Below are 144,179 nucleotides of genomic sequence, written 5' to 3'. Positions count from 1 at the left end.
CATTGTGGAACTGTTATAATCGGTGTCAGGGAGAGAATCTGGGATCTTGAAATGGAGACGGGGACATGTTCAGATGCGAATGGTGCAACTGCCTGTTTTTCAGGTCAGAGAAATGAGATGGGATTGCTCACTGCAGGTGGGGATATGTTCATTCCCGCTTTGGAAGACTGTGTGTTAATGGGCGAGGGAGAGGAGCTGGGTTTGTTCAATTGTACGAAGTGATTTGTTCATTCTGAGAGGCGGAACTGCCTGTCTTCTGTTTCAGAAAGAGGAGCTGCGACTGGTCACTGTAGATAGAGATTTTCATTCCCGCCTTGTGGAACTGAATGTTATCAAGGAAAGAGAGAGGAGCTGGGATTACTCAGAGAAAACTGCGGAATTGTTCATTCCCGCATTGTTGAACTGCCTGCTGTCCAGGCCAGTGAGAGGAGCAGGGAATTTTAAATGGGGATAGTATCTTTGCATTCCACTTTGTAGAATGGCCTGTTTTCTGGTGACAGAGAGGAGGTGTGATTGTTGAATTGATATGAGGGATTTGTTCATTTCTGCATTATTCAACTGCATGTTATCTGGGCAAGAGCGAGGAGCTGGGCTTGTTCAATGGAGATTGGGGGTTTGTTCATTCCCAGATTGTGGAACAGTCTGTTATCCAGGCCTGAGAGAGGACTGTGACTGTGAAATGCAGATGGGGTCACGATTTATCCTGCATTGCAGAACTGCCTATTATCTAGGTCAGAGAGAGTAGCTGAGATTGTTAAATGGAGATGAGGGATTTGCTCATTGCCACATTGTTTAATTTTCTGGTAGTTGGGTCAGAGAGAGCAGCTGGTATTGTCCAATAAGGACGGGGATTTACCCATTCCAGCATTGTGGAACTGGCCGTTATCAGGGTCAGAAAGATGTGACTGGATTGTTACTGGGAGATGGGTGATTTGTTCTTTTCCGCATTCTGTAACAGCCTGTTAATGCTGTTACGACCAGGTAGGAGTAATGCACTGTTAATTCAGTCCCACAGGTCAGAGACACTTGACTGGCAAGGGGCAACATTGTGTCTGGACATATGGTCAAATAAAGTTTTCCAGCGACCCAAGACTAGCCAAATTAAACGCTCTATTTTCCCCGAGAGCAAAGCATACCAAACCAGGTCCCTTTAAACAGCAACAACATTACCTATTTATTGGAAAATAAATAATAGGTCTTAACTACTAACGAGATAAATCTATACATGGAAAACCCTTATCCCCTAACCTCATGCACGAACACACACATACATTCAAAAAGAAGCGGTTAACTGGTTTCACAAGGGGGATTTGTGTGATAAATGTTTCTTAGGAATAGAAGAAAGAATGAAACAAAAAATGAGGTTCCCGTTCTGGCAGGATGTTTCTGGTTTGGTAAGATGTCCCAGAGTCAAATAGTCGGATGCCACTCAAAGTCTCTCTCAGGGTTTGATGAACAGTCTGTGATGGGTAGGTGTTCATGGCAATTTCACTGCGGCAAGCGTGACATAGGTCTTTCATCAGGGTGTAACAATAGGTCTGCTTGGGTTTTGAAACAACAGACTAGCAGTTGAAATATTCTTCAGGTTTCAGGATTTTCTGAGAACACAGGAGATAGCAGGAACCTCAGTGGATGCAGAAATTCTTCAGAGCACAGAGGTAACAGCAATCCGCTACCTTTCATTCACAGAATTCCTTTTCATGAGATGCGAGTCTCCTTTACAGAGAGAGCGGAAACACTTTTCTGAGCCTTTTTTCTCTTGTGACAAGCAGATCAAGGAAAAAATGTAACTGTCTTCTCTTTGTCCAATTCATCGGCTTTTAAAGGGTCTAAAATGAACATAAACACCTTCCTGAACTTGACCATATGTCCAGACACAATGTTGCCCCCTGCCAGTCAAGTGTCTCTGAAGAAAGTTCAAACCCCTGAGATTCCTTTGAAACTGTTGCCCTTTCTGCTCTTTTACACGTTTAATTTCCTTTCAAAACACCCATAAAGTTGACCTCTTTGTTTGGAACTTCCTTTCGAAATATTGCAGAAGTGGAAGTTATTTTCGCTGGTGTCTTTCACTGACAAACATACTTCTTTCATTTTGTTTTTGAAGCACATAGAAGTTCAAGATTTTAGTACAAAAAAAACATTTTGTCACACGGCCGTCCTTGGCGAAATGAAATATTATTCTTGAATGCATTTTATTACAATGTATAACGTAAATTGAAAACATTTTACACATTTTTAGCACTCATGCCACGCACTCGCTATGCTGGTAGTTAACAATTTTTTGGAACCATGATTACACATGTGAATTTAAAGTCGTGATAAAACATCTGTGCTAACATTTTCATTGTACCCGAAATATGTACACTTTCCAAGTGATAAGGCTGTAACAATAAACTTCATCTTTTTCTGGCATTTTGGCGTTTCAATTTTGCCACAAAGGTTACTGGTTATAGTCAGTGTCTATCAGCCTTTCTTTGTAGTCGTGGCGGACGCATACTGCAAAATGTTTAAGAGCCATAAATATTCCTAATGTTTCCTTTTCCACAGTGGAACACTTTTATGGTGCCTATTCAGTTTTCTTGAAATGTACCTGACTGTTTTTTCTATGCCCGATTCGTCATCCTGCCACAGGGCTGCACCAACCCCCAGGTCGCTAGCATCAATCACTATACTTAAGGGTTCATCAAAATTTGCAGTAGCCTTCGTTAAGATTGCCTCTATCTTTTCACAAACTGCCTGGCATTCAACTGACCATTCTACCATGGTTTACTTTTTCAGTCGCAAATCGGTTAGTGGAATAGCTACAGCGTTAAGCTTGGGTAGAACATTTTTGTAGAAACCACACATCCCCAAAAGCCTCATGATTTCACGCTTAATTTTAGGGATAGGGAACTCCACTAAGCCTTGTACTTTGGCAGCACTTGTCCTTGCCGCACCGTATGTCCGAGGTAGGTTACTCTGACTTTTCCAAATTCACTTTGCGCCAGATTTACCTTTAGTTCAGCGGCTTTTAATTCTATAAACAGGGTTTCAAGTTTTAAGTGTTCCTTCCAAGGTTTACTGTATATTAGTACAGCATCAAGATACACGACATAATTGGGAAAACTGGCTATAACTTGATCCATTCGTCTCTGAAAAGTTGTTGGCGCATTTTACAGCCCGAATGGCTTCAGCCAGCATTGATAAAGACCATCTGGAGTGACAAAAGCTGATATTTCTTTAGCTTGTGGTCTCAAAGGAACCTGCCAGTATCCCTTTAACTAACCTATCTTTGTACAAAACAAGGCACTGCCCGCTCTGTCAATACAGCGAGAATTGGGCAGGAGTCTGCCTTCGTTACTGCATTGTCTTTTCTGTAATCTATGCAAAGTCCGGTTTCCCCATCATGTTTATGCACGAAGACTATTGGTGAACTTCAGCTGCTTTGACTCGGTTCAATTATTTTTTTCCAGCATGCATTGGATTTCTGTTTCTCCTTGGGACTGTTTGTCTGGACTTTAGCGGTAAGGATGCTGTTATAAAGTAGAAGATTTCCCTATATTCACATCATGTGCTGCTAAGGTTGTACATCCTAGCTTATCCCTACAGAATCATTGAAATAAAAGCAAACTATTGCAGATGCTGGGAAGCTGAAATAAAAACAAGAACTGTTGGAAATACACAGAAAGTCTGGCAGCATCTGTGGAGAGTGAAACAGAGTAAACGTTTCAGGTCACTGACCTTTCATTAGAACTGGCAAATATTAGAAATGCAATAGGTTTTAAGCAAATACAGCGGGGGTGGGTCATCAGATAACAAAAGGTAAGGTGTTGGTTGGACAGAGGGTCACAGAAAATAACAGACCAGAAGGTTATGGAGTAAAGGCAAACGGATGCTGAAAGACAAAGCATTCGTGCAGCGAGGGTGTTAATTGACAGACAAATGAACAGCTCTAACCCAAAGCAAAAACATGAAAGAAACCGTGGGTAAGCACATGGTAAAAATTAATGATGAAACAAACTAAAATAAAATAAACAAATTAAAATAATGAATAAGAAAAAATACAAAAAATAACTAAAATAAAAAGGGGGCCCATTATGCTTTGAAATTATTGAACTCAATGTTCACTCCAGCAGGCTGTCGCGTGCCTAATCAGTAAATGAGGTGCCGTTCCTCGAGCTTACATTGATGTTCACTGGAACACTGCAGCAAACCCAGGACAGATAAGTGGGCATGAAAGCGGGGTTTGGAGGGGGGGGGGGGGTTTGTTGTGGGGGTGTGGGGGGGGGGGCGGCTTGTAATGGCAAGTAACCGGAAGCTTGGGGTCATGCTTTTGGACTGAGCAGATGTGTTCCACAAAGCGGTCACCCAATCTCATTTTGGTCTCACCACTGTAGAGGAGACCACATTGTGAGAAGAGAATACAATATATTAATTGAAAGAAGTACAAGAAAATCGCTGCTTCACCTGAAAGGAGTGTTTGGGGCCTGGGATAGTGAGGAGAGAGGAGGTAAAAGGGCAGGTGCTACTCTTCCTGCGATTGCATGGGACTGTGCCGTGGGAAGGGGACGAGGTGGTGGGAGTAATGAAGGAGTGGACCAGGGTCTCGCAGAGGGAATGATCCCTTAGAAATATTGACAGGGGAGGGGGGATGTTGTGATTGGTCGTGGAATCATGCCATGATGTCGTGGCATGATGGAAATGGTGCAGGGTGACCCTTCATATGTGGAGGCTGGTGGGCTGGTACGTGAGGACAAGGGAAACACTGTCGTGGTTCTGAGAGGGAGAAGAAGGGGTGAGGGTAGAGGTGTGGGAAATGTGCTGGACATGGTTGACGGCCTTGTCAATCAAAGGCAGGGGGAGGCGGGGTGGTGGGGTGGAATCCTCTGCTGAGGAAAAAACAAGGTATATGAGAAGCACGATCGTGGAAGGTTGAATCACCAGAGCTGCTGTTCCAGATCCAGAGAAGCTCGGAAATGGAATTAAATCTTTGCAGGAGGCAGGGTGTATAGACGTGTAGACGATGTGGCTATGGTTCGGTGGGCTTATAATGAATATTAGTAGGCAGTCTATTCCCAGAGATGGAGACAGAGAGGTCGAGGAAGGGAATGGAGGTGTCGTAGATGGATCATGTAAAGGTGAAAGAAGGGCGGAAATTGGAAGCAAAGTTGATGAAGTTTTGCAGTTCGGGGCGGAAGCAGGAAACGGCAACGATACAGTCATCAATTTACCAGAAAAAGAGTTGGCGGAGGAATCCTGATTAGGACTGGAAAAAAGGAATGTTCGACACTCTCCACAAAAAGACAGGCATAACTGGGAGCCATGCGGTTAACCATAGCAACACCTTTTACTTGAAGAAAATGAGAAGAGTTGAAGGAGAAGTTGATCGATGGGAGAACAAGTTCAGCCAAGCGGAGGAGGGTGGTGGCTGATGGAGACTGGTTGGACCACTGTACAAGGAAGAAGCAGAGGGCCCTCAAACCGTCCTGGTGGGGGATGGAGGTGTAGAAAATAATGGACGTCCATAGTGAAGAGCAGGCGGTTTGGGCCAGGAAACTGGAAATTGCCAAACTGATGTAGTGCATCAGAAGGGTCACGGATGCAGGTTGGAATCGACTGGATCTGGGGAGAAAAGATAGAGTCAAGATAGGATGAAATAAGTTCAGTGGGGCAGGAACAGGCTGAAACAATGGCTCTGCTGGGACAGTCCTGTTGTTGGAAATTAGGAAAGAGGTAGAAGAGGGTTGTCCAGGGTTGCAGGACTATGAGGTCAGAAGCTGTAGAGGAAAGGTCTCCTGAGGCTATGAGGCCAGTGACAGTCCTATGGACAGTACTGTGGACAGTAGCTCGATGTTCAGTGGTGGGGTCATGGTCCAGGAGTAAGTGGGAAGAAATACCAGTCTGAAAGTTGGCACTGAGCCTCTGCAAGGAAGAGGTCGGTGCGCCAAACAACAACAGCACCACCCTTGTCTGCAGTTTTGATGACAATGTCGGGGTGAGACGTGAGAGAACGGAGAGCAGCAAGTTCAGAGGAGGACGGGTTAGAGTGAGTGAGGGAGGGAGGGCATCGAGAAATTGAGATGGTCAATGTCTAGCCGATATTATTCAAAAAAAGATCAAGAGCGGGTAAGAGGTCGGAGGGAGGTGTCCAGGAGGAGGGAAAATGCTGGAGGCATGTGAAAGGGTCTGCTGGTCGGTGGTGGGGTGGGGTGGGGGAAGACTCCTGGTCAAGGAAGTGAGCCCAGAGGCGAAGGCGATGGAAGAAGAACTCAAAGACATGTCAAGCGAGAAATTCATTGAGATAGGGGCGTCGGAGGACAGAGCTGAGACCTTTCCGGACTGCAGAAGTTTCAGCGTTACGGAGAGGAAGGTCAGAGGGTACAGTGAATACATGGCAAGGGGTCAGATCAAAAAGGGTGTGGTCAGAGGGGAGTGTAGGGGAAGAAGGATCTGGAGGTGCATTAGTCCCCATCAGCTGTTGGAGCTTCCACCTGAAAGGAAGAAAACAAGTTTTTGTTAATGCGTCGGATACCACGAAGGATGAAATGAAACGGCGGAATAGAACAGCTTTGAGAAAAGGTGAGGTGGTGCTTCAGGAGAGAGAGAGGTCCAGTGTGCACATGTGGCAGCACATAGCACTGCTTGTGGAACTCAGGATGCGGCAAGCACAGCAGTCCGAGGAATGCTGTATTTCTCACAGATGGCTGTACTCTTCGGTGGATTCAAAACATGAAGGATGAAACTTCATTTGGAATACACGTGGAATACTTCTGAACCGGAGACATTCACTGAGGAAGGAGATGTGGTTGTGAAAACGTGTTTTGGTCGAGAACTTATCAAATACCAGGAGTGAAATAGAACACAAGGAAGGTGAACAAGGTAAAAGTGACAAACGGAAATCCACCGGAGAGAAGAGCAGAAGTTCTTCAACGTAGGCATTCCTGGAAAAGAGGTGGCTGTGAATTAAACACTAAAATAAAAGCAAAATACTGCAGTTTCTGAAAATCTAACATAAAAACAACAAGTGCTGGCAATACTCAGCAGGTCTGGCAGCATCTGTGAAGAGAGAAGCAAAGTTAACTTTACAGGTCTGTGACCTTTCATCAGAACTGGCAAAGGTTCGAAAAGAATTAGGTTGCAAGCAAGTGCACGGGATTGCGGTGGGTGGAAGAACAAAGGTGAAGGTGTTCGATAGGACAGAGGGTAGGAGAGATTAAATAACAAAGCAGTCCTGGGACAAAGGCAAGGAGTGTCTTAGTGCTTGTGGTGAAAGACAAAGCATTAGTCCAGAGAGAGTGTTAATAGCAGAATACTGAGCAGTTCTGACTACATGAAAAGCAGGCACATGGTTAAAAAATAAAATGTGAATTATTTTCTAACCTTTGCCATTTCTGATGAAAGGTCACAGACCTGAAATGTTAGCTTTGCTTCGCTCTCCACAGACCTGCTGAGTCTTACAAACAATCTTTGATATTTGCTCTTGTACTCAAAACCCTTTTGTGATGAAGGTCAATGTGCCATTTGCCTAATTAATTGCTTGCTACACCCGCATGCTAGCTTTTACTAACTCCTGAACAACAACACCCAGTTCCCTTTGGACATCAACATTTTCCAACCTCTCACCTTTTAGGAAATACTCTGCCTTTCTGTTTTTTCTATCAAAGAGGACAAATACACGCGCTCATATTATATTAAATTTGTCCAGTTCTTGTCCATTCACTTCGCCTGTCCAAGTTCCTTGAGGTCTCCTTCTATCATCCTCATAACTTACATTTCCAACTAGTTTTGTGTCATCAATTTCTTCGATATTACATTTGGTCACCATATCCGAATTATTTTTTAGAGACGATGAATAGCTGTGGCACCAGAATTGATTCTTGTGATACAGAACTAGTTACAACCTGCCATCCTGGGAATGAACCATTTATTCTTACTCTCCGTTTCTGTCTGTTAACCAATTCTCAGTCCATTGCAGTATATTATCCCAATCCCATATGTTCTAATTTTATTACCTCACCTGCTGTGTGGGACCTTATCAAACAGTTACTGAAAATCCAATATACACCACATCAACTAATTCTCCTTTATCAATCTTACAAGCAACATCCTCGTGAAACTCCAACAGGTATGACAAACATGATTTCCCTTTCATAACCGCATGCTGACTTTTCCCAATCATATCATTATTTTCTTAATATCTAGATATCGCATCCTTTATAATGGTTAGCATCTTTCTATCTAAGAAAGGTGATGGACAAGCAGCAAACAATCCATTTAAGTGGGATGTCTTCTCTTGTTGTACCTTAGTTGATGGCTGTGAAGGCAATTCTTGAGAGGTAGATTATGTGTGGGATGTGGCTGTGCATGTTAACTGTGTCCTTTAATTATGTAAAATCCACATGTTAGTTTATTTCTCAGAGCTGATCGACAGAACTTGGTGATGTGGCTCTCCACGGTATACACGGCCATTGAGTAAGTAAATTCCAACTATTTGTGTGTCTGTTTCAGGGCTGTTCTTCTACACTCATGGATATGGAGTGGCTGCAGGACATTCTGAAGGGGGATGGTTAACAGTCCGAGGTCGTGGTTCGCATTGGTAACAACGACATCGGTCGAAAGAAGGATGAGGTCCTGCAACAAGAATTTGGGGAGCTAGGTAGCAGATTAAAAAGCAGGACCTCAAAGCTTGTAATCTCTGGAATACTCCCCGTGCCGCGTGCTAGTGAGGGTACGAATGGGAGGATAGGGGCATATGAATGCGAGGCTGAAAAGATGGTGCAGGAGAGAGAGTTTTAGATTCCTGGATTACTCGGTCTGTTTCTGCCAAATGTGGGACCTGTGCAGGTTGGATGTGTTGTACCTGAACCAGAATGGAACCAACATTCTTGCTGAGAGATTTGCTCATGCTGTTGGTCCGGGTGTGGGTGGGGGTGGTGAGCGGTTAATCTAATTTGACAGGAGGATGGGATATAGGCTGGAGGTAGAGTAGAGGGTGATGCATAGTCAAATATAGAAGAGAAGCTATGTCAGCCCGGAAGGCAGATCAAATATAGACCTGTTCAGGCAGCAGCGAATAATGCAACGCTGTATTATCTGGTACCTCTCCTGCGGCCAGAGAGGATATGAAAATATGTGTCAGAGTCCCTGTTATCTCATCCCTTGCCTCACATAACAGCCTGGGATAGATCTCATCTGGGTCTAGGACAGTATCCACTTTTAAGCTCGCTAAACCAGCTAATCCCTGCTTCCTTCCAATGCTAATTTATTCGAATATTTTACAATCCCCTTTCCCCACATCGTCCCTCTCCATAGTGAACACAGATGAAAAATAACCATTTAAAACCTCACCTATATCCTCTGTCTCCACACACAGATTGCCAAATTCGTCCCTAATGGGTCCCACTCTTTCCCTGGTAATCCTCTTGCCCTTAATACACTTATAAAACGCCTTAGGATTGTCCTTTATCTTGTTTTCCATTGTTTTGCATGTCCCCTCTTCGCTCTCCTAACAGCTTTTTTTTGTTACCCGTCTGCACATTCTATACTCCTCTAATGCCTCCGCTGTTTTCAGTGCTCCGAATGTGCCATAAGCCTCCTTTATTTCCCAGATCCAATTATCTATCTACCTTGACATCTAGGGGTCCTTGGACTTGTTTGTCCTTCCCTTCGCCTTAACGGGTTCACGTTGGCTTAGATCCCTCACTAATTCCTCTTTGAATGACTCCCACTGGTCTGATGTAAACTTTCCTACAGGTAGTTGCTCCCAGTCCAGTCTGGCCAGATACTGTTTTACCATTTGGAAATCGACCTTCCCCCAATTCAGTCCCTTGATTTCCGGCCCGGCTTTGTCCATTTCCATAAATACCTTAAATCTTACAGAGTTAAGTTCATTATCCCCGAAGTGCCCCCCGACACAACCCCCCCCCAACCCACCCCCACACCCCTCCCACCAACACTACACTTCTACCACTTGCCCGGCTTTATCCCCTAGGATTAGGTCCAGTATTGCCCCTTCCCTTGTAGGACTTTCTACGTACTGGCTGAAAAAATATCTCCTGTAAGCATTTTAAGAATTCTGCCCCCTTTAAACCTTTTTACACGAAGACTATCCCAGTTAATATTAGGTAAGTTGAAATCCCCAACAAATAATACCTGATTATTTTTACACATCTCTGGGATTTGCCTATATATTTGCTCCTCTATCTCTCCCTGACTGTTTGGAGGCCTGTGGTACATTCCCAGCCAAATGATTGCCCCTTTTCGTTTTTAAGTTCTACCCTTTTGGCCTCATTTGAAGAACCTTCCAAGGTCTCATCCCTCCCTACTGCAGTAATTGACTCCTTGATCTACAGTGCAATGCCACAACCTCTTTTGTTTCTTCCCCTGTCATGGCTGAAGATCCTGCACGCTGAAATATTGAGCTGCCGGTACTGCCCCTCCCTCAACTGTGTCGTAAAAGGCTGGAAAATGGGATCACAATGGGTGCTTCATGGCCAGCACAGACACGATGGGCCGAAATTCCTGTTACTGTGCTCTCTAACCCTATAACTCTATGAGTCTATGTGGCTCTCCTCTGTACCTGCTTGTATTCGGTAATTAGTCTCCTAATATTAGAATGCCTCCCTCAGAACAGATCTACTGCACTCTGGGATGTGTCTGTCCTCTTTAACATTTGCAATTCAGTAATGAAATTTCAAATGGTCAAGTGTCTCTTTCATGGCTGTTCTACTATACTAAGAAATGTCGCTCCTCTCTGCAACTGTGATCACTCCATAATTAAATTCCAAAAGTGGGAGTGTCTCTTTCCGGACTGATCGACTGCAATTTTGGATGTGGCTACCCTCTTTAACTCTGTTCATTGGGCAATTAATTAAAAAATATTAGAGGGTTCCCCTCCGTGCTTTTCGACTGCACTGTGGGTGTGGGTGTCCTCTTTGACTGTTATCTGTCAGCAATTAAACTACAAATGTGAGAGTGCCTCTCTCAGAGCTGCTCCACTGCCCTCTGCGATGTGGCTGCCCTCTGCCTGCTTTCGTTCAGTAATTATAGTAAAAATGTTAGAGTGTCCCTCTCTGAACTGATCAACTGCACTCTGGGATGTGGCTGTCTAATTCAACCATGATAATTCATCAAGTAAATTTCAAAGGCTATAGTGCCACTCTCAGATCTATTCCATTGCACTATGTGATGTGGTTATACTCTTCAACTGTGTCCATTTAGTTACTGAATTCCAGCTGTTAGGGTGTCTATTTCAGGGCCTCTCTACTGCACCCTTCATTGTGGCTGTGCTCTACAATTGTGTCTATTCATTAATTACACACCATTAATTGCACACCAAATGTTATGGTGTCTCTCTCAGGACTGATCTATTGCTCTCTGTGATGTGGCTGCCCTCTTTATCTGTGACCATTCATGAACAGAACTCTGCTAAAAATAAAGTGTTATTTTTGTTCTAAAATCGTCGACTTCGGTGTGTTAAAAAAGGAGGAGAAAAACGATTTTCAGTGGACTTACAAATAGCTGCACATTTTGGATGATGGCTTTGTACACAATAATAGGACAGCAAGCAGTTACAAAGAAGTCAACCGGGCCGGGGGGTGTGGGGGGGGGGGGGGGGGGGGGCGGGGCGGGGATTGACCTCCTCAAAAACTCATTTTGAATGACAGTGGAGACACTGTGCCTGGTCACGTGATCGTCTATTGACGGCTTTTTGTTTTCACTTTGGACTTTTATAAACCAGTGAGTTGGACAAAAAGCAGACATTTTGAAACTTCGACCTCACCTGCCTGTAGACTATAGGAAAATACTTATCTAAGAAAATAAACATAGGAGCAGAAATAGCCCATTTTGCCCCGCAAGCTTACCCCACCATTCAATAAGTTCGTGGCTGACCTACCCCAGACCTCAGCTCCTCTTTTGTGCCAGCTCCTCTTCGCCCTCAACTTCCCGATATTTCAATAAATCTATCTACCTCCTCTTTACATATTTTTAATGATCTAGCTTCCACAACAATTCCAGGCGTTCACTACCCTCTGATCGAAGAAATTTCTTCGCATCTCAGTTTTAAATGATTGTCCCCTCATTCTGTAACTATGTCCCCTAGTTTGAGATTCCCCCGCTAGTGGAACCATCTTCTCAACATCTACCCTGTCAAGCCCCCTCAGAATCTAGTACGTTTCAATAAGATCACCCCTCATCCTTCTAAACAGTCATGAATAACGGCCTAACATTTCTGGCCCTTCTTGATAAGTCAACCCCATCATACCAGGAATCAGCCCGAATAACATCCATTATCCACTTGCTTGCTGTCACTCAGCCAATTTTGCATCCATATTGCTACCAACCTTGTTATTCTATGAGATACAGTTTTCTCACAATTCATTTTATGTGGCACTGTATCAAATGCCTTTGGAACGTGCATGTACACCACATCAACATCATTGTCCTCATCAACTCGCTCTGTTCCCTCCGTAAAAACAACTCCAGCAAGTTAGTTAAACATGATTTCCCTTTAAGAAATCCTTGCTGGATTTCCTTAGTTAACTCGCATTTGTCCATGTGACTATTGGTTTTGTTCCAAAATATTTTTCAAGAAGTTTTCCCACCACCAAAGTTAAACTGATATCCTGCTGTTGCTCTACTTATCTTTACACCCTTTTCTGAACAAGCTGCAACATTTACAATTCTTCAATCATCTGGCAGCACCCCAGAGTCTAAGGAAGACTGAAAAATTATGGCAAGTGCCTCTACGATTTCCACGCTCACTTCCCTCAGTATCCTCGGATGCACTTCATCCGGCTTTGGTGCATTAGCCACTTTAAGTACAGACAGCTTATCTAATACTTCCTCTTTATCAATTTTAAACCCCTCTAGTGTCTGACCTGTTTCCTCTTTCAACACTGCCTTGGTTGCATCTTCTTCCTTGGTAAAGACAGATGCAAAGAATTCATTTAATACTTTCGCTGTGCCCTCTGCTTCCATGTATAAATCCCCTTTCTGGTCAGTAAATGGCACCACTCCTCAATTCACCACCCGTTGACTATAGAAAACGTGGACATTTCCTATAATGCGAGCTGTCAGTCTCTTTTCATGCTATCTCTTTGCTTCTCTTCATTACTTTTCGACTTCCCCTGTGGACCTTTTATATTCGGCCTGGTTCTCAATATTGTTTTCTACCTGGCATTTGTCACAAACACCCTTCTCTTCTTTATCTTAATCTCTACCTCTTTTGTCATCCAAGGAGCTCTGGGTTTGTTTGCCCTAATTTTCCCCCTCGAAGGAAGACACCTTGACTGTGTCTGAACTATTTCTTCATCCACGTTAGCACATTGTTGATGCATCGGTTTTCCTGCCAGGTTTGGACTCAGCTTCATTCTTACCCCATTGAAATTGGCCTTCCCCCAATTAGTTATTCTTACCCTGGATTGCTCTTTGTCCTTTTCTATAGTCAGCCTAACCATTATGATACAATGATCACTATCTTCTGAATGCTCTCTGACTGACACTTGATCCGCTTGGTCCACTCATTCCCAAGAACCAGGTCTAGCAGTGATCCTTTCTTGTTGGACTAGCAACATACTGTTGAAGAAAATTTTCATCAACACACACCAGGAACTCTTGCTCCTCATTGCCCTTGACACGACGATTCTCCCAGTCTATGCTGGTTAATTAAAGTCCCCCATTAAAACTACCCTATAATTTTTGCACTTCTCTGTAATTTCCTTGGAGTTTTGTTCCTCCACCTCCTTCCTACTAACTGGTGGCCTGTAGAAGTCACTGAGCAATATAATTGAACCTGTTTTGTGCCAGAGCTCCAGCCAAATTGATTCTGCCCTCGACCCCTCTAGGACATCCTTTTTCTCCAGCACTACAATGCCCACCTTAATCAATACCACTACTCCGGCCTCTTTTATCCCTTTCCTACCTTTACTGAACACCTTGTATCAGGTTATATTTATCACCCTGTCCTGCCCATCATTGAGCCAGGTCTCTGTTACAGCCACAACATCATATTTCCAAAAAGAAATCTGCGCCTGTACCTAACCAGGCTTATTAATTACACTCCGGGGATTCACATACGTGCACATTAAACCTGATTCAGACTTGATTACTGTGTCCCTTACTCTAACCCACCTAATAATGTATTATTCTCTCCTCTCGTGCTATCTATCTCCCCAGTATTCTGTGCTCCTTGGTATTCCTCTCTGATACTTGCTCCTGTTTCCCAATCCCAGTCAAGTTACCAGTTCTCCTTTCCTGAGCTCTCTCTCACGCTCGCATCCCACTGACAATTTAAATTAAACCCTTCCCAACAGCACTAACAAATCTCCCTGCCAGGATAATCGTCCCAGTCCTGCTAAGATGCAACCTTGTGCAGGTACAAGGTACTGGTCCCATCTGCTCCAGGAGCACACCCAATGTCTCAGAAATCTGATGTCCTCCCTTCTATACAAGTTCTCCAGCCACGTGTTGAATCGTTGGATTCTTCAATTATTATGCTTACTTGCACGTGGGACTGGGAGTAATACTGAGATTACTTATTTTGAGGTCCTGCCTGTTCATATCCTTCCTCGCTCCCTAAAAATCTGCTTTCAGGACCTCATCCTCTTTCTTACCACATTTCATTCACATTTTCTTTTATATTCCTGATTCTTTATCGTCTGAGGAATTTTAAATTATACCCGTTCGATATCAGTCTATGCAGTGCTTCTAATACTGATGCCTAGGCTCTATACTCACCCCTCTAGTGTCGGAACAACAAATTAGAGATACAGCACTGAAACAGGCCCTTCGGCCCACCGAGTCTGTGCCGACCATCAACCACCCATTTATTCTAAGCCTACACTAATCCCATATTCCTACCAAACATCCCCATCTGTCCCTATATTTCCCTACCACCTACCTATACTAGTGACAATTTATAATGGCCAATTTACCTACCAACCTGCAAGTCTTTTGGCTTGTGGGTGGAAACCGGAGCACCCGGAGAAAACCCACGCAGACACAGGGAGAACTTGCAAACTCCACACAGGCAGTGCCCAGAATCGAACCCGGGTTCCTGGAGCTGTGAGGCTGCAGTGCTAACCACTGCGCCACTGTGCCGCCCCAAATGTTCACCGCTTCTCTCTGTATTATGTTCCTCAGCCAATATCATCTCCATACCCTCACTGCCCCTTTAATCCACGAAGTTCAGACTTCCCAATGAGTTTATTAAATGTTACTTGATTCCACGGCTTTTCATAGTCCATATAAAAAGCATCAACAGTGCAATCCTCATCAACTCTCTCCAATGCGACAGCAAACGACTACACCGCCATTGACAGACATGATTTACCATGAACATATCTGTGTTGCTTCTCATTTATAATCTCATGCTTTTAGTAAACCGCAATTATCTAGTCCCAGATTATAGACGCGAAGAATTGCCCCAACATTTCACGAGGTTTGCCGAATGGGGCTGTAATTACATGGTGTATCCTATCGCTACTGTTTTGTTAAACAGTGCTTAACATTTGCAACCCCCAGCCCTCCAGCACCACGCCCACTTTATTGTGGTACAGACTGTGCTGTATTGGAAGGAGTTAACTGCACCTGTTTGTTCAGTGACTGTGATTAATGTCAGTCTCCATGGACCCAAATTGTGTAACTGGAAGTTTTACCTCTTCTATTAACAAGGGACACCTTTCAATGTGTTGCGCCATCATGTCAGAGGGAACATCGCCTCTGCACTAATAGCGTTCAGCGGCATCACAGAGAGGGAGGGAATACATTGGAATCTGAGAACAATAGATTTTAATGCTTCAACCATGGGTCAGAATCTGAGAACAATAGATTGGAATATTACAACAATGGGCCATAATCTGAGAACAATAGATCGGAATGCTACAACAATGGATAGGAGTTTCTCCTGGGAGTTTGTCTATCTTTCTGCATATTATGATCAGCTATCTCTGGACTGGCGGATTATGCTCGCACTTGCGATTATTCAATACTTTTATTACCCCATCCTGGCTATTGTTGCTGTCCCTGGTAAGCTTCACTATCCAGCTATTGATTTTATAAACCATGTTTAACTGTATTACTTCTCCTGCCATTTACTCTGCCCTCCTTGTTGTTGTTATTCCTGATAAGTCTCTGCATATGGCTCTTAACTCTAAAAAACATTGCCAACTGTACTTCTAATATACTGTTCTAATATACTCTCATCTTTACTACTGTTGGTGTCTCTGCTAATATTCTATATGCAGCTATTAGCCCTTTAAAACTGATTCATTATCTGTGCAGACCACATTTCATGGAATTACTGTTCTTCTCATCTAAGCTTTGTATTTATTTTGTTTTTTTATTTATTCATCCATGGGATGTGGGCGTCGCTGGCTAGGCCAGCATTTAGTACCCATCCCATATTGCCCTTGCGAAGGTAGTTGTGAGCTATCTTGCTGAATCACAAGTACATCCACAGTGCTGTTAGCAAGGGAGATTCCAGGACTTTGATCTAGCGACAGTGAAGGAATGGCTGCATAGTTCCAAGTCAGGACGGTGTGTGACTTGGAGGGGAAATTTCAGGTGGTGGTGTTTCCATGCAGGTGCTGCCCTTCTCCTTCTAGTTGGTAGAGGTCGTAGTTTTAGAAGGTGCTGTCTTAGAAGTCTTGGTACATTGCTGCAGTGCATCTTGTAGATGGTACACACTGCTGCCACTGAGCGTCGGTGGTGGAGGGAATGAATGGCAGTGGATGGGGTGCCATTCAAGAGGGCTGTTTGTCCGGGATGGTGTCGAGCTTCTTGAGTGTTGTCGGAGCTGCACCCATCCAGTAATCGGAGAGCACGCCATCACAGTCTGACTTGTGCCTTGTCGATGAAGGACAGGTTTTGGGAGTCAGGAGATTGAGTTACTCGGCGCAGGTTCCTAGCCTCCGACCTGTTCCTGTAGCCACGATATTTATATGGCTAATCCGGTTCAGGTTCTGCTCAATGGTAGCCCCTAGGATGTTGATGGTGGGGGATTCATCGATTGTCATGCCATTGAATGTCAGGAAGAAATGGTTAGATTCTCTCTTGTTGGATATGGGCATTGCCTGGCACTTGGATGGCGTGAATGTTACTTGCCACTTATCAGCCCAAGAATCGATATTGTCCGGGTCTTGTTGCATTTCTATATGGACTGTTTCAGTATCTGAAAAGTCGCGAGTGGTGCTGCACATTGTGCAATCATCAACAGACATCCCCACTTCTGACCTTATGATTGAAGGATGGTCATTGATGAAGCAGCTGATGACAGTTTTGCCCAGGACACTATACTGAAGAACTCTTGCAGTGATGTCCTGGAGCTGAGATGATTGACCTCCAACAACCATAACCATCGTCCTTTGTGCTGGGTATGTCTCCAACCAGCGGATATTTTTTTTTCTCTGATTCCCAATGACTTCAGTTTTGCGAGGACACCTTGATGCCATACTCGGACCAATGCTGCCTTGTTGTCAAGAGCAGTCACTCTCACCTCACTTCTTGAGTTCAGCTCTTGTGTCCATGTTTGAACCAAAGCTGCAAAGAGATAAAGAGCTGAGTGGCTCTGGTATAAGCCAAACAGAGCGTCACTGATCAGATTATTGCGAAGCAAGTACTGCTTGATGGCACCTTTGATGACAGCATCTATCACTTTACTGATTGTTGAGAGTAGACTGATGGTGTGGTAATTGACCGGGTGGACTTGTCCTGCTTTTTGCGTAGAGGAAATATTTGAGCAATTTTCCACATTGCCGGGTAGATGCCAATTTTGTAGCTGTACTGGAACAGCTTGGCTAGGGGTGCAGCAAGTTCTGGAGCACAGGTGTTCAGTGCAATTGCCAGAATATTGTCAGGGCCGATAGCCTTTGCAGTATCCAGTCCCTTCAGTTATTTCTTGATATCGTGTGGAGTGAACTGGCTGAATTCTGGCAGTTGTGACGCTGGGGAAACTAGGAGGAGGCCAAGATGGATGATTAACTCGGCATTTCTGGCTAAAGATTGTTGCAAATGCTTCAGCCCTATCTTTCACACTGATGTGCTGGGCTCCCCCATCATTGAGGATCGGGATATTTGTGCAGCCACCTCCTCCAGTTAGTTGTTTAATTGTCCAACACCAGTCACGGCTTAATGTGGCAGGACTATTGAGCTTAGATCTGATCCGCTGGTTATAGGACTACTTATATCTGTCTATCACATGCTGCTTACACAGTTTGGCACGCAAGAAGTCATGTGTTGCAGCTTCACGAGGTTGATACCTCATTTTGAGGTACGCCTCGTGCTGCTCCTGTCATGCTCTCCTGCACTCTTCATTGAACCAGTCTTCTGGCTTGATGGTAATTGCAGACTGGGGGATACGCCGGACCATGAGGTTATAGATTGTGGTTGAGTACAATTCTGCTCCTGTTGCTGGCCCACGGCGCCTCATGTATGCCCACTTTTGCATTTCTCTATCTGTTCTATATCTATCCCATTTAGCACAGTGGCTTTGGTCAACATCACAAATTCCTTTCCCTATCTACTGTCGCCATCCCCCCACTAGACCAATGACTGACGCTGAACCAGACTGTTCACAACCTCGACGATCTCTATGACCCGCAACTGAGTTCTGATCCTATATCCTCTTCAGTACCCATTATATCTACTACCACCTACATAATATCACCCGTTTCCACCTCTGCATAAACCTGTCTGCTGCACAAATCATCATCCAAACATTTGCTTAATACAGATTCCCAATGCTTCCCTGTGCACCCTCCCAGATACTACCTTCATAAATTACAGCCCACCTAACAATGTACTGCCCGTATCCCAGCTCACAACAAATCCCAATCGACAGTCGCTCCTGTGCTGACTGAACTACAATGGTTCCCCATCCAGCAGAACCTCAGTTTTAATACTCTTAGTCTTGTGTTTGAATCCATACATGGCCTCCCCCTCCAATTAATCCCATTCCCCTATCCGCTTCCCATATTCCTACAAGTTGTCCCCCTTTAAGCATTCATCAATTCTCTTTGATTCAATAAGGAGGTAGTCACAGAGCTGTTTCACCTTCTGCAAAACGACCAGGAGATGCGTACCAGGGCAAGGATGGCGCAGCCAGTGGCCTTTACTGTTACAGTTTCATTGAACTTCTCTGCACTCCGAGCTATGCAGGCAGGAGCCGGCAACGGATCCAGTGTTTCACTGTATACTGTTCATCGTTGCGTCCGGGAGATGACAGATGTCATCTAATACTGGGTGAGGCGAATATATTGTTTTCTCCCTCTGCAGGGAGCAGCACGATGTGAGGTCCCAGGGCTTTGCCAGGACAGCGGGATTCCCAATGGTGTACGTGGCTCTGTGGAGCTTCGCATGTCGATGGGGAAAGGTAAAGGATCTGAAAGAACTCTCACTCCATTATTGTACAGCTGCCGTGTGACCATGCACAATATATCATTTCGGTGAATGTCCACTAGTCTGGAAGCAGCCATGATACCTTCATTCGAAGCAGTGGGTATTCCCAACGTCTTCGACCCTCCAAGGAGAACCAAAATGTGGTTTTCCAGAGACAAAGACCACCAACTCGATCCATAGCTAATGAATTCTCCTCGCCCATACACCCACCCTTTTGTCGCCAACCAACCATGCAAAAATAACACATCTTTAACGTTAAAAATGGAGCCAACAGATCCATCGTGGAGCAAACAATCGGCGTGATGAAGCACTGCTTCCAATGCGTGAACCGCCCAGGGCGCGCACTCCAGTACACGCTGGAACAGGTGCACAACTTTGTGGTTTTCTGATGCACCCTTCATATCATTGCCATCATGGCAACACAGAAATCGGAAGCCCACTCATGCAGTGGAGGAGGAGGAGGATATTATCTGGATCCCTTTAACCCAGACAAGTTGTGAGAAAGTTCCTGACAACACTCCAGTACAAATGGGATAACTTTTTTCTTGCACCAATGACTCACCCATTCAGCAAGAGTAAGAGTAAGAGGGGACATCAGATACGCTCCATCACAGGAATAGAATTAACAATAGAAGTAGACCAAGCGGCTCCTCGAGCCTGCTCCACTATTCAATAAGATCAGGGATGATCTGTTTCTGTCTCGAATTCCACAATCTCATCGACCCCGATAACCGTTGATTTCCTCATCTAACAGTAATCTATCCACCTCGCCTTGAATAATATTCAACACCCTGCCTCCACCGCCTGTACAAAGACATTTTCCTTCGTCCTAGAGGTGTCTGGCAAAGAACCATCGAAAAATTACAGCACCGAAGGAGGCAAGTCAGCCCATTGTGTTTGTGCCTGCCCAAAAAAAAACTAGCCGCCCAATCTAATCCCACCTTCCATCACCTGGTCCATAGCCTTGCACGTTCCAGCACTTCAGATGCTTGTCCACGTACTTTTTAAAAGAATTGATGCTTTCTGCCTCCACTACCGTTCCTGGCAGTGAACTCTAGACAACTACCACCCTCTGGGTGAAAATCGTTCCTCATGTCCACACTAATCCTTCTACCAATCAACTTAAATCTGTTCCCCTGGTAATTGACCTCTCCACTAGCGGAACCAGGTCCTTCCTGTCTGCTTTATCTAGGCCCCTCATCATTATGCACACGTCAATTAATTCACCCCACAGCCTTCTCTGTTCTAAAGAAAACAAACCTGGCCTATCTAATCTTTCCTCATAGCTCAAACTTTCAAGATCTGGCAACATTCTTGTAAATCTCCTCTGGACATCTTCCAGAGCAATTATGTCCTTTCTGCCATGTGGTGATCAGAACAGTATGGAGTACTCCAGCTGTGACTTAGCCAGTCTTTTATACTGTGGGAGCATTATATCCCTGTTGTTGTATTCTATACCTGACCAATAAAGGAAATCATTCCATGTGCCTACTTCACCACTCTATCTACCGATCTATCTACACCATCAGCGACCTGCAACGTCTCTCACCTCTTCTAATCCTCTCAATATCCTCACGTTTATTATATATTTTCTTGCTTTATTTGCCCTCCCCAAATGCATTACCTCACACTTATCTGGGTTTAATTCCATATGCCACTTTTCTGCCCACTCAACCAAACCACTGATATCTTTCAGGAGTCTATGACTATCCTCTCCACTATCGACTCCCAATTCTTGTGCCATCGGCAAATTTCCCAATCATTTAATTCCAAATCATTAATATATACCGCAAACAGCAAAGGTCCCAACACTGAGCCCTGTGGAATGCCACTGCAATCAGCTTTCAATTATCAACAACAACCGTCAAAGTCTAGCCTTTGTTTCCTATCTCTGAGCCACTTATGGATCCAAGGTGCGGCATTCTCCTGAATCCCGTAGGCGTTCATTTCACTGATCAGTGTGCCATGTGAGACCTTGTCAAATTTCTTACAAAAATCAATGCGATGCTTGTTGTAGAATATGGAATTTATTTTTGATTTGTTTTGAAATGCTTGTACGTTTTAAACTCTAAGCTTTATTTAATGAAAGAAAAAGAAGGACATCTCTTAATTAATATCAAGGGCTAGCCTTCCCTATCTGTGCTCGCTGACCCTGCTGCAATCATTGGAGATCGGGTGTCCAGCGATGGTTATGGTTCCAGATAAGGTGTAGGACACGCAATGCACCCTGAATGTCAACGGAACACCATCATACTTAAGAGGCATCTGAGTCTCCAGCCATTGACCTGGTACAAGTCCTGGTGTAGTACTGACTGTGGCCCCCCTCCCTCAGTGACTGACCACACTACTTGTCTGGGGATCCAGCGATGGGTCTGGTCCCTGGCTTGGTGTAGTACAAGAAATAGGGCCTGCTTCCTGTCTTTCCCGCCATCCCCGCCACCCTTACCTGGTACTGGGTCTCCAGACAAATGGATGCTCCCAGACCTGGTGTAGTACCGGCAGCGGCCGCCTATCCCAGATTGGCTCTGGTAATCACAATGCAAAGTCATAGTAACTGCGGCTCCAGTGATGGCCTGGTCCCAGGCCTGGTTCAGTAACATCAGTAATGCCGTTCAGTGACTGGCCTCAGCGAACCCGCCATGCTTAGCTGAGGTCCAGGTCTGCAGCAATGTTCCTGCCTCCAGGCCTGGTGTCGAATCAGTAATGGGTCCCACTCCCACACTGATCCAGGTGACACGCCACACCTGCTGTTTGGGACTCCAGTGATAGACCTGGTTCTGAGGGCTGATGTAGCATCGTCAGTGGCTGCTGCTCGGCGGTTGCTTTTTGGCATCCCTACAACATTTATCGGGGATTCATATGCCCAGAAATGGTCTTGGTTCCAGGCCTGCTGCAGTAATGGCAATGGCTCCAACGCCGAACAGGCCCCAGTGACACCACCACACTTATCAATGGTCTGGTTCTGCAGCTATAGTCCTGGTCCCAGGCTTGGTTTAGTGCCTGCAGTGGTCCCAATCCCAATTCTGAAGAAGTGTCCCGAACCTGAAACGTTAACTCTTCTTCTCTCTGCACAGATGCTGCCAGACCAGCATTTCTTGCTTTTATGCCCTAAACCCTGTATAGCCCTGGAGATGCTGCGGTACTCAACCGAAGTCTGTCGCTCCTTTTCTGGATTTTCTCCAAGGGCTGGTCCAATATGGCCAGTGGCCTCCTATTCCTGACTGTCGCTGCTGATCCTGCGTCACTTAACTGAAGTCGAGATTCCAGCTATAGTCCTGGTAACGGGCCTCGTCTGGTGCCAACAGTGGTTACCCTGCATCCTGATGGTTCCCGGCCCCCTTTCTTCACTTACCTGGGTTCCGTGTCTCCAGAAATGCTCTTGGCCTCAATCCTGGTTTAGTGATGGCAGTACCCACCCCCTACTGTTCCCAGAAAATCTGTCTCACTTTTCTACGGTCCATGGCTCCAGCGATGTATCAAATTCCAGGTCTGGTGTCGTCTCGAGCATTCGGCCATTCCCTGTCTGGCTCCGGTGACTTTGCCATATTTACCTGGAGTTCAGGTCACCACGATGGTCCTGTTCTCAAGTTCAGTACCGGTAGTGGTCCTGGCCTCCAGCGACTGTCCTGCTCCTAGGCCTAGTGCTCTAATGGTAGAATTGCCTGTACCCTGACTGACCCTGGTGACCGCATCCCATTATCTGGGGCCTGAACTTCAGCAGTAATCTTTATCCCAGTACCAAAAATGGCCCCAACTCACTCACAGGCCCCAGTGACTCTGCTACTCTCACCTGTTCCCATGTTTGGTGTAGTATAGTTAGTGACGCCGCTACCTGATGGGTCGCAGTGGTGCTGACACATTTATCTGTAGTCTGGTCTCCAGGGATAGTTGTCATCACAGGCCTGCTGTAGTGCCAGCAGCTCCACTGCTTCCAGTGGCATTGCCAATAGTACTGAGCTATTGGTCCTGTGACTGTTTAAGTCGTTTAAGCAGGCGGGATCTCCTTGATTAAATAGATCGGGACCAGGCACCGGGCAGTTAATTGCCCTAGTGCCGTTCAACTGAGTTGTGGGATTGTCCAAAAGACCGCGGTGGGGTTTCGTTCACCTTTTTGTCCTGTCATTTGGACCCTCGTTGGCTCCACTAAATTCAGCGGCTGTCTCTAACAGAAAGCTCTGTCAAAGGTATAGTAATTGAGTGCATCACTGAGTGTGTAACAAATCTACAAATGTCACCCATACTTCTTCAAGCTGCTGCTGTTATTTCCAAACTAGTGTTACGTTTATCTTCTTTGTAGCTAACTTAGTGATAATTAGGATTATTTGTTTCATTGAATTTGCAGTGGACTCATTTCCAATTATTGTTTTGAAATCATTGAATTCAGTGCTGCTTGTCACAGGCAAGGGAATCCCTCAATCAATCCAGCACTGAACGTTCTATACAAGACCAAAGTGCAGAGGCTGCTGGAAAGCTGAAATAAAAACAGTAAGTGCTGGAGATGCTCAGCACGTCCGGTAGCATCTGTGGAGGGAGAAACAGACTTAATCGTTTAGGTCGCTGACCCTTTATCAGGACTGCGAGTTCTTTGAGATGGAACAATTTTCAACCCAAGCAGGGAAAAGGCCAAATGAGCAGGATTATGATTAGCGACGAGTTCAACAATTTCAGCATCATCCTTTTGTCTTTTAATCTCTCCTTCCTTCCAACTTGTCACAGACCTTCTAAGTTTTTCCTTCAATGTCAATCATGTGTAGGATTGCCGGACACAGTAACACATTTGAAAATCTCAGTCAGTCCTCAATCAAGCTGGTAACTTTGCTCCCAGCCTGATAAATAATGTGTCTGTTTATTTCCCTTCCTCAAAGTTAACTTGGTGACGATTGTCATCCTGTCTCGAGGCAAGTGCGGTCTTTCCAAATGTGTCACTCACTATCTGGTGGCCATGGCAGCAGCGGATCTACTGGTCATTATATTCGACCTGATACTGAGGCACATTCCCGTTGTTTACAATGAACAGTTTTATTTCCGGGATTCCATCCACGTTTGCAATATCCATGCCATCCTGCTTTATGCAGCCACAGACTGTTCTGTCTGGTTCACCGTCACTTTCACCTTTGATCGATTTGTGGCCATTTGCTGCCAGAAGTTGAAAATAAAATATTGCACCGGGAAAACGGCAGCTGTGGTTCTGGGAACAGTGACTGTGCTGAGCTGTTTAAAGAACGTTTTCTGGTTTTTTATGTTAACAGGTCAGTATATGATGTACAACCAACCCTGGTTTTGTGATATAACAGATGATGCTCTCTTCTCTCTGGTTTGGGCAGCAATCGAGTTCCTCCATAACATTCTAACCCCGGGGGTCCCATTTGTGGTGATTCTGCTGCTAAATATTCTCACCATCAGACATGTTTTGGTGAGCAGCAGAGGGCGCAGGAGACTCCGGGCTCACAGCAGTGCCGAGAGCCAGAGAGACCCAGAGATGGAGAGCCGACGGAAATCTATCATTTTACTGTTAGTTATCTCAGCCAATTTCATACTTTTATGGGCAATGTTAATGGTGGTTTTGATATGCACCAGAATACATTATATGAACTTTCGTGCTGGGTCTGTGACTCCACTTCCTGGTTCTGTGCGGGAAATGGCCTTCATGCTGCAGCTCCTGAGCTGCTGCACAAACACTGTGATTTATGCCGTGACCCAGACTCAGTTCAGAGAGCAGTTGAAGAAAATGCTGCAATATCCCTTTACACGAATTGCTAAGTTCATTCAATGATAAGAGGGACTGTAATCACTGACCGTTTCTGAGAGATTCTCGTTTTATTTCACTTTTTCAAACAGCCGGGGGTTGGGTCTGTCACTATAATTGCAGAGCGGGTCGGACTTGCCGCAGTGGTGTCACAGCAAGGGCAGGCTCTGTTCACAAGGTGACGGGGTATTTGGGCAGGGCCTGTTTCACAAGTGGAAGGGGTAGTTGGCCGGTGATTGTTGCTCCCGCTAATGGGGTAGTTTGCTCGGGCCCCTTCCACATGCTGACGGGGTAGTTGGTGGATATTGTTTTGCATGCTGACAGGGGCGTGGAGTGGGGCGGTTTGCGATAGGAAAAGAGCGAGTGCAGGACCAGTCATTATTTGGTGACATTGCAGGGAAGGGTTCTCTTTCCCAAGGTGATCGGGTCATGACCGCGGAACATGTTCTCCAAAGTGATGCGGGAATGGGCTCGGGGATGTTCCACATGGTGACGGGGCGTGGGGGTGGGATATGTTCCACTTGGTGATGGGGCTTTGTTGCAGGTTCATTTTCCCCTGTTAACGGGTGAGTGGGGGCGAGTCCTGTTACCTTGGTGACCAGGAGTGGAGCAGGGACTGTTCCCAATGGTGAAGGCAGAAGGGACAGGGTCTGAGGTCCCCAGCACCGCCCACCGTGCTCATGCACTGGAGCAGAGGGACTGCGCGAAGGGATCGCGTCAGGAGCGGCCCCACCTACCAGCTGTCTCCATAGCAACGAGGATAAAAAAACAACTGAAATAGAAAATATAGTGGGAATCTTCAGCTTGAATTCTTCATCATCATCTCGAACACATTAGAACACTTTATAATTCTTTGTAACACTTTGCAATTCTTTGTAACGCATTATGACATGCTCTAATCCATTGTAACATTTTGTCAGCCTTTATAATCTTCTACTATCCTTTAAAATTCTTTTTAATCCTTTATAGCCGTTCAGACACTTCATAACACACTGTAACCCTTTATGGCACTCTATAATCCTTCTTAAATAGTTATAGCACAGTTTAACACTTTATAATGGCTGCAGCCTTTATACAGCATGGTAAAACTTCAGAATCTTTCGAAACTTTTCTAATCTTTCAAATTGTTTATAATCCCTCAGAATCCTTCAAAAATCTTAAGCTTCCTTTATAATCCTTTCTAATACTTTTTAATCCTTTGTAACCCTTAATATCCTTCATAACAATTGATGGTAATTTACTCATCTTTGCAGCCCTTTAGCCTCTATTGAATGTTGCTGGAGGGCGCAAGGTGTAAAGAAGGGAGTTTGGTAAGTGAGTAGATTTTAAGGCTTAAAATCTTTAAAGTCTAGTTTTAATTGTGTTTACATTTGGCAATTAATTGAAATTGCTGTTTAAGTTAAGAGGCAAGTGAGGTTTCTTACAATTTTAACCAGGGATGTGCAAGCTCTCTAAGAGAAGCTGTAGCTAGTTAATTAGGTAGCTAGCTTAAACTGCTTTCTGAGCTCCAGCAAAGCTGACAGACCATTGTTTTCAGAGAGTGTAAATTCACTGGAGTCTCAGAGTTGCGTGTTTGCATTGATTGCTGCTGGAGGGCACAGAGTGTGAAAAAGGCAGTTTGTTAAGTGATGGAGTTCGGTGAGAAGGGAAACTACAAATTAATTAAAAGAAAATAAATGTTATCATATTAACACTAAAGATGGCAAGACAGGTGATATGTCACAGCTGCAGTGTGTGGGAGCTTCTGGGTGCCACGGAAATCCACGGCAACTACATCTGTAGTAAGTGTCTGCTGCGTGAGGTGCTATGCTCATATCCTTCAGCGGGCGGCCGAGCTGCAGAGTCTACGATGCATCAGTGAAGGGAAAAGTTACCTAGACACTTTGTTCCAGAAGGCAGTCCCTATAGATGGGGTCACCTGTTTTGGTCACTGATCAAGGAGAGTGTGACTGCAAGTCAGACAGGGAAGGGGGTCAAGAAGGTAGCAATGCTAGATCCTCGGCCCTTGCAATTGGCAAACAAGTTTGAGGTTCTTGCAGCGAGGGCTGTAGTTTGGATTGGCTGGCTGACCGTGGCACCATGGTACATTAAACCGTTCAAGTGGCGGGAGCAAAATCGAATGCAGTTGTAAAGGGGACAGTATAGTGAGGGGGTGGACATTGTTCTCTGCAGCAAAGAGGGAGAGTTCAGAAAGCTGTGTTGCCTTCTGGTGTCGGGGTTCTGGACTCTTCTCAGGGCTGGAGAGTAACTTACAGTGGGAGGGGGAGGATCCACTGATCGTGGTCCATGTAGGTACTAACAAAATAAGGAGGACAAGGAAAGAGCTTCTGCTTAGTCAGTATGAGGAGCCAAGCAACAAATTATGAAACAGAACCACAAATGTACTAATGTCAGGCTTATTACCTGCGCCATGTGCAAACAAATTTAGGTCAAATGAGATCAGAGAAATGTATGTGTGGCTCAAAGACTGTTGGCGAAGTGGATTCCTATCCATGGACTTTGACACCAGAACGAGGGAAAGAGGGGGCTGTATCGACAGTCTGCGCCTGAACCATGCTGGGCCCATAGCTCTAGCGAATCGCATAACTAGGAAAGTAGAGAAGGTTGCAAACTAAAGAGTTGAGGCAAGGAATGATGTGCTCAATCAAAGAGTAGAGACAAGGCAAGAGAGAAAGGGATGAATATGGAAAAGATAAACAGACTGTGACAGGATTGGACAGTAATGACAAATCTAAGCGTAAATCGGCAGACAAGGCTGGAGTTTACAAAAATAATAACAGGACAAAACTAAAGGTTGCGTATCTGAATGCACGTAGCATTTGAAAACAAAACAGATGAACTGATATCGCAAATAGAATTAACTAAACAATCTGATAACCATGATGGAGACATGGGTGCAGGATGACATAGCCTGGAATCTGAATATTGAAGGGGACATGACATTTAGGAAGAACAGGAAGTTAGGAAAATGTGGAAGGATAGCTCTGTTAATTAATGTTGGTATTAGCACATGTGATATGAATGACCTATGCTCAGGAAACTAGGATGTAGTCGCGGTTTAGGTGGAAATGAGAAACGGTAAAGGCAAAAAGTCACCAGTGGGAGAGTTGAACAGCTCCCCGAACAGTAACTCCAATGTAGGACGGCCTATAAAGAAATAAATATTCGGTGCTTGTCAGAAAGGTATGGCGATATTTAAGGGCAGAAATTAATCTACATATAGATTGGAACAGAAATCAGGTGGGCAAAGGTATCCAAGACGAAAAGTTCATCGAATGTCTTCAGGATAGTTTCTTACAACAGCACGTTCTGGAGCCAACCAGAGAGCAGGCTATACTAGACCTGGTATTGTGCAACAAGATAGGATTAATTAATGAAATCATCGTGGAGTGGCCACGAGGCAGCAGCGAGCATAATATGATTGATTTTTACACTCAGCGTGACGGAGAGAAGAGTGGGTCGAAGACAAGTATTTGAAACTTAAATAAGAACAATTATGAGGGCATGGAAACAGAGCTAGCAAAGGTGAAGTAGCAAAGCAGATTAGGTGCAAGTCAAGGGCGATGCAGTTGCAGAGTTGCAGTTACAGAACTTTAAGGTGGTATTTCAGAATATACAGAATAGATACACTCCAACGAGAAAAAAACAAATTCCAAGGGGAGGACCCACCATCAGTAGTTAACAAAAACCGTTAAAGATAGTATCAAACTGAAAGGAAAAAAAAAACATATAATTGTGCAAAGTTGGGTAACAGGTCAGAAGATTGGACAGAATATAAAAAGCAGCAAAGAACGACTAAAATTAATAAAGAGGGGAAAATAGAGCACAAGAGAAAGCTGACGAGAAATATTAAGACAGATAGAAAACGTTTATGTTTAAAAAAAAAGATTCAACCAAAAGATCATTGGGCTTATGGAAAGTGTTTATAGGGAAACAATAAGGGAAAATAAGGAGATGGCAGATGAATTGAACAGATACTTTGCATTGGTCTTTACAATAAAAGATACAAGCAGCATCCCAGAAATAGCTGTAAATCAGGAAATGGAAAGGAAGGAAGAACGTGAGAAAATTACAATCACCAGGGGAGTGGTGCAGAACAAATTGTTGGAGTTGCGGAATGACAAGTCCTCGGGTCCTGATGGACTTCATCCTCGGGTCTTTAAAAGAAGTGGCTCGTGAGATAATTGATGCGTTGATTTTCATTTCGCCAAATTCCCTACATTCGGGGAAGATTATATTAGACTGTAAAATATCCAATGTAACTCATTTATTCGGAAAAGGAGGGAGACAGAAAACAGGAAACTATAAGTCAATTAGCTTATCATCTGTCATAGGGAAGATGTTATACATTATTCTTAAAGACGTTATCGAGGGCACTAAGAAAAATTCAAGGGAATCAGGCACCGTCAACATAGTTTGCTGAAAAGGGTATCATGTTTAACCAATTTATTGGAGTTCTTTGAAGAAGTAGCACGTGCTGTGGATAAAGATGGACCTGTGGTTGCACCGTACTTAGATTTGCAGAAGGCATATGATAAGGTGGCACATCAAAGGTTTCCGTGGAATTTAAAAATTCATAGAGTAGGGGGTAACATTATGGCATGGATAGAAGATTGGCAAGCTAACAGGAAACAGAGAGTAGCATAAAATTGCCATTTTCTTGTTGGCAAGATGGAACGAATGGCGTGCCAAAGGGATCAGTGCTGGGACATCAACGTTTCACAATTTATATAAATGACTTGGATCAAGGGACCGATGATATGTTTTCTGAATTTACTGGTGGCACAAAGATAGGTAGGAAAATAAGCTGCAAAGAGGACATCAGGAGGCTACAAAGCGACATGGATAGGTTAAACGAGTGGTCAAATATCCAACAAATGGAGTTAACGAGAAAAAATGTGAAATCGTCCATTTAGGCAGATTAAATAAAAAATAATCATTTATCTAAATGGTGAGAAATTGCAAAGTGCTCTGGGTGGCCTCGTGCATGAATCACAAAAGATTAGTATGCAGGTACAGCAATTAATAAGGAAAGCTAAAAGACTTTTATCATTTATTGCGAGGGGAACTGCATACAGAAGTAAGAATGCTATGCGTCAGCTTTCCAGGGCATTGGTGCGACCACATCTGGATTGCTCTGCACAGTATTGGTCTCCTTATTTAAGGAAGGGCGTAAACGCATTGTAAGCAGACGACAGAAGGTTTTCATGACTTATACCTGGAATGGGCGAGCTGTCTAATGAAGAATGGTTGGACAGATAGGTTTGTATCGGCCGGATTTAAGAAAAATAAGTGGCGACTTGATTTAAACATAAACGATTCTGAGGGATCTTGACAGTGTGGAAATGAAGCTTCCACTTGTGGGAGAATCTAGAACACGAATCACTGTTGAAAATAAGGAATCGCCCATTTATTACACAGATGAGGGGATTTTATTTTCTCACAAAAGTTTGTGAGTCTTTGGAACTCTCCTCCTCAAAAGGCGGTTGAAGCAGAGTCTTTGAATATTCTTTAAGGTGGAGGTTGATAGATTCTTGATAAGCAAGAGGGCAAAATATTATTCAGGGTAGGCGGGAATGTGGAGTTGAGATACAAATCGATCATCCATGGACTTATTGAATGGTGCAGCTGGCTTTAGGGGCCGAATGGCCCACTCCTGCTCTTAATTCGTATGTTCATATGTAACTGGCTATGCCACGAACAAGTGGTTCCAGAACAGCTGGCAGCTACATTTCAATGTGGAAAACTGTCCAGGTATGCCCTCTCCACAAAAAGGAGGAACAATTGAACCCACTTAATTACGACCACATCAGTGTGCTGTCGGTCATCAGCAAAGTGATGGAATAAACATAGAAGCATAGAAAAATAGGAGCAGGAGTAGGCCATTCGGCCCTTCGAGCCTGCTCCACCATTCAATACGATCATGGCCGATCATCCAAACTTAGTAACTTGTTCCCGCTATCTCCCCGTATTCCTAGATCCCATTAGACCTAAGGACTATGTCTAACTCTTTCTTGAATATATTTAATGATTTTCCCCCACCTGCTTTCCATTTGTGGAGTATTCTACGGGTTCACCATTCTCTGGGTGAAGAAATCTCTCCTCATCTCAGAATTAAATGGATTACCCCTTATCCTTAGACTATGACCCCTGGTCCTGGACTCCCCCGCCATCGGGCACATCCTTCCTGCATCTAGACAGCCCAGTCCTGTTAGAATTTTGCAGGTTTCTATGCGATCCCCTCTCATTCTTCTAAACTCGAGGAAACACAAGCCTAATCGACCCAAGCTCTCTTCATAAGTCATTCCTGCCATCCCAGGAATCAGTCTGGTGAAACTTCGCTGCACGCCCTCCATAGCAAGAATACCCTTGCTCAGCGAAGGAGACTAAATATGCGCACAATACTAAAGAAGTGGTCTCACCAAGGCCTTGTGTAATTGCAGCAAGACATCCTTGCTCCTGTACTCGAATCCTCTCGCTCTGAAGGCCAACATACCATTTGCCATTGTTTACTGCCTCCTGCACTTGCATGCTTACGTTCAGCGACTGGAACTAAGGCTGCCCCTCAAACTAAGGCAGCCCCTCAAACTAAGGCAGCCCCTCAAACAAAGGCAACACATCAAAATAATGCAACACATCAAAATAATGCAACACATCAAAATAATGCAACACCTCAAACGAAGGCAACACCTCAAACTAAGGCAACACCTCAAACTAAGGAAACACCTCAAACTTAGGCAACAGTGAAACTAAGGCAAAAATTCAAACTAAGGCAACAGTCAAACTAAGGGAACCGTCAAACTAATGCAACACCTCAAACTAATGCAACACCTCAAACTAAGGCTAAACATCAAACTAAGGCAAAACCTCAAACTAAGGCAACACCTCAAACTAAGGCAAAACCTCAAACCAAGGCAAAACCTCAAACTAAGGCAACCCTCAAACTAAGGCAAACCTCAAACTAAGGCAACCCTCAATCAAAGGAAACCCTCAATCAAAGGAAACCCTCAATCAAAGGCAACCCTCAAACAAAGGCAACACCTCAAACTAAGGCAACACCTCAAACTAAGGCAACACCTCAAACTAAGGCAGCCGTCAAATAAAGGCAACACCTCAAATTAAGGCAGCACATCAAACTAAGGCAACACATCAAACTAAGGCAACACATCAAACTAAGGCAACACATCAAACGAAGGCAACACATCAAACTGAGGCAACACATCAAACGAAGACAACACATCAAACTAAGGTAACAGCGCAAAGTAATGCCATACCTCAAACTAATGCAATACCTCAAACTAATGCAACACCTCAAACTAAGGCAACGCCTCAAACTAAGGCAACACCGCAAACTAAGGCAACACCTCAGAATAGGCCAACACCTCAAACAAAGGCTCCCATCAAACGAAGCAATATCTCAAACTAAGGCAACACCTAAAACTAATGCAACACCTCAAACAAAGTCTACCATCAAACTAAGCAATATCTCAAACAAAGGCAATCCTCAAGCTAAGGCAAACCTCAGACTGAGGCAGCAGTCAAGACAAGGCAACTCTCAATTTAAGACAACCCTCAAACTAATGCAACACCTGAAACTAAGGCAACCCATAAACGAAGGCAATTCCTCAAACTAAAGCAATTCCTCAAACTAAGGCAACCCTCAAACTAAGGCAACCCTCAAACTAACGCAACCCTCAAACGAACGCAACCCTCAAACTAAGGCAACCCTCAAACTAAGGCAACGCTCAAACTAAGGCAACGCTCAAACTAAGGCAACCCTCAACAAAGGCAACACCTCAAACGAAGGCAACACCTCAAACGAAGGCAACACCTCAAACTAAGACAACACCTCAAACTAAGGCAACACCTCAAACTTAGGCAACACCTCAAACTTAGGCAACACCTCAAACTGAGGCAACAGTCAAACTAAGGCAACACCTCAAACTAAGGAAACACCTCAAACTTAGGCAACAGTGAAACTAAGGCAAAAATTCAAACTAAGGCAACAGTCAAACTAAGGGAACCGTCAAACTAATGCAACACCTCAAACTAATGCAACACCTCAAACTAAGGCTAAACATCAAACTAAGGCAAAACCTCAAACTAAGGCAACACCTCAAACTAAGGCAAAACCTCAAACCAAGGCAAAACCTCAAACTAAGGCAACCCTCAAACTAAGGCAAACCTCAAACTAAGGCAACCCTCAATCAAAGGAAACCCTCAATCAAAGGAAACCCTCAATCAAAGGCAACCCTCAAACAAAGGCAACACCTCAAACTAAGGCAACACCTCAAACTAAGGCAACACCTCAAACTAAGGCAGCCGTCAAATAAAGGCAACACCTCAAATTAAGGCAGCACATCAAACTAAGGCAACACATCAAACTAAGGCAACACATCAAACTAAGGCAACACATCAAACGAAGGCAACACATCAAACTGAGGCAACACATCAAACGAAGACAACACATCAAACTAAGGTAACAGCGCAAAGTAATGCCATACCTCAAACTAATGCAATACCTCAAACTAATGCAACACCTCAAACTAAGGCAACACCTCAAACTAAGGCAACACCGCAAACTAAGGCAACACCTCAGAATAGGCCAACACCTCAAACAAAGGCTCCCATCAAACGAAGCAATATCTCAAACTAAGGCAACACCTAAAACTAATGCAACACCTCAAACAAAGTCTACCATCAAACTAAGCAATATCTCAAACAAAGGCAATCCTCAAGCTAAGGCAAACCTCAGACTGAGGCAGCAGTCAAGACAAGGCAACTCTCAATTTAAGACAACCCTCAAACTAATGCAACACCTGAAACTAAGGCAACCCATAAACGAAGGCAATTCCTCAAACTAAAGCAATTCCTCAAACTAAGGCAACCCTCAAACTAAGGCAACCCTCAAACTAACGCAACCCTCAAACGAACGCAACCCTCAAACTAAGGCAACCCTCAAACTAAGGCAACGCTCAAACTAAGGCAACGCTCAAACTAAGGCAACCCTCAACAAAGGCAACACCTCAAACGAAGGCAACACCTCAAACGAAGGCAACACCTCAAACTAAGACAACACCTCAAACTAAGGCAACACCTCAAACTTAGGCAACACCTCAAACTTAGGCAACACCTCAAACTGAGGCAACAGTCAAACTAAGGCAACACCTCAAACTAAGGCAACACCTCAAACGAAGGCAACACCTCAAACGAAGGCAACACCTCAAACTAAGGCAACACCTCAAACTAAGGCAACACATCAAACTGAGGCAACACCTCAAACTAAGGCAACCGTCAAACAAAGGCAACACATCAAACTAAGGCAACAGTCAAACTAAGGGAACCGTCAAAGTAATGCAACACCTCAAACTAATGCAACACCTCAAACTAAGGCAAAACCGCAAACTAAGGCAAAACCTCAAACTAAGGCAAAACCTCAAACTAAGGCAACCGTCAAACTAAGGCAACCCTCAAACTAAGGCAACTCTCAATCCAAGGAAACCCTCAATCAAAGGAAGCCCGCAATCAAAGGCAACCCTCAAACAAAGGCAACACCTCAACTAAGGCAACACCTCAAACTAAGGCAACACCTCAAACTGAGGCAACACCTCAAACTAAGGCAACACCTCAAACTAAGGCAGCCGTCAAATAAAGGCAACACCTCAAATTAAGGCAACACATCAAACTAAGGCAACACATCAAACTAAGGCAACACATCAAACTGAGGCAACCCTCCAACTAATGCCATACCTCAAACTAATGCAGTACCTCAAACTAATGCAACAACTCAAGCTGAGGCAAAACCTCAAACTAAGGCAACAGTCAAACTAAGGGAACCGTCAAACTAATGCAACACCTCAAACTAATGCAACACCTCAAACTAATGCTAAACATCAAACTAAGGCAAAACCTCAAACTAAGGCAACACCTCAAACTAAGGCAAAACCTCAAACCAAGGCAAAAGCTCAAACTAAGGCAACCCTCAAACTAAGGCAAACCTCAAACTAAGGCAACCCTCAATCAAAGGAAACCCTCAATCAAAGGAAACCCTCAATCAAAGGCAACCCTCAAACAAAGGCAACACCTCAAACTAAGGCAACACCTCAAACTAAGGCAACACCTCAAACTAAGGCAGCCGTCAAATAAAGGCAACACCTCAAATTAAGGCAGCACGTCAAACTAAGGCAACACATCAAACTAAGGCAACACATCAAACTAAGGCAACACATCAAACGAAGGCAACACATCAAACTGAGGCAACACATCAAACGAAGGCAACACATCAAACTAAGGTAACAGCGCAAAGTAATGCCATACCTCAAACTAATGCAATACCTCAAACTAATGCAACACCTCAAACTAAGGCAACACCTCAAACTAAGGCAACACCGCAAACTAAGGCAACACCTCAGAATAGGCCAACACCTCAAACAAAGGCTCCCATCAGACGAAGCAATATCTCAAACTAAGGCAACACCTAAAACTAATGCAACACCTCAAACAAAGGCTACCATCAAACTAAGCAATATCTCAAACAAAGGCAATCCACAAGCTAAGGCAAACCTCAGACTGAGGCAGCAGTCAAGACAAGGCAACTCTCAATTTAAGACAACCCTCAAACTAATGCAACACCTGAAACTAAGGCAACCCATAAACGAAGGCAATTCCTCAAACTAAAGCAATTCCTCAAACTAAGGCAACCCTCAAACTAAGGCAACCCTCAAACTAACGCAACCGTCAAACGAACGCAACCCTCAAACTAAGGCAACCCTCAAACTAAGGCAACGCTCAAACTAAGGCAACGCTCAAACTAAGGCAACCCTCAACAAAGGCAACACCTCAAACGAAGGCAACACCTCAAACGAAGGCAACACCTCAAACTAAGACAACACCTCAAACTAAGGCAACACCTCAAACTTAGGCAACACCTCAAACTTAGGCAACACCTCAAACTGAGGCAACAGTCAAACTAAGGCAACACCTCAAACGAAGGCAACACCTCAAACGAAGGCAACACCTCAAACGAAGGCAACACCTCAAACTAAGGCAACACCTCAAACTAAGGCAACACATCAAACTGAGGCAACACCTCAAACTAAGGCAACCGTCAAACAAAGGCAACACATCAAACTAAGGCAACAGTCAAACTAAGGGAACCGTCAAAGTAATGCAACACCTCAAACTAATGCAACACCTCAAACTAAGGCAAAACCGCAAACTAAGGCAAAACCTCAAACTAAGGCAAAACCTCAAACTAAGGCAACCGTCAAACTAAGGCAACCCTCAAACTAAGGCAACTCTCAATCCAAGGAAACCTTCAATCAAAGGAAGCCCGCAATCAAAGGCAACCCTCAAACAAAGGCAACACCTCAACTAAGGCAACACCTCAAACTAAGGCAACACCTCAAACTGAGGCAACACCTCAAACTAAGGCAACACCTCAAACTAAGGCAGCCGTCAAATAAAGGCAACACCTCAAATTAAGGCAACACATCAAACTAAGGCAACACATCAAACTAAGGCAACACATCAAACTGAGGCAACCCTCCAACTAATGCCATACCTCAAACTAATGCAGTACCTCAAACTAATGCAACACCTCAAACTGAGGCAACACCTCAAACTAAGGCAACACCTCAAACTAAGGCAACACCTCAAAATAGGCCAACACCTCAAACAAAGGCTCCCATCAAACTAAGCAATATCTCAAACTAAGGCAATCCTCAATCTAATGCAAACCTCAGACTGAGGCAGCAGTCAATACAAGGCAACTCTCAATTTAAGACAACCCTCAAACTAATGCAACACCTGAAACTCAGGCAACCCACAAACGAAGTGAATTCCTCAAACTAAAGCAATTCATCAAACTAAGGCAACCCTCAAACAAGGGCAACCCTCAAACTAATGCAACCCTCAAACTAGCGCAACCCTCAAACTAAGGCAACCCTCAAACAAAGGCAACGCTCAAACTAGGGCAACGCTCAAACTAAGGCAACGCTCAAACTAAGGCAACCCTCAACAAAGGCAACCCCTCAAACAAAGGCAACCCCTCAAACAAAGGCAACCCTCAAACTAAGGAAACCCTCAAACTAAGGGAACCCTCAAACTGAGGCAACACCTCAAACTAAGGCAACACCTCAAACTAATGCAACAACTCAAACTAATGCAATACCTCAAACTCAGGCAAAACCTCAAACTAAGGCAAAACGTCAAACTAAGGCAACACCTCAAACTAAGACAACGCTCAAACTAAGGCAACCCTCAAACTAAGGCAACCCTCAATCAAAGGAAACCCTCAATCAAAGGAAACCCTCAATCAAAGGCAACCCTCAAACAAAGGCAACACTTCAAACTAAGGCAACACCTCAAACTAAGGCAACACCTCAAACTAAGGCAGCCGTCAAATAAAGGCAACACCTCAAATTAAGGCAACACATCAAACTAAGGCAACACATCAAACTAAGGCAACACATCAAACTAAGGCAACCCTCCAACTAATGCCATACCTCAAACTAATGCAACACCTCAAACTAAGGCAACACCTCAAACTAAGTCAATACCGCGAACTAAGGCAACACCTCAAAATTGGCCAACACCTCAAACAAAGGCTCCCATCAAACTAAGCAATATCTCAAACTAAGGCAACACCTAAAACAAATGCAACACCTCAAACAAAGGCTACCATCAAACTAAGCAATATCTCAAACTAAGGCAATCCTCAATCTGAGGCAAACCTCAGACTGAGGCAGCAGTCAATACAAGGCAACTCTGAATTTAAGACAACCCTCAAACTAATGCAACACCTGAAACTAAGGCAACCCATAAACGAAGGCAATTCCTCAAACTAAGGCAATTCCTCAAACTAAGGCAACCCTCAAACTAACGCAACCCTCAAACTAACGCAACCCTCAAACTAACGCAACCCTCAAACAAAGGCAACCCTCAAACTAAGGCAACGCTCAAACTAAGGCAACGCTCAAACTAAGGCAACCCTCAACAAAGGCAACACCTCAAACGAAGGCAACACCACAAACGAAGGCAACACCTCAAACTAAGACAACACCTCAAACTAAGGCAACACCTCAAACTGAGGCAACAGACAAACTAAGGGAACACCTCAAACTAAGGCAACACCTCAAACTGAGGCAACAGTCAAACTAAGGCAACACCTCAAACTGAGGCAACAGTCAAACTAAGGCAACACCTCAAACTAAAGCAACACCTCAAACGAAGGCAACACCTCAAACTCAGGCAACACATCAAACTAAGGCAACGCCACAAACTGAGGCAAAGCTCAAACTAAGGCAACGCTCAAACGAAGGCAACCCTCAACAAAGGCAACACCTCAAACGAAGGCAACACCTCAAACGAAGGCAACACCTCAAACTTAGGCAAAACCTCAAACTTAGGCAACACCTCAAACTGAGGCAACAGTCAAACTAAGGCAACACCTCAAACTAAGGCAACACCTCAAACTAAGGCAACACATCAAACTAAGGCAACACCTCAAAGTAAGGCAACCGTCAAACAAATGCAACACATCAAACGAAGGCAAGACCTCAAACGAAGGCAACACCTCAAGCTAAGGCAACACCTCAAACTAAGGCAACACCTCAAACTAAGGATATACTTCAAACTTAGGCAACAGTCAAACTAAGGCAACACCTCAAACGAAGGCAACAGTCAAACTAAGGGAACCGTCAAACTAATGCAACACCTCAAACTAATGCAACACCTCAAACTAAGGCAAAACCTCAAACTAAGGCAAAACCTCAAACTAAGGCAAAACCTCAAACTAAGGCAAAACCTCAAACTGAGGCAACTCTCAATCAAAGGAAACCCTCAATCAAAGGAAGCCCTCAAACAAAGGCAACACCTCAAACTAAGGCAACACCTCAAACTAAGGCAACACCTCAAACTGAGGCAACACCTCAAACTAAGGCAACACCTCAAACTAAGGCAGCCGTCAAATAAAGGCAACACCTCAAATTAAGGCAACACATCAAACTAAGGCAACACATCAAACTAAGGCAACACATGAAACGAAGGTAACACATCAATCTAAGGCAACACATCAAACTAAGGCAACACATCAAACTAAGGCAACCCTCCAACTAATGCCATACCTCAAACTAATGCAGTACCTCAAACTAATGCAACACCTCAAACTAAGGCAACACCTCAAACTAAGGCAAGACCTCAAACTAAGGCAACACCTCAAAATAGGCCAACACCTCAAACAAAGGCTCCCATCAAACTAAGCAATATCTCAAACTAAGGCAATCCTCAATCTAAGGCAAACCTCAGACTGAGGCAGCAGTCAATACAAGGCAACTCTCAATTTAAGACAACCCTCAAACGAATGCAACACCTAAAACTAAGGCTACCCATAAACGAAGGCAATTCCTCAAACTAAGGCAATTCCTCAAACTATGGCAACCCTCAAACTAATGCATCCCTCAAACTAACGCAACCCTCAAACTAAGGCAACCCTCAAACTAAAGCAACGCTCAAACTAAGGCAACCCTCAAATTAAGGCAACGCTCAAACTAACGCAACCCTCAACAAAGGCAACCCCTCAAACAAAGGCAGCCCCTCAAACAAAGGCAACCCCGCAAACAAAGGCAACCCTCAAACTAAGGGAACCCTCAAACTAAGGGAACCCTCAAACTAAGGCAACACCTCAGACTAAGGCAACACCTCAAACTAAGGCAGCCCAAAGACTAAGGCAACGCCTCAAACGGAGGCAACGCCTCAAACTGAGGCAGCGCCTCAATCTAAGGCAACGCCTCAATCTAAGGCAACCCTTAAAATATGGCAATGCTCAAACTAATGCAGACCCTCAAACTAATGCAGACCCTGAAACTAAGGCAACCCTCAAACAGATGCAGCCACTTAAACTAAGGCAACACCTCAAACTAAGGCAGCACCTCAAACTAAAGGAACCATCAAACTAAGGGAACCCTCAAAGTAAGGGAACCCTCAAACAAAGGCAACACACTAACGAAGGCTGCAACTCAAACTAAAGCAACACCTCAAACTAATGCAACACCTCAAACTAATGCAATACCTCAAACTAATGCAACACCTCAAACTAATGCATCTCCTCAAACTAAGGAAACCGTCAATCAAAGGCAACACCTCATACTCAGGCAACACCTCAAACTAAGGCGGCCCCTCAAACTCAGGCGGCCCCTCAAACTAAGGCAACACCTCAATCTAAGGCAACACCTCAAACCAATGCAACACCTCAAACTAAGGCAACACCTCAAACTAAGGCAACACCTGAAACTAAGGCAACCCCTCAAACAGATGCAGCCCCTTAAACTAAGGCAACACCTCAAACTCAGGCAACACCTCTAACTAAGGGAACCCTCAAAGAAAGGCAACCCACTAACGAAGGCTGCAACTCAAACTAAAGCAACACCTCAAACTAATGCAACACCACAAGCTCATGCAACACCTCAAACTAATGCAACACCTCAAACTAATGCAACACCTCAAACTAATGCAACACCTCAAACTAATGCAAAACCTTAAACTAATGCAACACCTCAAACTAATGAAACACCTCAAACTGAGGAAACCGTCAATCAAAGGCAACACCTCATACTCAGGCAACACCTCAAACTAAGGCGGCCCCTGAAACTAAGGCGGACCCTCAAACTAAGGCGGCCCCTCAAACTAAGGCAGCCCCTCAAACTAAGGCAGCCCCTCAAACTAAGGCAACACATCAAAATAATGCAACACATCAAAATAATGCAACACCTCAAACTAAGGCAACACCTCAAAGTAAGGCAACAGCTCAAACTGAGGCAACCGTCAAACTAATGGAACCCTCAAACTAAGGCAACACCTCAATCTAAGGCAACACCTCAAACTAAGGCAACACCTGAAACTAAGGCAACCCCTCAAACAGATGCAGCCCCTTAAACTAAGGCAACACCTCAAACTAATGCAACACCTCAAACCAAGGGAACCCTCAAACTAAGGGAACCCTCAAACTAAGGTAACCCTCAAACAAAGGCAACCCACTAACGAAGGCTGCAACTCAAACTAAAGCAACACCTCAAACTAATGCAACACCTCAAACTAATACAACACCTCAAACTAATGCAACACCTCAAACTAATGCAACACCTCAAACTAAGGAAACCGTCAATGAAAGGCCACACCTCATACTCAGGCAACACCTCAAACTAAGGCGGCCCCTCAAACTAAGGCAACACCTCAAACTAAGGCAACACCTCAAACCAAGGGAACCCTCAAACTAAGGGAACCCTCAAACTAAGGTAACCCTCAAACAAAGGCAACCCACTAACGAAGGCTGCAACTCAAACTAAAGCAACACCTCAAACTAATGCAACACCTCAAACTAATACAACACCTCAAACTAATGCAACACCTCAAACTAATGCAACACCTCAAACTAAGGAAACCGTCAATGAAAGGCCACACCTCATACTCAGGCAACACCTCAAACTAAGGCGGCCCCTCAAACTAAGGCAACACCTCAAACTAAGGCAACACCTCAAACCAATACAACACCTCAAACTAAGGCAACACCTCAAACTAATGTAACACCTGAAACTAAGGCAACCCATCAAACTGATGCAGCCCCTGAAACTAAGGCAACACCTCAAACTAAGGCAACACCTCAAACTAAGGGAACCCTCTAACTAAGGGAACCCTCAAACAAAGGCAACCCACTAACGAAGGCTGCAACTCAAACTAAAGCAACACCTCAAACTAATGCAACACCTCAAACTCATGCAACACTTCAAACTAATGCAACACCTCAAACTAACGCAACAGCTCAAACTAATGCAACTCCTCAAACTCATGCAATACCTCAAACTAATGCAACACCTCAAACTAATGCAAAACCTCAAACTAATGCAACACCTCAAACTAAGGCAACACCTCAAACTGAGGCAACAGTCAAACTAAGGCAACACCTCAAACTGAGGCAACAGTCAAACTAAGGCAACACCTCAAACTAAGGCAACACCTCAAACGAAGGCAACACCTCAAACTCAGGCAACACATCAAACTAAGGCAACGCCACAAACTAAGGCAAAGCTCAAACTAAGGCAACGCTCAAACGAAGGCAACCCTCAACAAAGGCAACACCTCAAACGAAGGCAACACCTCAAACTTAGGCAACACCTCAAACTTAGGCATCACCTCAAACTTAGGCAACACCTCAAACTGAGGCAACAGTCAAACTAAGGCAACACCTCAAACTAAGGCAACACCACAAATTAAGGCAACACATCAAACTAAGGCAACACCTCAAAGTAAGGCAACACCTCAAACTAAGGCAACACATCAAACTAAGGCAACACCTCAAAGTAAGGCAACCGTCAAACAAATGCAACACATCAAACGAAGGCAAGACCTCAAACGAAGGCAACACCTCAAACGAAGGCAACACCTCAAGCTAAGGCAACACCTCAAACTAAGGCAACACCTCAAACTAAGGATATACTTCAAACTTAGGCAACAGTCAAACTAAGGCAACACCTCAAACGAAGGCAACACATCAAACTGAGGCAACACATCAAACGAAGGCAACACATCAAACTAAGGTAACAGCGCAAAGTATTGCCATACCTCAAACTAATGCAATACCTCAAACTAATGCAACACCTCAAACTAAGGCAACACCTCAAACTAAGGCAACACCGCAAACTAAGGCAACACCTCAGAATAGGCCAACACCTCAAACAAAGGCTCCCATCAAACGAAGCAATATCTCAAACTAAGGCAACACCTAAAACTAATGCAACACCTCAAACAAAGGCTACCATCAAACTAAGCAATATCTCAAACAAAGGCAATCCTCAAGCTAAGGCAAACCTCAGACTGAGGCAGCAGTCAAGACAAAACAACTCTCAATTTAGACAACCCTCAAACTAATGCAACACCTGAAACTAAGGCAACCCATAAACGAAGGCAATTCCTCAAACTAAAGCAATTCCTCAAACTAAGGCAACCCTCAAACTAAGGCAACACTCAAACTAACGCAACCCTCAAACGAACGCAACCCTCAAACTAAGGCAACCCTCAAACTAAGGCAACGCTCAAACTAAGGCAACGCTCAAACTAAGGCAACCCTCAACAAAGACAACACCTCAAACGAAGGCAACACCTCAAACGAAGGCAACACCTCAAACTAAGACAACACCTCAAACTAAGGCAATACCTCAAACTTAGGCAACACCTCAAACTTAGGCAACACCTCAAACTGAGGCAACAGTCAAACTAAGGCAACACCTCAAACTAAGGCAACACCTCAAACGAAGGCAACACCTCAAACTAAGGCAACACCTCAAACTAAGGCAACACATCAAACTGAGGCAACACCTCAAACTAAGGCAACCGTCAAACAAAGGCAACACATCAAACTAAGGCAACAGTCAAACTAAGGGAACCGTCAAAGTAATGCAACACCTCAAACTAATGCAACACCTCAAACTAAGGCAAAACCGCAAACTAAGGCAAAACCTCAAACTAAGGCAAAACCTCAAACTAAGGCAACCGTCAAACTAAGGCAACCCTCAAACTAAGGCAACTCTCAATCCAAGGAAACCCTCAATCAAAGGAAGCCCGCAATCAAAGGCAACCCTCAAACAAAGGCAACACCTCAAACTAAGGCAACACCTCAAACTAAGGCAACACCTCAAACTGAGGCAACACCTCAAACTCAGGCAACACCTCAAACTAAGGCAGACGTCAAATAAAGGCAACACCTCAAATTAAGGCAACACATCAAACTAAGGCAACACATCAAACTAAGGCAACACATCAAACTAAGGCAACCCTCCAACTAATGCCATACCTCAAACTAATGCAGTACCTCAAACTAATGCAACACCTCAAACTAAGGCAACACCTCAAACTAAGGCAACACCTGAAACTAAGGCAACACCTCAAAATAGGCCAACACCTCAAACAAAGGCTCCCATCAAACTAAGCAATATCTCAAACTAAGGCAATCCTCAATCTAAGGCAAACCTCAGACTGAGGCAGCAGTCAATACAAGGCAACTCTCAATTTAAGACAACACTCAAACGAATGCAACACCTAAAACTAAGGCAACCCATAAAGGAAGGCAATTCCTCAAACTAAGGCAATTCATCAAACTAAGGCAACCCTCAAACAAGGGCAACCCTCAAACTAATGCATCTCTCAAACTAACGCAACCCTCAAACTAAGGCAACCCTCAAACTAAAGCAACGCTCAAACTAAGGCAACCCTCAAACTAAGGCAACGCTCAAACTAAGGCAACCCTCAACAAAGGCAACCCCGCAAACAAAGGCAGCCCCTCAAACAAAGGCAACCCCTCAAACAAAGGCAACCCTCAAACTAAGGGAACCCTCAAACTAAGGGAACCCTCAAACTAAGGCAACACCTCAGACTAAGGCAACACCTCAAACTAAGGCAGCCCAAAGACTAAGGCAACGCCTCAAACGTAGGCAACGCCTCAAACTGAGGCAACGCCTCAAACTGAGGCAGCGCCTCAATCTAAGGCAACGCCTCAATCTAAGGCAACCCTTAAAACATGGCAATGCTCAAACTAATGCAGACCCTCAAACTAATGCAGCCCCTCAAACTGAGAAACCATCAAACTTAGGCACCCCTCAAACTAATGCAACACCTCAATCAAAGGCAACCCTTAAAATATGGCAACGCTCAAACTAATGCAGACCCTCAAACTAATGCAGACCCTGAAACTAAGGCAACCCTCAAACAGATGCAGCCACTTAAACTAAGGCAACACCTCAAACTAATGCAATACCTCAAACTAATGCAACACCTCAAACTAATGCATCTCCTCAAACTAAGGAAACCGTCAATCAAAGGCAACACCTCATACTCAGGCGGCCCCTCAAACTAAGGCGGCCCCTCAAACTCAGGCGGCCCCTCAAACTAAGGCAACACCTCAATCTAAGGCAACACCTCAAACCAATGCAACACCTCAAACTAAAGCAACACCTCAAACTAATGAAACACCTCAAACTAAGGAAACCGTCAATCAAAGGCAACACCTCATACTCAGGCAACACCTCAAACTAAGGCGGCCCCTCAAACTAAGGCGGACCCTCAAACTCAGGCGGCCCCTCAAACTAAGGCAGCCCCTCAAACTAAGGCAACACATCAAAATAATGCAACACATCAAAATAATGCAACACCTCAAACTAAGGCAACACCTTAAACTAAGGCAACACCTCAAAGTAAGGCAACACCTCAAACTGAGGCAACCGTCAAACTAATGGAACCCTCAAACTAAGGCAACACCTCAATCTAAGGCAACACCTCAAACTAAGGCAACACCTGAAACAAAGGCAACCCCTCGAACAGATGCAGCCCCTTAAACTAAGGCAACACCTCAAACTAATGCAACACCTCAAACTAAGGGAACCCTCAAACTAAGGGAACCCTCAAACTAAGGTAGCCCTCAAACAAAGGCAACCCACTAACGAAGGCTGCAACTCAAACTAATGCAACACCTCAAACTAATGCAACACCTCAAACTAATACAACACCTCAAACTAATGCAACACCTCAAACTAATGCAACACCTCAAACTAAAGAAACCGTCAATGAAAGGCCACACCTCATACTCAGGCAACACCTCAAACTAAGGCGGCCCCTCAAACTAAGGCAGCCCCTCAAACTAAGGCAACACCTCAAATTAAGGCAACACCTCAAACCAATGCAACACCTCAAACTAATGCAACACATCAAACTAATGCAACACCTCAAACTAATGCAACACCTCAAACTAATGAAACACCTCAAACTAAGGACACCGTCAATCAAAGGCAGCACCTCATACTCAGGCAACACCTCAAACTAAGGCGGCCCCTCAAACTAAGGCAGCCCCTCAAACTAAGGCAGTCCCTCAAACTAAGGCAACACATCAAAATAATGCAACACATCAAAATAATGCAACACCTCAAATTAAGGCAACACCTTAAACTAAGGCAACACCTCAAACTAATGAAACACCTCAAACTAAGGAAACCGTCAATCAAAGGCAGCACCTCATACTCAGGCAACACCTCAAACTAAGGCGGCCCCTGAAACTAAGGCGGCCCCTCAAACTAAGGCTGCCCCTCAAACTAAGGCAGCCCCTCAAACTAAGGCAGCCCCTCAAACTAAGGCAACACATCAAAATAATGCAACACATCAAAATAATGCAACACCTCAAATTAAGGCAACACCTTAAACTAAGGCAACACCTCAAACTAAGGCAAAACCTCAAAGTAAGGCAACACCTCAACCTGAGGCAACCGTCAAACTAATGGAACCCTCAAACTAAGGCAACACCTCAAACGAAGTCAACACCTCAAACTGAGGCAACACCTCAAACAAAGGCAACTCTCAAACTAAGGCAACTCTCACACTAAGGCAACACCTCAAACTAAGGCAACACCTCAAACTAATGCAACACCTCAAACTAATGCAACAACTCAAACTAAGGCAACACCTCAAACTAAGGCAACACCTCAAACTAAGGCAACACCTCAAACTAAGGCGGCCCCTCAAACTAAGGCGGCCCCTCAAACTAAGGCAACACCTCAAACTAAGGCAACACCTCAAACCAATACAACACCTCAAACTAAGGCAACACCTCAAACTAATGTAACACCTGAAACTAAGGCAACCCCTCAAACTGATGCAGCCCCTGAAACTAAGGCAACACCTCAAACTAAGGCAACACCTCAAACTAAGGGAACCCTCTAACTAAGGGAACCCTCAAACAAAGGCAACCCACTAACGAAGGCTGCAACTCAAACTAAAGCAACACCTCAAACTAATGCAACACCTCAAACTCATGCAACACCTCAAACTAATGCAACACCTCAAACTAATGCAACACCTCAAACTAATGCAACACCTCAAACTAATGCAACTCCTCAAACTCATGCAATGCCTCAAACTAATGCAACACCTCAAACTAATGCAAAACCTCAAACTAATGCAACACCTCAAACTAATGAAACACCTCAAACTAAGGAAACCGTCAATCAAAGGCAACACCTCATACTCAGGCAACACCTCAAACTAAGGCGGCCCCTCAAACTAAGGCGGACCCTCAAACTAAGGCGGCCCCTCAAACTAAGGCAGCCCCTCAAACTAAGGCAACACATCAAAATAATGCAACACATCAAAATAATGCAACACCTCAAACTAAGGCAACACCTCAAACTAAGGCAACACCTCAAATTAAGGCAACAGCTCAAACTGAGGCAACCGTCAAACTAATGGAACCCTCAAACTAAGGCAACACCTCAATCTAAGGCAACACCTCAAACTAAGGCAACACCTGAAACAAAGGCAACCCCTCAAACAGATGCAGCCCCTTAAACTAAGGCAACACCTCAAACTAATGCAACACCTCAAACTAAGGGAACCCTCAAACTAAGGGAACCCTCAAACTAAGGTAACTCTCAAACAAAGGCAACCCACTAACGAAGGCTGCAACTCAAACTAAAGCAACACCTCAAACTAATGCAACACCTCAAACTAATACAACACCTCAAACTAATGCAACACCTCAAACTAATGCAACACCTCAAACTAAGGAAACCGTCAATGAAAGGCCACACCTCATACTCAGACAACACCTCAAACTAAGGCGGCCCCTCAAACTAAGGCAGCCCCTCAAACTAAGGCAGCCCCTCAAACTAAGGCAACACATCAAAATAATGCAACACATCAAAATAATGCAACACCTCAAATTAAGGCAACACCTAAAACTAAGGCAACACCTCAAACTAAGGCAAAACCTCAAAGTAAGGCAACACCTCAACCTGAGGCAACCGTCAAACTAATGGAACCCTCAAACTAAGGCAACACCTCAAACGAAGTCAACACCTCAAACTGAGGCAACACCTCAAACAAAGGCAACTCTCAAACTAAGGCAACTCTCACACTAAGGCAACACCTCAAACTAAGGCAACACCTCAAACTAATGCAACACCTCAAACTAATGCAACAACTCAAACTAAGGCAACACCTCAAATTAAGGCAACACCTCAAACTAAGGCAACACCTCAAACTAAGGCGGCCCCTCAAACTAAGGCGGCCCCTCAAACTAAGGCAACACCTCAAACTAAGGCAACACCTCAAACCAATACAACACCTGAAACTAAGGCAACACCTCAAACTGATGCAGCCCCTGAAACTAAGGCAACACCTCAAACTAAGGCAACACCTCAAACTAAGGGAACTCTCTAACTAAGGGAACCCTCAAACAAAGGCAACCCACTAACGAAGGCTGCAACTCAAACTAAAGCAACACCTCAAACTAATGCAACACCTCAAACTCATGCAACACCTCAAACTAATGCAACACCTCAAACTAATGCAACACCTCAAACTAATGCAACACCTCAAACTAATGCAACTCCTCAAACTCATGCAATACCTCAAACTAATGCAACACCTCAAACTAATGCAAAACCTCAAACTAATGCAACACCTCAAACTAATGAAACACCTCAAACTAAGGAAACCGTCAATCAAAGGCAACACCTCATACTCAGGCAACACCTCAAACTAAGGAGGCCCCTCAAACTAAGGCGGACCCTCAAACTAAGGCGGCTGCTCAAACTAAGGCAGCCCCTCAAACTAAGGCAACACATCAAAATAATGCAACACATCAAAATAATGCAACACCTCAAACTAAGGCAACACCTCAAACTAAGGCAACACCTCAAAGTAAGGCAACACCTCAAACTGAGGCAACCGTCAAACTAATGGAACCCTCAAACTAAGGCAACACCTCAATCTAAGGCAACACCTCAAACTAAGGCAACACCTGAAACAAAGGCAACCCCTCAAACAGATGCAGCCCCTTAAACTAAGGCAACACCTCAAACTAATGCAACACCTCAAACTAAGGGAACCCTCAAACTAAGGGAACCCTCAAACTAAGGTAACCCTCAAACAAAGGCAACCCACTAACGAAGGCTGCAACTCAAACTAATGCAACACCTCAAACTAATGCAACACCTCAAACTAATACAACACCTCAAACTAATGCAACACCTCAAACTAATGCAACACCTCAAACTAAGGCGGCCCCTCAAACTAAGGCAGCCCCTCAAACTAAGGCAACACCTCAAATTAAGGCAACACCTCAAACCAATGCAACACTTCAAACTAAGGCAACACCTCAAACTAATGTAACACCTGAAACTAAGGCAACCCCTCAAGCAGATGCAGCCCCTTAAACTAAGGCAACACCTCAAACTAAGGCAACACCTCATACTAAGGGAACCCTCAAACTAAGAGAACCCTCAAACAAAGGCAACCCACTAACGAAGGCTGCAACTCAAACTAATGCAACACCTCAAACTAATGCAACACCTCAAACTAATACAACACCTCAAAATAATGCAACACCTCAAACTAATGCAACATCTCAATCTATGCAACACCTCAAACTAATGCAACACCTCAAACTAATGCAACACCTCAAACCAATGCAACACCTCAAACTAATGCAACACATCAAACTAATGCAACACCTCAAACTAATGCAACACCTCAAAATAATGCAACACCTCAAACTAATGCAACATCTCAATCTATGCAACACCTCAAACTAATGCAACACCTCAAACTAATGCAACACCTCAAACTAATGCAACACCTCAAACCAATGCAACACCTCAAACTAATGCAACACATCAAACTAATGCAACACCTCAAACTAATGCAACACCTCAAACTAATGAAACACCTCAAACTAAGGAAACCGTCAATCAAAGGCAACACCTCAAACTAATGCTACACCTCAAACTAATGCAACACCTCAAACTAATGCAACACCTCAAACTAATGAAACACCTCAAACTAAGGACACCGTCAATCAAAGGCAGCACCTCATACTCAGGCAATACCTCAAACTAAGGCGGCCCCTCAAACTAAGGCAGCCCCTCAAACTAAGGCAGCCCCTCAAACTAAGGCAACACATCAAAATAATGCAACACATCAAAATAATGCAACACCTCAAATTAAGTCAACACCTTAAACTAAGGCAACACCTCAAACTAATGAAACACCTCAAACTAAGGAAACCGTCAATCAAAGGCAGCACCTCATACTCAGGCAACACCTCAAACTAAGGCGGCCCCTCAAACTAAGGCGGCCCCTCAAACTAAGGCTGCCCCTCAAACTAAGGCAGCCCCTCAAACTAAGGCAGCCCCTCAAACTAAGGCAACACATCAAAATAATGCAACACATCAAAATAATGCAACACCTCAAATTAAGGCAACACCTTAAACTAAGGCAACACCTCAAACTAAGGCAAAACCTCAAAGTAAGTCAACACTTCAACCTGAGGCAACCGTCAAACTAATGGAACCCTCAAACTAAGGCAACACCTCAAACGAAGTCAACACCTCAAACTGAGGCAACACCTCAAACAAAGGCAACTCTCAAACTAAGGCAACTCTCACACTAAGGCAACACCTCAAACTAAGGCAACACCTCAAACTAATGCAACACCTCAAACTAATGCAACAACTCAAACTAAGGCAACACCTCAAACTAAGGCAACACCTCAAACTAAGGCAACACCTCAAACTAAGGCATCACCTCAAACTCAGGCAACACCTCAAACTAAGGCAACACCTCAAACTAAGGCGACACCTCAAAGTAAGGGAAACCTCAAACTAATGCAACACCTCAAACTAAGGCAACCTCTCAAACTAAGGCAACCCCTCAAATTGAGGAAACCCCTCAAACATATGCAGCCCCTCAAACATATGCAGCCCCTTAAACCAACGCAACACCTCAAACTAAGGCAATCCTCAATCTAAGGCAACCCTCAAACTAATACAACATCTGAAACTAAGGCAACCCCTCAAACAGATGCCACCCCTTAAACTAACGCAACACCTCAAACTAAGGCAACACCTCAAAATAAGGGAACCCTCAAACTAAGGGAACCCTCAAACTAAGGGAACCCACTAACGAAGGCTGCAACTCAAACTAAAGCAACACCTCAAACTAAGTCAACCTTCAAACTAAGGCAGCCGGTCAAACGAAGGCAACACCTCAAACTAAGACAACCCTCAAACTAAGGCAACCCTCAAACTAAGGCAACCCTCAAACTAAGGCAGCCCCTCAAACTAAGGCAGCCCCTCAAACGAAGGCAGCACCTCAAACTAAGGCAACAACTCAAACTAAGGCAACAACTCAAACGAAGGCAACAACACAAACTCAGGCAACAACTCAAACTAAGGCAATAACTCAAACTGAGGCAACACCTCAAACTAAGGCAACAACTCAAACTAAGGCAACACCTCAAACTAAGGCAACACCTCAAACAAATGCAACACCTCAAACTGAGGCAAAACCACAAACTAAGGGAGCACTCAATCTAAGGCAACGCGTCAAACTAAGGCATCCCTCAAACTAAGGCAGCCCCTCAAACTAAGGCAGCCCCTCAAACTAAGGCAACCCCTCAAACTAAGGATACCCCTCAAACTAAGGCAGCCCCTCAAACTAAGGCAGCCCCTCAAACTAAGTCAGCACCTCAAACGAAGGCAGCAAATCAAACTAATGCAGCACCTCAAACGAAGGCAACATCTAAAACTAAGGCAGCACCACAAACGAAGGGAACCCTCAATCTGAGGCAACACCTCAAACTGAGGCAACAACTCAAACTAAGGCAACACCTCAAACTAAGGCAACCTGCAAACGAATGCAACACCTCAAAGGAATGCAACACCTCAAACGAAGGCAACACCTCAAACGAAGGCAACACCTCAAACGAAGGCAACACCTCAAACTAAGGCAACATCTCAAACTAAGGAAACACCTCAAACTTAGGCAACTGTCAAACTAAGGAAACACATCAAACTTAGGCAACACTCAAACTAAGGGAACCGTCAAACTAATGCAACACCTCAAACTAATGCAACACCTCAAACTAAGGCAACCCTCAAACTAATACAACATCTGAAACTAAGGCAACCCCTCAAACAGATGCAACCCCTTAAACTAACGCAACACCTCAAACTAAGGCAACACCTCAAAATAAGGGAACCCTCAAACTAAGGGAACCCTCAAACTAAGGGAACCCACTAACGAAGGCTGCAACTCAAACTAAAGCAACACCTCAAACTAAGTCAACCTTCAAACTAAGGCAGCCGGTCAAACGAAGGCAACACCTCAAACTAAGACAACCCTCAAACTAAGGCAACCCTCAAACTAAGGCAACCCTCAAACTAAGGCAGCCCCTCAAACTAAGGCAGCCCCTCAAACGAAGGCAGCACCTCAAACTAAGGCAACAACTCAAACTAAGGCAACAACTCAAACGAAGGCAACAACACAAACTCAGGCAACAACTCAAACTAAGGCAATAACTCAAACTGAGGCAACACCTCAAACTAAGGCAACAACTCAAACTAAGGCAACACCTCAAACTAAGGCAACACCTCAAACAAATGCAACACCTCAAACTGAGGCAAAACCACAAACTAAGGGAGCACTCAATCTAAGGCAACGCGTCAAACTAAGGCATCCCTCAAACTAAGGCAGCCCCTCAAACTAAGGCAGCCCCTCAAACTAAGGCAACCCCTCAAACTAAGGATACCCCTCAAACTAAGGAAGCCCCTCAAACTAAGGCAGCCCCTCAAACTAAGTCAGCACCTCAAACGAAGGCAGCAAATCAAACTAATGCAGCACCTCAAACGAAGGCAACATCTAAAACTAAGGCAGCACCACAAACGAAGGGAACCCTCAATCTGAGGCAACACCTCAAACTGAGGCAACAACTCAAACTAAGGCAACACCTCAAACTAAGGCAACCTGCAAACGAATGCAACACCTCAAAGGAATGCAACACCTCAAACGAAGGCAACACCTCAAACGAAGGCAACACCTCAAACGAAGGCAACACCTCAAACTAAGGCAACATCTCAAACTAAGGAAACACCTCAAACTTAGGCAACTGTCAAACTAAGGAAACACATCAAACTTAGGCAACACTCAAACTAAGGGAACCGTCAAACTAATGCAACACCTCAAACTAATGCAACACCTCAAACTAAGGCAACCCTCAAACTAATACAACATCTGAAACTAAGGCAACCCCTCAAACAGATGCAACCCCTTAAACTAACGCAACACCTCAAACTAAGGCAACACCTCAAAATAAGGGAACCCTCAAACTAAGGGAACCCTCAAACTAAGGGAACCCACTAACGAAGGCTGCAACTCAAACTAAAGCAACACCTCAAACTAAGTCAACCTTCAAACTAAGGCAGCCGGTCAAACGAAGGCAACACCTCAAACTAAGACAACCCTCAAACTAAGGCAACCCTCAAACTAAGGCAACCCTCAAACTAAGGCAGCCCCTCAAACTAAGGCAGCCCCTCAAACGAAGGCAGCACCTCAAACTAAGGCAACAACTCAAACTAAGGCAACAACTCAAACGAAGGCAACAACACAAACTCAGGCAACAACTCAAACTAAGGCAATAACTCAAACTGAGGCAACACCTCAAACTAAGGCAACAACTCAAACTAAGGCAACACCTCAAACTAAGGCAACACCTCAAACAAATGCAACACCTCAAACTGAGGCAAAACCACAAACTAAGGGAGCACTCAATCTAAGGCAACGCGTCAAACTAAGGCATCCCTCAAACTAAGGCAGCCCCTCAAACTAAGGCAGCCCCTCAAACTAAGGCAACCCCTCAAACTAAGGATACCCCTCAAACTAAGGCAGCCCCTCAAACTAAGGCAGCCCCTCAAACTAAGTCAGCACCTCAAACGAAGGCAGCAAATCAAACTAATGCAGCACCTCAAACGAAGGCAACATCTAAAACTAAGGCAGCACCACAAACGAAGGGAACCCTCAATCTGAGGCAACACCTCAAACTGAGGCAACAACTCAAACTAAGGCAACACCTCAAACTAAGGCAACCTGCAAACGAATGCAACACCTCAAAGGAATGCAACACCTCAAACGAAGGCAACACCTCAAACGAAGGCAACACCTCAAACGAAGGCAACACCTCAAACTAAGGCAACATCTCAAACTAAGGAAACACCTCAAACTTAGGCAACTGTCAAACTAAGGAAACACATCAAACTTAGGCAACACTCAAACTAAGGGAACCGTCAAACTAATGCAACACCTCAAACTAATGCAACACCTCAAACTAAGGCATAACCTTAAACCTCAAACTAAGGCAAAACCTCAAACTAAGGCAAAACCTCAAACTAAGGCAAAACCTCAAACTAAGGCAACCCTCAAACTAAGGCAACCCTCAATCAAAGGAAACCCTCAATCAAAATAAAACCTCAATCAAAGGCAACTCTCAAACAAAGGCAACATCTCAAACTAAGGCAACACCTCAACCTAAGGCAACACCTCAATCTAAGGCAGACGTCAAATAAAGGCAACACCTCAAATGAAGGCAGCACCTCAACCTAAGGCAAACGTCAAACAAATGCAACACCTCAAACGAAGGCAACACCTCAAACGAAGGCAAGACCTCAAACGAAGGCAACACCTTAAACTAAGACAACACCTCAAACTCAGGCAACACCTCAAACTAAGGCAACACCTCAAACTTAGGCAACACCTCAAACTTAGGCAACATCTCAAACTTAGGCAACACCTCAAACTAAGGCAACACCTCAAACGAAGGCAACACCTCAAACGAAGGCAACACCTCAAACTAAGGCAACACCTCAAACTAAGGCAACAACTCAAAGTAAGGCAACACCTCAAACTAAGGCAACCGTCAAACAAATGCAGCACCTCAAACGAAGGCAACACCTCAAACGAAGGCAACACATCAAACGAAGGCAACACCTCAACCTAAGGCAACACCTCAAACTAAGGCAACAGTCAAACTAAGGCACCACCTCAAACTAAGGCAACAGTCAAACTAAGGGAACCGTCAAACTAATGCAACACCTCAAACTAAGGCAAAACCTCAAACTAAGGCAAAACCTCAAACTAAGGCAACCCTCAAACTAAGGCGACCCTCAATCAAATGAAACCCTCAATCAAAGGAAACCCTCAATCAAAGGCAACCCTCAAACAAAGGCAACACCTCAAACTAAGGCAACACCTCAAACTAAGGCAACACATCAAACTAAGGCAACACATCAAACTAAGGCAACACATCAAACTAAGGCAACACATCAAACTGAGGCAACAAATCAAACTCAGGCAACACATCAAACGAAGGCAACACATCAAACTGAGGCAACAAATCAAACTAAGGCAACACATCAAACTAAGGCAACACCGCAAACTAATGCCATACCTCAAACTAATGCAATACCTCAAACTAATGCAACACCTCAAACGAAGGCAACACCTGAAACAGAGGCAACACCGCAAACTAAGGCAACACCTCAAAATCGGCCAACACCTCAAACAAAGGCTCCCATCAAACTAAGCAATATCTCAAACTAAGGCAACACCTAAAACTAATGCAACACCTCAAACAAAGGCTACCATCAAACTAAGCAATATCTCAAACTAAGGCAATCCTCAATCTGAGGGAAACCTCAGACTGAGGCAGCAGTCAATACAAGGCAACTCTCAATTTTAGACAACCCTCAAACGAATGCAACACCTGAAACTAAGGCAACCCATAAACGAAGGCAATTCCTCAAACTAAGGCAATTCCTCAAACGAAGGCAACCCTCAAACTAACACAACCCTCAAACTAACGCAACCCTTAAACTAACGCAACCCTCAAACTAAGGCAACCCTCAAACTAAGGCAACGCTCAAAGGAAGGCAGCGCTCAAACTAAGGCAACGCTCAAACTAAGGCAACCCTCAACAAAGGCAACACCTCAAACGAAGGCAACACCTCAAATGAAGGCAACACCTCAAACTAAGACAACACCTCAAACTAAGGCAACACCTCAAACTTAGGCAACACCTCAAACTTAGGCAACACCTCAAACTTAGGCAACACCTCAAACTGAGGCAACAGTCAAACTAAGGCAACAGTCAAACTAAGGCAACACCTCAAACTAAGGCAACACCTCAAACGAAGGCAACACCTCAAACGAAGGCAACACCTCAAACGAAGGCAACACCTCAAACTTAGGCAACACCTCAAACTAAGGCAACACATCAAACTGAGGCAACACCTCAAACTAAGGCAACCGTCAAACAAATGCAACACCTCAAACGAAGGCAACACCTCAAACGAAGGCAACACCTCAAGCTAAGGCAACACCTCAAACTAAGGCAACACCTCAAACTAAGAAAACACTTCAAACTTAGGCAACAGTCAAACTAAGGCAACACCTCACACTAAGGCAACAGTCAAACTCAGGGAACCGTCAAACTAATGCAACACCTCAAACTAATGCAACACCTCAAACTAAGGCAAAACCTCAAACTAAGGCAAAACCTCAAACTAAGGCAACCCTCAAACTGAGGCTACCCTCAAACTAAGGCAACCCTCAATCAAAGGAAACCCTCAATCAAAGGAAGCCCTCAATCAAAGGCAACCCTCAAACAAAGGCAACACCTCAAACTAAGGCAACACCTCAAACTAAGGCAACACATCAAACTGAGGCAACACCTCAAACTAAGGCAACCGTCAAACAAATGCAACACCTCAAACGAAGGCAACACCTCAAACGAAGGCAACACCTCAAGCTAAGGCAACACCTCAAACTAAGGCAACACCTCAAACTAAGAAAACACTTCAAACTTAGGCAACAGTCAAACTAAGGCAACACCTCACACTAAGGCAACAGTCAAACTCAGGGAACCGTCAAACTAATGCAACACCTCAAACTAATGCAACACCTCAAACTAAGGCAAAACCTCAAACTAAGGCAAAACCTCAAACTAAGGCAACCCTCAAACTGAGGCTACCCTCAAACTAAGGCAACCCTCAATCAAAGGAAACCCTCAATCAAAGGAAGCCCTCAATCAAAGGCAACCCTCAAACAAAGGCAACACCTCAAACTAAGGCAACACCTCAAACTAAGAAAACACCTCAAACTGAGGCAACACCTCAGACTAAGGCAACACCTCAAACTAAGGCAGCCGTCAAATAGAGGCAACACCTCAAATTAAGGCAACACATCAAACTAAGGCAACACATCAAACTAAGGCAACACATCAAACGAAGGCAACACATCAAACTAAGGCAACACATCAAACTAAGGCAAAACATCAAACTAAGGCAACCCTCCAACTAATGCCATACCTCAAACTAATGCAGCACCTCAAACTAATGCAACACCTCAAACTAAGGCAACACCACTAACTAAGGCAACACCTCAAACTCAGGCAACACCTCAAAATAGGCCAACTCCTCAAACAAAGGCTCCCATCAAACTAAGCAATATCTCAAACTAAGGCAATCCTCAATCTAAGGCAAACCTCAGACTGAGGCAGCAGTCAATACAAGGCAACTCTCAATTTAAGACAACCCTCAAACTAATACAACACCTGAAACTAAGGCAACCCATAAACGAAGGCAATTCCTCAAACTAAGGCAATTCCTCAAACTAAGGCAACCCTCAAACTAGGGCAACCCTCAAACTAATGCAACCCTCAAACTAACGCAACCCTCAAACTAAGGCAACCCTCAAACTAAGGCAACGCTCAAACTAAGGCAACGCTCAAACTAAGGCAAGCCTCAACAAAGGCAACCCCTCAAACAAAGGCAACCCCTCAAACAAAGGCAACCCTCAAACTAAGGGAACCCTCAAACTAAGGGAACCCTCAAACTCAGGCAACACCTCAAACTAAGGCAATAGCTCAAGCTAAGGCAACACGTCAAACTAAGGCAACACCTCAAACTAATGCAACAACTCAAAGTAAGGCAAAACCTCAAACTAAGGCAAAACCTCAAACTAAGGCAACACCTCAAACTAAGGCAAAACCTCAAACTAAGGCAAAACCTCAAACTAAGGCAAACCTCAAACTAAGGCAACCCTCAAACTAAGGCAACCCTCAATCAAAGGAAACCCTCAATCAAAGGAAACCCTCAATCAAAGGCAACCCTCAAACAAAGGCAACACCTCAAACTAAGGCAACACCTCAAACTAAGGCAACACCTCAAACTAAGCCAGCCGTCAAATGAAGGCAGCACCTCAAATTAAGGCAACACATCAACTAAGGCAACATATCAAACTGAGGCAACACATCAAACTGAGGCAACACATCAAACGAAGGCAACCCTCCAACTAATGCCATACCTCAAACTAATGCAATACCTCAAACTAATGCAACATCTCAAACTAAGGCAACACCTCAAACGAAGGCAACACCGCAAACTATGGCAACACCTCAAAATAGGCGAACACCTCAAACAAAGGCTCCCATCAAACTAAGCAATATCTCAAACTAAGGCAACACCTAAAACTAATGCAACACCTCAAACAAAGGCTACCATCAAACTAAGCAATATCTCAAACTAAGGCAATCCTCAATCTAAGCCAAACCTCAGACTGAGGCAGCAGTCAATACAAGGCAACTCTCAATTTAAGACAACCCTCAAACTAATGCAACACCTGAAACTAAGGCAACCCATAAACGAAGGCAATTCCTCAAACTAAGGCAATTCCTCAAACTAAGGCCACCCTCAAACTAACGCAACCCCCAAACTAACGCAACCCTCAAACTAACGCAACCCTCAAACTAAGGCAACCCTCAAACTAAGGCAACGCTCAAACTAAGGCAATGCTCAAACTGAGGCAACCCTCAACAAAGGCAACACCTCAAACGAAGGCAACACCTCAAACGAAGGCAACACCTCAAACTAAGGCAACACCTCAAACGAAGGCAACACCTCAAACTGAGGCAACAGTCAAACTAAGGCAACACCTCAAACTAAGGCAACACCTCAAACTGAGGCAACAGTCAAACTAAGGCAACACCTCAAACTGAGGCAACAGTCAAACTAAGGCAACACCTCAAACAGAGGCAACACCTCAAACTGAGGCAACAGTCAAACTAAGGCAACACCTCAAACTGAGGCAACAGTCAAACTAAGGCAACACCTCAAACTAAGGCAACACCTCAAACGAAGGCAACACCTCAAACTAAGGCAACACATCAAACTAAGGGAACACCTCAAACTAAGGGAACACCTCAAACTAAGGCAACGCTCAAACTAAGGCAACCCTCAAACTAAGGCAAAACCTCAAACTAAGGCTAAACCTCAAACTAAAGCAACCCTCAAACTGAGGCTACCCTCAAACTAAGGCAACCCTCAATCAAAGGAAACCCTCAATCAAAGGAAGCCCTCAATCAAAGGCAACCCTCAAACAAAGGCAACACCTCAAACTAAGGCAACACCTCAAACTAAGAAAACACCTCAAACTGAGGCAACACCTCAGACTAAGGCAACACCTCAAACTAAGGCAGCCGTCAAATAGAGGCAACACCTCAAATTAAGGCAACACATCAAACTAAGGCAACACATCAAACTAAGGCAACACATCAAACGAAGGCAACACATCAAACTAAGGCAACACATCAAACTAAGGCAACACATCAAACTAAGGCAACCCTCCAACTAATGCCATACCTCAAACTAATGCAGCACCTCAAACTAATGCAACACCTCAAAATAGGCCAACTCCTCAAACAAAGGCTCCCATCAAACTAAGCAATATCTGAAACTAAGGCAATCCTCAATCTAAGGCAAACCTCAGACTGAGGCAGCAGTCAATACAAGGCAACTCTCAATTTAAGACAACCCTCAAACTAATACAACACCTGAAACTAAGGCAACCCATAAACGAAGGCAATTCCTCAAACTAAGGCAATTCCTCAAACTAAGGCAACCCTCAAACTAGGGCAACCCTCAAACTAATGCAACCCTCAAACTAACGCAACCCTCAAACTAAGGCAACCCTCAAACTAAGGCAACGCTCAAACTAAGGCAACGCTCAAACTAAGGCAAGCCTCAACAAAGGCAACCCCTCAAACAAAGGCAACCCCTCAAACAAAGGCAACCCTCAAACTAAGGGAACCCTCAAACTAAGGCAATTCCTCAAACGAAGGCAACCCTCAAACTAACACAACCCTCAAACTAACGCAACCCTTAAACTAACGCAACCCTCAAACTAAGGCAACCCTCAAACTAAGGCAACGCTCAAAGGAAGGCAGCGCTCAAACTAAGGCAACGCTCAAACTAAGGCAACCCTCAACAAAGGCAACACCTCAAACGAAGGCAACACCTCAAATGAAGGCAACACCTCAAACTAAGACAACACCTCAAACTAAGGCAACACCTCAAACTTAGGCAACACCTCAAACTTAGGCAACACCTCAAACTTAGGCAACACCTCAAACTGAGGCAACAGTCAAACTAAGGCAACACCTCAAACTAAGGCAACACCTCAAACGAAGGCAACACCTCAAACGAAGGCAACACCTCAAACGAAGGCAACACCTCAAACGAAGGCAACACCTCAAACTTAGGCAACACATCAAACTGAGGCAACACCTCAAACTAAGGCAACCGTCAAACAAATGCAACACCTCAAACGAAGGCAACACCTCAAACGAAGGCAACACCTCAAGCTAAGGCAACACCTCAAACTAAGGCAACACCTCAAACTAAGAAAACACTTCAAACTTAGGCAACAGTCAAACTAAGGCAACACCTCACACTAAGGCAACAGTCAAACTCAGGGAACCGTCAAACTAATGCAACACCTCAAACTAATGCAACACCTCAAACTAAGGCAAAACCTCAAACATTAAGCAAAACCTCAAACTAAGGCAACCCTCAAACTGAGGCTACCCTCAAACTAAGGCAACCCTCAATCAAAGGAAACCCTCAATCAAAGGAAGCCCTCAATCAAAGGCAACCCTCAAACAAAGGCAACACCTCAAACTAAGGCAACACCTCAAACTAAGAGAACACCTCAAACTGAGGCAACACCTCAGACTAAGGCAACACCTCAAACTAAGGCAGCCGTCAAATAGAGGCAACACCTCAAATTAAGGCAACACATCAAACTAAGGCAACACATCAAACTAAGGCAACACATCAAACGAAGGCAACACATCAAACTAAGGCAACACATCAAACTAAGGCAAAACATCAAACTAAGGCAACCCTCCAACTAATGCCATACCTCAAACTAATGCAGCACATCAAACTAATGCAACACCTCAAACTAAGGCAACACCACTAACTAAGGCAACACCTCAAACTCAGGCAACACCTCAAAATAGGCCAACTCCTCAAACAAAGGCTCCCATCAAACTAAGCAATATCTCAAACTAAGGCAATCCTCAATCTAAGGCAAACCTCAGACTGAGGCAGCAGTCAATACAAGGCAACTCTCAATTTAAGACAACCCTCAAACTAATACAACACCTGAAACTAAGGCAACCCATAAACGAAGGCAATTCCTCAAACTAAGGCAATTCCTCAAACTAAGGCAACCCTCAAACTAGGGCAACCCTCAAACTAATGCAACCCTCAAACTAACGCAACCCTCAAACTAAGGCAACCCTCAAACTAAGGCAACGCTCAAACTAAGGCAACGCTCAAACTAAGGCAAGCCTCAACAAAGGCAACCCCTCAAACAAAGGCAACCCCTCAAACAAAGGCAACCCTCAAACTAAGGGAACCCTCAAACTAAGGGAACCCTCAAACTCAGGCAACACCTCAAACTAAGACAATAGCTCAAGCTAAGGCAACACGTCAAACTAAGGCAACACCTCAAACTAATGCAACAACTCAAACTAAGGCAAAACCTCAAACTAAGGCAAAACCTCAAACTAAGGCAACACCTCAAACTAAGGCAAAACCTCAAACTAAGGCAAAACCTCAAACTAAGGCAAACCTCAAACTAAGGCAACCCTCAAACTAAGGCAACCCTCAATCAAAGGAAACCCTCAATCAAAGGAAACCCTCAATCAAAGGCAACCCTCAAACAAAGGCAACACCTCAAACTAAGGCAACACCTCAAACTAAGGCAACACCTCAAACTAAGCCAGCCGTCAAATGAAGGCAGCACCTCAAATTAAGGCAACACATCAACTAAGGCAACACATCAAATTGAGGCAACACATCAAACTGAGGCAACACATCAAACGAAGGCAACCCTCCAACTAATGCCATACCTCAAACTAATGCAATACCTCAAACTAATGCAACATCTCAAACTAAGGCAACACCTCAAACGAAGGCAACACCGCAAACTATGGCAACACCTCAAAATAGGCGAACACCTCAAACAAAGGCTCCCATCAAACTAAGCAATATCTCAAACTAAGGCAACACCGAAAACTAATGCAACACCTCAAACAAAGGCTACCATCAAACTAAGCAATATCTCAAACTAAGGCAATCCTCAATCTAAGCCAAACCTCAGACTGAGGCAGCAGTCAATACAAGGCAACTCTCAATTTAAGACAACCCTCAAACTAATGCAACACCTGAAACTAAGGCAACCCATAAACGAAGGCAATTCCTCAAACTAAGGCAATTCCTCAAACTAAGGCAACCCTCAAACTAACGCAACCCCCAAACTAATGCAACCCTCAAACTAACGCAACCCTCAAACTAAGGCAACCCTCAAACTAAGGCAACGCTCAAACTAAGGCAACGCTCAAACTGAGGCAACCCTCAACAAAGGCAACACCTCAAACGAAGGCAACACCTCAAACGAAGGCAACACCTCAAACTAAGGCAACACCTCAAACGAAGGCAACACCTCAAACTGAGGCAATAGTCAAACTAAGGCAACACCTCAAACTAAGGCAATTCCTCAAACTGAGGCAACAGTCAAACTAAGGCAACACCTCAAACTGAGGCAACAGTCAAACTAAGGCAACACCTCAAACTGAGGCAACACCTCAAACTGAGGCAACAGTCAAACTAAGGCAACACCTCAAACTGAGGCAACAGTCAAACTAAGGCAACACCTCAAACTAAGGCAACACCTCAAACGAAGGCAACACCTCAAACTAAGGCAACACCTCAAACGAAGGCAACACCTCAAACTGAGGCAATAGTCAAACTAAGGCAACACCTCAAACTAAGGCAACACCTCAAACTGAGGCAACAGTCAAACTAAGGCAACACCTCAAACTGAGGCAACAGTCAAACTAAGGCAACACCTCAAACTGAGGCAACAGTCAAACTAAGGCAACACCTCAAACTGAGGCAACACCTCAAACTGAGGCAACAGTCAAACTAAGGCAACACCTCAAACTGAGGCAACAGTCAAACTAAGGCAACACCTCAAACTAAGGCAACACCTCAAACGAAGGCAACACCTCAAACTAAGGCAACACATCAAACTAAGGGAACACCTCAAACTAAGGCAACGCTCAAACTAAGGCAACCCTCAAACTAAGGCAAAACCTCAAACTAAGGCAAAACCTCAAACTAAGGCTACCCTCAAACTAAGGCAACCCTCAATCAAAGGAAACCCTCAATCAAAGGAAGCCCTCAATCAAAGGCAACCCTCAAACAAAGGCAACACCTCAAACTAAGGCAACACCTCAAACTAAGAAAACACCTCAAACTGAGGCAACACCTCAGACTAAGGCAACACCTCAAACTAAGGCAGCCGTCAAATAGAGGCAACACCTCAAATTAAGGCAACACATCAAACTAAGGCAACACATCAAACTAAGGCAACACATCAAACGAAGGCAACACATCAAACTAAGGCAACACATCAAACTAAGGCAACACATCAAACTAAGGCAACCCTCCAACTAATGCCATACCTCAAACTAATGCAGCACCTCAAACTAATGCAACACCTCAAAATAGGCCAACTCCTCAAACAAAGGCTCCCATCAAACTAAGCAATATCTGAAACTAAGGCAATCCTCAATCTAAGGCAAACCTCAGACTGAGGCAGCAGTCAATACAAGGCAACTCTCAATTTAAGACAACCCTCAAACTAATACAACACCTGAAACTAAGGCAATCCATAAACGAAGGTAATTCCTCAAACTAAGGCAATTCCTCAAACTAAGGCAACCCTCAAACTAGGGCAACCCTCAAACTAATGCAACCCTCAAACTAACGCAACCCTCAAACTAAGGCAACCCTCAAACTAAGGCAACGCTCAAACTAAGGCAACGCTCAAACTAAGGCAAGCCTCAACAAAGGCAACCCCTCAAACAAAGGCAACCCCTCAAACAAAGGCAACCCTCAAACTAAGGGAACCCTCAAACTATGGGAACCCTCAAACTAAGGCAACACCTCAAACTAAGGCAATAGCTCAAGCTAAGGCAACACCTCAAACTAAGGCAACACCTCAAACTAATGCAACACCTCAAACTAAGGCAAAACCTCAAACTAAGGCAAAACCTCAAACTAAGGCAACATCTCAAACTAAGGCAAAACCTCAAACTAAGGCAAAACCTCAAACTAAGGCAAACCTCAAATTAAGGCAACCCTCAAACTAAGGCAACCCTCAATCAAAGGAAACCCTCAATCAAAGGAAACCCTCAATCAAAGGCAGCCCTCAAACAAAGGCAACACCTCAAACTAAGGCAACACCTCAAACTAAGGCAACACCTCAAACTAAGCCAGCCGTCAAATGACGGCAGCACCTCAAATTAAGGCAACACATCAACTAAGGCAACACATCAAACGAAGGCAACCCTCCAAATAATGCCATACCTCAAACTAATGCAATACCTCAAACTAATGCAACATCTCAAACTAAGGCAACACCTCAAACTAAGGCAACACCGCAAACTAAGGCAACACCTCAAAATAGGCGAACACCTCAAACAAAGGCTCCCATCAAACTAAGCAATATCTCAAACTAAGGCAACACCTAAAACTAATGCAACACCTCAAACAAAGGCTACCATCAAACTAAGCAATATCTCAAACTAAGGCAATCCTCAATCTAAGCCAAACCTCAGACTGAGGCAGCAGTCAATACAAGGCAACTCTCAATTTAAGACAACCCTCAAACTAATGCAACACCTGAAACTAAGGCAACCCATAAACGAAGGCAATTCCTCAAACTAAGGCAATTCCTCAAACTAAGGCAACCCTCAAACTAACGCAACCCCCAAACTAACGCAACCCTCAAACTAACGCAACCCTCAAACTAAGGCAACCCTCAAACTAAGGCAACGCTCAAACTAAGGCAACGCTCAAACTGAGGCAACCCTCAACAAAGGCAACACCTCAAACGAAGGCAACACCTCAAACGAAGGCAACACCTCAAACTAAGACAACACCTCAAACTAAGGCAACACCTCAAACTGAGGCAACAGTCAAACTAAGGCATCACCTCAAACTAAGGCAACACCTCAAACTGAGGCAACAGTCAAACTAAGGCAACACCTCAAACTGAGGCAACAGTCAAACTAAGGCAACACCTCAAACTGAGGCAACACCTCAAACTGAGGCAACAGTCAAACTAAGGCAACACCTCAAACTGAGGCAACAGTCAAACTAAGGCAACACCTCAAACTAAGGCAACACCTCAAACGAAGGCAACACCTCAAACTAAGGCAACACATCAAACTAAGGGAACACCTCAAACTAAGGCAACGCTCAAACTAAGGCAACCCTCAAACTAAGGCAACCCTCAACAAAGGCAACACCTCAAACTTAGGCAACACCTCAAACTTAGGCAATACCTCAAACTGAGGCAACAGTCAAACTAAGGCAACACCTCAAACTAAGGCAACACCTCAAACGAAGGCAACACCTCAAACTAATGCAACACCTCAAACTCAGGCAACACCTCAAACTAAGGCAACACCTCAAACTAAGGCAACACATCAAACTAAGGCAACCCACAAACTAACGCAACCCCCAAACTAACGCAACCCTCAAACTAACGCAACCCTCAAACTAAGGCAACACCTCAAACTGAGGCAACAGTCAAACTAAGGCAACACCTCAAACTAAGGCAACACCTCAAACGAAGGCAACACCTCAAACTAAGGCAACACATCAAACTAAGGGAACACCTCAAACTAAGGCAACGCTCAAACTAAGGCAACCCTCAAACTAAGGCAAAACCTCAAACTAAGGCAAAACCTCAAACTAAGGCTAAACCTCAAACTAAAGCAACCCTCAAACTGAGGCTACCCTCAAACTAAGGCAACCCTCAATCAAAGGAAACCCTCAATCAAAGGAAGCCCTCAATCAAAGGCAACCCTCAAACAAAGGCAACACCTCAAACTAAGGCAACACCTCAAACTAAGAAAACACCTCAAACTGAGGCAACACCTCAGACTAAGGCAACACCTCAAACTAAGGCAGCCGTCAAATAGAGGCAACACCTCAAATTAAGGCAACACATCAAACTAAGGCAACACATCAAACTAAGGCAACACATCAAACGAAGGCAACACATCAAACTAAGGCAACACATCAAACTAAGGCAACACATCAAACTAAGGCAACCCTCCAACTAATGCCATACCTCAAACTAATGCAGCACCTCAAACTAATGCAACACCTCAAAATAGGCCAACTCCTCAAACAAAGGCTCCCATCAAACTAAGCAATATCTGAAACTAAGGCAATCCTCAATCTAAGGCAAACCTCAGACTGAGGCAGCAGTCAATACAAGGCAACTCTCAATTTAAGACAACCCTCAAACTAATACAACACCTGAAACTAAGGCAACCCATAAACGAAGGCAATTCCTCAAACTAAGGCAATTCCTCAAACTAAGGCAACCCTCAAACTAGGGCAACCCTCAAACTAATGCAACCCTCAAACTAACGCAACCCTCAAACTAAGGCAACCCTCAAACTAAGGCAACGCTCAAACTAAGGCAACGCTCAAACTAAGGCAAGCCTCAACAAAGGCAACCCCTCAAACAAAGGCAACCCCTCAAACAAAGGCAACCCTCAAACTAAGGGAACCCTCAAACTAAGGGAACCCTCAAACTAAGGCAACACCTCAAACTAAGGCAATAGCTCAAGCTAAGGCAACACCTCAAACTAAGGCAACACCTCAAACTAATGCAACACCTCAAACTAAGGCAAAACCTCAAACTAAGGCAAAACCTCAAACTAAGGCAACATCTCAAACTAAGGCAAAACCTCAAACTAAGGCAAAACCTCAAACTAAGGCAAACCTCAAATTAAGGCAACCCTCAAACTAAGGCAACCCTCAATCAAAGGAAACCCTCAATCAAAGGAAACCCTCAATCAAAGGCAACCCTCAAACAAAGGCAACACCTCAAACTAAGGAAACACCTCAAACTAAGGCAACACCTCAAACTAAGCCAGCCGTCAAATGAAGGCAGCACCTCAAATTAAGGCAACACATCAACTAAGGCAACACATCAAACGAAGGCAACCCTCCAACTAATGCCATACCTCAAACTAATGCAATACCTCAAACTAATGCAACATCTCAAACTAAGGCAACACCTCAAACTAAGGCAACACCGCAAACTAAGGCAACACCTCAAAATAGGCGAACACCTCAAACAAAGGCTCCCATCAAACTAAGCAATATCTCAAACTAAGGCAACACCTAAAACTAATGCAACACCTCAAACAAAGGCTACCATCAAACTAAGCAATATCTCAAACTAAGGCAATCCTCAATCTAAGCCAAACCTCAGACTGAGGCAGCAGTCAATACAAGGCAACTCTCAATTTAAGACAACCCTCAAACTAATGCAACACCTGAAACTAAGGCAACCCATAAACGAAGGCAATTCCTCAAACTAAGGCAATTCCTCAAACTAAGGCAACCCTCAAACTAACGCAACCCCCAAACTAACGCAACCCTCAAACTAACGCAACCCTCAAACTAAGGCAACCCTCAAACTAAGGCAACGCTCAAACTAAGGCAACGCTCAAACTGAGGCAACCCTCAACAAAGGCAACACATCAAACGAAGGCAACACCTCAAACGAAGGCAACACCTCAAACTAAGACAACACCTCAAACTAAGGCAACACCTCAAACTGAGGCAACAGTCAAACTAAGACATCACCTCAAACTAAGGCAACACCTCAAACTGAGGCAACAGTCAAACTAAGGCAACACCTCAAACTGAGGCAACAGTCAAACTAAGGCAACACCTCAAACTGAGGCAACACCTCAAACTGAGGCAACAGTCAAACTAAGGCAACACCTCAAACTGAGGCAACAGTCAAACTAAGGCAACACCTCAAACTAAGGCAACACCTCAAACGAAGGCAACACCTCAAACTAAGGCAACACATCAAACTAAGGGAACACCTCAAACTAAGGCAACGCTCAAACTAAGGCAACCCTCAAACTAAGGCAACCCTCAACAAAGGCAACACCTCAAACTTAGGCAACACCTCAAACTTAGGCAATACCTAAAACTGAGGCAACAGTCAAACTAAGGCAACACCTCAAACTAAGGCAACACCTCAAACGAAGGCAACACCTCAAACTAATGCAACACCTCAAACTCAGGCAACACCTCAAACTAAGGCAACACCTCAAACTAAGGCAACACATCAAACTAAGGCAACCCACAAACTAACGCAACCCCCAAACTAACGCAACCCTCAAACTAACGCAACCCTCAAACTAAGGCAACCCTCAAACTAAGGCAACGCTCAAACTAAGGCAACGCTCAAACTGAGGCAACCCTCAACAAAGGCAACACCTCAAACGAAGGCAACACCTCAAACGAAGGCAACACCTCAAACTAAGACAACACCTCAAACTAAGGCAACACCTCAAACTGAGGCAACAGTCAAACTAAGGCAACACCTCAAACTAAGGCAACACCTCAAACTGAGGCAACAGTCAAACTAAGGCAACACCTCAAACTGAGGCAACAGTCAAACTAAGGCAACACCTCAAACTAAGGCAACACCTCAAACGAAGGCAACACCTCAAACTGAGGCAACAGTCAAACTAAGGCAACACCTCAAACTGAGGCAACAGTCAACCTAAGGCAACACCTCAAACTGAGGCAACACCTCAAACTGAGGCAACAGTCAAACTAAGGCAACACCTCAAACTGAGGCAACAGTCAAACTAAGGCAACACCTCAAACTAAGGCAACACCTCAAACGAAGGCAACACCTCAAACTAAGGCAACACATCAAACTAAGGGAACACCTCAAACTAAGGCAACGCTCAAACTAAGGCAACCCTCAATCTAAGGCTACCCTCAACAAAGGCAACACCTCAAACTTAGGCAACACTTCAAACTTAGGCAACAACTCAAACTGAGGCAACAGTCAAACTAAGGCAACACCTCAAACTAAGGCAACACCTCAAACGAAGGCAACACCTCAAACTAATGCAACACCTCAAACTCAGGCAACACCTCAAACTAAGGCAACCGTCAAACAAATGCAACACCTCAAACGAAGGCAACACCTCAAACGAAGGCAACACCTCAAACGAAGGTAACACCTCAAGCTAAGGCAACAGCTCAAACTAAGGCAACACCTCAAACTAAGGAAACACTTCAAACTTAGGCAACAGTCAAACTAAGGCAACACCTCAATCTCAGGCAACAGTCAAACTAAGGGAACCGTCAAACTAATGCAACACCTCAAACTAATGCAACACCTCAAACTAAGGCAAAACCTCAAACTAAGGCAAAGCCTCAAACTAAGGCAATACCTCAAACTAAGGCAACCCTCAAACGTATGCAACCCTCAAACTAAGGCAACTCTCAATCAAAGGAAACCCTCAATCAAAGGAAGCCCTCAATCAAAGGCAACCCTCAAACAAAGGCAACACCTCAAACTAAGGCTACACCTCAAACGAAGGCAACACCTCAAACTGAGGCAACACCTCAAACTAAGGCAACACCTCAAACTAAGGCAGCCGTCAAATAAAGGCAACACCTCAAATTAAGGCAACACATCAAACTAAGACAACACATCAAACTAAGGCAACACATCAAACTAAGGCAACACAGCAATCTAAGTCAACCCTCCAACTAATGCCATACCTCAAACTAATGCAGTATCTCAAACTAATGCAACACCTCAAACAAAGGCAACACCTCAAACTAAGGCAACACCTCAAACTAAGGCAACACCTCAAACTAAGGCAACACCTCAAAATAGGCTCCCATCAAACTAAGCAATATCTCAAACTAAGGCAATCCTCAATCTAAGGCAAACATCAGACTGAGGCAGCAGTCAATACAAAACAACTCTCAATTTAAGACAACCCTCAAACGAATGCAACACCTGAAACTAAGGCAACCCATAAACGAAGGCAATTCCTCAAACTAAGACAATTCCTCAAACTAAGGCAACCCTCAAACTAAGGCAACCCTCAAACTAATGCAACCCTCAAACTAACGCAACCCTCAAACTAAGGCAACCCTCAAACTAAGGCAACGCTCAAACTAAGGCAACACTCAAACTAAGGCAACCCTCAACAAAGGCAACCCCTCAAACAAAGGCAACCCCTCAAACAAAGGCAACCCCTCAAACAAAGGCAACCCTCAAACTAAGGGAACCCTCAAACTAAGGCAACACCTCAGACTAAGGCAACACCTCAAACTAAGGCAGCCCAAAGACTAAGGCAACGCCTCAAACGTAGGCAACGCCTCAAACTGAGGCAACGCCTCAAACTGAGGCAGCGCCTCAATCTAAGGCGACGCCTCAATCTAAGGTAACCCTTAAAATATGGCAATGCTCGAACTAATGCAGACCCTCCAACTAATGCAGCCCCTCAAACTGAGGCAACAGTCAAACTAAGGCAACACCTCAAACTAAGGCAACACCTCAAACGAAGGCAACACCTCAAACTAAGGCAACACATCAAACTAAGGCAACACCTCAAACTAAGGCAACGCTCAAACTAAGGCAACCCTCAAACTAAGGCAACCCTCAACAAAGGCAACACCTCAAACTTAGGCAACACCTCAAACTTAGGCAACAACTCAAACTAAGGCAGCCGTCAAATAAAGGCAACACCTCAAATTAAGGCAACACATCAAACTAAGGCAACACAGCAATCTAAGTCAACCCTCCAACTAATGCCATACCTCAAACTAATGCAGTATCTCAAACTAATGCAACACCTCAAACAAAGGCAACACCTCAAACTAAGGCAACACCTCAAACTAAGGCAACACCTCAAACTAAGGCAACACCTCAAAATAGGCTCCCATCAAACTAAGCAATATCTCAAACTAAGGCAATCCTCAATCTAAGGCAAACATCAGACTGAGGCAGCAGTCAATACAAAACAACTCTCAATTTAAGACAACCCTCAAACGAATGCAACACCTGAAACTAAGGCAACCCATAAACGAAGGCAATTCCTCAAACTAAGGCAATTCCTCAAACTAAGGCAACCCTCAAACTAAGGCAACCCTCAAACTAATGCAACCCTCAAACTAACGCAACCCTCAAACTAAGGCAACCCTCAAACTAAGGCAACGCTCAAACTAAGGCAACACTCAAACTAAGGCAACCCTCAACAAAGGCAACCCCTCAAACAAAGGCAACCCCTCAAACAAAGGCAACCCCTCAAACAAAGGCAACCCTCAAACTAAGGGAACCCTCAAACTAAGGCAACACCTCAGACTAAGGCAACACCTCAAACTAAGGCAGCCCAAAGACTAAGGCAACGCCTCAAACGTAGGCAACGCCTCAAACTGAGGCAACGCCTCAAACTGAGGCAGCGCCTCAATCTAAGGCGACGCCTCAATCTAAGGCAACCCTTAAAATATGGCAATGCTCGAACTAATGCAGACCCTCCAACTAATGCAGCCCCTCAAACTGACTCAACAGTCAAACTAAGGCAACACCTCAAACTAAGGCAACACCTCAAACGAAGGCAACACCTCAAACTAAGGCAACACATCAAACTAAGGCAACACCTCAAACTGAGGCAACGCTCAAACTAAGGCAACCCTCAAACTAAGGCTACCCTCAACAAAGGCAACACCTCAAACTTAGGCAACACTTCAAACTTAGGCAACAACTCAAACTGAGGCAACAGTCAAACTAAGGCAAGAACCTCAAACTAAGGCAACACCTCAAACGAAGGCAACACCTCAAACTAATGCAACACCTCAAACTCAGGCAACACCTCAAACTAAGGCAACACCTCAAACTAAGGCAACACATCAAACTAAGGCAACACCTCAAACTAAGGCAATCGTCAAACAAATGCAACACCTCAAACGAAGGGAACACCTCAAACGAAGGCAACACCTCAAACGAAGGTAACACCTCAAGCTAAGGCAACAGCTCAAACTAAGGCAACACCTCAAACTAAGGAAACACTTCAAACTTAGGCAACAGTCAAACTAAGGCAACACCTCAATCTCAGGCAACAGTCAAACTAAGGGAACCGTCAAACTAATGCAACACCTCAAACTAATGCAACACCTCAAACTAAGGCAAAACCTCAAACTAAGGCAAAGCCTCAAACTAAGGCAATACCTCAAACTAAGGCAACCCTCAAACGTATGCAACCCTCAAACTAAGGCAACTCTCAATCAAAGGAAACCCTCAATCAAAGGAAGCCCTCAATCAAAGGCAACCCTCAAACAAAGGCAACACCTCAAACTAAGGCTACACCTCAAACGAAGGCAACACCTCAAACTGAGGCAACACCTCAAACTAAGGCAACACCTCAAACTAAGGCAGCCGTCAAATAAAGGCAACACCTCAAATTAAGGCAACACATCAAACTAAGACAACACATCAAACTAAGGCAACACATCAAACTAAGGCAACACAGCAATCTAAGTCAACCCTCCAACTAATGCCATACCTCAAACTAATGCAGTATCTCAAACTAATGCAACACCTCAAACAAAGGCAACACCTCAAACTAAGGCAACACCTCAAACTAAGGCAACACCTCAAACTAAGGCAACACCACAAAATAGGCTCCCATCAAACTAAGCAATATCTCAAACTAAGGCAATCCTCAATCTAAGGCAAACATCAGACTGAGGCAGCAGTCAATACAAAACAACTCTCAATTTAAGACAACCCTCAAACGAATGCAACACCTGAAACTAAGGCAACCCATAAACGAAGGCAATTCCTCAAACTAAGGCAATTCCTCAAACTAAGGCAACCCTCAAACTAAGGCAACCCTCAAACTAATGCAACCCTCAAACTAACGCAACCCTCAAACTAAGGCAACCCTCAAACTAAGGCAACGCTCAAACTAAGGCAACACTCAAACTAAGGCAACCCTCAACAAAGGCAACCCCTCAAACAAAGGCAACCCCTCAAACAAAGGCAACCCCTCAAACAAAGGCAACCCTCAAACTAAGGGAACCCTCAAACTAAGGCAACACCTCAGACTAAGGACAACACCTCAAACTAAGGCAGCCCAAAGACAAAGGCAACGCCTCAAACGTAGGCAACGCCTCAAACTGAGGCAACGCCTCAAACTGAGGCAGCGCCTCAATCTAAGGCGACGCCTCAATCTAAGGTAACCCTTAAAATATGGCAATGCTCGAACTAATGCAGACCCTCCAACTAATGCAGCCCCTCAAACTGAGGCAACAGTCAAACTAAGGCAACACCTCAAACTAAGGCAACACCTCAAACGAAGGCAACACCTCAAACTAAGGCAACACATCAAACTAAGGCAACACCTCAAACTAAGGCAACGCTCAAACTAAGGCAACCCTCAAACTAAGGCAACCCTCAACAAAGGCAACACCTCAAACTTAGGCAACACCTCAAACTTAGGCAACACCTCAAACTAAGGCAGCCGTCAAATAAAGGCAACACCTCAAATTAAGGCAACACATCAAACTAAGACAACACATCAAACTAAGGCAACACATCAAACTAAGGCAACACAGCAATCTAAGTCAACCCTCCAACTAATGCCATACCTCAAACTAATGCAGTATCTCAAACTAATGCAACACCTCAAACAAAGGCAACACCTCAAACTAAGGCAACACCTCAAACTAAGGCAACACCTCAAACTAAGGCAACACCTCAAAATAGGCTCCCATCAAACTAAGCAATATCTCAAACTAAGGCAATCCTCAATCTAAGGCAAACATCAGACTGAGGCAGCAGTCAATACAAAACAACTCTCAATTTAAGACAACCCTCAAACGAATGCAACACCTGAAACTAAGGCAACCCATAAACGAAGGCAATTCCTCAAACTAAGGCAATTCCTCAAACTAAGGCAACCCTCAAACTAAGGCAACACCTCAAATTAATGCAACCCTCAAACTAACGCAACCCTCAAACTAAGGCAACCCTCAAACTAAGGCAACGCTCAAACTAAGGCAACACTCAAACTAAGGCAACCCTCAACAAAGGCAACCCCTCAAACAAAGGCAACCCCTCAAACAAAGGCAACCCCTCAAACAAAGGCAACCCTCAAACTAAGGGAACCCTCAAACTAAGGCAACACCTCAGACTAAGGCAACACCTCAAACTAAGGCAGCCCAAAGACTAAGGCAACGCCTCAAACGTAGGCAACGCCTCAAACTGAGGCAACGCCTCAAACTGAGGCAGCGCCTCAATCTAAGGCGACGCCTCAATCTAAGGCAACCCTTAAAATATGGCAATGCTCGAACTAATGCAGACCCTCCAACTAATGCAGCCCCTCAAACTGAGGCAACAGTCAAACTAAGGCAACACCTCAAACTAAGGCAACACCTCAAACGAAGGCAACACCTCAAACTAAGGCAACACATCAAACTAAGGCAACACCTCAAACTGAGGCAACGCTCAAACTAAGGCAACCCTCAAACTAAGGCAACCCTCAACAAAGGCAACACCTCAAACTTAGGCAACACCTCAAACTTAGGCAACACCTCAAACTGAGGCAACAGTCAAACTAAGGCAACACCTCAAACTAAGGCAACACCTCAAACGAAGGCAACACCTCAAACGAAGGCAACACCTCAAGCTAATGCAACACCTCAAACTCAGGCAACACCTCAAACTAAGGCAACACCTCAAACTAAGGCAACACATCAAACTAAGGCAACACCTCAAACTAAGGCAACCGTCAAACAAATGCAACACCTCAAACGAAGGCAACACCTCAAACGAAGGCAACAACTCAAACGAAGGCAACACCTCAAGCTAAGGCAACAGCTCAAACTAAGGCAACACCTCAAAATAAGGAAACACTTCAAACTTACGCAACAGTCAAACTAAGGCAACACCTCAAACTCAGCCAACAGTCAAACTAAGGGAACCGTCAAACTAATGCAACACCTCAAACTAATGCAACACCTCAAACTAAGGCAAAACCTCAAACTAAGGCAAAGCCTCAAACTAAGGCAAAACCTCAAACTAAGGCAACCCTCAAACTTATGCAACCCTCAAACTAAGGCAACTCTCAATCAAAGGAAACCCTCAATCAAAGGAAGCCCTCAATCAAAGGCAACCCTCAAACAAAGGCAACACCTCAAACTAAGGCAACACCTTAAACGAAGGCAACACCTCAAACTGAGGCAACACCTCAAACTAAGGCAACACCTCAAACTAAGGCAGCCGTCAAATAAAGGCAACACCTCAAATTAAGGCAACACATCAAACTAAGGAAACACATCAAACTAAGGCAACACATCAAACGAAGACAACACATCAAACTAAGGCAACACATCAAACTAAGGCAACACAGCAATCTAAGTCAACCCTCCAACTAATGCCATACCTCAAACTAATGCAGTATCTCAAACTAATGCAACACCTCAAACAAAGGCAACACCTCAAACTAAGGCAACACCTCAAACTCAGGCAACACCTCAAACTAAGGCAACACCTCAAAATAGGCTCCCATCAAACTAAGCAATATCTCAAACTAAGGCAATCCTCAATCTAAGGCAAACATCAGACTGAGGCAGCAGTCAATACAAGGCAACTCTCAATTTAAATAACCCTCAAACGAATGCAACACCTGAAACTAAGGCAACCCATAAACGAAGGCAATTCCTCAAACTAAGGCAATTCCTCAAACGAAGGCAACCCTCAAACTAAGGCAACCCTCAAACTAATGCAACCCTCAAACTAACGCAACCCTCAAACTAAGGCAACCCTCAAACTAAGGCAACGCTCAAACTAAGGCAACGCTCAAACTAAGGCAACCCTCAACAAAGGCAACCCCTGAAACTAACGCAACCCTCAAACTAAGGCAACCCTCAAACTAAGGCAACGCTCAAACTAAGGCAACACTCAAACTAAGGCAACCCTCAACAAAGGCAACCCCTCAAACAAAGGCAACCCCTCAAACAAAGGCAACCCCTCAAACAAAGGCAACCCTCAAACTAAGGGAACCCTCAAACTAAGGCAACACCTCAGACTAAGGCAACACCTCAAACTGAGGCAACGCTCAAACTAAGGCAACCCTCAAACTAAGGCAACCCTCAACAAAGGCAACACCTCAAACTTAGGCAACACCTCAAACTTAGGCAACACCTCAAACTGAGGCAACAGTCAAACTAAGGCAACACCTCAAACTAAGGCAACACCTCAAACGAAGGCAACACCTCAAACGAAGGCAACACCTCAAGCTAATGCAACACCTCAAACTCAGGCAACACCTCAAACTAAGGCAACACCTCAAACTAAGGCAACACATCAAACTAAGGCAACACCTCAAACTAAGGCAACCGTCAAACAAATGCAACACCTCAAACGAAGGCAACACCTCAAACGAAGGCAACAACTCAAACGAAGGCAACACCTCAAGCTAAGGCAACAGCTCAAACTAAGGCAACACCTCAAAATAAGGAAACACTTCAAACTTACGCAACAGTCAAACTAAGGCAACACCTCAAACTCAGCCAACAGTCAAACTAAGGGAACCGTCAAACTAATGCAACACCTCAAACTAATGCAACACCTCAAACTAAGGCAAAACCTCAAACTAAGGCAAAGCCTCAAACTAAGGCAAAACCTCAAACTAAGGCAACCCTCAAACTTATGCAACCCTCAAACTAAGGCAACTCTCAATCAAAGGAAACCCTCAATCAAAGGAAGCCCTCAATCAAAGGCAACCCTCAAACAAAGGCAACACCTCAAACTAAGGCAACACCTTAAACGAAGGCAACACCTCAAACTGAGGCAACACCTCAAACTAAGGCAACACCTCAAACTAAGGCAGCCGTCAAATAAAGGCAACACCTCAAATTAAGGCAACACATCAAACTAAGGAAACACATCAAACTAAGGCAACACATCAAACGAAGACAACACATCAAACTAAGGCAACACATCAAACTAAGGCAACACAGCAATCTAAGTCAACCCTCCAACTAATGCCATACCTCAAACTAATGCAGTATCTCAAACTAATGCAACACCTCAAACAAAGGCAACACCTCAAACTAAGGCAACACCTCAAACTCAGGCAACACCTCAAACTAAGGCAACACCTCAAAATAGGCTCCCATCAAACTAAGCAATATCTCAAACTAAGGCAATCCTCAATCTAAGGCAAACATCAGACTGAGGCAGCAGTCAATACAAGGCAACTCTCAATTTAAGACAACCCTCAAACGAATGCAACACCTGAAACTAAGGCAACCCATAAACGAAGGCAATTCCTCAAACTAAGGCAATTCCTCAAACGAAGGCAACCCTCAAACTAAGGCAACCCTCAAACTAATGCAACCCTCAAACTAACGCAACCCTCAAACTAAGGCAACCCTCAAACTAAGGCAAAGCTCAAACTAAGGCAACGCTCAAACTAAGGCAACCCTCAACAAAGGCAACCCCTCAAACAAAGGCAACCCCTCAAACAAAGGCAACCCCTCAAACAAAGGCAACCCTCAAACTAAGGGAACCCTCAAACTAAGGCAACACCTCAGACTAAGGCAACACCTCAAACTAAGGCAGCCCAAAGACTAAGGCAACGCCTCAAACGTAGGCAACGCCTCAAACTGAGGCAGCGCCTCAATCTAAGGCGACGCCTCAATCTAAGGCAACCCTTAAAATATGGCAATGCTCGAACTAATGCAGACCCTCCAACTAATGCAGCCCCTCAAACTAAGGCAACCATCAAACTTAGGCACCCCTCAAACTAATGCAACACCTCAATCTAAGGCAACCCTGAAAATATGGCAACGCTCAAACTAATGCAGACCCTCAAACTAATGCAGACCCTGAAACTAAGGCAACCCTCAAGCTGAGACAACCTTTAAGGCTTTTAGTTTTGGTGACTGCAGCTTTGACAGTCGCGAAGGTGCGAGAGCGAGCTTGCAGCTGGGAAGTCAATTTCAGTGGAAGTTTAAAAGTTAATTCTCTTTTGTTTTCGGAGGACCAGTGGACTGCTGGGTAAGTAAAAACTATATATTTGGGTAGTTTAAAATCTCTTTCTTTTAGTTTTGGTGACTGCAGCTTTGACAGTAGCGAAGGTGCAAGAGCGAGCTTACAGCTGGGAAGTCAATTTCAGTGGAAGTTTAAAAGTTAATTCCCTTTTGTTTTCGGAGGACCAGGGGACTGCTGGGTAAGAAAAAACTATATATTTCGGTGGTGGCTGTACCCGAGACAGTACACATGTGGTGTCTCCCACCCTCCCTCCTCCTGTAACCAAAAAAAAGGACTCTTGTTTTGATAAGGTTAGCTTTTTATTTAAGAAGTTCTGTCCGTTGGATTGCTATCTGAACAAGTTTTGACATTTTTTTTTGCTTTTTCAGTAGATTTGTTGGGAATTTAGAATAGAGGGACAGGAAGTTAAGGCAGTTGCATGTTCCTCCTGCAGAATGTGGTAGGTAAGGGTCGCCAAGAGTGTCCCTGCTGACTGCATCTGCAGGAAGTGCACCCAACTCCAGCTCCTCGAGAACCGCGTTTGGGAACTGGAGCTGGAGCTGGATGAATTTCGGATCATTCGGGAGGCGGAGGGGGTTATTGAGAGGAGTTATGGGGAGGGAGTCACACCTCAGGTAAAAGAAGTAGGTAGATGGGTTACCGTCAGGCGAAGGAGTGGGAACCAGCAGGCAGTGCAGGGATCCCCTGTGGCCGTTTCCTTCAACCACAGGTATCCCGTTTTGGATACTGTTGCGGGGGACGACTTACCAGGAGTAAGCAATGGGGTACAGGTCTCTTTCACAGAGTCTGTCCCTGTTGCTCAGAAGGGAAGGGGGAAGAGGAGCAGAGCATTAGTCATTGGGGACTCCATAGTTAGGGGAACAGATAGGAGGTTCTGTGGGAACGAGAGACTCACGGTTGGTATGTTGCATCCCAGGTGCCAGGGTTCGTGATGTTTCGGATCGTGTTTTTGGGATCCTCAGGGGGGAGGGGAGCAGCCCCAAGACGTGGTCCACATTGGCACCAATGACATAGGTAGGAAGAGAGATGGGGATTTAAGACAGAAATTCTGGGAGCTAGAGTGGAAGCTTAGAGTGAGAACAAACAGAGTTGTTATCTCTGGGTTGTTGCCCGTGCCACGTGATAGCGAAGCAAGGAATAGGGAGAGAGAGGAGTTGAATCCTGCAGGATGGTGCAGGAGGGAGGGTTTTGGTTTCCTGGATAATTGTGGCTCTTTCTGGGGTAGGTGGGACCTCTACAAACAGGATGGTCTTCACCTGAACCAGAGGGGTACCAATATCCTGGGGGGGAGACTTGGTAGTGCTCTTCGGGGGGGTTTAAACTAAATCAGCAGGGGAATGGGAACCGAAAATGTAGTGCCAGTGTACAGGATGTTGAGAGTAGTGAGGTCAGGGATAAGGTTACAAGGACGCAAGAGGGCACTGGCAAGCAAGAACCTGGTTTAAAGTGTGTCTATGTCAATGCCGGGAGCATCTGGAATAAGGTGGGTGAGCTTGCAGTATGGGTTGGTACCTGGGATCTCAATGTGGAGGCCATTTCGGAGACATGGGTCGTGCAGGGGAAGGAATGGATGTTGCAGGTTCCGGGATTTAGATGTTTCAGTAAGAACAGAGAAGATGGTAAAAGAGGGGTGGGGGGGGTGGCATTGTTAATCAAGGAGAGTAGCACAGCGACAGAAAGGACGTTTGAGGACGCGTCTACTGAGGTAGTATGGGCCGAGGTTAGAAACAGGAGAGGTGAGGTCACCCTGTTGGGAGTCTTTTATAGACCTCCAAATAGTTCCAGAGATGTAGAGGAAAGGATAACGAAGATGATTCTCGACAGGGGCGAGAGTAACAGGGTAGTTGTTATGGGGAACTTTAACTTTCCAAATATTGACTGGAAATACTATAGTTCGAGTACTTTCGATGGGTCTGTTTTTGTCCAGTGTGTGCAGGAGGGTTTTCTGACACAGTATGCAGACAGGCCAACCAGGGGCGATGCCACATTGGATTTGGTACTGGGTAATGAACCCGGCCAGGTGTTAGATTTACATGTTGGTGAGCACTTTGGTGATCGTGATTACAATTCGGTTAGGTTTACCTTAGCGATGGGCAGGGACAGGTATATACCGCAGGGCAAGAATTATAACTGGGGGAAAGGAAATTATGATGCGATCAGGCAAGATTTAGGATGCGTAGGATGGGGAAGGAAACTGCAGGGGATGGGAACAATCGAAATGTGGAGCTTATTCAAGGAGCAGCGACTGCGTGTCCTTGATAAGTATGTAAATGTGAGGCAGGGAGGAAGTTGTCGAGCGAGGGAGCCATGGTTTACTAAAGAAGTTGAATTGCTTGTCAAGAAGAAGAAGTCTTATGTTCGGATGAGACGTGAAGGCTCAGTTAGGGCGCTTGAGAGTTACAAGCCAGCCAGGAAGGATCTAAAGGGAGAGCTGAGAAGAGCAAGGAGAGGACACGAAAAGTCATTGGCGGATAGGATCAGGGAAAACCCTAACGCTTTCTATAGGTACATCAGGAATAAAAGAATGACTGGAGTTAGATTAGGGCCAATCAAGGATAGTAGTGGGAAGTTGTGTGTGAAATCAGAGGAGGTCGGGGAAGCGTTAAATGAATATTTTGCGTCAGTATTTACAGTAGAGAAAGGAAATGTTGTCGAGGAGAATACTGAGATTCAGGCTACCAGGTTAGATGGGATTGAGGTTCACAAGGAGGAGGTGTTATCCATTTTGGAAAGTGTGAAAATAGATAAGTCCCCTGGGCCAGATCGGACTTATCCTCGGATTCTCTGGGAAGCCAGGGAGGAGATTGCAGAGCCTTTGTCCTCTATCTTTATGTCGTCATTGTCGACAGGTATCGTGCCGGAAGACTGGAGGATAGCAAATGTTGTCCCCTTGTTCAAGATGTGGAGCAGAGACAGCCCTGGTAATTATAGACCTGTGAGCCTTACTTCGGTTCTGGGTAAATTGTTGGAAAAGGTTATAAGAGACAGGATTTATAATCATCTTGAAAAGAATAAGTTCATTAGCGATAGTCAGCACGGTTTTGTGACGGGTAGGTCGTGCCTCACAAACCTTATTGAGTTTTTCGAGAAGGTGACCAAACAGGTGGATGAGGGTAAAGCAGTGGATGTGGTGTATATGGATTTCAGTAAGGCATTTGATAAGGTTCCCCACGGTAGGCTATTGCAGAAAATACGGAAGTATGGGGTTGAAGGTGATTTAGAGCTTTGGATCAGAAATTGGCTAGCTTAAAGAAGACAGAGGGTGGTGGTTGATGGCAAATGTTCATCCTGGAGTTTAGTTACTAGTGGTGTCCCACAAGGATCTGTTTTGGGGCCACTGCTGTTTGTCATTTTTAGAAATGACCTGGAAGAGGGTGTGGAAGGGTGGGTTAGTAAATTTGCGGATGACACTAAAGTCGGTGGACTTGTGGATAGTGCCGAAGGGTGTTGTAGGGTGCAGAGAGACATAGATAGGCTGCAGAGCTGGGCTGAGAGATGGCAAATGGAGCTAAATGCGGAAAAGTGCGAGGTGATTCACTTTGGAAGGAGTAACAGGAATGCAGAGTACTGGGCTAATGGGAAGATTCTTGGTAGTGTAGATGAAGAGAGAGATCTTGGTGTCCAGGTGCTTAAATCCCTGAAGGTTGCTGCCCAGGTTAATAGGGCTGTAAAGAAGGCATACGGTGTGTTAGATTTTATTGGTTTGGGGATCGAGTTTCGGAGCCACGAGGTCATGCTGCAGCTGTCCAAAACTCTGGTGAGACCGCACCTGGAGTATTGCGTGCAGTTCTGGTCACCGCATTATAGGAAGGATGTGGAAGCTTTGGAAAGTGTGCAGAGGAGATTTACTAGGATGTTTCCTGGTATGGACGGAGGGTCTAACGAGGAAAGGCTGAGGGACTTGAGGTTGTTTTCGTTAGAGAGAAGGAGGAGAGACAGAGAGAGAGAGACAGAGAGAGAGAGAGAAATCTCTTTGCACTGTTTGTGAACTCCCCTGTTCGATTCTTTTTATGTGCAAAGTAGCAGATCTCCCATTTGTCACAGTTTTCTCCATTCACTTCATCTACAAATATCTCATCGCAATTTTATGCTTCAATCTAATGGCTCTGTACTAAAGAGTGCGCAGGAACACAGGGACCTGGAGGTACATGTGCATCGATTATTGAAGGAGGCAGGACATATTGAGAGAGTGGTTAGTATAACAGTTGGGATTGGGATCTTGGGTTTCATAATTAGAGGCATTGAGTGCAAAAGCAGGGAAATTATGCTGAACCTTTATACAACTCTGGTTAGGCCCTAACTGGAGGATTATGTCCAGTTCTGGTCACCACACATTCGGAAGGAGGTGAGGGTCCTTGAGAGGGTGCAGAGGAGATTTACTAGAATGGTTCCAGTGATGAGGGATTTTAGTTACAAGGTCATGTTGCCAAAGGCAACACTCCAAACCCAAAGGCAACACTCCAAACCCAAAGGCAACACTCCAGAGCTAAAGGCAACACTCCAGAGCTAAAGGCAACACTCCAAACCCAAAGGCAACACTCCAAACCCAAATGCAACACTCCAAACCCAAAGGCAACACTCCAAACCCAAATGCAACACTCCAGAGCCAAAGGCAACACTCCAAACCCAAAGGCAACACTCCAAACCCAAACGCAACACTCCAAACCCAAAGGCAACACTACAAACCCAAAGGCAACACTCCAGAGCCAAAGGCAACACTCCAAACACAAAGGCAACACTACACAACCAAAGACAACACTCCAAACCCAAAGGCAACACTCCAAACCCAAAGGCAACACTCCAAACCAAAGGCAACCCTCCATACACTATGAAACCCGCATACACACCTGGCAGGATCCTGATACACAGTGAAACCCCCCTCACACCTGGCAGGATCCTGATACACTGTGAAACCCCCATACACAACTGGCAGGATCCTGATACAAAGTGAAACCCGCCTCACACCTGGCAGGATCCTGATACACTGTGAAACCCCCATACACACCTGGCAGGATCCTGATACACAGTGAAACCCCCCTCACACCTGGCAGGATCCTGATACACAGTGAAACCCCCCTCACATCTGGCAGGATCCTGATACAAAGTGAAACCCCCCTCAAACCTGGCAGGATCCTGATCCACTGTGAAACCCCCCTCACACCTGGCAGGATCCTGATACACAGTGAAACCCCCCTCATACCTGGCAGGATCCTGATACAAAGTGAAACCCCCCTCAAACCTGGCAGGATCCTGATCCACTGTGAACACCCCATACACACCTGGCAGGAACCTGATACACTGTGAAACCCCCATATACACCTGGCAGTATCCTGATCCACTGTGAACACCCCATACACACCTGGCAGGATCCTGATGCACTGTGAAAACCCACTCACACCTGGCAGGATCCTGATACGCTGTGAAACACCCATACACACCTGGCAGGACCCTGATCAACTGTGAAAACCCAATTCACACCTGGCAGGATCCTGATACACTGAGAAACCCCCATACACACCTGGCAGAATCCTGATACACTGTGAAAACCCAATTCACACCTGGCAGGATCCTGATACACTGTGAAACCCCCATCCACACTGGCAGGATCCTGATACACTGTGAAACCCCACTCACACCTGGCAGGATTCTGATACACTGTGAAACGCCCACACACACCTGGCAGGATCCTGAGACACTGTGAAACCCCACTCACACCTGGCAGGATTCCGATACACTGTGAAACCCCCATACACACCTGGCAGGATTCTGATACACTGTGAAACGCCCATACACACCTGGCAGGATCCTGATACACTGTGAAACCCCACTCACACCTGGCAGGATTCTGATACACTGTGAAATCCCAGACACACCTGGCAGGATCCTGATACACTGTGAAACCCCCTACACACCCGGCAGGATCCTGATACACTGTGAAAACCCATACAGAACTGGCAGGAACCTGATCCACTGAGAAAACGCAGGACACACCTGGCAGGATCCTGATACACTGTGAAAACCCCATACACACCTGGCAGGATCCTGATAAACTGTGAAAACCCCAAACATCCCTGGCAGGATCCTGATTCACTGCGAAACCCCACTCATACCTGGCAGCATCCTGATACACTGTGAAACCCCAATACACTCCTGGCAGGATTCTGATACACTGTGAAACACCAGACACATCTGGCAGGATCCTGATGCACTGTGAAATCCCCATACACACCTGGCAGGATCCTGATAAACCGTGAAACCCCATGCATACGTGGCAGGATCCTGATCCACTGTGAAAACCCCACACACAACTGGAAGGATCCTGATAAAATGTGAAACCCCCATACACACCTGGAAGGATCCTGATAAACTGTGAAACCCCCATACACAGCTGGCAGGATCCTGATCAACTGTGAAACCCCCATACACACCGGGCAGGATCCTGATAAACTGTGAAACCCCAATACACACCTGGCAGGATCCTGATAAACTGTGAAAACCCCAGGCACTCCTGGCAGGATCCTGATATAGTGTGAAAACCCCATACACACCTGGCAGGATCCTGATACTCTGTGAAACCCCCTGACACACCTGGCAGGATCCTGATATATTGTGAAAACACCGTACATACCTGGCAGGATCCTGACTCTGTGAAACCCCGTACACGTCTGGCAGGATCCTGATATATTGTGAAAACCCCGTACACACCTGGCAGGATCCTGATCATCTGTGAAACCCCGTACACATCTGGCAGGATCCTGATATATTGTGAAAACCCCATACACACCTGGCAGGATCCTGATCCTCTGTGAAACCCTGTACACATCTGGCACGATCCTGATATATTGTGAAAACCCCGCACGCACCTGGCAGGATCCTGATCCTCTGTGAAACCCCACACACATCTGGCAGGATCCTGATCCACTTTGAAAACCCCATACACACCTGGCAGGATCCTGATACTCTGTGAAACCCCCTGACACACCTGGCAGGATCCTGATATATTGTGAAAACCCCGTACATACCTGGCCGGATCGTGATCCTCTGTGAAACCCCGTGCACATCTGGCAGGATACTGATACTCTGTGAAACCCCCTGACACACCTGGCAGGATCCTGATATATTGTGAAAACCCCGTACACACCTGGCCGGATCGTGATCCTCTGTGAAACCCCGTACACACCTGGCAGGATACTGATCCACTGTGAAAACCCCATACACACCTGGCAGGATCCTGATAAACTGTGAAACACCCATAAACACCTGGCAGGATCCTGATAAACTGTGAAACCCCCATACACACCTGGCAGGTTCCTGATGCACAGTGAAACCCCATTCACATCAGGCAGTATCATGATACACTGTGAAAACCACATACACATCTGGCAGGATCCTGATCCACTGTGAAACCACATTCACATCTGGCAGCATCCTGATACACTGTGAAACCCCATTCACACCTGGCAGGAATCCTGATACACAGTGAAACCCCATTCACATCTGGCAGGATGCTGATGCACTGTGAAACCCCATACACGGCTGGCAGGATCCTGATACGCTGCGAAAACCCCCATCCACTCCTGGCATTATCCCGCTACACTGTGAAAGCCCATACACACCTGGCAGGATCCTGATACACTGTGAAAACCCCATTCACATCCGGCAGGATACTGATACACAGTGAAACCCCATACACACCTGGCAGGATTCTGATCCTCTGTGAAACCCCCATAAACACCTGGAAGGATCCTAAAACACTGTGATACCCCAGACAGATCTGGCAGGATCCTGATGCACTGTGAAAACCCCATACACACCTGGCAGGATTCTGATCCACTGTGAAACTCGATACACACCTGGCAGATCCTGATACAATGTGAAAACCCCATACACACCTGTCAGGATCCTGATACACTGTGAAATCCCAATACACACCTTGCAGGATCCTGATAAATTGTGAAAACCCCATACACATCTGGCAGGATCCTGATCCACAGTGAAAACCCCATAGACACCTGGCAGGATCCTGATAAACTGTGAAACCCCCATGCACACCTGGCAGAATCCTGATAAACTGTGAAACCCCCATGCACAGCTGGCAGGATCCTGATAAACTGTGAAACCCCCAAACACACCTGGCAGGATCCTGATAAATAGTGAAACCCCCATACACACCTGGAAGAATCCTGATAAAATGTGAAAACCCCATGCACACCTGGCAGGATCCTGATATAGTGTGAAAACCCTGTACACACCTGGCAGGATCCTGATACTCTGTGAAATCCCGTGCACATCTGGCAGGATCTTGATATATTGTGAAAACCCCGTACACACCTGGCAGGATCCTGATCCTCTGTGAAACCCCGGACACACCTGGCAGGAACCTGATACACTGTGAAACCCCCAGACACACCTGGCAGTATCCTGATAAACTGTGAAACCCACAGACACACCTGGCATGAGACTAATACACTGTGACAGCCCCGTACACACCTGGCAGGTTCATGATGCACAGTGAAACCCCATTCACATCTGGCAGTATCATGATACATTGTGAAAACCCCAAACACAACTGGCAGGATCCTGATACACAGTGAAACCCCATTCACATCTGGCAGGATCCTGACACACTGTGAAACCCCATACACACCTGGCAGGATCTAATACACTGTGAAAACCCCTTACACACCTGGCAGGTTCCTGATGCACAGTGAAACCCCAATCACATCTGGCAGGATCCTGATACACAGTGAAAACCCCAAACACACCTGAAAGGACCCGGAACCACTGTGAAACACCCATACACACCTGGCAGGGTCCTGACACACTGTGAAACCCACATACACACCTGGCAGGATCCTGATAAACGGTGAAACCCCCATACACACCTGGCAGGATCCTGACACACTGTGAAACCCCTTTCACACCTGGCAGGATCCTGATACACAGTTAAAACCCATTGACACCTGGCAGGATTCCTGATACACAGTGAAACCCCATTCACATCTGGCAGGATCCTGATACACTGTGAAACCCCATACACACCTGGCAGGATCCTGATCCACTGTGAAAACCCCATACACACCTGGCAGGATCCTGATCCAATGTGAAGCCCCATTCACACCTGGCAGGATCCTGATACACAGTGAAAACCCCAAACACACCTGAAAGGACCCGGAACCACTGTGAAACACCCATACACACCTGGCAGGGTCCTGATACACTGTGAAACCCCCATACACACCTGGCAGGATCCTGACACACTGTGAAAATCCCATTCACACCTGGCAGGATCCTGATACACTGTGAAAATCCCAGTCACCCCTGGCAGGATTCTGATTCACTGAAAACCCCAAACACACTTGGCTGGATCCTGATACACTGTGAAACCCCATACACACCTGGCAGGAACCTGATGCACTGTGAAAACCCCAAACACACCTGGCAGGACCCAGATACACTGTGAAACACCATACACACCTGGCAGGATCCTGATCCACTGTGAAAACCCCAAACACACGTGGCAGGATTCTGATACACTGTGAAACCCCATGTACACCTGGCAGGATCCTGATACACTGTGAAATCCCCATTCACATCCGGCAGGATCCTGATACACTGTGTAACCCCATAAACACCTGGCAGGATCCTGATCCACTGTGAAACCCCCATACACACCTGGCAGGATCCTGATGCACTGTGAAACCCCATACACACCTGGCAGGATCCTGATGCACTGTGAAAACCCTTACACACCTGGCAGCTTCCTGATACACTGTGAAAACCCCATACACACCTGGAAGGATACTGATGCACTGTGAAACCCCATACACACCTGGCAGGATCCCGATCCACTGTGAAACCCCCATACACACCTGGCAGGATCCTGATACACAGTGAAAACCGCATACACACCTGGCAGGATTCTGATCCACTGTGAAAACCCCATACACACATGGAAGGATCCTGATCCACTGTGAAATCCCCATACACACCTGGCAGGATCCTGATAAACTGTGAAACCCCATACACACCTGGCAGGATCCTGATAAATTGTGAAAACCCCATACACATCTGGCAGGATCCTGATCCACAGTGAAAACCCCATAGACACCTGGCAGGATCCTGATAAACTGTGAAACCCCCATGCACACCTGGCAGGATCCTGATAAACTGTGAAACCCCCATGCACAGCTGGCAGGATTCTGATAAACTGTGAAACCCCCAAACACACCTGGCAGGATCCTGATAAATAGTGAAACCCCCATACACACCTGGAAGAATCCTGATAAAATGTGAAAAACCCATGCACACCTGGCAGGATCCTGATATAGTGTGAAAACCCCATACACACCTGGCAGGATCCTGATACTCTGTGAAATCCCGTACACATCTGGCAGGATCCTGATATATTGTGAAAACCCCGTACACACCTGGCAGGATCCTGATCCTCTGTGAAACCCCGTACACACCTGGCAGGATCCTGATACACTGTGAAACCCCCAGACACACCTGGCAGTATCCTGATAAACTGTGATGCCCCCATACACACCTGGCAGGAGACTAATACACTGTGACAACCCCGTACACACCTGGCAGGTTCCTGATGCACAGTGAAACCCCATTCACATCTGGCAGTATCATGATACATTGTGAAAACCCCAAAAACAACTGGCAGGATCCTGATACACAGTGAAACCCCATTCACATCTGGCAGGATCCTGACACACTGTGAAACCCCATACACACCTGGCAGGAGCCTAATACACTGTGAAAACCCCGTACACACCTGGCAGGTTCCTGATGCACAGTGAAACCAAATTCACATCTGGCAGTATCATGATGCACTGTGAAAAACCCATACACAACTGGCAGGCTCTTGATCCACTGTGAAACCCCATTCACATCTGGCAGGATCCTGATACACTGTGAAACCCCTTTCACACCTGGCAGGATCCTGATACACAGTTAAAACCCATTGACACCTGGCAGGATTCCTGATACACAGTGAAACCCCATTCACATCTGGCAGGATCCTGATACACTGTGAAAACCCCAAACACACGTGGCAGGATTCTGATACACTGTGAAACCCCATGCACACCTGGCAGGATCCTGATACACTGTGAAATCCCCATTCACATCCGGCAGGATCCTGATACACTGCGAAACCCCATAAACACCTGGCAGGATCCTGATCCACTGTGAAACCCCTATACACACCTGGCAGGATCCTGATACACTGTGAAACCCCATGCACACCTTGCAGGATCCTGATACACTGTGAAACCCCATACGCACCTGGCAGATTCCTGATACACTGTGAAAACCCCATACACACCTGACAGGATCCTGATCCACTGTGAAACCGCCATACACACCTGTCAGCATCCTGATACACAGTGAAAACCCCATACACACCTGGCAGGATCCTGATACACTGTGAAACCCCATACACACCTGGCAGGATTCTGATCCACTGTGAAAACCCCATACACACATGGAAGGGTCCTGATCCACTGAGAAATCCCCATACACACCTGGCAGGATCCTGATAAACTGTGAAACCCCATACACATCTGGCAGGATCCTGATCCACAGTGAAAAACCCATAGACACCTGGCAGGATCCTGATAAACTGTGAAACCCCCATGCACATCTGGCAGGATCCTGATCAACTGTGAAACCCCCATGCACAGCTGGCAGGATCCTGATAAACGGTGAAACCCCCAAACACACCTGGCAGGATCCTGATAAATAGTGCAACCCCCATACACACCTGTAAGAATCCTGATAAAATGTGAAAACCCATGCACACCTGGCAGGATCCTGATATAGTGTGAAAACCCCATACACACCTGGCAGGATCCTGATACTCTGTGAAATCCCGTACACATCTGGTAGGATCCTGATATATTGTGAAAACCCCGTACACACCTGGCAGGATCCTGATCCTCTGTGAAACCCCGTACACACCTGGCAGGATCCTGATACACTGTGAAACCCCCAGACACACCTGGCAGTATCCTGATAAACTGTGAAAACCCCATACACACCTGGCAGGAGACTAATACACTGTGACAACCCCGTACACACCTGGCAGGATCCTGATGCACAGTGAAACCCCATTCACATCTGGCAGTATCATGATACATTGTGAAAACCCCAAACACAACTGGCAGGACGCTGATACACAGTGAAACCCCATTCACATCTGGCAGGATCCTGACACACTGTGAAACCCCATACACACCTGGCAGGAGCCTAATGCACCGTGAAAACCCCGTACACACCTGGCAGGTTCCTGATGCACAGTGAAGCCCCATTCACATCTGGCAGGTTCCTGATGCACAGTGAAGCCCCATTCACATCTGGCAGTATCATGATGCACTGTGAAAAACCCATACACAACTGGCAGGATCTTGATCCACTATGAAACCCCATTCACATCTGGCAGGATCCTGATACAATGTGAAACCCCTTTCACACCTGGCAGGATCCTGATATACAGTTAAAACCCATTGACACCTGACAGGATTCCTGATAGACAGTGAAACCCCATTCACATCTGGCACGATCCTGATACACTGTGAAACCCCATACACACCTGGCAGGATCCTGATCCACTGTGAAAACCCCATACACACCTGGCAGGATCCTGATCCAATGTGAAGCCCCATTCACACCTGGCAGGATCCTGATACACAGTGAAAACCCCAAACACACCTGGCAGGACCCGGAACCACTGTGAAACCCCCATACACACCTGGCAGGATCCTGATACACTGTGAAACCCACATACACACCTGGCAGGATCCTGATAAACGGTGAAACCCCCATACACACCTGGCAGGATCCTGACACACTGTGAAAATCCCATTCACACCTGGCAGGATCCTGATCCACTGTGAAGCCCCACTCACATCTGGCAGTATCCTGATACACTGTGAAACCCCAGTCACACCTGGCAGGATTCTGATACACTGAAAACCCCAAACACACTTGGCTGGAGCCTGATACACTGTGAAACCCCATACACACCTGGTAGGATTCTGATGCACTGTGAAAACCCCAAACACACCTGGCAGGACCCAGATACACAGTGAAACCCCAGACAAACATGGAAGGACCCTGATACACAGTGAAACCCCAAACACACCTGGCAGGATCCTGATCCACTGTGAAACCCCATACACACCTGGCAGGATCCTGATCCACTGTGAAAACCCCAAACACAGGTGGCAGGATTCTGATACACTGTGAAACCCCATGCACACCTGGCAGGATCCTGATACACTGTGAAACCCCCAGACACACCTGGCAGTATCCTGATAAACTGTGAAACCCCCATACACACCTGGCAGGAGACTAATACACTGTGACAACCCCGTACACACGTGGCAGGATCCTGATGCACAGTGAAACCCCATTCACATCTGGCAGTATCATGATACATTGTGAAAACCCCAAACACAACTGGCAGGATCTTGATACACAGAGAAACCCCATTCACATCTGGCAGGATCCTGACACACTGTGAAACCCGATACACACCTGGCAGGATCCTAATACACCGTGAAAACCCCGTACACACCTGGCAGGTTCCTGATGCACAGTGAAGCCCCATTCACATCTGGCAGTATCATGATGCACTGTGAAAAACCCATACACAACTGGCAGGATCTTGATCCACTATGAAACCCCATTCACATCTGGCAGGATCCTGATACACTGTGAAACCCCTTTCACACCTGGCAGGATCCTGATACACAGTTAAAACCCAATGACACCTGGCAGCATTCCTGATACACAGTGAAACCCCATTCACATCTGACAGGATCCTGATACACTGTGAAACCCCATACACACCTGGCAGGATCCTGATCCACTGTGAAAACCCCATACACACCTGGCAGGATCCTGATCCAATGTGAAGCCCCATTCACTCCTGGCAGGATCCTGATACACAGTGAAATCCCCCATACACACCTGGCAGGACCCGTAACCACTGTGAAACCCCCATACACACCTGGCAGGATCCTGATACACTGTGAAACCCACATACACACCTGGCAGGATCCTGATAAACGGTGAAACCCCCATACACACCTGGCAGGATCCTGACACACTGTGAAAATCCCATTCACACCTGGCAGGATCCTGATCCACTGTGAAGCCCCATTCACATCTGGCAGTATCCTGATACACTGTGAAACCCCAGTCACACCTGGCAGGATTCTGATACACTGAAAACCCCAAACACACTTGGCTGGATCCTGATACACTGTGAAACCCCACACACACCTGGTAGGAACCTGATGCACTGTGAAAACCCCAAACACACCTGGCAGGACCCAGATACACAGTGAAACCCCAGACAAACATGGGAGGACCCTGATACACAGTGAAACCCCAAACACACCTGGCAGGATCCTGATCCACTGTGAAACCCCATACACACCTGGCAGGATCCTGATCCACTGTGAAAACCCCAAACACAGGTGGCAGGATTCTGATACACTGTGAAACCCCATGCACACCTGGCAGGATCCTGATACACTGTGAAATCCCCATTCACATCCGGCAGGATCCTGATGCACTGTGAAACCCCATAAACACCTGGCAGGATCCTGATCCACTGTGAAACCCCCATACACACCTGGCAGGATCCTGATACACTGTGAATCCCCATACACACCTGGCAGGATCCTGATACACTGTGAAACCCCATACACACCTGGCAGATTCCTGATACACTGTGAAAACCCCATACGCACCTGGAAGGATCCTGATGCACTGTGAAACCCCATACACACCTGGCAGGATCCTGACCAACAGTGAAACCCCCATACACACCTGGCAGGATCCTGATACACAGTGAAAACCCCATACACACCTGGCAGGATCCTGATACACTGTGAAAACCCATACACACCTGGCAGGATTCTGATCCACTGTGAAAACCCCATACACACATGGAAGGATCCTGATCCACTGTTAAACTCCATACACACCTGGCAGATACTGATACACTGTGAAAACCCCATACACACCTGGCAGGATCCTGATCCACTGTGAAATCCCCATAGACACCTGGCAGGATCCTGATAAACTGTGAAACCCCATACACACCTGGCAGGATCCTGATAAATTGTGAAAACCCCATACATACCTGGCAGGAACCTGATAAACTGTGAAACCCCCATACACACCTGGCAGGTCCTGATAAACTGTGAAACCCCCATACACACCTGGCAGGATCCTGATAAACTGTAAAACCCTCAGACACATCTGGCAGGATCATGATAAACTGTGAAAACCCATGCACACCTGGCAGGATCCTGATATAGTGTGAAACCCCCATACACAACTTGCAGGACCCTGATATATTGTGAAAACCCCGTACACACCTGGCAGGATCCTGATCCTCTGTGAAACCCCATACACACCTGGCAGGATCCTGATCCACTGTGAAACCCCCATACACACCTGGCAGTATCCTGATAAACTGTGAAACCACCATACACACCTGGCAGGAGCCTAATACACTGTGAAAACCCCGTACACACCTGGCAGTTTCCTGATGCACAGTGAAACCCCATTCACATCTGGCAGTATCATGATACACTGTGAAAACCCCATACACAACTGGCAGGATCTTGATCCACCGTGAAGCCCCATTCACATCTGGCAGGATCCTGATCCACTGTGAAACCCCATTCACAGCTGGCAGGATCCTGATACACAGTGAAAACCCATTTACACCTGGCAGGAATCCTGATGCACAGTGAAACCCCATTCACATCTGGCAGGATCCTGACACACTGTGAAACCCCATACATACCTGGCAGGTGCCTAATACACTGTGAAAACGCCGTACACACCTGGCAGGTTCCTGATGCACAGTGAAACCCCACTCAAATCTGGCAGTCTCATGATACACAGTGAAAAACCCATACACAACTGGTCTGATCTTGATCCACTGTGAAACCCCTCTCACTTCTGGCAGGTTCCTGATACACTGTGAAACGCCATTCACACCTGGCAGGATCATGATACACAGTGAAACCCCATTCACACCTGGCAGGAATCCTGATACACTGTGAAACCCCATTCACATCTGGCAGCATCCTGATACACTGTGAAACCCCATACACACCTGGCAGGATCCTGATCCACTTTGAAAACCCCATAAACACCTGGCAGGATCCTGATCCACTGTGAAGCCCCATTAACACCTGGCAGGATCCTGATACACAGTGAAAACCCCATACACACCTGGCAGGATCCTGAACCACTGTGAAACCCCCATACACACCTGGCAGGATCCTGATACACTGTGAAACCCACATCCACACCTGGTAGGTTCCTGATGCACTGTGAAAACCCTATACACACCTGGCAGGACCCTGATACACTGTGAAACCCCATATAAACCTTACAGGACCCTGACACACAGTGAAACCCCTAACACACCTGGCAGGATCCTGATCCCAAGTGAAACCCCAAACACACGTGGCAGGATTCTGATGCACTGTGAAACCTCATACACACCTGGCAGGATCCTGATCCACTGTTAAACTCCATACACACCTGGCAGATACTGATACATTGTGAAAACCCCATACACACCTGGCAGCATCCTGATCCACTGTGAAACCCCATACACACCTGGCAGGATCCTGATAAATTGTGAAAACCCCATACACATCTGGCAGGTTCCTGATCCACTGTGAAAACCCCATACACACCTGGCAGGATCCTGATAAACTGTGAAGCCCCATACACACCTGGCAGGATCCTGATAAATTGTGAAAACCCCATACATACCTGGCAGGAACCTGATAAACTGTGAAACCCCCATACACACCTGGCAGGTCCTGATAAACTGTGAAACCCCCATACACACCTGGCAGGATCCTGATAAACTGTGAAACCCTCAGACACATCTGGCAGGATCATGATAAACTGTGAAAACCCATGCACACCTGGCAGGATCCTGATATAGTGTGAAACCCCCATACACAACTTGCAGGACCCTGATATATTGTGAAAACCCCGTACACACCTGGCAGGATCCTGATCCTCTGTGAAACCCCGTACACACCTGGCAGGATCCTGATCCACTGTGAAACCCCCATATACACCTGGCAGTATCCTGATAAACTGTGAAACCACCATACACACCTGGCAGGAGCCTAATACACTGTGAAAACCCCGTGCACACCTGGCAGGTTCCTGATGCACAGTGAAACCCCATTCACATCTGGCAGTATCATGATACACTGTGAAAACCCCATACACAACTGGCAGGATCTTGATCCACCGTGAAGCCCCATTCACATCTGGCAGGATCCTGATCCACTGTGAAACCCCATTCACAGCTGGCAGGATCCTGATGCACAGTGAAAACCCATTCACACCTGGCAGGAATCCTGATACACAGTGAAACCCCATTCACATCTGGCAGGATCCTGACACACTGTGAAACCCCATACACATCTGGCAGGTGCCTAATACACTGCGAAAACCCCGTACACACCGGGCAGGTTCCTGATGCACAGTGAAACCCCACTCAAATCTGGCAGTATCATGATACACTGTGAAAAACCCATACACAACTGGTAGGATCTTGATCCACTGTGAAACCCCTCTCACTTCTGGCAGGTTCCTGATACACTGTGAAACGCCATTCACACCTGGCAGGATCATGATACACAGTGAAACCCCATTCACACCTGGCAGGAATCCTGATACACTGTGAAACCCCATTCACATCTGGCAGCATCCTGATACACTGTGAAACCCCATACACACCTGGCAGGATCCTGAACCACTGTGAAACCCCCATACACACCTGGCAGGATCCTGATACACTGTGAAACCCACATCCACACCTGGTAGGTTCCTGATGCACTGTGAAAACCCCATACACACCTGGCAGGACCCTGATACACTGTGAAACCCCATATAAACCTGACAGGACCCTGACACACAGTGAAACCCCTAACACACCTGGCAGGATCCTGATCCCAAGTGAAACCCCAAACACACGTGGCAGGATTCTGATGCACTGTGAAACCTCATACACACCTGGCAGGATACTGATCCACTGTGAAAACCCCATACACACATGGAAGGATCCTGATCCACTGTTAAACTCCATACACACCTGGCAGATACTGATACATTGTGAAAACCCCATACACACCTGGCAGCATCCTGATCCACTGTGAAATCCCCATACACACCTGGCAGGATCCTGATAAACTGTGAAACCCCATACACACCTGGCAGGATCCTGATAAATTGTGAAAACCCCATACACATCTGGCAGGGTCCTGATCCACTGTGAAAACCCCATACACACCTGGCAGGATCCTGATAAACTGTGAAACCCCATACACACCTGGCAGGATCCTGATAAATTGTGAAAACCCCATACATACCTGGCAGGAACCTGATAAACTGTGAAACCCCCATACACACCTGGCAGGTCCTGATGAACTGTGAAACCCCCATACACACCTGGCAGGATCCTGATAAACTGTGAAACCCTCAGACACATCTGGCAGGATCATGATAAACTGTGAAAACCCATGCACACCTGGCAGGATCCTGATATAGTGTGAAACCCCCATACACAACTTGCAGGACCCTGATATATTGTGAAAACCCCGTACACACCTGGCAGGATCCTGATCCTCTGTGAAACCCCGTACACACCTGGCAGGATCCTGATCCACTGTGAAACCCCCATACACACCTGGCAGTATCCTGATAAACTGTGAAACCACCATACACACCTGGCAGGAGCCTAATACACTGTGAAAACCCCGTGCACACCTGGCAGGTTCCTGATGCACAGTGAAACCCCATTCACATCTGGCAGTATCATGATACACTGTGAAAACCCCATACACAACTGGCAGGATCTTGATCCACCGTGAAGCCCCATTCACATCTGGCAGGATCCTGATCCACTGTGAAACCCCATTCACAGCTGGCAGTATCCTGATGCACAGTGAAAACCCATTCACAGCTGGCAGGAATCCTGATACACAGTGAAAGCCCATTCACATCTGGCAGGATCCTGAAACACTGTGAAACCCCATACACACCTGGCAGGTGCCTAATACACTGTGAAAAGCCCGTACACACCGGGCAGGTTCCTGATGCACAGTGAAACCCCACTCAAATCTGGCAGTATCATGATACACTGTGAAAAACCCATACACAACTGGTAGGATCTTGATCCACTGTGAAACCCCTCTCACTTCTGGCAGGTTCCTGATACACTGTGAAACGCCATTCACACCTGGCAGGATCATGATACACAGTGAAACCCCATTCACACCTGGCAGGAATCCTGAAACACTGCGAAACCCCATTCACATCTGGCAGCATCCTGATACACTGTGAAACCCCATACACACCTGGCAGGATCCTGATCCACTTTGAAAACCCCATACACACCTGGCAGGATCCTGATCCACTGTGAAGTCCCATTAACACCTGGCAGGACCCTGATACACAGTGAAACCCCTAACACACCTGGCAGGATCCTGATCCCAAGTGAAACCCCAAACACACGTGGCAGGATTCTGATGCACTGTGAAACCTCATACACACCTGGCAGGATACTGATCCACTGTGGAAACCCCATACACATGGCAGGATCCTGATCCACTGTGAAATCCCCATACACACCTGGCAGGATCCTGATAAACTGTGAAACCCCATACACACCTGGCAGGATCCTGATAAATTGTGAAAACCCCATGCACATCTGGCAGGGTCCTGATCCACTGTGAAAACCCCATACACACCTGGCAGGATCCCGATGAACTGTGAAACCCCCATACGTACCTGGCAGGAACCTGATAAGCTGTGAAACCCCCATACACACCTGGCAGGTCCAGATAAACTGTGAAACCCCCATACACACCTGGCAGGATCCTGATAAACTGTGAAACCCTCAGACACATCTGGCAGGATCATGATAAACTGTGAAAACCCATGCACTCCTGGCAGGATCCTGATATAGTGTGAAACCCCCATACATAACTTGCAGGACCCTGATATATTGTGAAAACCCCCTACATACCTGGCAGGATCCTGATCCTCTGTGAAACCCCGTACACATCTGGCAGGATCCTGATATATTGTGAAAACCCCGTACACACCTGGCAGGATCCTGATCCTCTGTGAAACCCCATACACACCTGGCAGGATCCTGATCCACTGTGAAACCCCCATACACACCTGGCAGTATCCTGATAAACTATGAAACCACATACACACCTGGCAGGATCCTGATAAACGGTGAAACCCCCATACACACCTGGCAGGATCCTGACACACTGCAAAAATCCCATTCACACCTGGCAGGATCCTGATCCACTGTGAAGCCCCATTCACATCTGGCAGTATCCTGATACACTGTGAAACCCCAGTCACACCTGGCAGGATTCTGATACACTGAAAACCCCAAACACACTTGGCTGGATCTTGATACACTGTGAAACCCCATACACACCTGGTAGGAACCTGATGCACTGTGAAAACCCCAAACACACCTGGCAGGACCCAGATACACAGTGAAACCCCAGACAAACATGGGAGGACCCTGATACACATTGAAACCCCAAACACACCTGGCAGGATCCTGATCCACTGTGAAACCCCAAACACACCTGGCAGGATCCTGATCCACTGTGAAAACCCCAAACACAGGTGGCAGGATTCAGATACACTGTGAAACCCCATGCACACCTGGCAGGATCCTGATACACTGTGAAATCCCCATTCACACCCGGCAGGATCCTGATGCACTGTGAAACCCCATACACACCTGGCAGGATCCTGATCCACTGTGAAACCCCCATACACACCTGGCAGGATCCTGATACACTGTGAAACCCCATACACACCTGCCAGGATCCTGATACACTGTGAAACCCCATACACACCTGGCAGATTCCTGATACACTGTGAAAACCCCATACACACCTGGAAGGATCCTGATGCACTGTGAAACCCCAAACACACCTGGCAGGATCCTGACCAACAGTGAAACCCCCATACACACCTGGCAGGATCCTGATACACAGTGAAAACCCCATACACACCTGGCAGGATCCTGATACACTGTGAAAACCCAATACACACCTGGCAGAATTCTGATCCACTGTGAAAACCCCATACACACATGGATGGATCCTGATCCACTGTTAAACTCCATACACACCTGGCAGATACTGATCCACTGTGAAAACCCCATACACACCTGGCAGGATCCCGATGAACTGTGAAACCCCCATACGTATCTGGCAGGAACCTGATAAGCTGTGAAACCCCCATACACACCTGGCAGGTCCAGATAAACTGTGAAACCCCCAAACACACCTGGCAGGATCCTGATCCACTGTGAAATCCCCATACACACCTGGCAGGATCCTGATAAACTGTGAAACCCCATACACACCTGGCAGGATCCTGATAAATTGTGAAAACCCCATACACATCTGGCAGGGTCCTGATCCACTGTGAAAACCCCATACACACCTGGCAGGATCCCGATGAACTGTGAAACCCCCATACGTACCTGGCAGGAACCTGATAAGCTGTGAAACCCCCATACACACCTGGCAGGTCCAGATAAACTGTGAAACCCCCATACACACCTGGCAGGATCCTGATAAACTGTGAAACCCTCAGACACATCTGGCAGGATCATGATAAACTGTGAAAACCCATGCACTCCTGGCAGGATCCTGATATAGTGTGAAACCCCCATACATAACTTGCAGGACCCTGATATATTGTGAAAACCCCCTACATACCTGGCAGGATCCTGATCCTCTGTGAAACCCCGTACACATCTGGCAGGATCCTGATATATTGTGAAAACCCCGTACACACCTGGCAGGATCCTGATCCTCTGTGAAACCCCATACACACCTGGCAGGATCCTGATCCATTGTGAAACCCCCATACACACCTGGCAGTATCCTGATAAACTATGAAACCACATACACACCTGGCAGGATCCTGATAAACGGTGAAACCCCCATACACACCTGGCAGGATCCTGACACACTGTAAAAATCCCATTCACACCTGGCAGGATCCTGATCCACTGTGAAGCCCCATTCACATCTGGCAGTATCCTGATACACTGTGAAACCCCAGTCACACCTGGCAGGATTCTGATACACTGAAAACCCCAAACACACTTGGCTGGATCCTGATACACTGTGAAACCCCATACACACCTGGTAGGAACCTGATGCACTGTGAAAACCCCAAACACACCTGGCAGGACCCAGATACACAGTGAAACCCCAGACAAACATGGGAGGACCCTGATACACAGTGAAACCCCAAACACACCTGGCAGGATCCTGATCCACTGTGAAACCCCAAACACACCTGGCAGGATCCTGATCCACTGTGAAAACCCCAAACACAGGTGGCAGGATTCAGATACACTGTGAAACCCCATGCACACCTGGCAGGATCCTGATACACTGTGAAATCCCCATTCACACCCGGCAGGATCCTGATGCACTGTGAAACCCCATACACACCTGGCAGGATCCTGATCCACTGTGAAACCCCCATACACACCTGGCAGGATCCTGATACACTGTGAAACCCCATACACACCTGCCAGGATCCTGATACACTGTGAAACCCCATACACACCTGGCAGATTCCTGATACACTGTGAAAACCCCATACACACCTGGAAGGATCCTGATGCACTGTGAAACCCCAAACACACCTGGCAGGATCCTGACCAACAGTGAAACCCCCATACACACCTGGCAGGATCCTGATACACAGTGAAAACCCCATACACACCTGGCAGGATCCTGATACACTGTGAAAACCCATACACACCTGGCAGAATTCTGATCCACTGTGAAAACCCCATACACACATGGATGGATCCTGATCCACTGTTAAACTCCATACACACCTGGCAGATACTGATCCACTGTGAAAACCCCATACACACCTGGCAGGATCCCGATGAACTGTGAAACCCCCATACGTATCTGGCAGGAACCTGATAAGCTGTGAAACCCCCATACACACCTGGCAGGTCCAGATAAACTGTGAAACCCCCAAACACACCTGGCAGTATCCTGATAAACTGTGAAACCCTCAGACACATCTGGCAGGATCATGATAAACTGTGAAAACCCATGCACTCCTGGCAGGATCCTGATATAGTGTGAAACCCCCATACACAACTTGCAGGACCCTGATATATTGTGAAAACGCCCTACATACCTGGCAGGATCCTGATCCTCTGTGAAACCCCGTACACATCTGGCAGGATCCTGATATATTGTGAAAACCCCGTACAGACCTGGCCCGATCCTGATCCTCTGTGAAACCCCATACACACCTGGCAGGATCCTGATCCACTGTGAAACCCCCATACACACCTGGCAGTATCCTGATAAACTATGAAACCACATACACACCTGGCAGGATCCTGATAAACGGTGAAACCCCCATACACACCTGGCAGGATCCTGACACACTGTGAAAATCCCGTTCACACCTGGCAGGATCCTGATCCACTGTGAAGCCCCATTCACATCTGGCAGTATCCTGATACACTGTGAAACCCCAGTCACACCTGGCAGGATTCTGATACACTGAAAACCCCAAACACACTTGGCTGGATCCTGATACACTGTGAAACCCCATACACACCTGGTAGGAACCTGATGCACTGTGAAAACCCCAAACACACCTGGCAGGAACCAGATACACAGTGAAACCCCAGACAAACATGGCAGGACCCTGATACACAGTGAAACCCCAAACACACCTGGCAGGATCCTGATCCACTGTGAAACCCCAAACACACCTGGCAGGATCCTGATCCACTGTGAAAACCCCAAACACAGGTGGCAGAATTCTGATACACTGTGAAACCCCATGCACACCTGGCAGGATCCTGATACACTGTGAAATCCCCATTCACACCCGGCAGGATCCTGATGCACTGTGAAACCCCATACACATCTGGCAGGATCCTGATCCACTGTGAAACCCCCATACACACCTGGCAGGATCCTGATACACTGTGAAACCCCATACACACCTGCCAGGATCCTGATACACTGTGAAACCCCATACACACCTGGCAGATTCCTGATACACTGTGAAAACCCCATACACACCTGGAAGGATCCTGATGCACTGTGAAACCCCATACACACCTGGCAGGATCCTGACCAACAGTGAAACCCCCATACACACCTGGCAGGATCCTGATACACAGTGAAAACCCCATACACACCTGGCAGGATCCTGATACACTTTGAAAACCCATACACACCTGGCAGGATTCTGATCCACTGTGAAAACCCCATACACACATGGAAGGATCCTGATCCACTGTTAAACTCCATACACACCTGGCAGATACTGATACACTGTGAAAACCCCATACATACCTGGCAGGATCCTGATCCACTGTGAAATCCCCATAGAAACCTGGCAGGATCCTGATAAACTGTGAAACCCCATACACACCTGGCAGGATCCTGATAAATTGTGAAAACCCCATACATACCTGGCAGGAACCTGATAAACTGTGAAACCCCCATACACACCTGGCAGGTCCTGATAAACTGTGAAACCCCCATACACACCTGGCAGGATCCTGATAAACTGTGAAACCCTCAGACACATCTGGCAGGATCATGATAAACTGTGAAAACCCATGCACACCTGGCAGGATCCTGATATAGTGTGAAACCCCCATACACAACTTGCAGGACCCTGATATATTGTGAAAACCCCGTACACACCTGGCAGGATCCTGATCCTCTGTGAAACCCCGTACACACCTGGCAGGATCCTGATCCACTGTGAAACCCCCATACACACCTGGCAGTATCCTGATAAACTGTGAAACCACCATACACACCTGGCAGGAGCCTAATACACTGTGAAAACCCCGTACACACCTGGCAGGTTCCTGATGCACAGTGAAACCCCATTCACATCTGGCAGTATCATGATACACTGTGAAAACCCCATACACAACTGGCAGGATCTTGATCCACCGTGAAGCCCCATTCACATCTGGCAGGATCCTGATCCACTGTGAAACCCCATTCACAGCTGGCAGGATCCTGATACACAGTGAAAACCCATTCACACCTGGCAGGAATCCTGATGCACAGTGAAACCCCATTCACATCTGGCAGGATCCTGACACACTGTGAAACCCCATACACACCTGGCAGGTGCCTAATACACTGTGAAAACGCCGTACACACCTGGCAGGTTCCTGATGCACAGTGAAACCCCACTCAAATCTGGCAGTCTCATGATACACTGTGAAAAACCCATACACAACTGGTAGGATCTTGATCCACTGTGAAACCCCTCTCACTTCTGGCAGGTTCCTGATACACTGTGAAACGCCATTCACACCTGGCAGGATCATGATACACAGTGAAACCCCATTCACACCTGGCAGGAATCCTGATACACTGTGAAACCCCATTCACATCTGGCAGCATCCTGATACACTGTGAAACCCCATACACACCTGGCAGGATCCTGATCCACTTTGAAAACCCCATACACACCTGGCAGGATCCTGATCCACTGTGAAGCCCCATTAACACCTGGCAGGATCCTGATACACAGTGAAAACCCCATACACACCTGGCAGGATCCTGAACCACTGTGAAACCCCCATACACAACTGGCAGGATCCTGATACACTGTGAAACCCACATCCACACCTGGTAGGTTCCTGATGCACTGTGAAAACCCCATACACACCTGGCAGGACCCTGATACACTGTGAAACCCCATATAAACCTGACAGGACCCTGATACACAGTGAAACCCCTAACACACCTGGCAGGATCCTGATCCCAAGTGAAACCCCAAACACACGTGGCAGGATTCTGATGCACTGTGAAACCTCATACACACCTGGCAGGATACTGATCCACTGTGAAAACCCCATACACACATGGAAGGATCCTGATCCACTGTTAAACTCCAAACACACCTGGCAGATACTGATACATTGTGAAAACCCCATACACACCTGGCAGGATCCTGATCCACTGTGAAATCCCCATACACACCTGGCAGGATCCTGATAAACTGTGAAACCCCATACACACCTGGCAGGGTCCTGATTAATTGTGAAAACCCCATACACATCTGGCAGGGTCCTGATCCACTGTGAAAACCCCATACACACCTGGCAGGATCCTGATAACCTGTGAAACCCCATACACACCTGGCAGGATCCTGATAAATTGTGAAAACCCCATACATACCTGGCAGGAACCTGATAAACTGTGAAACCCCCATACACACCTGGCAGATCCTGATAAACTGTGAAACCCCCATACACACCTGGCAGGATCCTGATAAACTGTGAAACCCTCAGACACATCTGGCAGGATCATGATAAACTGTGAAAACCCATGCACACCTGGCAGGATCCTGATATAGTGTGAAACCCCCATACACAATTTGCAGGACCCTGGTATATTGTGAAAACCCCGTACACACCTGGCAGGATCCTGATCCTCTGTGAAACCCCGTACACACCTGGCAGGATCCTGATCCACTGTGAAACCCCCATACAAACCTGGCAGTATCCTGATGAACTGTTAAACCACCATACACACCTGGCAGGAGCCTAATACACTGTGAAAACCCCGTACACACCTGGCAGGTTCCTGATGCACAGTGAAACCCCATTCACATCTGGCAGTATCATGATACACTGTGAAAACCCCATACACAACTGGCAGGATCTTGATCCACCGTGAAGCCCCATTCACATCTGGCAGGATCCTGATCCACTGTGAAACCCCATTCACAGCTGGCAGGATCCTGATACACAGTGAAAACCCATTCACACCTGGCAGGAATCCTGATACACAGTGAAACCCCATTCACATCTGGCAGGATCCTGACACACTGTGAAACCCCATACACACCTGGCAGGTGCCTAATACACTGTGAAAACCCCGTACACACCTGGCAGGTTCCTGATGCACAGTGAAACCCCACTCAAATCTGGCAGTATCATGATACACAGTGAAAAACCCATACACAACTGGTCTGATCTTGATCCACTGTGAAACCCCTCTCACTTCTGGCAGGTTCCTGATACACTGCGAAACGCCATTCACACCTGGCAGGATCATGATACACAGTGAAACCCCATTCACACCTGGCAGGAATCCTGATACACTGTGAAACCCCATTCACATCTGGCAGCATCCTGACACACTGTGAAACCCCATACACACCTGGCAGGACCCTGATCCACTTTGAAAACCCCATACACACCTGGCAGGATCCTGATCCACTGTGAAGCCCCATTAACACCTGGCAGGATCCTGATACACAGTCAAAACCCCATACACACCTGGCAGGATCCTGAACCACTGTGAAACCCCCATACACACATGGCAGGATCCTGATACACTGTGAAACACACATCCACACCTGGTAGGTTCCTGATGCACTGTGAAAACCCCATACACACCTGGCAGGACCCTGATACACTGTGAAACCCCATATAAACCTGACAGGACCCTGATACATAGTGAAACCCCTAACACACCTGGCAGGATCCTGATCCCAAGTGAAACCCCAAACACACGTGGCAGGATTCTGATGCACTGTGAAACCTCATACACACCTGGCAGGATACTGATCCACTGTGAAAACCCCATACACACATGGAAGGATCCTGATCCACTGTTAAACTCCATACACACCTGGCAGATACTGATACATTGTGAAAACCCCATACACACCTGGCAGGATCCTGATCCACTGTGAAATCCCCATACACACCTGGCAGGATCCTAATAAACTGTGAAACCCCATACACACCTGGCAGGATCCTGATAAATTGTGAAAACCCCATACACATCTGGCAGGGTCCTGATCCACTGTGAAAACCCCATACACACCTGGCAGGATCCCGATGAACTGTGAAACCCCCATACGTACCTGGCAGGAACCTGATAAACTGTGAAACCCCCATACACACCTGGCAGGTCCTGATAAACTGTGAAACCCCCATACACACCTGGCAGGATCCTGATAAACTGTGAAACCCTCAGACACATCTGGCAGGATCATGATAAACTCTGAAAACCCATGCACACCTGGCAGGATCCTGATAATGTGAAACCCCCATACACAACTTGCAGGACCCTGATATATTGTGAAAACCCCCTACATACCTGGCAGGATCCTGATCCTCTGTGAAACCCCGTACACATCTGGCAGGATCCTGATATATTGTGAAAACCCCGTACACACCTGGCAGGATCCTGATCCTCTGTGAAACCCCGTACACACCTGGCAGGATCCTGATCCACTGTGAAACCCCCATACACACCTGGCAGTATCCTGATAAACTGTGAAACCACCATACACACCTGGCAGGAGCCTAATACACTGTGAAAACCCCGTACACACCTGGCAGGTTCCTGATGCACTGTGAAACCCCATTCACATCTGGCAGTATCATGATACACTGTGAAAACCCCATACACAACTGGCAGGATCTTGATCCACTGTGAAGCCCCATTCACATCTGGCAGGATGCTGATCCACTGTGAAACCCCATTCACAGCTGGCAGGATCCTGATACACAGTGAAAACCCATTCACACCTGGCAGGAATCCTGATACACAGTGAAAACCCATTCACATCTGGCAGGATCCTGACACACTGTGAAACCCCATACACACCTGGCAGGTGCCTAATACACTGTGAAAACCCCGTACACACCTGGCAGGTTCCTGATGCACAGTGAAACCCCACTCAAATCTGGCAGTATCAAGATACACTGTGAATACCCCATACACAACTGGCAGGATCTTGATCCACTGTGAAACCCCTCTCACTTCTGGCAGGTTCCTGATACACTGTGAAACGCCATTCACACCTGGCAGGATCATGATACACAGTGAAACCCCATTCACACCTGGCAGGAATCCTGATACACTGTGAAACCCCATTCACATCTGGCAGCATCCTGATACACTGTGAAACCCAATACACACCTGGCAGGACCCTGATCCACTTTGAAAACCCCATACACACCTGGCAGGATCCTGATCCACTGTGAAGCCCCATTAACACCTGGCAGGATCCTGATACACAGTGAAAACCCCATACAAACCTGGCAGGATCCTGAACCACTGTGAAACCCCCATACACACCTGGCAGGATCCTGATACACTGTGAAACCCACATCCACACCTGGCAGGTTCCTGATGCACTGTGAAAACCCCATACACACCTGGCAGGACCCTGATACACTGTGAAACCCCATATAAACCTGACAGGACCCTGATACACAGTGAAACCCCTAACACACCTGGCAGGATCCTGATACAAGTGAAACCCCAAACACACGTGGCAGGATTCTGATGCACTGTGAAACCTCATACACACCTGGCAGGATACTGATACACTGTGAAATCCCCATTCACATCCGGCAGGATCCTGATGCACTGTGAAACCCAATACACACCTGGCAGGATCCTGATCCAATGCGAAACCCCCATGCACACGTGGCAGTATCCTGATAAACTGTGAAACCACCATACACACCTGGCAGGAGCCTAATACACTGTGAAAACCCCGTACACACCTGGCAGGTTCCTGATGCACAGAGAAACCCGATTCACATCTGGCAGTATCATGATACACTGTGAAATCCCCATACACAACTGGCAGGATCTTGATCCACTGTGAAACCCCATTCACATTTGGCAGGATCCTGATACACTGTGAAACCCCATTCACAGCTGGCAGGATCCTGAAACACAGTGAATCCCCATTCACATCTGGCAGGATCCCGACACACTATGAAACCCCATACACCCCTGGCAGGAGCCTAATACACTGTGAAAACCCCGTACACACCTGGCAGGTTCCTGAAACACAGTGAAAACCCATTCTCATCTGGCAGTATCATGATACACAGTGAAAACACCGTACGCAACTGGCAGGATCTAGATCCACTGCGAAACCCCATTCACTTCTGGCAGGATCCTGATGCACTGAGAAACCCCATTCACACATGGCAGGATCATGATACACAGTGAAACCCCATTCACACCTGGCAGGAATCCTGATACACAGTGAAACCCCCATTCACATCTGGCAGGATCCTGATACACTGTGAAACCCCATACACACCTGGCAGGATCCTGATCCACTGTGAAGCCCCATTCACGCCTGGCAGGATCCTGATACACAGTGAAAACCCCATACACACCTGGCAGGATCCTGAACCACTGTGAAACCCCCATACACACCTGGTAGGATCCTGATACACTGTGAAACCCACATACACACCTGGCAAGATCCTGATAAACGGTGAAACCACAATACACACCTGGCAGGATCCTGACACACTGTGAAAATCCCATTCACACCTGGCAGGATCCTGATCCACTGTGAAACCCCAGTCACTCCTGGCTGGATTCTGATACACTGAAAACCCCAAACACACCTGGCAGGATCCTGATACACTGTGAAACCCCATACACACCTGGCAGGATCCTGATGCACTGTGAATACCCCAAACACACCTGGCAGGACCCTGATACACTGTGAAACCCCATACCAACCTGGCAGGACCCTGATACACAGTGAAACCCCAAAAACACCTGGCAGGATCCTGATCCAAAGTGAAACTCCATACACACCTGGCAGGATCCTGATCCACTGTGAAAACCTCAAACACACGTGGCAGGATTCTGATACACTGTGAAACCCCATACACACCTGGCAGGATCCTGATACACAGTGAAATCCCCATTCACATCCGGCAGGATCCTGATACACTGTGAAACCACATACACACCTGGAAGGATGCTGATACGCTGTGAAACCCCATATACACCTGGCAGGATCCTGATCCACTGTGAAACCCCCATGCACACGTGGCAGGAACCTGATACACTGTGAAACCCCCTACACACCTGGCAGGATCCTGATCCACTGTGAAACCCCCATACACACCTGGCAGGATCCTGATACACTGTGAAACCCCATACACACCTGGCAGAATCCTGATACACTGTGAAACCCCACACTCACCTGGCAGGATCCTGATACACTGTGAAAACCCCATACACACCTTGAAGGATCCTGATGCACTGTGAAACGCCATACACACCTGGCAGGATCCTGATACACTGAGAAACCCCCATACACACCTGGCAGGATCCTGAAGCACTGTGAAAACTCCATACACACCTGGCAGGATCCTGATAAACTGGGAAACCCCATACAAACCTGGCAGGATCCTGATCCGCTGTGAAAACCCTTACACACCTGGCAGGTTCCTGATGCACAGTGAAACCCCATACACATCTGGCAGGATCCTGATACACTGTGAAAACCCCATACACACCTGGCAGGATCCTGATGCACAGTGAAAAACCATGCACACCTGGCAGGATCCTGATGCACTGTGAAACACCATACACACCTGGCAGGATCCTGATCCACTGCGAATACCCCATACACACCTGGCAGGATCCCGAAACACTGTGAAACCCCATACACACCTGGCAGGATCCTGATACACTGTGAAACCCCATACACACCTGGCAGGATCCTGATACATTGTGAAAACCCCATACACACCTGGAAGGATCCTGATACACTGTGAAACCCCATACACACCCGGCAGTATCCTGATCAACTGTGAAACCCCCATGCACTCCTGGCAGGTACCTGATACACTGTGAAATACCCATAAACACCTGGAAGGATCCTGATACACTGTGAAAACCCCATACACACCTGGCAGGATCCTGATCCACTGTGAAATCCCCATGTACACCTGGCAGGATCCTGATCCACTGTGAAAACCCCGTACACACCTGGCAGGATCCTGATGCACTGTGAAACCCCATACACACCTGGCAGGATCCTGATCCACTGTGAAACCCCCATACACACCTGGCAGGATCCTGAAACACTGTGAACCCCCATAGAAACCTGGCAGGATCCTGATACAATGTGAAAACCCCATGCACACCTGGCAGGATCCTGATACACTGTGAAACTCCATACACACCTGGCAGATTCTGATACACTGTGAAACCCCCATGCACACGTGGCAGGAACCTGATACACTGTGAAACCCCATAAACACCTGGCAGGATCCTGATCCACTGTGAAACCCCCATGCACACCTGGCAGGATCCTGATACACTGTGAAACCCCATACACACTTGGAAGGATCCTGATACACTGTGAAACCCTATACATACCTGGCAGGATCCTGATACACTGTGAAACCCCATACACACCTGGCAGGATCATGATCCACTGTGAAAACCCACACACACCTAGCAGGTTCCTGATGCACAGTGAAACCCCAAACACATCTGGCAGGATCCAGATACACTGAGAAAGCCCCATGCACACCTGGCAGGATCCTGATACACAGTGAAACCCCATGCACACCTGGCAGGATACTGATGCACTGTGAAACCCCATACACACCTGGCAGGATCCTGATCCACTGTGAAACACCCATACACACCTGGCAGTATCCTGAAACACTGTATAACCCCATACACACCTGACAGAATCCTGATACACTGTGAAACCACATACACACCTGGCAGGATCCTGATCCTCTGTGAAACCCCCATACACACCTGGCAGTATCCTGATAAACTGTGGAACCACCATACACACCTGGCAGGAGCCTAATACACTGTGAAATCCCCGTACACACCTGGCAGGTTCCTGATGCACAGAGAAACCCGATTCACATCTGGCAGTATCATGATACACTGTGAAATCCCCATACACAACTGGCAGGATCTTGATCCACTGTGAAACCCCATTCACATCTGGCAGGATCCTGATACACTGTGAAACCCCATTCACCGCTGGCAGGATCCTGAAACACAGTGAATCCCCATTCACATCTGGCAGGATCCTGACACACTGTGAAACCCCATACACCCCTGGCAGGAGCCTAATACACTGTGAAAACCCCGTACACACCTGGCAGGTTCCTGATGTACAGTGAAAACCCATTCTCATCTGGCAGTATCATGATACACAGAGAAAACACCGTACGCAACTGGCAGGATCTAGATCCACTGCGAAACCCCATTCACTTCTGGCAGGATCCTGATGCACTGAGAAACCCCATTCACACATGGCAGGATCATGATACACAGTGAAACCCCATTCACACCTGGCAGGAATCCTGATACACAGTGAAACCCTCATTCACATCTGGCAGGATCCTGAACCACTGTGAAACCCCCATACACACCTGTTAGGATCCTGATACACTGTGAAACCCACATACACACCTGGCAAGATCCTGATAAACGGTGAAACCCCAAGACACACCTGGCAGGATCCTGACACACTGTGAAAATCCCATTCACACCTGGCAGGATCCTGATCCACTGTGAAACCCCAGTCACTCCTGGCTGGATGCTGATACACTGAAAACCCCAAACACACCTGGCAGGATCCTGATACACTATGAAACCCCATACACACCTGGCAGGATCCTGATGCACTGTGAAAACCCCATGCACACCTGGCAGGACCCTGATACACTGTGAAGCCCCATACAAACCTGGCAGGACCCTGATACACAGTGAAACCCCAAAAACACCTGGCAGGATCCTGATCCAAAGTGAAACTCCATACACACCTGGCAGGATCCTGATCCACTGTGAAAACCTCAAACACACGTGGCAGGATTCTGATACACTGTGAAACCCCATACACACCTGGCAGGATCCTGATACACTGTGAAATCCCCATTCACATCCGGCAGGATCCTGATACACTGTGAAACCACATACACACCTGGAAGGATGCTGATACGCTGTGAAACCCCATACACACCTGGCAGGATCCTGATCCACTGTGAAACCCCCATGCACACGTGGCAGGAACCTGATACACTGTGAAACCCCCTACACACCTGGCAGGATCCTGATCCACTGTGAAACCCCCACACACACCTGGCAGGATCCTGATACACTGTGAAACCCCATACACACCTGGCAGAATCCTGATACACTGTGAAACCCCACAATCATCTGGCAGGATCCTGATACACTGTGAAAACCCCATACACACCTGGAATGATCCTGATGCACTGTGAAACCCCATACACACCTGGCAGGATCCTGATCCACTGAGAAACCCCCATACACACCTGGCAGGATCCTGATGCACTGTGAAAACTCCATACACACCTGGCAGGATCCTGATACACTGGGAAACCCCATACAAACCTGGCAGGATCCTGATCCGCTGTGAAAACCCTTACACACCTGGCAGGTTCCTGATGCACAGTGAAACCCCATACACGTCTGGCAGGATCCTGATACACTGTGAAAACCCCATACACACCTGGCAGGATCCTGATGCACAGTGAAAAACCATGCACACCTGGCAGGATCCTGATGCACTGTGAAACCCCATACACACCTGGCAGGATCCTGATCCACTGCGAATACCCCATACACACCTGGCAGGATCCCGAAATACTGTGAAACCCCAGACACACCTGGCAGGATCGTGATCCACTGTGAAACCCCATGCACACGTGGCAGGAACCTGATACACTGTGAAACCCCATACACACCTGGCAGGATCCTGATCCACTGTGAAACCCCCATACACACCTGGCAGGATCCTGATACACTGTGAAACCCTAAACACACCTGGCAGGATCCCGATACACGGTGAAACCCCATACTCACCTGGCAGGATCCTGATACACTGCGAAAACCCCATACACACCTGGAAGGATCCTGATGCACTGTGAAGCGCCATGCACACCTGGCAGGATCCTGATCCACTGAGAAACCCCCATACACTCCTGGCAGGATCCTGATACACTGTGAAAACCCCATACACACCTGGCAGAATCCTGAACAACTGTGAAACCCCAATCACACGTGGTAGGATCCTGATACACTGTGAAACCCACATGAACACCTGGCAAGATCCTGATAAACGGTGAAACCCCAATACACACCTGGCAGGATCCTGATACACTGTGAAAATCCCATTCACATCTGGCAGGATCCTAATCCACTGTGAAACCCCAGTCACTCCTGGCAGGATTCTGATACACTGAAAACCCCAAACACACCTGGCAGGATCCTGATACACTGTGAAACCCCATACACACCTGGCAGGATACTGATGCACTGTGAAAACCCCATACACACCTGGCAGGACCCTGATACACTGTGAAACCCCATACAAACCTGGCAGGACCCTGATACACAGTGAAACCCCAAACACACCTGGCAGGATCCTGATCCAAAGTGAAACTCCATACACACCTGGCAGGATCCTGATCCACTGTGAAAACCTCAAACACACGTGGCAGGATTCTGATACACTGTGAAACCCCATACACACCTGGCAGGATCCTGATACACTGTGAAACCCCATTCACATCCGGCAGGATCCTGATACACTGTGAAACCACATACACACCTGGAAGGATGCTGGTACGCTGTGAAACCCCATACACACCTGGCAGGATCCTGATCCACTGTGAAACCCCCATGCACACGTGGCAGGAACCTGATACACTGTGAAAACCCATACACATCTGGCAGGATCCTGATCCACTGTGAAACCCCCATACACACCTGGCAGGATCCTGATACACTGTGAAACCCCATACACACCTGGCAGGATCCTGATACACTGTGAAACCCCATGCTCACCTGGCAGGATCCTGATAAAATGTGAAAACCCCATACACACCTGGAAGGATCCTGATCCACTCAGAAACCCCCATACACACCTGGCAGGATCCTGCTCCACTGAGAAACCCCCTTACACACCTGGCAGGATCCTGATACACTGTGAAAACCCCATACACACCTGGCAGGACCCTGATACACTGTGAAACCCCATACAAACCTGGCAGGACCCTGATACACAGTGAAACCCCAAACACACCTGGCAGGGTCCTGATCCAAAGTGAAACTCCACACACACCTGGCAGGATCCTGATCCACTGTGAAAACCTCAAACACACGTGGCAGGATTCTGATACACTGTGAAACCCCATACACACCTGGCAGGATCCTGATGCACTGTGAAATCCCCATTCACATCCGGCAGGAACCTGATACACTGTGAAACCACATACACACCTGGCTGGATGCTGATACGCTGTGAAACCCCATACACACTTGGCAGGATCGTGATCCACTGTGAAACCCCCATGCACACCTGGCAGGAACCTGATACACTGTGAAACCCCATAACACCTGGCAGGATCCTGATCCACTGTGAAACCCCCATACACACCTGGCAGGATCCTGATACACTGTGAAACCCCATGCACACCTGGCAGGATCCTGATACACTGTGAAAACCCCATACACACCTGGAAGGATCCTGATGCACTGTGAAACCCCATACACACCTGGCAGGATACTGATCCACTGAGAAACCCCCATACACACCTGGCAGGATCCTGATACACTGTGAAATCCCCATACACACCTGGCAGGATCCTGATACACTGGGAAACCCCATACAAACCTGGCAGGATCCTATTCCGCTGTGAAATCCCATACACACCTGGCAGGTTCCTGATGCACAGTGAAACCCCATACACATCTGGCAGGATCCTGATACACTGTGAAACCCCATACATACCCGGCAGGACCCTGAGACACAGTGAAACCCCAAACACACCTGGCAGGATCCTGATCCAAAGTGAAACTCCACACACACCTGGCAGGATCCTGATCCACTGTGAAAACCTCAAACACACGTGGCAGGATTCTGATACACTGTGAAACCCCATACACACCTGGCAGGATCCTGATGCACTGTGAAATCCTCATTCACATCCGGCAGGAACCTGATACGCTGTGAAACCCCATACACACTTGGCAGGATCGTGGTCCACTGTGAAACCCCCATGCACACGTGGCAGGAACCTGATACACTGTGAAACCCCAGACACACCTGGCAGGATCCTGATCCACTGTGAAACCCCCATACACACCTGGCAGGATCCTGATACACTGTGAAACCCCATACACACCTGGTAGGATCCTGATACACTGTGAAAACCCCATACACACCTGGAAGGATCCTGATGCACTGTGAAACCCCATACACACCTGGCAGGATCCTGATCCACTGAGAAACCCCCATACACACCTGGCAGGATCCTGATACACTGTGAAAACCCCATACACAACTGACAGGATCCTGACACACTGGGAAACCCCATACAAACCTGGCAGGATCCTGATCCGCTGTGAAAACCCATACACACCTGGCAGGTTCCTGATGCACAGTGAAACCCCATACACATCTGGCAGGATCCTGATACACTGTGAAAACCCCATACACACCTGGCAGGATCCTGATACACAGTGAAACCCCATGTACACCTGGCAGGATCCTGATGCACTGTGAAACCGCATACACACCCGGCAGGATCCTGATCAACTGTGAAAACCCAATACACACCTGGAAGGATCCTGATACACTGTGAAAACCACATACAGACCTGGCAGGATCCTGATCCACTGTGAAATCCCCATGCACACCTGGCAGGATCCTGATCCACTGTGAAAACCCCGTACACACCTGGCAGGATCCTGATACACTGTGAAACTCCATACACACCTGGCAGATCCTGATACACTGTGAAAACCCCATACACACCTGGCAGGATCCTGATCCACTATGAAAACGCCATAAACACCTGGAAGGATCCTGATAAACTGTGAACACCCCATACACACCTGGCAGGATCCTGACCCTCTGTGAAAACCACATACACACCTGGCAGGATCCTGATAAACTGTGAAACCCCCATACACACCTGGCAGGATCCTGATAAAAAGTGAAACTCCCATACACTCCTGGCAGCATCCTGATCCACAGTGAAATCCCCATGCACACCTGGCAGGATCCTGATCCACTGTGAAAACGCCGCACACATCTGGCAGGATCCTGATGCACTGTGAAATCCCCATACACACCTGGCAGGATCCTGATAAAATGTGATACCCCCAAACACAACTGGCGGGATCCTGATAGACTGTGAAACGCCCATACACACCTGGCAGTATCCTTTTAGCGTTGAAACCCCCATACACACCTGGCAGGATCCTGATAGAAGGTGAAAACCCCGTACACACTTGGCAGGATCCTGATCCTCTGTGAAACCCCGTACACACCTGGCAGGATCCTGATATATTGTGAAAACCCCGTATGCACCTGGCAGGAACCTGATCCTCTGCGAAAAACCCAGACACACCTGGCAGGATCCTGATGAACTGCGAAACCCCCATACACACCTGGCAGGATCTTGATTATCTGTGAAACCCCCGTACACACCTGGCAGGAGCCTGATACACTGTGAAAATCCCGTACACACCTGGCAGTTTCCTGATGCTCAGTGAAGCCCCATTCACATATGGCAGTATCCTGATACACTGTGAAAACCCCATACACACCTGGCAGGATCCTGATACACTGTGAAACCCCATACACACCTGGCAGGATCCTGATATACTGTGAAACTCCATACACAACTGGCAGGATCCTGATCCACTGTGAAACTCCCATACACACGTGGCTGGATCCTGTTACACTGTGAAACCCCATAAACACCTGGCAGGTTCCTGATCCACTGTGAAACTCCCATACACACCTGGCAGGATCCTGATACACTGTGAAACTCCATAAACACCTGGCAGGATCCTGATGCACTGTGAAACCCCATACACACCTGGCAGGATACTGATCCACTGTGAAACCCCCAGACACACCTGGCACGATCCTGATAAACGGTGAAACACCCATACACATCTGGCAGGATCCTGATATATTGTGAAAACCCCGTACACACCTGGCAGGATCCTGATCCTCTGTGAAACCCCGTCCACACCTGGCAGGATCCTGATACATTGTGAAAACCCCGTACACACCTGGCAGGAACCTGATCCTCTGTGAAACCCCGTGCACACCTGGCAGGATCCTGATATATTGTGAAAAGCCCGTACACACCTGGCAGGTTCCTGATCCACTGTGAAGCCCCACTCACGCCTGGCAGAATCCTGATGCACAGTGAAAACCCCATACACACCTGGCAGGATCCTGAACCACTTTGAGACCCCCATACACACGTGGTAGGATCCTGATACACTGTGAAGCCCACATCCACACCTGGAAAGATCCTGATAAACGGTGAAACCCCCATACACACCTGGCAGGTTCCTGATACACTGTGAAAATCCCATTCACACCTGGCAGGAACATGATACACAGCAAAACCCCATTCACACCTGGCAGGAATCCTGATACACAGTGAAACTCCATTCACATCTGGCAGGATCCTGATACACTGTGAAACCCCATACACACCTGGCAGGATCCTGATCACTGTGAAAACCCCATACACACCTGGCAGGATCCTGAACCACTTTGAAACCCCCATACACACGTGGTAGGATCCTGACACACTGTGAAGCCCACATCCACACCTGGCAAGATCCTGATAAACGGTGAAACCCCCATACACAACTGGCAGGCTCCTGATACACTGTGAAAATCCCATTCACACCTGGCAGGATCCTGATCCACTGTGAAACCACAGTCACTCCTGGCAGGATTCTGATACACTGAAAACCCCAAACACACCTGGCAGGATCCTGATACACTGTGAAACCCCATACACACCTGGCAGGATACTGATGCACTGTGAAAACCCCATACACATCTGGCAGGACCCTGATGCACTGTGAAACCCCATACAAACCTGGCAGGACCCTGATACACAGTGAAACCCCAAACACACCTGGCAGGATCCTGATCCAAAGTGAAACTCCATACACACCTGGCAGGATCCTGATCCACTGTGAAAACCTCAAACACACGTGGCAGGATTCTGATACACTGTGAAACCCCATACACATCTGGCAGGATCCTGATACACTGTGAAATCCCCATTCACATCCGGCAGGAACCTGATACACTGTGAAACCACATACACACCTGGCAGGATGCTGATACGCTGTGAAACCCCATACACACCTGGCAGGATCGTGATCCACTGTGAAAACCCCATGCACACGTCTCAGGAACCTGATACACTGTGAAACCCCATACACACCTGGCAGGATCCTGATCCACTGTGAAACCCCCATACACACATGGCAGGATCCTGATACACTGTGAAACCCCATACACACCTGGCAGGATCCTGATACACTGTGAAAACCCCATACACACCTGGAAGGATCCTGATGCACTGTGAAACCCCATACACACCTGGCAGGATCCTGATCCACTGAGAAACCCCCATACACACCTGGCAGGATCCTGATACACTGTGAAAACCCCATACACACCTGGCAGGATCCTGATACACTGGGAAACCCCATACAAACCTGGCAGGATCCTGATCCGCTGTGAAAACCCATACACACCTGGCAGGTTCCTGATGCACAGTGAAACCCCATACACATCTGGCAGGATCCTGATACACTGTGAAAACCCCATACACACCTGGCAGGATCCTGATACACAGTGAAACCCCATGCACACCTGGCAGGATCCTGATGCACTGTGAAACCCCATACACACCTGGCAGGATCCTGATCCACTGCGAATACCCCATACACACCTGGCAGGAACCCGAAACACTGTGAAACCCTATACACACCTGGCACGATCCTGATACACTGTGAAACCCCATACACACCCGGCAGGATCCTGATCAACTGTGAAATCCCCATACACACCTGGCAGGATCCTGAGACACTGTGAAAAACCCATACACACCTGGAAGGATCCTGATACACTGTGAAAACCCCATACACCTGGCAGGATCCTGATCCACTGTGAAATCCCCATGCACACCTGGCAGGATCCTGATCCACTGTGAAAACCCCGTACACACCTGGCAGGATCCTGATACACTGTGAAACTCCATTCACACCTGGCAGATCCTGATACACTGTGAAAACCCCATACACACCTGGCAGGATCCAGACCCACTGTGAAAACCACATACACACCTGGCAGCATCCTGATAAACTGAGAAACCCCCATACACACCTGGCAGGATCCTGATAAACTGTGAAACCCCCAGACACACTTGGCAGGATCCTTATAAAAAGTGAAACTCCCATACACACCTGGCAGCATCCTGATCCACTGTGAAATCACCATGCACACCTGGCAGGATCCTGATCCACTGTGAAAACGCCGCACACACCTGGCAGGATCCTGATGCACTGTGAAAACCCCATGCACACGTGGCAGGAACCTGATACACTGTGAAACCCGATACACACCTGGCAGGATCCTGATGCACTGTGAAACCCCATACACACCTGGCAGGATCCTGATCTACTGTGAAAACCCCATTCACTCCTGTCAGGATCCTGATGCACTGTGAAACCCCATGCACACCTGGCAGGATCCTGATCCACTGTGAAACCCCTATACACACATGGCAGGATCCTGATACACTGTGAAACCCCATACACACCTGGTAGAATCCTGATGCACTGTGAAACCCCATGCACACCTGTCACGATCCTGATGCACTGTGAAACCCCATACACACCTGGCTGGATCCTGATACACTGCGAAAACCCCATACACACCTGGAAGGAAACTGATACACTGTGACACCCCAGACACATATGGCAGGATCCTGATCCACTGTGATATCCCCAGACACACCTGGCAGGATCCTGATACACTGTGAAAACCCCATACACATCTGGAAGGATCCTGATACACTGTGAAACGCCCATACACACCTGGCAGGATCCTGATCCACTGTTAAAACCCCATACACACCTGGCAGGATCCCGAAACACTGTGAAACCCCAGACACACCTGGCAGGATTCTGATACACTGTGAAAACTCCATTCACACCTGGCAGGATCCTGATGCACTGTGAAACCCCATACATACCTGGCAGAATCCTGATCCACTGTGAAACCCCCATACACACCTGGCAGGTCCTGATACACTGTGAAACCCCATACACACCTGGCAGGATCCTGATGCACTGTGAAAACCACGTCCACACCTGGCAGGATCCTGATGCACTGTAAAAACCCATACACACCTGGCAGGATCCTGACACACTGTGAAAACCCAATACACACCTGGAAGGATCCTGATAAACTGTGATACCCCATACACACCTGGCAGGATCCTGATCCACTGTGAAACCCCCATACACACCTGGCAGGATCCCGATACACTGTGAAACCCCATACACACCTGGCAGGATCCTGTACACTGTGAAAACCCCATTCACATGCGGCAGGATCCTGATACACTGTGAAACCCCATACGCACCTGGCAGGATTCTGACCCACTGTCAAACGCCCATACACACCTGGAACGATCCTGATACACATGTGATACCCCAGACACATCTGGCAGGATCCTGGTGCTCTGTGAAAACCCCATACAAACCTGGCAGGAACCTGATCCACTGTGAAACTCCATACACACCTGGCAGCTCCTGATACACTGTGAAAGCCCCATACACACCTGGCAGGATCCTGATCCACTGTGAAAACCCCGGACATACCTGGCCGGATCCTGATCAACTGTGAAACCCCCATATACACCAGGCAGGATCCTGATGCACTTTGAAAACCCATACACACCTGGCAGGATCCTGATCCACTGTGAAACCCCCATACACACCTGGCAGGATCATGATCCACTGTGAAACCCCGATACACACCTGGCAGGATCCTGATCCACTGTGAAAACCCCATACACACCTGGCAGGATCCTGATAAACTGTGAAAACCCCATACACACCTGGCAGGATCCTGATCCACTGTGAAAACCCCATACACACCTGGCAGGATACTGATAAAATGTGAAACCCACATACACACCTGGCAGGATCCTGATAGACTGTGAAAACGCAATACACACGTGGCAGGATCCTGATAAACGGTGAAACCCCCATACACACCTGTCAGTATCCTGAATATTGTGAAAACCCCTGACACACCTTGCAGGATCCTGATCCTCTGTGAAACCCCGTACACACCTGGCAGGATCCTGATATATTGTGAAAACCCCATAAACACCTGGCAGGATCCTGATAAACTGTGAAAACCCCATACACACCTGGCAGGATCCTGATCCACAGTGAAATCCCCATACACACCTGGCAGGATACTGATAAAATGTGAAACCCCCATACACACCTGGCAGGATCCTGATAGACTGTGAAAACCCAATACACACCTGGCAGGATCCTGATAAACGGTGAAACCCCCATGCACACCTGTCAGTATCCTGAATATTGTGAAAACCCCTTACACACCTTGCAGGATCCTGATCCTCTGTGAAACCCCGTACACACCTGGCAGGATCCTGAATATTGTGAAAACCCCTTACACACCTTGCAGGATCCTGATCCTCTGTGAAACCCCGTACTCACCTGGCAGGATCCTGATGAACTGTGAAACCCCCATACACACCTGGCAGGAATCTGATAATCTGTGAAACCCCCGTACACACCTGGCAGGAGCCTGATACACTGTGAAAACCACGTGCACTCCTGGTAGCTTCCTGATGCACAGTGAAACCCCATTCACATCTGGCAGGATCCTGATGCACTTTGAAAACCCATACACACCTGGCAGGATCCTGATCCACTGTGAAACCCCCATGCACACCTGGCAGGATCCAGATCCACTGTGAAACCCCGATACACACCTGGCAGGATCCTGAATCACTGTGAAAACCCCATACACACCTGGCAGGATCCTGATAAACTGTGAAACCCCATACTCACCTGGCAGGATCCTGATCCACTGTGAAAACCCCATACACACCTGGCAGGATACTGATAAAATGTGAAATCCCCATACACACCTGGCAGGATCCTGATAGACTGTGAAAACCCAATACACACCTGGCAGGATCCTGATAAACGGTGAAACTCCCATACACACCTGTCAGTATCCTGAATATTGTGAAAACCCCTTACACACCTTGCAGGATCCTGATCCTCTGTGAAACACCGTACACACCTGGCAGGATCCTGATATATTGTGAAAACCCCTTACACACCTTGCAGGATCCTGATCCTCTGTGAAACCCCGTACACACCTGGCAGGATCCTGAATATTGTGAAAACCCCTTACACACCTTGCAGGATCCTGATCCTCTGTGAAACCCCGTACTCACCCGGCAGGATCCTGATGAACTGTGAAACCCCCATACACACCTGACAGGAATCTGATAATCTGTGAAACCCCCGTACACACCTGGCAGGAGCCTGATACACTGTGAAAACCACGTGCACACCTGGCAGGTTCCTGATGCACAGTGAAACCCCATTCACATCTGGCAGGATCCTGATACACTGTGAAACCCCATACACACCTGGCAGGATCCTGATTTACTGTGAAACCCCCATACACACGTGGCAGGATCCTGATACACAGTGAAACCCCATACACATCTGGCAGGATCCTGATCCACTGTGAAACCCCCATACACACATGGCAGAATCCTGATACACTGTGACACAAAATACACACCTGGCAGGATCCTGATGCACTGTGAAACCCCATAAACACCTCGCAGGATCCTGATCCACTGTGAAACCCCCATACACACCTGGCAGGATCCTGATACACTGTGAAACCCCATACACACCTGGCAGGATCCTGATATACTGTGAAACCCCATACACACCTGGCAGGTTCCTGATGCACAGTGAAAACCCATTCACATCTGGCAGGATCCTGATACACTGTGAAACCCCATACGCACCTGGCAGGATCCTGATCCACTGTGAAACCCCCAAACACACGTGGCAGGATCCTAATACACTGTGAAACCCCATACACACCTGGCAGGATCCTGATGCACTGTGAAACCCCATACATACCTGGCAGGATCCTGATCTACTGTGATAACCCGACACACACGGCAGGATCCTGATCCACTGTGAAAACCCCATGCACACATGGCAGGATACTGATAAACTTTGAAACCCCCATACACACCTGGCAGGATCCTGATAAACTGTGAAACCCCCATACACACCTGGCAGGATCCTGATAAACGGTGTAACCCCCATACACACCTGGCAGGATCCTGATCCTCTGTGACACCCCGTACACCCCTGGAAGGATCCTGATACATTGTGAAAACCCCGTACACACCTGGCAGGATGCTGAAACACTGTGAAACCCCATACACACCTGGCAGGATCCTGACGCACTGTGAAACCCCATTCACACATGGCAGAATCCTGATACACTGTGAAAACCCATACACACCTGGCAGGATCCTGATGCACTGAGAATCCCCAAACACACCTGGCAGGATCCTGATGCACTGTGAAACCCCATACACACCTGGCAGTATCCTGATCCACTGTGAAACCCCCATACCCACCTGGCAGGATCCCGATACACTGTGAAACCCCATACACACCTGGCAGGATCCTGATACAATGTGAAAACCCCATTCACATCCGGCAGGATCCTGATACACTGTGAAACCCCATACACATCTGGCAGGATCCTGATCCACTGTGAAACCCCCATACACACCTGGAACGATCCTGATACACTGTGAAACCCCAGACACATCTGGCAGGATCCTGGTGCACTGTGAAAACCCCATACACACCTGGCAGGATCCTGATCTACTTTGAAACTCCATACACATCTGGCAGATCCTGATTCTCCGTGAAAACCCCATGCACACCTGGCAGGATCCTGATGCACTGTGAAACTCCATACACACTTGGCAGATCCTGATATACTGTGAAAATCCCTTACACACCTGGCAGGATACTGATCCACTGTGAAAACCCCATACATACCTGGCAGGATCCTGATAAACTGTGAAAACCCCTTACACACCTGGCAGGATCCTGATGCACTGTGAAACCCCATACATACCTGGCAGGATCCTGATCCACTGTGAAACCCCCATACACACCTGGCAGGATCCTGATCCACTGTGAAAACCCTATACACACCTGGCAGGATCCTGATACACTGGGAAACCCCATACAAACCTGGCAGGATCCTGATCCGCTGTGAAAACCCATACACACCTGGCAGGTTCCTGATGCACAGTGAAACCCCATACACATCTGGCAGGATCCTGATACACTGTGAAAACCCCATACACACCTGGCAGGATCCTGATACACAGTGAAACCCCATGCACACCTGGCAGGATCCTGATGCACTGTGAAACCCCATACACATCTGGCAGGATCCTGATCCACTGTGAAACCCCCATACACACATGGCAGAATCCTGATACACTGTGACACCCCATACACACCTGGCAGGATCCTGATGCACTGTGAAACCCCATAAACACCTCGCAGGATCCTGATCCACTGTGAAACCCCCATACACACCTGGCAGGATCCTGATACACTGTGAAACCCCATCCACACCTAGCAGGACCCTGATATACTGTGAAACCCCATACACACCTGGCAGGTTCCTGATGCACAGTGAAACCCCATTCACATCTGGCAGGATCCTGATACTCTGTGAAACCCCATACGCACCTGGCAGGATCCTGATCCACTGTGAAACCCCCAAACACACGTGGCAGGATCCTAATACACTGTGAAACCCCATACACACCTGGCAGGATCCTGATGCACTGTGAAACCCCATACATACCTGGCAGGATCCTGATCCACTGTGAAAACCCCATGCACACATGGCAGGATACTGATAAACTTTGAAACCCCCATACACACCTGGCAGGATCCTGATAAACTGTGAAACCCCCATACACACCTGGCAGGATCCTGATCCTCAGTGACACCCCGTACACCCCTGGCAGGATGCTGATACACTGTGAAACCCCACACACACCTGGCAGGATCCTGATGCACTGTGAAACCCCATTCACACATGGCAGAATCCTGATCCAGTTGAAACCCCATACACACCTGGCAGAATTCTGATCCACTGTGAAGCCCCCATACACACCTGGCAGGATCCTGATACACTGTGAAAACCCATACACACCTGGCAGGATCCTGATGCACTGTGAAACCCCATACACACCTGGCAGGATCCTGATGCACTGTGAAACCCCATACACACCTGGCAGGATCCTGATCCACTGTGAAACCCCCATACCCACCTGGCAGGATCCCGATACGCTGTGAAACCCCATAGACACCTGGCAGGATCCCGATACAATGTGAAAACCCCATTCACATCCGGCAGGATCCTGATATACTGTGAAACCCCATACACACCTGGCAGGATCCTGATCCACTGTGAAACCCCCATACACACCTGGAACGATCCTGATACACTGTGAAACCCCAGACACATCTGGCAGGATCCTGGTGCACTGTGAAAACCCCATACACACCTGGCAGGATCGTGATCTACTTTGAAACTCCATACATATCTGGCAGATCCTGATACTCTGTGAAAACCCCATGCACACCTGGCAGGATCCTGATGTACTGTGAAACTCCATACACACCTGGCAGATCCTGATATACTGTGAAAATCCCATACACACCTGGCAGGATACTGATCCACTGTGAAAACCCCATACAAACCTGGCAGGATCCTGATAAACTGTGAAAACCCCATACACACCTGGCAGGATCCTGATGCACTGTGAAACCCCATACACACCTGGCAGGATCCTGATCCACTGTGAAACCCCCATATACACCTGGCAGGATCCTGATCCACTGTGAAAACCCTATACACACCTGGCAGGATCCTGATAAACTGTGAAAACCCCATACACACCTGGCAGGATCCTGATCCACTGTGAAAAGCCCATACACACCTGGCAGGATCCTGATAAACTGTGAAACCCCCATACACACCTGGCAGGATCCTGATAGACTGTGAAACCCCCATACACACCTGGCAGTATCCTGATATATCGTGAAAACCCCGTACACACCTTGCAGGATCCTGATCCTCTGTGAAACCCCGTAAAGACCTGGCAGGATCCGGATATATTGTGAAAACCCCGTACACACCTGGCAGGATCCTGATCCTCTGTCAAACCCCGTACACACCTGGCAGGATGCTGATGTACAGTGAAACCCCCATGCACACCTGGCAGGTTCCTGATAATCTGTGAAAACCCCGTACACACCTGGCAGGAGCCTGATACACTCTGACACCCCATCCACACCTGGCAGGATCCTGATGAACTGTGAAACCCCATAAACACCTGGCAGAATCCTGATACACTGTGAAACTCCATACACACCTGGCAGGATCCTGATCCACTGTGACACCCCCATACACACCTGGAAGGATCCTGATACACTGTGAAACCCCAGATACATCTGGCAGGATCCTGGTGCACTGTGAAAACCCCATACACACCTTGCAGATCCTGATGCACAGTGAAAACCCCATACACACCTTGCAGGATCCTGTTCCACTGTGAAATCCCCATACGCACCTGGCAGGATACTGATAAACTGTGAAACCCCCATACACACCTGGCAGGATACTGATAAACTGCGAAACCGTCATACACAACTGGCAGGATCCTGAAAAACGGTGAAACCCCCATGCACACCAGGCAGGATCCTGACGCTCTGTGAAACCCCGTACACACCTGGCAGGATCCTGATATATTGCGAAATCCCCGTACACACCTGGCAGGATGCTGATACACTGTGAAACCCGATACACACCTGGCAGGATCCTGATCCACTGCGAAACCCCCATACACACCTGGCAGGATCCTGATCCACTGTGAAACCCCATACACACCTGGCATAATCCTGCTCCACTGTGAAATCCCCATACACACCTGGCAAGATCCTGATACACTGTGAAACCCCATACACACCTGGCAGGATCCTGATGCACTGTGAAACCCCATACATACCTGGCAGAATCCTGATCCACTGTGAAACCCCCATACACACCTGGCAGGTCCTGATACACTGTGAAACCCCATACACACCTGGCAGGAACCTGATGCACTGTGAAACACCAAACACACCTGGCAGGATCCTGATACACTGTGAAAACCCAATACACACCTGGAAGGATCCTGATAAACTGTGATATCCCACACACACCTGGCAGGATCCTGATCCACTGTGAAACCCCCATACACACCTGGCAGGATCCTGATCCACTGTGAAACCCCCATACACACCTGGCAGGATCCCGATACACTGTGAAACCCCATACACACCTGGCAGGATGCTATACACTTTGAAAACCCCACTCACATCCGGCAGGATCCTGATACACTGTGAAACCCCCATACCCACCTGGTACGATCCTGATACACATGTGATACCCCATACACACCTGGCAGGATCCTGGTGCTCTGTGAAAACCCCATACAAACCTGGCAGGATCCTGATCCACTGTGAAACTCCATACACATCTGGCAGATCCTGATACTCTGTGAAAACCCCATACACACCTGGCAGGATCCTGATACACTGTGAAACTCCATACACACCTGGCAGGATCCTGATCCACTGTGAAAACCCCAGGCATACCTGGCCGGATCCTGATCAACTGTGAAACCCCCATATACAACAGGCAGGATCCTGATGCACTTTGAAAACCTATACACACCTGGTAGGATCCTGATCCACTGTGAAACCCCCATACACACCTGGCAGGATCCTGATCCACTGTGAAACCCCGATACACACCTGGCAGGATCCTGATCCACTGTGAAAACCCCATACACACCTGGCAGGATCCTGATAAACTGTGAAAGCCCCATACACACCTGGCAGGATCCTGATCCACTGTGAAAATCCCATACACACCTGGCAGGATACTGATAAACTGTGAAACCCCCATACACACCTGGCAGGATCCTGATACACTGTGAAAACCCCATACACACCTGGCAGGATCCTGATAAACGGTGAAACCCCCATACACACCTGTCAGTATCCTGAATATTGTGAAAACCCCTTACAAACCTTGCAGGATCCTGATCCTCTGTGAAACCCTGTACACACCTGGCAGGATCCTGATATATTGTGAAAACCCCGTACACACCTTGCAGGATCCTGATCCTCTGTGAAACCCCGTACTCACCTGGCAGGATCCTGATGAACTGTGAAACCCCCATACACACCTGGCAGGATACTGATAATCTGTGAAACCACCGTACACACCTGGCAGGAGCCTGATACACTGTGAAAACCACGTGCACACCTGGCAGGTTCCTGATGCACAGTGAAACCCCATTCACATCTGGCAGGATCCTGATACACTGTGAAACCCCATACACACCTGGCAGGATCCTGATCCACTGTGAAACCCCCATACACACGTGGCAGGATCCTGATACACTGTGAAAACCCATACACACCTGGCAGGATCCTGATCCACTGTGAAACCCCCAAACACACCTGGCAGAATCCTGATACACTGTGACACCCCATACACACCTGGCAGGATCCTGATACACTGTGAAACCCCATAAACACCTGGCAGGATACTGATCCACTGTGAAACACCCATACACACCTGGCAGGATCCTGATCCACTGTGAAACTCCATACACATCTGGCAGATCCTGATACTCTGTGAAAACCCCATACACACCTGGCAGGATCCTGATACACTGTGAAACTCCATACACACCTGGCAGGATCCTGATCCACTGTGAAAACCCCAGGCATACCTGGCCGGATCCTGATCAACTGTGAAACCCCCATATACAACAGGCAGGATCCTGATGCACTTTGAAAACCTATACACACCTGGTAGGATCCTGATCCACTGTGAAACCCCCATACACACCTGGCAGGATCCTGATCCACTGTGAAACCCCGATACACACCTGGCAGGATCCTGATCCACTGTGAAAACCCCATACACACCTGGCAGGATCCTGATAAACTGTGAAAGCCCCATACACACCTGGCAGGATCCTGATCCACTGTGAAAATCCCATACACACCTGGCAGGATACTGATAAACTGTGAAACCCCCATACACACCTGGCAGGATCCTGATACACTGTGAAAACCCCATACACACCTGGCAGGATCCTGATAAACGGTGAAACCCCCATACACACCTGTCAGTATCCTGAATATTGTGAAAACCCCTTACAAACCTTGCAGGATCCTGATCCTCTGTGAAACCCTGTACACACCTGGCAGGATCCTGATATATTGTGAAAACCCCGTACACACCTTGCAGGATCCTGATCCTCTGTGAAACCCCGTACTCACCTGGCAGGATCCTGATGAACTGTGAAACCCCCATACACACCTGGCAGGATACTGATAATCTGTGAAACCACCGTACACACCTGGCAGGAGCCTGATACACTGTGAAAACCACGTGCACACCTGGCAGGTTCCTGATGCACAGTGAAACCCCATTCACATCTGGCAGGATCCTGATACACTGTGAAACCCCATACACACCTGGCAGGATCCTGATCCACTGTGAAACCCCCATACACACGTGGCAGGATCCTGATACACTGTGAAAACCCATACACACCTGGCAGGATCCTGATCCACTGTGAAACCCCCAAACACACCTGGCAGAATCCTGATACACTGTGACACCCCATACACACCTGGCAGGATCCTGATACACTGTGAAACCCCATAAACACCTGGCAGGATACTGATCCACTGTGAAACACCCATACACACCTGGCAGGATCCTGATACACTGTGAAACCCCATACACACCTGGCAGGATCCTGATATACTGTGAAACCCCATACACACCTGGCAGGTTCCTGATGCACAGTGAAACCCCATTCAGATCTGGCAGGATCCTGATACACTGTGAAACTCCATACGCACCTGGCAGGATCCTGATCCAAAGTGAAACCCCCAAACACACGTGGCAGGATCCTAGTACACTGTGAAACCCCATACACACCTGGCAGGATCCTGATGCACAGTGAAACCCCATACATACCTGGCAGGATCCTGATCTACTGTGAAACCCCCACACACACGGCAGGATCCTGATCCACTGTGAAAACCCCACACACACATGGCAGGATACTGATAAACTTTGAAACCCACAAACACACCTGGCAGGATCCTGATAAACTGTGAAACCCCCAGACACACCTGGCAGGATCCTGATAAACGGTGTAACCCCCATACACACCTGGCAGGATCCTGATCCTCTGTGACACCCCGTGCACACCTGGCAGAATCCTGATCCACAGTGAAACCCCCATACACACCTGGCAGGATCCTGATACACTGTGAAACCACATACACACCTGGCAGGATCCTGATGCACTGTGAAACCCCATACACACCTGGCAGAATCCTGATACACTGTGAAGCCCCCATACACACCTGGCAGGATCCTGATACACTGTGAAAACCCATACACACCTGGCAGGATCCTGCTGCACTGTGAAACCCCATGCACACCTGGCAGGATCCTGATGCACTGTGAAACCCCATACACACCTGGCAGGGTCCTGATACACTGTGAAAACCCAATATCCACCTGGAAGGATCCTGATACACTGTGAAAACCCAATACACACCTTGCAGGATCCTGATCCACTGTGAAACTACCATACACACCTGGCAGGATCCTGATCCACTGTGAAACCCCCATACCCACCTGGCAGGATCCCGATACACTGTGAAACCCCATACACACCTGGCAGGATCCCGATACAATGTGAAAACCCCATTCACATCCGGCAGGATCCTGATACACTGTGAAACCCCATAGACACCTGGCAGGATCCTGATCCACTGTGAAACCCCCATACACACCTGGAAAGATCCTGATACACTGTGAAACCCCAGACACATCTGGCAGGATCCTGGTGCACTGTGAAAACCCCATACACACCTGGCAGGATCCTGATCCACTGTGAAACCCCGATACACACCTGGCAGGATCCTGATCCACTGTGAAAACCCCATACACACCTGGCAGGATCCTGATAAACTGTGAAAGCCCCATACACACCTGGCAGGATCCTGATCCACTGTGAAAATCCCATACACACCTGGCAGGATACTGATAAACTGTGAAACCCCCATACACACCTGGCAGGATCCTGATACACTGTGAAAACCCCATACACACCTGGCAGGATCCTGATAAACGGTGAAACCCCCATACACACCTGTCAGTATCCTGAATATTGTGAAAACCCCTTACAAACCTTGCAGGATCCTGATCCTCTGTGAAACCCTGTACACACCTGGCAGGATCCTGATATATTGTGAAAACCCCGTACACACCTTGCAGGATCCTGATCCTCTGTGAAACCCCGTACTCACCTGGCAGGATCCTGATGAACTGTGAAACCCCCATACACACCTGGCAGGATACTGATAATCTGTGAAACCACCGTACACACCTGGCAGGAGCCTGATACACTGTGAAAACCACGTGCACACCTGGCAGGTTCCTGATGCACAGTGAAACCCCATTCACATCTGGCAGGATCCTGATACACTGTGAAACCCCATACACACCTGGCAGGATCCTGATCCACTGTGAAACCCCCATACACACGTGGCAGGATCCTGATACACTGTGAAAACCTATACACACCTGGCAGGATCCTGATCCACTGTGAAACCCCCAAACACACCTGGCAGAATCCTGATACACTGTGACACCCCATACACACCTGGCAGGATCCTGATACACTGTGAAACCCCATAAACACCTGGCAGGATACTGATCCACTGTGAAACACCCATACACACCTGGCAGGATCCTGATACACTGTGAAACCCCATACACACCTGGCAGGATCCTGATATACTGTGAAACCCCATACACACCTGGCAGGTTCCTGATGCACAGTGAAACCCCATTCAGATCTGGCAGGATCCTGATACACTGTGAAACTCCATACGCACCTGGCAGGATCCTGATCCAAAGTGAAACCCCCAAACACACGTGGCAGGATCCTAGTACACTGTGAAACCCCATACACACCTGGCAGGATCCTGATGCACAGTGAAACCCCATACATACCTGGCAGGATCCTGATCTACTGTGAAACCCCCACACACACGGCAGGATCCTGATCCACTGTGAAAACCCCACACACACATGGCAGGATACTGATAAACTTTGAAACCCACAAACACACCTGGCAGGATCCTGATAAACTGTGAAACCCCCAGACACACCTGGCAGGATCCTGATAAACGGTGTAACCCCCATACACACCTGGCAGGATCCTGATCCTCTGTGACACCCCGTGCACCCCTGGCAGAATCCTGATCCACAGTGAAACCCCCATACACACCTGGCAGGATCCTGATACACTGTGAAACCACATACACACCTGGCAGGATCCTGATGCACTGTGAAACCCCATACACACCTGGCAGAATCCTGATACACTGTGAAGCCCCCATACACACCTGGCAGGATCCTGATACACTGTGAAAACCCATACACACCTGGCAGGATCCTGCTGCACTGTGAAACCCCATGCACACCTGGCAGGATCCTGATGCACTGTGAAACCCCATACACACCTGGCAGGGTCCTGATACACTGTGAAAACCCAATATCCACCTGGAAGGATCCTGATACACTGTGAAAACCCAATACACACCTTGCAGGATCCTGATCCACTGTGAAACTACCATACACACCTGGCAGGATCCTGATCCACTGTGAAACCCCCATACCCACCTGGCAGGATCCCGATACACTGTGAAACCCCATACACACCTGGCAGGATCCCGATACAATGTGAAAACCCCATTCACATCCGGCAGGATCCTGATACACTGTGAAACCCCATAGACACCTGGCAGGATCCTGATCCACTGTGAAACCCCCATACACACCTGGAACGATCCTGATACACTGTGAAACCCCAGACACATCTGGCAGGATCCTGGTGCACTGTGAAAACCCCATACACACCTGGCAGGATCCTGATCCACTTTGAAACTCCATACACATCTGGCAGATCCTGATACTCTGTGAAAAACCCATGCACACCTGGCAGGATCCTGATGCACTGTTAAACTCCATACACACCTGGCAGATCCTGATAGACTGTGAAAATCCCATACACACCTGGCAGGATACTGATCCACTGTGAAAACCCCATACATACCTTGCAGGATCCTGATAAACTGTGAAACCCCCAAACACACCTGGCAGGAACCTGATGCACTGTGAAACACTATACACACCTGGCAGGATCCTGATCCACTGTGAAACCCCCATACACACCTGGCAGGATCCTGATCCACTGTTAAAACCCTATACACACCTGGCAGGATCCTGATAAACTGTGAAAACCCCATACACACCTGGCAGCATCCTGCTCCACTGTGAAAAGCCCATACACACCTGGCAGGATCCTGATAAACTGTGAAACCCCCACACACACCTGGCAGGATCCTGATAGACTGTGAAACCCCCAAACACACCTGGCAGTATCCTGATAAACGGTGAAACCCCCATACACACCTGTCAGTATCCTGATATATTGTGAAAACCCTGTACGCACCTTGCAGGATCCTGATCCTCTGTGAAACCCCGTAAACACCTGGCAGGATCCTGATATATTGTGAAAACCCCGTACACACCTGGCAGGATCCTGATAATCTGTGAAACCCCTGTACACACCTGGCAGGAGCCTGATACACTGTGAAAACCCCGTACACACCTGGCAGGTTTCTGATGCACAGTGAAACCCCATTCACACCTGGCAGGATGCTGATGAACTGTGAAACCCCCATGCACACCTGGCAGGTTCCTGATAATCTGTGAAACCCCCGTACACACCTGGCAGGAGCCTGATACACTGTGAAAACCCCGTACACACCTGGCAGGTTCCTGATGCACAGTGAAACCCCATTCACACCTGGCAGGATCCTGATCCACTGTGAAACCCCCATACACACGTGGCAGGATCCTGATACACTGTGACACCCCATACACACCTGGCAGGAACCTGATGAACTGTGAAACCCCATTCACATCTGGCAGGATCCTGAAGCACTGTTAAACCCCCAAACACACGTGGCAGGATCCTGATACACTGTGAAACCCCATAAACACCTGGCAGGATCCTGATGCACTGTGAAACCCATACACACCTGGCAGGATCCTGATGCACTGCGAAACCCCATAAACACCTGGCAGGATCCTGATATGCTGTGAAAGCCCCATGCACACCTGGAAGGATCCTGATACACTCTGAAACCCCATACACACCTGGCAGGATCCTGATCCACTGTGAAACCCCCATACACACCTGGCAGGATCCTGATACATTGTGAAAACCCCATACACACCTGGAAGTATCCTGATACACTGTGAAACCCCCATACCCAACTGGCAGGATCCTGATCCACTGTGAAAACCCCAGACACACCTGGCACAATCCCGATACAATGAGAAACCCCATACACACCTGACAGGTTCCTGATGCACTGTGAAAACCCCATTCTCATCCGGCAGGATCCTGATACACTGTGAAACCGCAGACACACCTGGCAGCATCCTGATCCACTGTGAAACCCCCATACACACCTGAAAGGATCCTGATACACTGTGAAACCCCAGACACATCTGGCAGTATCCTGGTGCACTGTGAAAACCCCATACACGCCTTGCAGATCCTGATACACTGTGAAAACCCCATACACACCTGGCAGGATCCTGATCCACTGTGAAAACCCCATACACGCCTGGCAAGAACCTGATAAACTGTGAAACCCCCATACACACCTGGCCGCATCCTGATAAAAGGTGAAACCCCATACACACCTGGCAGGATCCTGATCCACTGTGAAAACCCCATACACACCTGGCAGGATCCTGATGAACTGTGAAACCCCCATGCACACCTGGCAGGATCCTGATAAACTGTGAAACCCCCGTACACACCTGGCCGGATCCTGATACACTGTGAAAACCCCATACACACCTGGAAGGACCCTGATACACTGTGAAACCCCCATACACACCTGGCAGGATCCTGATAAACTGTGAAAACCCCATACAAACCTGGCAGGATCCTGATCCACTGTGAAAACCCCATACACACCTGGCAGGATCCTGATACACTGTGAAAACCCCATGCACATCCTGCATTATCCTGATACACTGTGAAACCCCAGACAAACCTGGAAGGATCCTGATACACTGTGAAACCAAAAACACATCTGGCAGGATCCTGGTGCACTGTGAAAACCCCATACACACCTGGCAGGATCCTGATCCACTGTGCAAACCCCATACACACCTGGTAGGATCCTGAAACACTGTGAAACCCCATACACACCTGGCAGGATCCTGATACATTGTGAAAACCCCATTCACATCCGGCAGGATCCTGATCCACTGTAAAATCCCCATACATACCTGGAAGAATCCTGATACACTGTGAAACCTCAGACACATCTGGCAGGATCCTGGTGCTCTGTGAAAACCCAATACACACCTTGCAGATCCTGATACTCTGTGAAAACCCCATACACACCTGACAGGATACTGATCCACTGTGAAAACCCCATACACACCTCGCAGAAACCTGACAAACTGTGAACCCCCCATACACACCTGGCAGGATCCTGATAAACTGTGAAACCCCCATTCACACCTGGCAGGATCCTGATAAACGGTGAACTCCCCATACACACCTGGCAGGATCCTGATATATTGCGAAACCCCCGTACACACCTGGCAGGATCCAGATACACTGTGAAAACCCCATACACACCTGGAAGGATCCTGATACACTGTGAAACCCCCTTACACACCTGGCAGGATCCTGGTACACTGTGAAAACCCCATACACACCTGCAAGGATCCTCATACACTGTGAAACCCCCAAACACGCCTTGCAGGATCCTGATCCACTGTGAAAACCCCATACACACCTGGCAGGATCCTGGTGCACTGTGAAAACCCCATACACACCTGGCAGGATCCTGATCCACTGTGAAAACCCCATACACACCTGGTAGGATCCTGAAACACTGTGAAACCCCATACACACCTGACAGGATCCTGATACACTGTGAAACCCCAGACACACCTGGAAGGATCCTGATACACTGTGAAACCCCAGACACATCTGGCAGGATCCTGGTGCACTGTGAAAGCCCCATACACACCTGGCAGGATCCTGATCCACTGTCAAAACCCCATACACACATGGTAGGATCCTGAAACACTGTGAAACCCCATACACACCTGGCAAGATCCTGATACACTGTGAAAACCCCATTCTCATCCGGCAGGATCCTGATCCACTGTGAAACCCCCATACACACCTGGAAGGATCCTGATACACTGTGAAACCTCAGACACATCTGGCAGGATCCTGGTGCTCTGTGAAAACCCAATACACACCTTGCAGATCCTGATACACTGTGAAAACCCCATACACACCTGGCAGGATCCTGATCCACTGTGAAAACCCCATACACACCTGGCAGAAACCTGACAAACTGTGAACCCCCCCATACACACCTGGCAGGATCCTGATAAACTGTGAAACCCCCATACACACCTGGCAGGATCCTGATAAACGGTGAAAACCCCATACACACCTGGCAGGATCCTGATATATTGTGAAAACCCCGTACACACCTGGCAGGAACCTGATCCTCTGTGAAACCCCGTACACACCTGGCAGGATCCTGATATATTGTGAAAACCCCGTACACACCTGGCAGGATGCTGATCCTCTGTGAAACCCCGATCACACCTGGAAGGATCCTGATCCACTGTGAAAACCCCATCCACACCTGGCAGGATCCTGATGAACTGTGAAACCCCCATACACACCTGGTAGGATCCTGATAAACTGTGAAACCCCCGTACACACCTGGCAGGATCCTGATACACTGTGACAACCCCATGCACACCTGGATGGATCCTGATACACTGCGAAACCCCCATGCACACCTGGCAGGATCCTGATACACTGTGAAAACCCCATACACACCTGGAAGGACCCTGATACACTGTGAAACCCCCATACACACCTGGCAGGATCCTGATCCACTGTGAAAACCCCATACACACCTGGCAGGATCCTGATACACTGTGAAAACCCCATACACATCCGGCAGGATCCTGATACACTGTGAAACCCCAGACACACCTGGCAGGATCATGATACACTGTGAAACCCCAGACACATCTGGCAGGATCCTGGTGCACTCTGAAAACCCCATACACACCTGGCAGGATCCTGAAACACTGTGAAACCCCATACACACCTGGCAGTATCCTGATGCACTGTGAAAACCCCATTCACATCCGGCAGGATCCTGATCCACTGTGAAACCCCCATACACACCTGGAAGGATCCTGATACACTGTGAAACCTCAGACACATCTGGCAGGATCCTGGTGCTCTGTGAAAACCCAATACACACCTTGCACATCCTGATACACTGTGAAAACCCCCATACCCAACTGGCAGGATCCTGATCCACTGTGAAAACCCAATACACACCTTGCAGATCCTGATACACTGTGAAACCCCATACACACTTGGCAGGTTCCTGATGCACTGTGAAAACCCCATTCTCATCCGGCAGGATCCTGATGCACTGTGAAACCGCAGACACACCTGGCAGCATCCTGATCCACTGTGAAACCCCCATACACACCTGAAAGGATCCTGATACACTGTGAAATCCCAGACACATCTTGCAGGATCCTGGTGCACTGTGAAAACCCCATACACACCTTGCTGATCCTGATACACTGTGAAAACCCCATACACACCTGGCAGGATCCTGATCCACTGTGAAAACCCTTTACACACCTGGCAAGAACCTGATAAACTGCTTAACCCCCATACACACCTGACAGGATCCTGATAAACTATGAAACCCCCATACACACCTGGCAGGATCCTGATAAAAGGTGAAACCCCATACACACCTGGCAGGATCCTGATCCACTGTGAAAACCCCATACACACCTGGCAGGATCCTGATGAACTGTGAAACCCCCATGCACACCTGGCAGGATCCTGATAAACTGTGAAACCCCCGTACACACCTGGCAGGATCCTGATACACTGTGAAACCCTCATACACACCTGGCAGGATCCTGATTAACTCTGAAAACCCCATACAAACCTATCAGGATTCTGATCCACTGTGAAAACCCCATTCACATCTGGCAGGGTCCTGAAACACTGTGAGAACCCCATACACATCCTGCAGGATCCTGATACACTGTGAAACCCCAGACACACCTGGCAGGATCCTGATACACTGTGAAACCCCAGACACATCTGGCAGGATCCTGGTGCACTGTGAAAAGCCCATATAAACCTGGCAGGATCCTGATCCACTGTGCAAACCCCATACACACCTGGTAGGATCCTGAAACACTGTGAAACCCCATACACACCTGGCAGGATCCTGATACACTGTGAAAACCCCATTCACATCCGGCAGGATCCTGATCCACTGTGAAACCCCCATACACACCTGGAAGGATCCTGATACACTGTGAAACCTCAGACACATCTGGCAGGATCCTGGTGCTCTGTGAAAACCCAATACACACCTTGCAGTTCCTGATACACTGTGAAAACCCCCATACCCAACTGGCAGGATCCTGATCCACTGTGGAAACCCCAGACACACCTGGCAGAATCCCGATACACTGTGAAACCCCATACACACCTGGCAGGTTCCTGATGCACTGTGAAAACCCCATTCTCATCCGGCAGGATCCTGATACACTGTGAAACCGCAGACACACCTGACAGCATCCTGATCCACTGTGAAACCCCCATACACACCTGAAAGGATCCCGATACACTGTGAAACCCCAGTCACATCTGGCAAGATCCTGGTGCACTGTGAAAACCCCATACACACCTTGCAGATCCTGATCCACTGTGAAAACCCCATACACACCTGGCAAGAACCTGATAAACTGTGAAACACCCATACACACCTGGCAGGATCCTGATAAAAGGTGAAACTCCACACACACCTGGCAGGATCCTGATCCACTGTGAAAACCCCATACACACCTGGCAGGATCCTGATGAACTGTGAAACCCCCATGCACACCTGGCAGGATCCTGATAAACTGTGACACCCCCGTACACACCTGGCAGGATCCTGATACACTGTGAAAACTCCATACACACCTGGAAGGATCCTGATACACTGTGAAACCCCCATACACACCTGGCAGGATCCTGATAAACTGTGAAAACCCCATGCAATCCTGGCAGGATCTGGATCCACTGTGAAAACCCCATACACACCTGGCTGGATCCTGATACACTGTGAAAACCCCATACACATCCTGCAGGATCCTAATACACTGTGAAACCCCAGACACACCTGGAAGGATCCTGATACACTGTGAAACCCCAGACACATCTGGCAGGATCCTGGTGCACTGTGAAAACCCCATACACACCTGGCAGGATCCTGATCCACTGTGAAAATCCCATACACACCTGGCAGAAACCTGACAAACTGTGAACCCTCTATACACACCTGGCAGGATCCTGATACACTGTGAAACCTCAGACACATCTGGCAGGATCCTGGTACTCTGTGAAAACCCAATACACACCTTGCAGATCCTGATACTCTGTGAAAACCCCATACACGCCTGGCAGGATCCTGATCCACTGTGAAAATCCCATACACACCTGGCAGAAACCTGACAAACTGTGAACCCTCCATACACACCTGGCAGGATCCTGATAAACTGTGAAACCCCCATACACACCTGGCAGGATCCTGATAAACGGTGAAACCCCCATACACACCTGGCAGGATCCTGATATATTGTGAAACCCCCGTACACGCCTGGCAGGATTCAGATACACTGTCAAAACCCCATACACACCTGGAAGTATCCTGATACACTGTGAAACCCCCGTACAGACCTGGCAGGATCCTGATACACTGTGAAAACCCCATACACACCTGGAAGGATCCTGATACACTGTGAAACCCCCATACACACCTGGCAGGGTCCTGATCCACTGTAAAAACCCCATACACACCTGGCAGGATCCTGATACAATTTAAAATCCCCATACACATCCGGCAGGATCCTGATACACTGTGAAACCCCAGACACACCTGGAAGGATCCTGATACACTGTGAAACCCCAGACACATCTGGCAGGATCCTGGTGCACTGTGAAAACCCCATACACACCTGGCAGGATCCTGATCCACTGTGAAAACCCCATACACACCTGGTAGGATCCTGAAACACTGTGAAACCCCATACACACCTGGCAGGATCCTGATACACTGTGAAAACCCCATTCACATTCGGCAGGATCCTGATCCACTGTGAAACCCCCATACACACCTGGAAGGATCCTGATAAACTGTGAAACCTCAGACACATCTGGCAGATCCTGGTGCTCTGTGAAAACCCAATAGACACCTTGCAGATCCTGATACACTGTGAAAACCCCACACACCTGGCAGGATCCTGATCCACTGTGAAAACCCCATACACACCTGGCAGAAACCTGACAATCTGTGAACCCCCCCCCCCATACACACCTGGCAGGATCCTGATAAACTGTGAAACCCCAATACACACCTGGCAGGATCCTGATAAACGGTGAAAACCCCATACACACCTGGCAGGGTCCTGATATATTGTGAAAACCCCGTACACACCTGGCAGGAACCAGATCCTCTGTGAAACCCCATACACACCTGGCAGGATCCTGATATATTGTGAAAACCCCGTACACACCTGGCAGGATGCTGATCTTCTGTGAAACCCCGATCACACCTGGAAGTATCCTGATCCACTGTGAAAAACCCATACACACATGGCACGATCCTGATGAACTGTGAAACCCCCATGCACACCTGGTAGGATCCTGATAAACTGTGAAACCCCCATACACACCTGGTAGGATCCTGATAAACTGTGAAACCCCCGTACACACCTGGCAGATTCCTGATACACTGTGAAAACCCCATACACACCTGGAAGGATCCTGATACACTGCGAAACCCCCATACACACCTGGCAGGATCTTGATACACTGTGAAAACCCCATACACACCTGGAAGGACCCTGATACACTGTGAAACCCCCATGCACACCTGGCAGGATCCTGATACACTGTGAAAACCCCATACACATCCGGCAGGATCCTGATACACTGTGAAACCCCAGACACACCTGGCAGGATCCTGATACACTGTGAAACCCCAGACACACCTGGCAGGATCCTGGTGCACTCTGAAAACCCCATACACACCTGGCAGGATCCTGACCCACTGTGAAAACCCCATACACACATGGTAGGATCCTGAAACACTGAAACCCCCATACACACCTGGCAGGATCCTGATACACTGTGAAAACCCCATTCACATCCGGCAGGATCCTGATCCACTGTGAAAACCCCATACACACCTCGAAGGATCCTGATACACTGTGAAACCTCAGACACATCTGGCAGGATCCTGGTGCTCTGTGAAAACCCAATACACACCTTGCAGTTCCTTATCCACTGTGAAAACCCCATACACACGTGGCAGGAACCTGATCCACTGTGAAACCCCCATACACACCTGGCAGGATCCTGATAAACGGTGAAACCCCCATACACACCTGGTAGGATCCTGATATATTGTGAAATCCCCGTACACATCCGGCAGGATGCTGATCCTCTGTGAAACCTCGTTCAAACCTGTCAGTATCCTGATCCACTGTGAAAACCCCATACACACTTGATGGGATCCTGATGAACTGTGAAACCCCCATACACACCTGGCATGATCCTGATAAACTGTGAAACCCCCGTACACACCTGGCAGGAGCCTGATGCTCAGTGAAACCCCACTCACATCTGGGAGGATCCTGATACACTGTGAAACCCCATACACACCTGAAAGTATCCTGATACACTGTGAAACCCCAATCACACCTGGCAGGATCCTGATGCACTGTGAAACCCCAGAAACAGCTGGCAGGATCCTGATACAGTGTGAAAACACCATGCACACCTGGAAGGATCCTGATACACTGTGAAATCCCATACACACCTGGCAGGATCCTGATCCACTGTGAAACCCCCATACACACATGGCAGGATCCTGATACACTGTGAAAAACCCATACACACATGGCAGGATCCTGATCCACTGTGAAAACCTCATACAGACCTGGCAGGATCCTGATGAACTGTGAAACCCCCAGACACACCTGGCAGGAGTCTGATAATCTGTGAAAACCCCGCACACACCTGGTAGGGTCCTGATGCACAGGGAAACCCCATTCACATCTGGCAGGATCCTGATACACTGTGAAACCCCATACACACCTGGAAGGATCCTGATACACTGTGAAACCCCATACACACCTGCCAGGATCTGGATCCACTGTGAAACCCCCATACACAGCTGGCAGGATCCTGATACACTGTGAAACCCCAATCACACCTGGCAGGATCCTGATAAACTGTGACAACCCCATACACACCTGGCAGGATCCTGATCCACTGTGAAAACCCCGTACACACCTGGCAGGATCCCGATTCGCTGTGAAACCCCCATACACACCTGGCAGGATCCTGATACACTGTGAAACCCCCATACACGCCTGGCAGGTTCCTGATAAACAGTGAAACCCCATACACACCTGGCAGGATCCTGATGCACTGTGAAACCCCATAAACACCTGGCAGGATCCTGATACACTGTGAAAACCCCATGCACACCTGGAAGGATCCTGATACACTGTGAAACCCCATGCACACCTGGAAGGATCCTGATACACTGTGAAACCCCATACACACCTGGCAGGATCCTGATCCACTGTGAAACCCCCATACACATCTGGCAGGATCCTGATACACTGTGAAACCCCATACACACCTGGAAGAATCCTGATACACTGTGAAACCCCAATCACACCTGGCAGGATCCTGATACACTGTGAAAACCCCATGCACACCTGGAAGGATCCTGATACACTGTGAAACCCCAATCACACCTGGCAGGATCCTGATACACTGTGAAAACCCCATGCACACCTGGAAGGATCCTGATACACTGTGAAACCCCATACACACCTGGCAGGATCCTGATCCACTGTGAAACCCCCATACACATCTGGCAGGATCCTGATACACAGTGAAACCCCATACACACCTGGAAGAATCCTGATACACTGTGAAACCCCAATCACACCTGGCAGGATCCTGATGCACTGTGAAACCCCATAAACACCTGGCAGGATCCTGATACACTGTGAAAACACCATGCACACCTGGAAGGATCCTGATACACTGTGAAATCCAATACACACCTGGCAGGATCCTGATCCACTGTGAAACCCCCATACACACATGGCAGGATCCTGATACACTGTGAAAACCCCATTCACATCCGGCAGGATCCTGATCCACTGTGAAACCCCCATGCACACCTGGAAGGATCCTGATACACTGTGAAATCTCAGACACATCTGGCAGGATCCTGGTACTCTGTGAAAACCCAATACACACATTGCAGATCCTGATACACAGTGAAAACCCCATACACAACTGGCAGGATCCTGATCCACTGTGAAAACCCCAAACACACCTGGCAGAAACCTGACAAACTGTGAACCCCCCATACACACCTGGCAGGATCCTGATGAACTGTGAAACCCCCATACACACCTGGCAGGAACCTGATAAACGGTGAAAATCCCGTACACACCTGGCAGGAACCTGTTCCTCTGTGAAACCCCATACACACCTGGCAGGATCCTGATATATTGT

The sequence above is a fragment of the Heterodontus francisci genome, unplaced genomic scaffold (assembly GCF_036365525.1).
Source record: "Heterodontus francisci isolate sHetFra1 unplaced genomic scaffold, sHetFra1.hap1 HAP1_SCAFFOLD_66, whole genome shotgun sequence".
NCBI lineage: Eukaryota > Metazoa > Chordata > Chondrichthyes > Heterodontiformes > Heterodontidae > Heterodontus > Heterodontus francisci.
The sequence above is the reverse complement of the archived record's forward strand: the minus strand, read 5'-3'. Positions refer to the sequence as shown.